At 43.2% G+C, this 124,134-nt stretch overlaps 3 long non-coding RNA genes across 5 annotated transcripts; 1 reads left to right on the forward strand and 2 right to left on the reverse strand.

Moving 5' to 3' along the window:
• Positions 1 to 4,945: 4,945 nt before the first annotated feature.
• Positions 4,946 to 113,908, reverse strand: LOC140458764 (uncharacterized). 2 transcript variants are annotated; one of them, XR_011953666.1, is made up of 5 exons: positions 113,887 to 113,908; positions 107,365 to 107,473; positions 29,444 to 30,014; positions 9,987 to 10,056; positions 4,946 to 8,261 (listed from the first exon to the last, which is right to left on the reverse strand). It is a non-coding gene; the product is annotated as an uncharacterized lncRNA (long non-coding RNA). The 2 variants fall into 2 exon arrangements; XR_011953665.1 differs by lacking the exons at positions 107,365 to 107,473; positions 113,887 to 113,908 and adding exons at positions 49,903 to 49,996; positions 50,158 to 50,242.
• On the forward strand, positions 58,339 to 98,002 carry LOC140458765 (uncharacterized). Of its 2 annotated transcripts, none has more exons than XR_011953668.1 (3): positions 58,339 to 58,482; positions 59,424 to 59,540; positions 94,681 to 98,002. It is a non-coding gene; the product is annotated as an uncharacterized lncRNA (long non-coding RNA). The 2 variants fall into 2 exon arrangements; XR_011953667.1 differs by having other exon boundaries at positions 95,006 to 98,002.
• Positions 91,140 to 98,577, reverse strand: LOC140458766 (uncharacterized). Its single transcript, XR_011953669.1, has 3 exons — positions 98,501 to 98,577; positions 96,837 to 96,943; positions 91,140 to 91,380 (listed from the first exon to the last, which is right to left on the reverse strand). It is a non-coding gene; the product is annotated as an uncharacterized lncRNA (long non-coding RNA).
• Positions 113,909 to 124,134: the final 10,226 nt, after the last annotated feature.

Genomic DNA, 124,134 nt, shown 5'->3' on the forward strand with positions numbered 1-124,134 from the left:
ACTCCAACAATTCACGAATGAAAAATAATTAGAAATTTAATTTGATCAAATGTCATTCCAATATTTAGATGAATTGCAATTTTTAATAACAAATGTAGGTAATGAGCTGACTAATGAATAATTGGAAGTGGCATATGTTTACTTTACAGACGAAGAAAGCGACTTGTTTTCTCTCCTTGTAACACGGCAGAATAACAATGTGAATGTCCGAAATGTTTGAATCAAGCTCTTTCGAACAAAAAACTAATCACTTACAATCACTGAGCCATTTCACCTTTAAGACCGCAACATTCGCAAATATTTTTCAGGAATTTAGAACCAGCAGAACTAGTTAATTTCTTTTCTTGGGAACCCGAAGAAGAGAATAAACAGCAGATACTGTGAAGAAGTCATTCAATACGAACATTCAACTGAAGACAACATTCCTTCTTTCTAAAAATGTTCAACTTTCAAAAATTCAAAATTTATTGTCATTATTTAATGAAATAATAAAGAGATGCTGATGCTTTTTCATTGGATTTTGTTGCATGAAAAATGCTTAAGTCTTAAGTGTTAGCATTGAAGTGAAATATATTTACATTAATACAACTATGTTTCAACAGGTAAAATAAATATTGATTGTTACAATGAATGAGAGATTGTACAGTGCAATACATATGAAGAATTAACATGATTCAATATTTCAAAAGCACTTTGCTGTGATGTCGATTGAGTATTTATTAAGATCAGTGAACTAAGGAATAAAACATAGTAGCTAGCTTTACGTATTAAAGAAAAAATGAGACATTCAGTAATTATTGAACAAAATTCTTTTCTGAACTCAAAAATATATGCAATATACAAATTGCGAATTTCTTTTCACTGGATTCCTTGTAGAGATGGTACGTTGATTAATATTATAATCAAAGTGTCAGAATTAGGAAGAGAATTAATAGATCATGAAAATGAGCATGAAAATAAACAAACAATGAAGTCACTGCTGGGTGGTATATAAAGCGATTGTAATAATTGTGTCATTATTGCACAATGATGAGTAATGTTGGAATTGAAACAACAAAAAAATCAACACTTCTTTTCTTACAATGCAATGAAAGCAATAATCATTTTGTAGCATGCATGATTGGAAAAAGCAGTCTTTTAATATGACATACAGTGAAGACTAACCTTTTTGCAAAAGTGTAAGAAGCTCATAAATTCAAAATGTAGCGTTTGTTGAATTTGCAACAAAATGGTTATAATTTGAATTGTCTTTTGCACACACACAACAGAAGAGGAGCTTAAAGATTGTTAGAATATTTTTTAAAAATGTTTCCAGTGTTATTGTATTACAGTCACTATCCATGATAAATTAGAATTATTGGTTTAAACAACAAAAATTTTCATTAACGACGGAACTGAAATGTAAGATATCAAATGCATTTACTGCATGGACGAGTAAACAAATGCTTACTGTTGTCATTAGTCTCAGGAACAATAAGATACTCAGGTTATTCCACTGAACAGTAATTAGCTGATGATGAATATCTTTGTGTCGCTTTATGTGCACTGTTGTGTGAACATTGACTTCAAGAAAATTGAGATATTTACATGAATTAGGAATAGATTGATATTTGGGTGTTAAGGATCTTATTTACGATTAGACTTTTTAAATAGTTGATAGAATTGCTGAGCAAAACACACTTCAGACATCATGCAATAAATGAGATAAGTGATTGTGAGAAATGAAGTTCAGTCACTTCAATAACTTCAGTCTGGAACAAGACCTGAATCAGTAGTATCGTTTATTACGCTGTTGCAAGAGGGGTGTGGTGTCCACTGTCCACAAGGCACACACACACACTGAATTTAACGAGTACACAATATTTATGTAATTCGTTATTCTTCCCTCCTCCCATTGCTCGTCCCCTGTTTACATCTATTTCTAATCTAAACCGGCTGTTTATCTCTGAACTCATCCAGCCTCATCCCTGACAAAATGTTTATCTCTGGCCTCATAAGGCCGTTTGACCACCTCCCTCTGTGGTCTAATTGTTATTTATCCTTCTTCACTGCCATCTGTTTCCGTGCTAACCAAAGCATAATTTCTTTTTATTCTTTATTTACACCGAGCCTTATGACCTTTTGATGGTTTTTTTTTATTCCTGCTGAAGCGGGAAACAGATGCTTGTAACTGTACAGGCATATATAGCTTATCCTACACCCCTCTCCTCACAGCACCTTAACTGTTTGTCTATAACATCTACCATTATTTGCAGACACATTTCATTCTTGTATGCACATTTTAGCTAATACAAAAGCAATAATATATTTCATTCACATAGTTTTCATTCTTGTTAATTCAGCTCTTGGCTGAAGCAATTATACATTGGTGTGAGTTTATTTACCTTGAATAAACAATTATGATTGCAGAAGTAACGCTGCTTTACATATAGCCCACAGTGATAAATATGCAAAGTCAAATTTCAAATGAATGCACTTGGATATTTTCACAGCAGTTCAATCTCACATTCAATATAAATAGATGAGTGGAAAACGAAAAACAAATTTCACACAATTTATAAACAGATCAATAATTAAAAATGGATAAATAAAAGGATTTGGCATTTGTTTATTTGACTGAACAAGAAATTTATTTTTTCTCCTCATTTTTATAGCACTGGAGCATCAAGTTCTATGTACTGTTTGAACTCAGCTCTTCAGAACAAAAGAAAATCAAATATCATTACTTTGTATATTTCATCTGTATGACTGCAACATTCTCAAATATTTTCCAACGAATATTGATTGAGTGGAATTAGATACATTCTGTTATTAGTGACCTGAAAAAATAAATAGCAAATACTGTGATTATTGGAATGAACAACAGATGGAAACATATCTAATATTAAATTGAAAGGCAACTCAATTGATTCTTAGATATTTTCTAATCAACATTCAGAGCTGCTCTGGCACAACTCTGTGCAAGGTGGGAATTGAAACTGTACCTCCTGGTCTGGTAACAGAGACACTATCAGAGCTGCACAACATTCCTTCATAATGTTCCCAACCAGGCTGGGCAGGTCTACAATCAAATGCTCACTGTGGTTACTCAAGTGAAAAATAATCAGATGTTTATTGTGATAATTGGATTGGAATTAAATGGATGGATCCTGTGTGTAATGTACTTAAAATTAAATAGTAATTTACAATAATGATGGGAATTAACAGATGTCTTAATTAAATATGATTTTATGATAATTTGTGGAATGACAACTTGACAGATTTGTGTGATTACTGTAAATTGATCAATAAAAATGAATACAATCATTCTACATGTTCATAATAGTTTCTCATTTTATAAAATGCAACGTAAATTTTGTTTGTTCTACATGTAACTTGGAACAAAATGATGAATTGGTCAGTCAATGGGACTATTCAGCTGAAGACAACTTTCATTGTTTCTGAAAATGTCTGGTTTCTAAGAAGACACCATTTCCTGTGATTGTTTAATGAAACAAGAAAGATGTCAATCCTTTTTTTGTGTACTTCAAAAAAATTCATCGGAATTTAAATAATTGTGCACAAGAAAAATATTCAACTATTATTGTGATTAGAAGCACAATAAATGTTAACATTGAAGTGAATTACAATCAAATCATTTCAGAAGTGTTTCCAAGTTTAAAATGAAAAGCAATATTCACAATGATTGAGAGATTCTACATTGCTAATTCCTTGCAATAGTTATTATATGGAACCATAATTCCACACTTACAATCTTTGCCAAATTGAACAATTATTTAATATTAGCAACAAATTGATTTTAAAACTACTATTAATGAATTTAAGAATAATTAGGTATCTCATCTTACTATTCCACTGAGTAATGTGCAGAAATGGTAAGAAATATTGCAGTGTAAAGTAACTGGTGTTCTTTGAATATCAATGACTGTGATGACTGTGATCTATCAAATGAGCAAAAGTCAGATATTTACACAGGATGTCGCAAGGGCAGTTATTAGTCTTTTTTTGGGTGTATTGGCCCGACCAAACAGGTTTTTATATTGTAGCATTCACAATAAGAAATATGGAAAATATTAATAACACATTAATGTAGACTTCGTAACAAGCACAAAGTGCTGCGTAATTATTGTAATTGTTAATTGTTTCTAGAATATTGATAGATAAATTAACTTAATATTTTGAAAGCACTTCGATTGCGTCATAATTAAGATTGATAAACAGAAAATTAATATATAAAAAGTCACTTTAATAATTATAAAAAATACTCTGCAACAATTGACACAGTTCAACATTGGGTTTTTTTTTGTTGAGTCATGTTTATTTTTTTAATTTTTATCGTGATAAATGTTTAGACATCTATGTCAGAATAAGGAAGAAAATAATTAGACCGGGAAAGTGAGTACTATTGTGAACAAAAGGTTAAATAAATGACATTTGGTACAGAAAATTATTTTGCACAAAATGACTGATAATTATGTAATTATTGTTCATTGACAACTAATGCTGGAAGTAAAAGATTCTAACATTTCCAAAGCAGGTTTTTTTTTTCTTATAATGAAATTAAAATACAAATCATTTTGTATTGATTTGAAAAAGTGTCATTTAATGTGATATTTGAGATGAAGAATCGTTTTTTCCCCCAGTGTAGTCTTTTCAATAATTTAAAATTTTGTGTTATTTGAGCTAAAGAACAAATGGGTGTACCTACATTGTTTTCTTGCGGACAAAAGAAGTAAAGTCAACAACATTTTTATGTTTCGTAGAGTTAGTTAGCAAAATGCATTGAAGCTAATCATGCATGAAGTGAGATAAGTGAGAGAGAGAGACAAATTAAATGTTCAAATGAACATGTCGATATTTTGAAAGCATATCAATCTTATGAATTATGAATTGGTGGATGGAAAATAAAAACATATTCCTGACAATTCAAGAATGAATAGTAATAAGAAATTTAATTTGTTCAAAGCACATAACAATATTTAGATGAATTGCAATATTTAGTTACAATTGTAGGTGATCAACTGACCAATGAATAATATGAAGTTGCATTTGGTTATTTTGCTGAAGAGGAATTTTGACTGTTTATTTTTTCATCTTTATAATACTGGAGAATAAGTATTTATGTGCTTGAAATGTCTGAACTAGGTTCTTTCAAACAGAGAAAAAAAAAATCAGTGAGTATCATTTCTTAGACTCTTCCAACTTTAAGATTGCAACATTCTCAATTACTTTTTCAAGGAATGTTGAACTAGCAGATATGATACGTTTTATTCGTCACCTGAAGAAAATAAGTAGTAGATATGGTGATGATTGAAATGCACAGCAGATTGAAGTATATTTCATGTTGTTTTGAAAAGCAGTTCAATCTATGCCAGGTATTTTGTCATGAATATTTTGAGCTGCTCTGACACATCTCTGCTGAAGGTGGGAATTGAAATCATTCCTCCTGATCTTGTCGTAGAGACACTGTCAGAGCTCCACACGGACCCTTCATAATGTCCCCACCCCCGGAAGGGTAGGACCATAGTCACATGCTTACTGTGGCAACACAAATGAAAACGAATCAGATGTTTATTGTAATAATTTGTATGGGAATTAATTACATATTTCCTGTGTGTAATGAACTGACAAAATGAATTAGTAATTTACAGTAAAGGTGTAACAAAGCAATAATGACTTTAATTAAATATGAATCTCATGATGATCCATGATAGGAAAAAATGCCTAATCATTTGATCATTGTACACTGATGAACAAAAATCAATCAAATAGTTCCATATGTTCAAAGCAAGTTTTCACAGAATGAAAAGAAAATTAAAATGCTTTTGCAACATAAATGAATAGGAAAATAAATGAATTAGTCACACAATACGACTATTCATCTGAAGACAACTTCCCTTCTTTCCCAAAATGTTCAAATTCCCAAAGTTCAAAATGTACTGTGACTATTTCATGGAACAATGTTAGGTCCTTTTGTTGTACTTCAAAACATCACAAGAACTTTAAATTATTTTGTTCCATGAAGAATGATTAACTTGTATCGTGTTTATAAATACAGTAAATGTTAACATGTAAGTGAAACATAATTAAATCAATTCAACTTTTGCTAGGGTTAAAATAAAAATTGATATTTACAACACACACTGCAAATCTTTACATTATTTCATGCATGAGCCATAATTCCACAGATATACCCTGAACTATATTGGACAATGATTAGATAACAGCAGCAATTGGATTGTCAAAGTTCTATCAGTTAATTTAAGAATACTGAGAAATCTTAGTTGATTATTTCACTGAACAATTTGGAGAAATGCCCAGGAATTATTCAAATGAAAAGTAATTACAGTTCTCTGAACGCTTCAGGCTGAGATTACCGTGATCATTCAAATGAGCAATCATCAAATATTTACAATGAGGCATCGAATGGGAAGTCATTGGTTCCATTATGGAATCGTTCAGCTGAACAGGAAATTGATTTTTATATTGTAGGGTTCGTACTCAGAAACAATTGATGCAATTAAAATGCGATTCTCACTATATTTGTTAGAAAGATTAACTCCAATAATTGTGCAATTATTGTAATGGCAGTGACTGGAAAAATAACATTATAATCTGAAAAAATAAATTGATTTAATATTCTAAAAGCACTTTGCTGTGATGATTATTGGATATTCATTAAGGTCGATAAACTGAGGAATACAATATAATGGCTAGCTTTATGGATTCACAAAAATGAGCCAGTTATTATTCAGCAGAATTGTTTTCGGGTCAAACATGCAGAATTACAAGAATGACATGTTACCATCCATTGGTTTGCTTCTTGAGACGTACTTTTAATTTATATACTTTTGATCAGACCAATGTTTCGACATTCCTGTCAGAAGTAGGAAGTTAATAAGTAGATAGTGAAAGTGCGTATGACAGTGAACGTAAGATACAGGGAACTTCCATAATTTTGTGATGATTGTACATTGATAAATAACTTTGGAGTAAAAAAAGTAAATCAACATGTTCAAAGCAGTTTTTTTGCTCATAACAAATTGAAAATTAAAAAAATCCTTCTGCAGTGCACATGATTTGAAAACGCATCAGTCACCAGTCACAAAAAAACATCGGCGCGAGACAATAAGACCCTTATGAAGGGGATTCGACTCAACAGGAATTCGAGGACCTTGAACATCTTCATGTCGTTCTTGCAAAGATTTTTAAGGTGCAAGCTCAAAGTGTTTTCACCTACTGGTTGTACTAAACCAAAATACATCATTTTATTTTGCAATACTTCAACTGGATTGGAAATCTGCTATGTATGGTGACGTTAGCATCCTCGCTCATTTGTAATAAAGCATTGTTATTGGTTTTAGCGAAATATTTCGTGTGCAATTACTGAAGTGAAATGTAAGAAATCAAGTGCATTTATTGGATGGAACAGCTCACCAAATGTTTATTGTGGTTCTTGTTCTCAGAAACAATAAGATACTTACTCAGGTTTTTCTCTGAGCAGTAATTAGATGACCAGGAAGATAATTGTGTGGTTGTGTGTGCCGTGTTCAGTGAGCATTTTTTTTCAATTACAACTATATTTTAAGAATATAGGAAGGGATAAATAATCGTGTGTTAAAGATCTTAATTAAAGTCATATTTTCTTTTAAAAATTACGAGAATTCCTTTGTGCAACAATAATTTGGAGATCTCAGTATTGGACTAGGGTGGACAAAGTTAAAAATCACATGACACCAGGTTATAGTCCAACAGGTTTATTTATAAGCACGAGCTTTCAAGGCTATGGCTCTGTATCAGGTGATCTGGTCTCTTAGGAGAGACACTACTAGAGATACACAAGTGCCTTTCATTATCGTCCCAACAAGGAAGGTTGGGATTACTCAAATGAAAACTAACCAGTGTTCATTCCAATAATTGGGCTGAGAATTAATTAGACTGTTTCTGTGTAATGGACTGAGAATGAAATAGTATTTCACTATAATAATGGTACTAAGCACATATGCTCTTACTTACAAATTAACATCAGATTAATTGGAAGAAAGATAAATCGACATATCATGAGCTTATTGTAAATTCATAAAAAATACAACTGCTGAATACGTTTAAAGCAGTTTTTCTTATAAAGAAAAAGATAATGAGAATGTTTAGCAGTCGGACGGAATCAGCAGAAAAGGTCATTCACTGTGACTATTCAGCTGCAGACATCTTCTCTTCCTTCCACAAATGTATAACTTGCAACAATTCCAAATGTATTCTGACTGATAAAGGAAAGAGCAAACACCTGTAAATTCTATTTTTTTGGTTATGAAAAAGTCACAAATTTAAATAATCTTACTGTGATCAGAATTACAATAAATCTTTGTGTTGAAGAAAAATATAATCAAATCAAATCAAAATATACGTCGATATTCACAATAATTGGCAGAGTGAACACTGCAATATCTTTCCATTAGTTGATGTACTGAGCCATATTTCCACTTTTCTATCCCTGACTGGATTGGTCAATGGTTAGATATTAGCAATAACTAAATTATTAATATGCTGTCAGTGAACTGAATATTAATGAGAAACTTCACATTGCTGTTTGAACGAGCAATGTGTCAAAATAAACAGCAATTATTGGTGAAATATCATTAGATATCTCTTAATCGATGAGGCTGTGATTACTTTGATTGTTGAAATGAGTAGTATTCCAATATTTCCAATGAGCATTGGATGGAAAATTGATACTTTTTGGTGTAGAGCTGAATTTTTTTTATTGTAGTATTGGCAGTAATAATCAATGGATTAAAGTATGATGTGCATCACACCTTACTGAATATTTTCAAGTTTTCTAACAGGTTTCTAGTCCAATCTTCAATTTAAAAAGGGTAATTTTGGCTCAGCACATCAGTAACTGCAAACATTTTCAACACATCTCCAAAGTTATTAATATTATAATTTTAAAAAAATCAAAAAATTACCTCTGTAAATGTCATTGACTCTATCTTTAGATTATAGTCAAGTTTGTTCTCTACTTATTTTCTTCCTATTTCTGACACCAGTGGCTAAATATTGATTAGATTAAATGTCATATGAGTGAGGTATTAGTTTTCTCTGAAAGATCTGTGCAGCACAGGAATGGGTCGTTTGGCCCGTAACGTTGTGCTGAATATAATCCAAAAGAAACTCATCCCTTCTGCCTATCCTTGGTCCATATCTGTCCAAATTATCTAAATGAACATTAAATAGCCTTAATGTATCTGCCTCCACCACAAACCCTTGAAGTTCATTCCAGAGACCTACCACTTCCTGTGTAAAAAGTAAATGCCCCTCACATGCCCCTTGAACTTCCCCTCCCTACCCCCCCAACCTTAAATGCGTGCCTCATAGTTTTGACGTTTCAACTCTGGGAAGAAACGTCCTGACTGCCAACCCTACCTATGTATCCCATGATTGTATAGACTTCAATCAATTCTTCCCCTCAGCCACCGCCACTCCACAAAAAAGCAGCCTCTCCAAATCCAGGCAACATCCTGGTAAACGCCCTCTGTGCCATCTCCAAAGCCTCCATACCCTTCCTGAAATGTGGCGAACAGAAGTGAATACAATACTTTAAGTATGCCTTAACCAAAGTCTTACAAAGTTGCAAAATGATATCCTGACTCTTGTAACCAGTTCCCTGACGAATAAAGGCAAGCATGCTATTTGCCTTCCTTACCACCCTATCTACTTGCATGGACACTTTCAGGGAGCCATGGTCTTGAACGCCAACATCCCTTTGAACAACAAAGCTGTTCAGGGTCCTGCCATTAACTATCTACTTTCCCTTAACATTTGAGCTTCCAAAGTGTGACACCTCATACTTGTATGGATTAAGCTTTACCTTTAATTTCTCTGCCCATAGCTGCAGTTTATCTTTTTCGTGCTGCATTCTTTGACAACCTTCTACATTATTCACAACTGCACTGAACTTTGTATCATCTGCAAGCTTATTAACTCACCCAATTAGGTTTTAATTCATGTCACTTCTATATATTTGTATCGTAACCAGAAGGGTTCCAGTACAGATCCCTGTGGAAAAAAGACAGAAAATGAGGGAAATTTCTTGAATAAATGTGTTTTTTTCAATGACAAAACAATTCTGATGAATAATCTCTGAAGTTGTGATTTTTGTTTTAAATTAACCCAATATTTTAATTCTCAGTTTACTGATCTTAATGAATATCCAGTACAAACTGCTTTTAATATATTGAATCATTTGAAGTGTTGAGTTCTAACATTAATTATTATTTGATTGTCATTTCAATTCTCACACCATCATGAGATTCACATTTTAGTTGAATCCATTATTTCAGTATCACAATGAAATGTTAACATTCTTTTCAGGTCAACGCACCTGCAATCTTCCAGAGTTTTCTCACCCAACACTCAGTAACTATCTCATTCTCTTACATTTGAATTCTCATATTAATGGAAGGATTATTAATCAGCCTTATCAATTAAGAGATGGCTAATTATTTTTCACTTCAATATTTCATTTTTTTTCAGATATACTGCACAATTACATTGCAATAAGGATTTTCTTATCAACCTTAAATTTGGTTTCAGCCATTTTAAAACTAATTATTGCTAATGTCTAACTGGTAATCATTGTTTAAATGCAATATATCCAGCTGTCGATGTGGAACAATGACTCAATACATCAACTGACAAACAATATTGCACTCTACGATCTCTTAATCTTAGCAAAATAATTTTCAGTATGGAAGCTTAGTTGGATTGAATTGGCTGTGAGCAAAAATACATTCTGAAGAAAGGTCACTGGACCCAAAGTATTAACACTGAATGCTTCCCACAGATGCTGCCAGACCTGTTGTGTTGTTTTCCAGCAATTACTGATTTTGTTTCTGAGTTCCAGCATCCACAGTTTTTTGCGTTCTTGTACTGATTGTATTTCACTTCAATGCTAACATTTCTATATTTCTGATTAATACAAAAGAGCTAACTATTTTTCACATTAAACATTATTTAAATTTCATGTTTCTTGTGTACACAAACCTGATTAACAAATGATTGATCTATTCTTTTACAATAAATCTTGAATTCTTAGAAATCACAATTTTGTGAAAGTGAGGAAAGTTGTCTTTCGCTGAGTATCACGTTGAATGGCGAATGCTTTATTTCCAATTCATGTGAGTTACAAAGCAGGTCAATGTTAATTTATGTATATGAATAACTGCTTCAAACACATTGAATTATTTGATTATCATGAGAATTATATTTATTTAAGATCATTGCCGCTTCGTTCCATCATTATTAGAAATTAGGAATTCTTTTTCTCCATTACACACTGGAGCTGTCTAATACAATCCTAGTCCAATTATCACGATAAATATCAGAGCAGTTTTCCCTGTGAGTAACCACAGTAAGTATATGATCATAGTCCTGCCCTTTCTGCATGGGAACATTATGGAGGGTTCTGGTAAAGTCTGTACTAATAGACCATGAGGTAGGCATTCAATTCCTACCTTAAACAGAGATGTGTCAAAGCACCTCAGAGTTGATTAGAAAATATCTAAGTGTCAATTGAATTACTTTTCAATCCAACATTTTCTCAACTTGTATCTGTTGTTGATTATAATGGTCACAATATATTGAATTTATTTGCTTCAGGTCACTGATTAAAGTATGAATGTTATTAAGGTAAGGGGGAAAGTTTTAAAAGGGATCTGAGGGGCAACTCTTTTCACAATGCGTGTTTGGCATACTGAGATGAGATGTGACAGGAAAGGCAGCGGCTGGTACGATTACAACATCTAAAAGACTTTTGGACAGTTACATGGATAGAAAACATCCAGAGGGATATGGGACAAACACAGGAAAATGGGACTAGTTTAGTTTCGGAAACCTGGCCGGAATGCCAATTTGGGCTGAATGGCCTGTTTCCGTGCTGTATCAGTCTAACTTTCTACAATTCAAACTTGACTGTGATAGGTAAAGGAAAGCAAAAACGGGTATTAATTCTGTTTTGTCTCCATAAAAAAGTGACATGAATTTTAAATAATTGTGTCACATGAAATAGTTCACTCTTATTGTGATTAGAAATACAATGAATGCGAGCATTAAAGTGAAATAGAATTGAATTAATTCAACTGTGTTTCCATGGTTAAAATAAAAATTGATTTTCACAATGATTGTGAGTTTGTACACTGCAATATATTCACATCAGTTCATGTACTGAGCTATTATTACACATTTATACCCCTTACTGAACTGAACAATAGTTACACATTAGCAACACATAGATTTTTGAAAATATATCAGTGCACTTCAAAGAAGGAGATATTTAATGTTGCTATGTGACTGTGCAATGTGTAGACATGAACAGCAATCATTGCAGTGAAAAGTAATTACAGTTCTCTGAATTTATAAGGCTGAGATTACTGTGATTATTCAAACGAGCAAAAGTCAGTTTTCAAAGCATGTTGGGTGCAAAATCATTGGTTCCATTGTGGGATACTTGACCTGAAAACAATAGTATTGTTACAATGCATTAAATTAAAATATGGATCTGACTATACATGTTAGAAAGACAAACAAATTATTCTGTAATTATTATAAAGATAATGAATTCATAATAAATGTTGGAATCAGAACAAATAAGTTGACTCAACATTTTAAAAGCACTTTGCTCTAATGTTGATTAGACACCATTAAGCTCGGTAAATTGAAGACTAAAATCTAACAGCTGGATTGATGGATTGAGGACAATAAATGAGTCATTCAGTAATTATTGAAAAGAAATGATTTTTGCTCAAAATGCAGACAATACAGAAGTAATGTATTTCATTTAATTAGTTTACATGTAGAAACGTTTGTTTTTAAATTATTTAATTTTATCCTGATCGATGTTCAAACATTTGTGTCTGAATTAGGAAAAAAATAAGGAGATAACGAAATTTAATATCAGAGTGACCACAAGATACAGTCCATGACATTTGATAGAAAAAGGAATTTGCATAATTTTGTAATTATTGAACATTGATAACCAATTAACTCCTCAGGTACTGAAGCAGTCCAACCCCAAGAACAACAAGATCTGGACAATATCCAGGTTTGGGCTGACAAGGGGCAAGTAACATACATCCCACACAAATGCAGGCTGTGACCATCACGTATAAGAAATGACCTAACCCCCATCACTTGACATTCAATGCTGTTACCATCACTGAACACCCACTATCAACATTATCCTGGGGATTGATCAGAAACTGATTTGGTCTCACCACACAAACACAGTGGCTACAAGAGTAATTCAACTCCTGGCTCCTGAAAGCTTACCCAACAGCTACCAGGCACAAGTCAGGAGTGTGATGGAATACTCCCCACTTGCCTGGGTTAGTGCCGCCCTAACAACACTCAAGGAACACATGGCCACTTCCATCTCGAAGGACAAAGGCAGCAGCTAGATGGAAATACAACTACCTTCAAGTTCCCCTCCAAGGTACTAACGCACCCTGACTTGGGAATATATGGCCATTCCTTCACTGTCGGTGGGTGAATGTCCTGGAAATCCCCACCCCAATGGCATCGTGGGTCAACCCACAGCAGGTAGACTGCAGCGGTTCAAGAAGACATCTCAGCACCAATTTCTCAAGGGTAACTAGGGACAGGCAAGAAATGCTGGGCCCAGCCAGTGACAACCAAATAACATCAAATAAATATTAAAATAATGTCTGCAAGATCAAAATAGCTCCAACTCTGTCCTAGCTACAATCTCTACCTCTTCTTATTGACAATGATAAAAGGTTACCTTGCTCAACTTTCTCATCAGTACAGTATTCCCCCCAGCCCTCTCTTATACCAACCAGCAGCATTTCCATCACCAGCAGCAACTCCGCTTAAAATATTTTGTCAGTAACTTTTCATTAACTAGTTACTTCAATTACAATGCAATCTCTACAAACAGACCAAGTACTTTTTCGGCAACAACAAATTTTCTAACAACTTTTCTTGATCTCTCTCTGCCATTCTTTTTGGTTATATGAGGTAGGGAGGGATGGGATCACCACAGTGATGTAAGATATATGTAACACAGTGAGACAGGAAAGCTAGTATGGCTCACGTTGACTCTTAGACCCCACACAGTGGAACAACACATTCACTGCATAATAAACACAATACAACATTTCAACCCGGCGTAACAGTAATAAAATGTGGATCGGTTGGACAGGCTGGATTTGTTTCAACCGGAGTTTGGGAGAGTGAGGGGTGACATGACTGAAGTGTCTAAGATCCTGCTTGGTTTGTTAAGGAGGATGTGGAAAGGATGTTTCCTCTTGTGGGTCATACGTGAACTCGAGAGAACTGCTTTAAAATTAGATTCACCCTTTCAGGACAGAGATGAGGAGATTTATTTCCTCTCAGAGGGCTGTGCAACTTTGGAACTCTCTGCCCCAGAAGGTGGGCTCAATGAATATTTTTAAGACACAGGTTGATAGGTTCTTGTTAAGGGATGTTGGGAGAAGATGGAACACAAATCACTAACAGATCAGGCCTGGCCTTATTGAATGATGGAGTGGACTTGAGAGGCCAAATGGTCACCTTCTGCTTCTTTCTCACATGACACCGGACTAAGAGCTTTGTTGAAAATTCATTCACTGGATGTCGGTGCCACTGGTTATGGGCAGCAGTTATTACCCAGAGGGCAGGAAAGTGTCAACCACATTGCTGTGGGTCAGGGGTCACATGTAGACTAGATCAGGTAAGGATGGCAGCTTCATTCCCTAAAGGACATCAGTGACCGAGATGGGTTTTTCCTGACAATCGAGAATAATTTCATCAATAGACTCATAACTCTAGATGATTATTGAATTCAAACTACTGAAACTGACTGACCACGTGGCTGTCAGTGAATCCAACACAAGTGAATGGAAACATTGCTCAGAGTCTGGTTCTGGAACATTCAACACAACCAGGAAATGGAAAGTGAATAATTAGTTGAAAATAAGGCCACTGTTCTGTTAGAGACAAAACCATTCAATGTTCAGTTACTGAACATTATTGACTCACAGAATATGTGAACCTGTAGAATCATAGTAAAAGTGGAAAGTAAACAACATTCTTGGCAAAGACAGAATGAACCAAGTTCTTGTATAAAAATAGCTCTGAACAAAGGGGCTGAATCCTCCACAAACTGACAAATCAGATTTGTAGATAAAGATTGGAAATCTTTAAAAAAAACTCTTCCCTGCTGATGGTGTGTGCTAGAAACCATTCTCAGGGTGAACTGCCACTTATTTCCTTTGAAGAGAATCTGTTTCCCCTCACAAAAGGAGGTGTGTTGCTCACTTACAGACAAAAGAAACCTGATCTGAGACTCGCAGGTTAATTAAGCTATTAGTGACAGTCCACTGCACACAGCAAGAGCTCAGACCACAACAGATTCTATTGAAACCAACAATGCAATGAAAATGGCGAATTGGTCTTTATACTCATGCAGCCTCTCTCAATCAAATAATCCTAGTCAACTTCTAAACATTTTAAAACTATTAATATCAATGAATATATATTTATTTCCATTCCTAATTTTCTCCAAAAAATGTACCTGATTATTCTCTTCAAAGTATATTTTAAATGGTGTACTCTAAATCACAATTCATTTCCAATTATTCTTAGTGCAAAACGACTTGCAAACTAAAGTAGTTTTCATGTCAATAATGACACTGGAAACTTTGTTATGTAGTTTAACCATATTTCCAAATATTGTTTTGGCTCATTATTGCAGTGAAGCTAAAATTAAAGTCTATTTATTTTCTCTGATATCCTTCCATTACTTTATTCCCTAATAACAATGCCCATGGTGTAATGGGTGACAAACATTAAATAAAATTGAATTTTCATTGCAAGAACTTGTACAAATAATTATATATTATTTAGTTCATTCATTGTTGAAGCTTGTCAGTTATTTTCATTGTATGATCACGTTAAATTCACTTAAATAATCACAGTAGAATTTTCACCTCTATAGATATGCAAAGTGAATGTCAAATTATTAATATTTCAAGTCAAACCAAATTTACATTATGTTCTGTTTGAATCCAGGAATGACGGAATATGTTGCATTATTATGATAAACAGGAACAAGTAAAGGTGGTGGCTCTCAGACGTGAGGCCTTAAAGCCAAAGGGCCAGGTGGTAGTTACAATGGGGGGAAGTACCTAGTGCCCCGCTCTCCTCAGAAGACAGTGAGGATGGTGACACTGGCTGGAACGGGTTAGATGACAAAGCACCCACGTATGGACAGAGGGACGGCAATGGGTGGGATGACCCACCGCCCTATAAGGTCCAGAAGGCCCTCTCTATGGCACCACTGGGACATGAAAGTTCAACTTAGACAGTAGGGAGCAACAAAGGGAACTGACAGAAACCAAACCTGAACCGTTCACCCGCTGAATAACAGATGTTGGTGAATGAACACCCGGCCTGATAGAGAAATGGTAATAATGGGCCTTATTGGGACAATATGGATGAATTAGTAGAGGTACACAGTCTCACCGAAGGTGATGTACGGACCCTCCCTCGGCCCAAGATGCCCTGAAGTGTACAGCAGAAACTGTACCTGCAATGAGAGGATGGGGGTGTGAGCCGGATCCCCCCAGAGTACAGCTGATCTATGGCGCCAGGCATTTACAGATATTACAGGGACACACTGGGGGAGGGGACAGGCTGAATGGGCTAAAATAACCTTGGTGACTCAGGGAATCAAGGGTAATATTGAGAATCATACAGAGAGGAAGCCTGAGGTGTGTAAGGACCACGGGGGATTACCAAACCCCAACCTGTGATGATGAAATCGATTTGATGTATTTAAAAGATGACATAGGACCTCAATTACCTGTAATTATAAACATGGGACTCCCAGTGGGAGATAATTCTAACCACATTCTGAATTGGGCCATGAGAGCTGAGGCAAACACAGAAACACAGGGGAGTAGCTGCAGTACAGGGAGGGTAATCAGACCCACAATGTTACAAGGGAAGCAGGAAAGGGCACATAGACAAGGAACGGAGGCACAGAGAGGGAGATAGTTGTTTATATTGTCAGTGGCCTGTATTCATGTCGATATATGCATAGCCCATGAATATTCATTGACGAGCTGTTAAGGGGCCAACACTTGCATGATTCTAACACCGGAGCATCTTTGTCAGTTACCTATAAGGATTTACCCCTCACCCCCTCAATTACTAAAATGAGAACAGTCGGAGAGGGAACCTGGGAAGCTGGATGAAGCAAACCTGTTCCGATGTCGACCGGGAGTATGACAAAATGTATTCAGGGATGGAGGTGTGACACTCAAAAAGAGACCATTCTGGGAGTTGCTCCTATTTATTCTAAAATGGCAACTATTGACATCAACACCCGAATTTAAACATGGGGATGCTCCGGCCAGGACTGGGACAGAAAGAAAAGGAGAGGCAACCTCTCTGGAGTAGCTACATTGCAAGGAGACTGGGACAGTCAGAGAATCTGGTGGGTTATAGCTCAGACCCACTCAGCGGTGTGTGTAACTCAAACAGGAAAGTGGGTTGTTATCTATCGACCCTGTAAAGATTGAGGGCCCTCTCACTCCCCACACAAACGGGATCTCATCAAAGCTGGGGCTGAAGAGGCAGTAATTGTGACAGTGATAGATTGACAGAAGCTGGAAATAGTCTGGGTCAATACCTGTGGACATTGAATGGCAGAAGAGAGTGGTATTTACTGACCGAGGAGAACAGTCCACCAGGATACTATTACCTCAGGGATCCCACAATATTCCAGTATATCCCACCGATGTGTGTTTGATGGATTGAGTCACACTGATCTTACCAATACCTCATCACCTCAAGCAGTGAGAAAGGACATATTCAGATATTAGACAGAGTATTGGGTCAGGTTAGACAGGACAGGCTTAACATTAACACACAGAGAGTGTAACTGGGAAAGTAGGGAGAGACGGAACTGGGACATCAAATCAGGAAGGGAGAGGGAACAAAAACTATGATTATAAAATTATCTACCCACACACCGTAAAGGGATCAGGCAAACTTTAGGATTGTTTAATTATTGTGAGAATTTTGTTTTGGAATTATCCAGAAATAGAGAACCATCAGGAGCCCTGGCAGAAGCGCGGACATTAACCAGGGGTGAGGGAGGCAAAATGCACACAGTCAGCATGCCTTTGGTATAGTTCATGACTGGGCTGGGTGAAGGTATATCACCCTGTCTGGGGGCCACATTGAGCATGAAGAACAGGTCAGAGAGTTAGTGGAAGCAGCTAACTTTCCCAGTGAAGCAGCAATAATGAAGATTAGAGCTCACAGGAAAGTAGAAACCCCATACCAACGGGGTAGTTGGTGAGCGTGGGTGAGCATACTTATTGAAACAGTGCAGACATTTGAGGAGGATGCAGTGGCAGTACCTACAGAAGCGAGAAAGGAAAGTTTAAAGATATTTCCAGAAACAGTCCCATAGCAGGAGAAACAAGAATGGGAAAAGGGTGGGGCAGTAATAGGACATAGGATGATCCAGCAGTGCCACTGTATAAGACAAACATGATGAAAAACATATCATGGAATGGCCCAAATTGATCAGGATAAAATGCAATATCGGATGATCAACTACAGGGGTGTTCTGGAACAAGAAGGTTTTGTCGAAGGGGTGTAGTCTGTACACGATGTGAGGTAGGGAAGAGAATCAGGATAAAATGGAGGCAGCAGCAGGGACCCAGGGGCCCACAGGAACAATTACAGATGGATTTTACATACACCCCCATCCCAATCCCAGGGAAGGAAATCCTGCTGGGTCTTAATAAACAGGTTTACTCATTGGGTGGAAACATTCCCCTGCAGATTCTGACCAAGGGACACATGCTCCAGGAAACAAAGTTAAGCAGAAATCCCATCTCACATCCCACCCCCAGAGCTCAGGGACAGTAGAAGGAATGAAGCAGACACTGAAAGCTAGTCTGACTAAGGCCCTGACAGAGACAGGCCGGGATGGGTTAGTGTACACCCCACAATCCTAATGAAACTGACATCAACCCCAGCAAAGGGAACCGAGCAATCCCCCTTTGAATTTGGACTATGCAGCTGCCAGAGGGTATGGTAGTGGGAGGGCAGGAGATGTACAGTGGCAAGAATAGGGTGAAACAATTTGTGAAAGAACTGACAAAGCAACTGCATGAGCTGAGAGGGGAAGTTGCAGATGGACAGAGAATCAGAGACTGGGAAAGGGAGCTCATAAACATCCGAGCTGACATCCCGAAACCAGGAGATCGGGTCCGGGGGGGGGGTGGAAATATTAGTGGAACGTATGAAAGAAACACATCAAAATGCTGGACTTGGCTGGGGGAGCCACAGAATTCCAGAGAGGGAACTCTTCCATCATGCATTCGTAAGGAGCTCTGAATAAACATTGGTCGTGCTGCTCAGCACAGAACTCAAGGCTCCTCTTTGATATTTCTCCCAGTAACAGTTGTGCAGGGGTATGTTGGTGGCTGGAGGTCTGTGACCAGTGCCTCTGTTCCACAAGGGTCAGAGCTGGGACATCTGTTGTTTGTAATACATATAAATGATTAGCCTGAAAATGTAAATGATTTAATTAGCAAGTTTGTAGATGGCACAAAGTGAAGAAGTTGTGAGTCGTGAAGAATGTTGTCAAAGGAAACATCAAGGACGAGATCAGTTGGAAGGTTATGCGGAGAAATTGCAGATAGATTTTAATTCAGACAAGTGTGACGTGATGCGTTTTGGGCGGCTCATTGTAAGAGGAATGTATACACTAAAAGGAAGTGCCCTGAGCAGCACTGATATACAGAGGGATCTTCAGGTGCAAGTTCACAGCTCCCTGAATGTGGTGAAGGAGGTGGATGGCAGGCTCGCCTTCTTCTGTCAGGGGAGTGAATATAAAACTGTCATTAGGCCACCTTTGGGGGATTGTGGGCTGTGTTGGGCACCGCATTATAAGGAGGATGTGGAGGCTTTGGAGAGGGTGGAAATGGGTTTACCAGGATGTTGACTGGATTGGGAGAGGTTGGAAAATCTTGGATTGTTGTCTTTGGAAAGTCAGTGGCTGTGGAGTGATCCGAGAGGCACAAACAGAGTGAATACTCTGAATCGTTTTCCAAGTGGAAATTACCAATTCCACAGGCCATAGATTTAAGGGGAGAGGGGGCAAGTTTAAAGGAAATGAAAACTGAAAGAACAGAAGATGTTGTAAACCAGAAAGAAAAACAGAAGTTTCTGAAAAAGCTCAGCAGTTCGAGCAGCATCTGTGAAGAGAAATTAGTTAACATTTCTGAGCAAGGGGGACCGGACCCGAAACTTTAACGGATTTTTCTTCACAGATGCTGCATGACCTGCTGAGCATTTCCAACAGCATCTGTGCAAGTTAAAAAGGAGTTGTGTCAGACAAGTTTCTTATGTAGGAGGTGGTCAGTGACAAGAAAGTACTTGCCTGAGAGATGGTAAAAGCAGAAACAATCACAATGTTTAAGAGGCATTTGGACAGACAGATAAGCGGACATGGGGTGGCAGGGATATGGATCATGTACAGGCAGATGGAATCAGTTTGGAATGGCATCATGATCCACACAGACATGGTGGGCCGATTATTCCGGTGCTGTACTGTTCTGTTTTCCAGGGGGGAGAATGTGTGGAGCGAGAGATAATATTTTGAGTATAATATGTCTCTTCTTTAGAACACACAGTAAGTTGATGCATTTTGAGAGAAGCAATGTAGAAAGGGAATATATATTTGAATGGCACAGACATAGAGAGCAGGACAGCAGGAATGCGGGACAATGTGTACAAATCCTTAAAGGAGAGAGAACATAAAGTATTTTGAGTAAACGTATAGGATGCTGGGCTTCATTAATAGAGGGAATGATAACATACTCATGGAAACGATGCAGACCGTTGACAAAGTTCTAGTTAGGTCACAGTCAATCATTGCATCCAATTGTGGCCACCAGATTCCTGGTTCAGGATGAGGAAGTTAAAATACCACAGAGGGGCCTGTTCCATACTTTGCTTCTCTTTCAGGATGCATTGGCGACTCAAGGGTTAAACATTCTCCTGCCAAAGGTCTTACTGCCGTATTGTAAGAATACAAGGCCTGTACTCTTCCAATACAGACTGAACACCTCAGTAGGGGTGAGGCGGACTGTACCTTCGAAACAGAACCTCTTGGAGCCACACATGTGGATTCCACCATAACACCAGATAGAGCAATTTGCCCTTTCCAGACAAGACGGAGAGCCCTGGGCACAACCCTGTTAAACTGCCTCCTGCTCCCATTGTCTTACTTCCCCTCCATATTAGCATAGGTAAGTGAATCCCCCATTTACTGAAAGAAGAACCTTTCTGCCTTAATCTCTTCCTGTCAACACATAATCATGAACAATACGATAATCAGTTTCTGTAATCCATCACACATTATCACAGGACATTGGCATTCATCAAGCTTTGTTAATTCATAATTACCAGCTTTAAAATAGGTAATGGCAATCGCCCATGTGACTGATATGCCTTTGTCTAATTCTTATTAAATATACTGTCTCTGTGGGTAAGGCAGAGATTCGTGAAAATGACTCTGTACAAATAGACACTCGGCTACTTTAGAGATTCTTTGAAACTCTTGCCAGCTGTCCGATAATAAAGCTACTGCTGTTGTATAGAAAACTTGTGTCGTCTGGATTTATGGAACAAAACAGACATTAACAAGGAAGGATATGAGTGATCTTCAGGGTGTGGAGTACAGATTTACTGGAGTGGTTCACTGATGAAGAAAATGCAGTCACTGGATTGATTTGAAGAGATTACTATTTTATTTGAAGTGACGAAGTAGAAAATATTTTTGATGAAGCTGTATAAGATTATAACAGACCTAGATATAGCAGACAAAAATATCTGTATTCGATAGGTGATAGCACAAGAATTAAGACCAGATGTGAGGTTTTGAGACCGTGGGAGATGAGTAAGTGTTTCTGCTGACTGTATTGGCTGGAAATATGCAGAACATGCTGCCTATTATGGTGGTGCAAGCAGAGAAGATGAATGATTGATAAAAAAAATATCAGATCTGAGGGAAATAAAATCGCAGAGTTTGGGGGATGGATGGAGAATGAGAATATTGGATTCTACTACAGAGAGCCAGCTTGGATTTGATGGGCCTCTTTCTGTGCTATAATGCATTTTATTTGGACTTGCTTAACTTGCTCTGGTCACCGATTAAGTTGTCATTTCTGTAAATCTGCTCAGTGTTCCGACTCAGACCAATACAGGCTGTCCCTCCGCAGCAGGAGATAATGTTTACTGCTTTATACTGGGTTCTTTTGGGGGGTGCGGGGTGGGGTGGTGGGGGGGGGAGGGAGTCTAACAGTGTGTGTAACAGTCTGCCAGCATTTATCTGAAATGGCAAAACACCAGTGCAGCCAGACTAGGGACAGACCCTGGAAATGTGAGGAATACAGGAAGGGAATTCTTTACCCATCCCACCTGGAAACTGGCCAAACCAGTCAGATTGGGGAGAAGCTGTTCACCTGATGTGTGTGTGTTGGGGGGGGGGGGGGGGGTGTGGGGTGTGGGGGGTAGGGATTCACTCAGGCATCCATTCTGCTGAGACACCAGTGAATTTACTCATAACCATAAGTTGAAGGATTTTTTTCTCTTGTTCACACCATGTAATGAACAATGGTTTTGGCAGCTCATAAAGTTTTGCATATAGAGAACTTACTTTTGGTAATGTTCACAACATTGTTGAATATGTACAGATTCACACTGGGTACAGATTTTTATTTTCCTTTATTCATTCACAGGATGAGGGTGTCGCTGGCCCGGCAGCATTTACTGCCCATCCCTAATTACCCAGAGGGCAGGTAAGAGTCAACCACATTGCTGTGGGTCTGAAGTCACAATGTAGGCCAGACCAGGTAAGGATGGCAGCTTCCTTCCTGAAAGAGCATTAGTGAACCAGATAGGTTTTTCTGACAATGATTAATGGTCATCATTAGACTCTGAATTCACAAGTTTTTTTTATTGAATTCAAATTGCCCCAAGTGCCGCAGCAGGCTTTGAACCCAGGTCTTCAGAACGTCATCTGGGGCTTTGGATTAACTGTCTAGTGACAATACCACTCGGACAATACTTCCCCACATCACTGTCCATCTGCACAGAGTGAACAGCAGTTTTCTGGTTGATCAGAACAGGGTAATCACACCTACGTTTGCTGAATAATTGCAGGAGTTGGATGTTGATGGGCTATTGACACCCATCTCTGAACCATCTATTCTGGGGTTTGTTTCTATTGTCTTGTTATCTTTTGGGGATAAAAACAGTTTCAATTAGCTTTCTATTAAATGCATGGCAATCAAGTCAATCCCATAACTCTCAGACAGATTAGTTTCTGTAGAAGGACTCTCCATCTCCCCGACCTCCTCCATCCTCAACTCCAACAGTACAATAATCTCACAGAGTCTCTTTATGACTATGAATGAGACAATCTGATCAGCTGCTTCTTTCCCTACTCCTATGTCAAATTGGCTCTTAATCTCCCCTTACTGCAGTTGTGATCCTGCCTCATTATACAGTGATGCTCGCATTTCATTTCTTGGCCTATCCGTGTTCATGATACTGCATGTAGCTTCTTACATATACGGCTTACAGTGCAAGAGTTTAGCTCTTTCCTTCCACCAACAGCAGTAGAATTGTACTCCAACAATACTTACAGAATCACGGCCCAGCATATTCCCCAACTTGCCTCTTACCATCAAACCAGAGGATCAATCCTCGTTCAACTGAGAGAATTCAGGAGGGCATGCCAGTAACAGCAGCATGAATACCTAAAAATGAGGTGTTAACCTGATGAAGTTACCAAAGAGGACTACTTGTGTTCCAAACAGCATAAGCAGCAAGTGATAGACAGAGCAAAGCAATCCGGGAAACAACAGAACAGATCTAAGATCTGCAGTCCAGCCACATCCAGTTGTGAATGAAGTCAGAGCACAGCTGGAGTTCTGAGGACAGTTCTCTTCAAGATATTAACCAACAAGAATGTCAGACTGGATTAATTATCATAAAACTCAAGTCCGTTTGATATTCATATATTTACAATCAGTGTTCAATTCACCAAATGTAGCTGAAGGAAAAGATAATCTTCAAGTGATTGTAACAGTGGAGACATCTGAATACTTGATCAGCAACTTAAAGCCTGTTGTGTTTAGATAGTAATAATTTTAAAGAGATTTTAAAAAGTAAGGTGGCTTGAATATAATGGAAGAAGTTGATTGGTAGGGAACTGATAATCTTGTTTTAATCTGAAGTTAATTTAGGATTAGTTAACAAATAAACACATGGTAGGGAATCCCAGCCCTATGGAGTGCACATCCAGTTCCATTTGGGAAAACCAGGACACTTCTTGTCTGAGCGACAACCACAAGAACACGGAGGTGACACGGGAAATGTCAGGAACACTCGTTTGACTGCGGTTAAAGTACTGCACACACTTCTGATCCCCTTATTCCAGGGTTGATGTGATCACACCAGAGAGGGTACAGAGGAGATTGATCAGAATGTTTCTACAATTGGAAAATTTCTGCTTTGGGGAAAGGTTGGATAGGCTGGGGATGATTTCTGAGGAGGATGAGCTGAGATTTAATTGAAGTGATAAAATGCTGAGGAATCCAGATCGAGTGGATAGGAAGGAGCTATTCATTAACTGAGAGGTCAGAAACTGAAGGATTTAGATTGAAACTAATTCTCAGAAAGAATGGGAGGGGAGAATTCATTTCACTCCGAGATGGTGGGGAGCAGGATCTCATTGATGGGGTGGCAGAGGCAGGAACCAGCATCACATTAGAATAAAAGGACATGGATGTAACTGAGATGCTGGAACATGCAGGGCTGCGGACTAAAGTCTGCAGAATGGGATCATTGTGATTGATTTAACATTTCTCCAGAATATTAAACTCAAGTCCAATTTGAGAATTTATGAACATCATCCGACCTGAATTCCAAATGTCAGAATACATTTATCAGAAAGTTACAGCATAGATCGAGGCCACTTGGCCTATCTTGCATGTGTTGGCTATAATACAATGACCCAGGCTTTACAGCGTTCTGTACTCACCAATGAGAACAACAATTTCAGACTGCGTACTCTGCCCTCTATGTTGTTATAATCTGTTTTTTCAATGTATTTCTTTGACACCTGCTCACCTTGTTTCCTGGTTTCTTTCCCAGCCCCAACTACCATTTCTGCAATTTAATCTCTCCTGCCTTCCCCCGTGTGACAGACTGTTTTTGTCCTTGTCTCACTCCCACATTGCTCACAACTTGTTACATTTCTGATGGTTCGCAGACCTCTGTGACTGCACTGCGCCCCCTGGGTCAGTGGCACGAGTTTTGAATTCTCTTCCTCATGAGATAATCGGAAATCTTTCTGGCTGCAGTTTCCCCCAGATTTTATTTTGAAAAAAAAAAGAGGATTTGTGTCAGAGCCAAGTATTTGTGAGCTTCATCCAAAATCCTGAACACTTAAACATAATATGTGACCCTCCCACAGATGTGCAGGTTTGATGGATTGGCCGTGCTAACATGACCTGTAGTGTGTAGGTTAGATGGGTTGGGTTAGCCATGGTAAATGTGGGGTTACGGAGGTAGGGTGGGACAGCAAGTCATTGCAGACTCGATGGACCAAATAGTTTCTTTGTGTGCCTAAAGGATTCTCTAATTCTACCTAGTTGTGATTGTTGTCACATTTTCCTAAGTCCAGGTTCATTCAACTCAGGTACACATGCTGCCTTTTGTGTTTCTGTGGGTGCTCACTCAATCCTTTCCTTCTGTTTTACATCAATTTCACACTGTATGTGAGGGTGGAAATGAAAGTGTAAATATAAATACTCCAACCGAAACCCTCACAGGTCAGGAACTGTTTCTGCTACGAGCATCACTCACAACAGGAAAATAAAGGTTCAGTCACACATCTGACAGAAACACAGAAGTTATAATCACCAGGAAAGGCTTAACAGCTTAAAACTCTTTTCCTAAGAAAAGAGGAGGCTGAGAGACAACCTGGTACAAGTAGGAAACTTTGTGTCTGTGTTTTCAGAGATTTGTGGTTGAAATCATTGGGTTAAAGAATGATCATTGCCCCAGGTTATCAAAGGTGCTATCTAAATGTGCGTCTTTCTTTCTGCCTATCTGTCTGAGTCAACAATCAGATGGATGTGTCATTGTCTGAGTGTTTTCCCAAATCCATGATTGAATCTGCCTCCTCCCACAATCTCAGGTGCCAGCTGCCTCCAGCCCACCCACATGGGCATGTTGAAGAGGATGACAGGAGAATGGATTGAAACCGAGAGTTCAATGCCAGAATGAAATAGGAAGAAGGAAATAAACAGGATTTTTGGATCCCAGGGGACACAGACTCCAGGATTAGTCCTTGTGGGCATTCCTGCAGTAACACGAGACAGCATTCCATGATGAGAGTTAAACCCGGGTGGCAGGAGAGGGAACCACTGAACATGAGCAGGTTTAGTTCAAACACAGGAGGTTTGTTCAGTCAGTAACAGTGTGTTAGACAGGGAGGGGAAGGGAGCAGTGAGGGGAAATGTTACCACAAGCTGCAGATGGATCACTTTCATTGGAACAGGAGGAAGCCATTCAGCCCTTCAACCCTGCTCTGCCATTCAATAGATCATGGCTGATTTGTGGCCTAAGTTGCAATTTTCAAAACCATCCAAACTCATCAATAAACTCCTCTGCACCAGACAAGATCAATATTCAAAAATGAAACATCTGCAAATGCTTGGAAATCAGGAACAAAAACAGGAATTGCTGGAAAAAAACCAGATCTGGCAGCATCTGTGGAGAGTGAACCTTTGGGTCCAGCGACCGGTCAAGTGACCACCTGCAGCTGACCATTCTGCCTTTTCTGTAACACTCTCTGGAACAGGTTCTGGTGCGAGAGGAATGAGACTGTCAATAGCAACTGAGAAAACAGGAGGATGTGCTCAATCAGAATAAAACCCATTTTGATCTTTCACCTTTAATTCAACTGTAAATATTATTCATTATCATTTCAGAAATAAGATAATAGGCCAGAAATCAACTCTTCATGTCATTGGGTCTGAGAAACTGTTAATTCTGACCTGATCCAGCCTACATGTGAATCTAGACACTAAGTAACGTGGTTGACTCTGAACCATCTCTTGGGCAGTTCGAATGGATGACAAATGCTGCCCCAGCAAGTGATGCCATGATCCCATGAACAAACAAAACAAATCCAATCGCTGTGGTTACTTGTGAACTCGCTGGTGTTATTGGAAGAGGATGAATGGGAAGGTTTATGAGGTAAAGGGAGAAGAATGGTATTCAGTGAGGTGATCTTTTGGAAAACTGATGAACCAATCAGCCTCCTTTTGCGCAGTAACAATTCAGTGAATATTTCATTCTGAGCCCTCTAAGGAAATACAGAGCAGGGTTTGTAAAGCGGTCAGATTGAATGAGGGTCTCAGTGAACACAAGTGAGACACAGGTACAGAGAGGTTTTGGGATAGATTAAATTATATTTTAAACATTTGTATAGTCATCAACTTTACAGCAGTTAAAACTGGGAGTGGAATTAGAGCAGCAAATAAATCTTTTACATTTATGCAGCTAAAGGGGATGCTGGATTAAGATACCATAGTTAGTGCTTATTTTATTCCAGGCACACCAGCCTAGGAGCACATCCCTCCTGTATCTATCCTCTCGAGCTCTTGAAGATTTTTGTTCCTTTGAAGTGTTTCATGTTTAGATACTCCAGAGAAGACAGCTTCAAGATCCTCAATCTCTCCTGCCAGGGCAATGCTGCTGTTAGAATTCAATTCACTGGTGCATGTTCCTGGCTGCTTCATGGACTGGAACTGACAATTGAGACTGAAAGGTTACTGTATACAATATCTCCAATGGTATTGCCAGATGTGAGTGGTTTTAGGAAAATGACCTTGACTTACGGGCATTGTGTGTCAGAGCACTTCCTGTTGTGGGGCATCGTGTTTAGATTCAATCTATTGATAACTATTCGAACTGACTTGCACTGGCTCCGTCAAAGTGGTCAGAGCATTATGGCTGTCATCGAAGCTGGTAACAAACTTCCCATGGGTTAAAAATCGTAAATAATAGAGTAGGTACGAGGTCTGATGGCACTGTTGGAGTATTGATGTTATTGTTAATCACATTAACTCGGCTGGAGTTGACTGAATTTATATTGTCTCTTTCTGAATCTCAGGATGTCTCTCTGGGCAGTAAGTCTCCACAAACAGCAACGTGACAGAGAGCAGGGATCATCTGTTTTGATTTAAATTGGGATTATAGCACTGCTGCTTCACAGCACCAGGTACAAGGTTGGAGCCCAGCCTTGGTCAACAGCCTGTGTGGAGTTCCCATATTCTCCCCAGGATAGTGTGGGCCCCCTCCAGGTGCTCTGGTTTCCTCCCACAGTTCAAAGATTTGTGTGTTAGGTGGATCAGTTGTGCTAAATTGTCTACAGTGTCCAGGATTGTGCAGACTCAGTGGATCAGCCATGGGAAATGCAGTGTTACAGGGATGGAGTGCTCCAGGTGGGATGCTCTTTGGATGGTTGGTGGGGTTTCATGGGCCAATGCTCTCCTGCCACACTTTTGGGATTCTATTCTATGATTGAGTATAAAGGCTACACAGCAGGGTGTCCTTGGAGAAGGAGCATGTGGTTTGTCTCAATGTTTGCGATGCCTTTAGATAGAGGTGGGCATCGCAGTGGATACAGTGCTTTATTTCCACTGCTGCTCCCTCTCCCCCAACTCTACTTTGATTTGGTCCCTTCCCACTCTGTCATTTGTAATAGTTTGCTTTGCCCTAATGGGCTTTGTTTGTAAATATTCTATTGGTTACATGGGTTGCTTACTGCTGGTAACAAAATATATTAACAAAACCCAAAATGGTGTAATGAGTATTTTGATGGTGGGAAGGTTGCTCAGTTGTGTGTGATAACATGTCTGGGTAGGAGAAATGGGGGGAAAAAGAACACTTCATAGCTCAAAGAAGAAGAACTGAAAAGCAGTTAAATCAAACCAAAGGTTCAGACAGAGAGGGAATATTTCCCTGGAGTTTGAGTAACTGGAAAGTGATGGTGTCCAGGAATAGACAGGATTTTGTTTTACAGGGCGTTTGAATTTTTTAAAAAAACTGTTATATTCAGATAGTTTCATTTCTTTTCTTTCAGTTTTATTTATTGTGGAATAAATACCTACAATATTTTAGAACCAAATTCACTAACCTTCTGTTAAATAAAATCCATCAAACCATCCCTCACTGAAAACTGATGTGGAGGTGCGATGTCCTGTAGAATCCCTGTCCACTTCTTCCTACCCGGGCTCCATGGTTATATACATACCTGGGAGATAGCAGCAGGAGGCCATTCGGCCTTTCAATCCTGCTCCACCATTCAATGGGAAACAGCCGACCATCCAGCTCAGTCTCCTGTTCCTGCTGCGTTCCAATCCCCTTTCGTGACTTTACCTCAAAGAACTATATCAAAGTCCTCTTTGGGCTTCACTGCCTTTTGTTCCAGTGGCGTTGTGGTGTTACTGTGTGGGTGTGGGCAGGGGTAATATGATGGTGCTGCCTACTGGAGGATGTATTCAGTATCCCTCATCATCCTGCAGTAACATCAATTGGGTTTCAGCAACTAGAGATAGAAACCGTTTCCAGGATATGGGCATCACTGGCTCAGCCAGCATTTATACCCCATCTCTAGTTACCCTTCAGAAGATGGTAGTGAACTGCTGTCTTGTACCATTCACAGTCCATTTGGCACAGATAGACCGACAATGCTGGGAGGGAGAGTGTTGCAGGATTTTGGCCGAGTGATTCTCGATCTTTGGTTCTTCAAATGCTGGTTAACTTAATCACAATCTGCACATGATTTTGAGATTTCAGTCTGCAAATCTTCACCATCTAGCACCCTGAATAAATGAATATGTACAGATTAGAAATTCAGAACAGACAGTCCTGGTTTTGCTGGAATATCTTTTTCCCCTTTTTTCCCCCAAAGCTGTAACCCTCCAGCCCACTTACTCTCTCCCACCATTCTGACTCTGCTACCCCTAATGTACACCCTCCCCATTCTCATGGAATTGTTGATAAACAGGTCTATGCCACCACTTCCCGTCCCTGGTTAGACTCTGCACCCTTTCTGGGTTGATTTCCTTTCCCTTCAGTTGCTGCAAGTCAATAATGTAACAGCAGAATGAAACAAAAGGAAACAGAAAGGGAGGTGGCAGATCTTGGACAGAAGAGGAACCTTCAGTTTGGGAGAATGGGTCACATCCTTTTTTGTTTCTCATTGGTCGATTCCAGTGTTATGACAAGTTGGGAATGGAACTTTGTCCCATGTGGGCGTGGTGACACTTTGACCCTCTAACAGATCAATACTACATGCAAATACGTTCCTCCTCCAGACAATCACAGTGTGAAATACTTCCCAGGAGTTACCCCAAAGCACACGCTCCAAAACCCACCCACATTCTGTACATGAGCAGTGCAGGTTTCCCCACAGATGTGCGGTCCCTGCCTCGGAATTTGGGAGTTGCAGTCCTCATGCAGCCACTGGAGACCTGTCTCTGGAACGTGAATGAAAAATGTGTGGGGTGGAGGATGTAGTGTATCGGATCCCCATTCAGACAAACGGGACATGTGGTCCGTCACTGGGATTTACTGAGACATCCGCTTAGACAACCTGATTTCTGACGTAAGGAACATAGATTCAGCCAATTGGGGGATAGGGAGGTTAATAAGGCCCAGTAGGTTTTAAGCAGAGGTGGCTCAGTGGCGAGTACTGCTGCCTCACAGCGTCAGGGACCTTAGGCGACTGTGTGGAGTTTACACATTCTCCCCATGTTTGCATGGTTTCGTGCAGTTCTCCAGTTTCCTCACAGTTCAAAGATGTGCAGGTTAGGTGGATTGCCCATGCTAAATTGCTGACAGTGTCCATGCACGTGCCGATTAGACAATTAGCCATTGGAAATGCAGTGTTACAGGGAACGAGTGGGTCTGAATGGGATGTTCATTGTAGGGTTGGTGTGGACTCAATGGATGAATACCCTGTTTCTGCACTATAGGCATTCTATTCTATTCTCATGAAGAAGAATGAACCTGTCTCGATGTGTTGTGAATCTATCGAATTCCCTATTGAAAATGTGGTGGATGCCATGAGAATGACCAAATTTAATGAAGAGATACAGATTTTTAATTTGCAATGAATTGAAGTGTGAGAAAGAGCAGGCGGGAAAATCCAGCTGAGACCGAGGTGAGCTCAATCATCACCGTATTAAATGGTGGAGCTGGTTCGAAGGGCTGCATTGCCTCCCCTGGGCCCAGGGCTTATCTTCTTACGGTAATAACTGGAAAGCTGAATCCAAAACTCACCACCTTCACCAAAGGAGATTTTATGTAAAAGCAGGATAGTCAGGTGGATTAGCAATCCAAATTTAGATAGTGAGGAAGTGTGTAGGAGATAATGATTTTGCAATTTTAAACTGAGGGGAGACAGTGATTTATGGTTTTAGATTGCGTTGTACATTTACACCGTCCAGAATACTCTGTTGTGAATATATATCCTGTACTTTATTACAAAGCCAATGTCTCTGACAAAGAAAACCCAAACACCCAGGTAACATCACCTCACCTCATAATCTGATAAAAGACTTGTGATAATTCTGGTTGAATTTAGAATTCAGATGGAAAGTGGGAAGATTAAATCCAATCCCAAGATCCTGTGTTAAACAATGGAGACTACAACAGGATGAGGCAAGAGTTGGCGAATGTAGACTGGAAGCAAATATTTACAGTGGGAGAGTTGATGGACAGTGGAGGAATATCAAAGCAATTTTTCAAAGTGCTCAGCAAAAGTATATATCAGTGAAAAGGAAGGACTGTAGGAAAAGGAGTAATCTGCCATGGGTGGCTAAGGAAATAAGGGAGTTTATCAAATTGAAATAGAAGGCATACAAATTGGCAAAGACCAGCGAGAAACTAGGAGATTGGAAAATCTTCAAAGATCTACAGAAACCTAGATGGGATTTGGGGAGAAAAGTGATGAGTAGCTATCCCCATGGTCAGAATAGCAGTTTTCACTGCGAGAGGGGAACATCCTGTGTGGGGAACATATGGCCTATGTAATTGTTGAAGCACTTAACTGTTACCATAGAGATAATCCTGATCAAATTAAAATTCACAGCACACTCCAAAAGCTTGTACTTCCAAATAAACCTGTTGGATTACAACTTGGTGTTGTGTGATTTTTAACTTTGTCCACCCCACCCCAACACAGGCTCCTCCATATCAGAATCCTGACAGACAACCCCACTGAAACTGAAGTGTCTGTCAGGTACTTGAGTGAGCCGTGGGGGAGAGGTTTGTCTTTTAACTACAAAGTGCTGAGCTAAACTAGACGTTTTAAACTGCCAGTGCCATGGAGATAATGCTGATAGACAGCTTCTATTCAAAACCTTAAGTCACAAACGTAAAAGAATGGGAGCTGCATATGGGAAAATTACATGATAATGCCTGGAGGTGTTTTGCATCTACACTATCCAGGTAACTGCCATGTCTCATCAATAAAGACTAAAAGAAGACCTCTCAGAGTTCTGTGCCTAGTTATTCCTATCCAGCAGGGTTCAGGAATATGAATACAGAGCAGTCAGTCTTCACAGTGGAGGATATGAAGAACATGCCAGTAATTGATAAGGATACCAAGGAAGGTGAGTACCAAGAAATAACCATTGTCACGAAAGCGTTAGAGCTGGGCAAGCTAATGTAGCTAAAGGTAGACAAATCTCCTTGCCCATATGGAATACATCCCAGGGTGCTACCAGAGATAGTGGGACAAATAGCAAATATACTTAAAATTATAGCGTCCTACTGCAGAGACAGGCCCTTTGGCCCAAACTGGTCCATGCCGACCAGAATACCCATCCACGCGAACCCCATTTCCCTGCACTTGGCCCATCTGCTTCTGACTCTTTGCTATCCATGTATTTGTCCAAATGCCTTTCACATGTTGTTAATGTACCCACCTAACCACTTCCACTGGCACCTCATTCCATGCATGTACCACCCTCAGTTGCCACTCAGGTTCCCTTGTATTCTTTCTCCTCTAACCTTAAGCTGACGCCCCCAGTCCTTGATGCCTTTGGAATAAGACCGAGTGAATTCACCTTACCCAAGCCTCTCATGGTTTTATACACTTCTATAAAAGATTCCCCCCTCTGTTTCCTCTGATCTAAATAAAATGTCCACGCTTGTCCAACCTTTCCCTATAACTCAGACCCCTGAGCCCGGGCAACATCCTTTTAATTTCTTCTGCACTTTTTACATTTAAATAACTGAACCCTACACTGCATTCATCACATTTCCAGGGTTTCCCCACGAGGCTGGAACCGACGTGACAATGCCAATGGATTTCAAGCCATGATCAATAATTCACTCCTTTACAAAATTCCCATTTTCATGGTTTTTTCATGAGACAGTTATCGTTGTGTCTTTCTGGTTGCATGATTAATTAAAAACTTGTCCTCATACAAAATAAATCTGAGGCTTGACTGTTCCTGGGAAATGTGCCATGTTTTTTCAGACTTTTACAACCAAATGAACTGTCTCTCCACATTCACCATACTAACATGGACTTTTCCAGTCACACTGATATTTGAAATATTTGCTCATGGACAGAATGCACCTTTCCTTCCACATGAAATGGCTAATGATATTTACTTGATCCGTGCCGATCTGAATATCAGATTTGAACATGAAGTTCAATCTGAATTTCTTAACCGCAAATTCACCCTTTCAGTACCCAACAGAGAAAACAACTCACCACTGTTAATACAGGATTCGTAAGATAATTGTAATATTAAGTTGTAGTTTCCTTGTTCCCCCAAAGCTTCAAATGACAGTTTCAACTTCTTTCTTTCATGAACTGAAATCCAAACCAGTCTCCTCACTCCTTTCCTCCACACCCAGTTTTTTTTTTCTCTCTCCTCTATTTGAATTCAATTTCCTAGCTCCTGTCTACAGACTATGAACCAAATCAATGATTCTGACTCGGAGCCTCCTGGGTGTTGGAGAATCCTGCCCCCACCTCCCACGGTTTCCTTCCTGGTCAGACCGACATTGTTTTTTTTCCACAATCTGGAACCTCTTATTTATTTTCCCCAGCCCACCTCTGATGAGCACCATCCTGCACACACTGCTTCTTGCACACACTGGTCAAATCATATCTGGTTGAACTAAAATGAACCAAATTAGCACTCTAATTGCATGCCTATCCTTATCCTTTTCCATAATATTCCTGAATATTCACACGAGTTCTGATAACTTTCTGAAAAATGCTCCCCCACTGATACTTTGACAATTCGTCAGGATACCAGGAGAGGGGCCATTCCTCTGGGTCCTGCTCTCAGAGGGAGCTGCCAATGACAGATTAATCCCACACGCCCACAGCCTCCCTCCCTGGCACTGAGCCATACTGCACATACGCCAATAATTGCGCAGCACTGCGCCTGTGCACTGGTCTCCCCTCCAATAGCACATGCTCCAGATCACACAGAAACCTGGGTGATTGACAGCAGCTGCTGCCCAATGGAGTGGAGGGGGCGGGGCTGGACTGAGACAATGGGATTGTAAACAATGAACGAATGTGGAGGACATTGGGGGATGGGCAGGTCAGTGAGGGTCAGGATCAGTGCAGAAGCAGGAGGGGATCCTGGACAAACTGAGCAATGGGAAGAGTCTGACAGGAGAGAAACTACAGGAAGGTTCTGTTTGGAGGCTCAGGCAGGGATAGCTGAAAGACAGTATGGACTGGTGGCTTGGGCACGTTTTCCAATCAGCCTCTTCAAAGATGCTGTCATTCAACTCTAAACCCGATTCTCCTTGTCCAGAGGTAAGGACACTACCATCATTTCCTGGTGGGCTAGTGGAAAGAAGGGAAGATGTTCTCAATCTCACTCATATGGAAACTCCATGACCTCCTCCCACTTTCTGTCTATGGTGGGGATGGAGGAGACAGAGCAGGTGGGAGGTGGTTCGGGATATAGGGACTGCCTTTCAAAAGGAACTCACCTGTCTTGGCGATATTAACAAGACTGAATACACAGTCACTAACACAAAGCTGGTGTACGTGAACTTTATACAGAATATTAACACCTATGCAGACCCTAATATACAGAGTTCAGTCCTGGATATTCATAACAGCTTTGTGCGTGGAAAATCATGTCTCATGAACTGGACTAAGTTTACGGAAGAGGTAACAAAGAGGATTGATGAGGGCAGAGCAGTGGACATGATCTACATGGACTTCAGTAAGGCGTTCGCAAGGTTCCTCATGGGAGACTGGTTAGCAAGATTAGATCTCATGGAATACATCGAGAACTAACCATTTAAATACAGAACTGGCTCAAAGGTAGAAGACAGAGTGGTGCCATCGGGATGCTTTTCAGGCTGGAGGACTGTGACCAGTGGAGTGTCGCAAGGATCGGTGCTGGATCCTGCATTTTTCGTCATTTATATCAATTATTTGGATGTGAACATAGGAGGTATTGTCAATAAATTTGCAGATGACACCAAAATTAGAGATGTAGTCGACAGTGAAAAAAAACCTCAGAGTGCAAGGGGACCTGCATGAGACGGTGAATGGGCTGAGGAGTTCAGTTTAGAAAAATGTGAGGTGCTGCATTTTAGAAAAGCAGACCTTGGCAGGACTTATACAGTTAATAGTAAGTTCCTGGGGTGTGTTCCAAAATAAAGAGATCTTGGAGTGCAGGTTCATAGTTCCCTGAAAGTAGAGTCGCAGGTAGATAGGATAGTGAAGAAGGCAGTTGGTCTGCTTTCCTTTATTGGTCAGAGCATTGAGTATCGGGGTTGGGAGGTCATATTGCGGCTGTACAGGACATTCATTAGGAATGTTTTGGAATATCCAACGCAATTCTAGTCTCTTTCCTATCAGAAAAATGTTTTCATACTTGAAAGGGGTCAGAAAATAATTACAAGGATGTTGCCAGGGTTGGATAGGGTGTTTTCCCTGGAATGTCAGAGGCTGAGGGGTGACCTTATAGTGATTTATAAAATCAGGCAGGGCAAGGGGAGTGTAAATAGACAAAGTCTTTTCCCTGTGGTTGGGGAGTACGGAACTAGGAGACACGGAGGGGAGTGTAGGCAGAGAGATGTGGGCAGAGCATGTGTCTGAAGAGAGGGTTATGGGGATAGAGAGGGAAGGTACAGAAACGGGTGAGGGGAGAGAGGAAGGAGACAGGCACCGGGGACAGGCAGAGGAGTGTGGAGGGCGAGGACAGAAAGCGGGGGGGGGGGGGGGTTTACAGAGAGCGGGGGGGGAGGGAGAACAAAAACCGGGGTAGGGGACAGAGCGTGGGTGAACAGATAGCTGGGGTGGGGAGAACAGAGAGCAGGGGGGAGAACAGAGAACGGGGCGGAGAACAGAGAGCGGGGAGGGGGGAAAAGTGAGCAGGAGAAACACAGGGGAACAGACAGGGGCAGTAGACAGACAGTTATTTTATTTTATAGATCTACAACTCAACCCTGTTCCTGTTTTCTCCTCCTCACCTTCAATCCCTCTGAAGGGCTCAGAACAACTGTACAGTTCCTGAAAAGTGGAGTTTCAGGGATATCAGGTGCTGAAGGTGGCATTTGGGACAATGACCTTTATTGGTCTTTGCACTGATCAATAAAGGAACCTGTATTCAATTCCACTCTGTGTGGTGTTTGCACATTCTTCCTCTAAGTTCTCTGTGGGCTTCCTCTGGGTGCACTGATTTCCTCAAACAATCCAAAATCGTGCAGGTTAGGTGGATTAGCTGTGGGAAATGTTGGGTGACATGGTTCATGTGGAATGTTGTTCCGATGGTTGTTATAGTCTCATGGGCTGAATGGCCTGTTTCCACATTTTAGGGATTCTGTGACTGAGTATAGGGGGGGTAGGAGGACATGTTGTGACGGTATAGGGCATTGGTGAGGCCTGTTTTAGAGTACTACATTCAATTCTAGTCTCCCGACTTCAGACATATATTACTAGAATAGGACTCAACCCCATAATGACAAGTTCCTGGGAAGTTTTGACGAACAAATAGACCTTGCAGTGTGGGTTGATAGTTCTTGAAAGTGGGGTTGAAGGTAGACAGGTCGGTGAAGGTGGTGTTTGGTATGCTAGCTGTTATTGGGCAGTGCACTGAGTATAGGAGTTGGGAGATCATGTTTCGGTTGTACAGTTTATTGGCTCGGCCATTTTTGTAATGCCCAAACTGCTTTCAATTCCAGTCTCCCTGCTATAGGAAATATGTTGGGAAACTTGGAAGAGTTCAGAAAAGATTTACAAGGGTGTTGCCAGTATTGAAATATTTGAACCATAGGGAGGGGCTGAGGATATTTTCCCTGTAACAGTGGACACTGTATAATGCCATCCCACAACTTCTTCAAGGCTGCAATTTTTCCTGCATCTGTCACCATTTCAGATGCTGCCCGACCTGCTGAGGATCTCCAGTGCTTTTTGGTTTTATTGCAGATTTCCTCCATTTTACTGAAGCACTTGGAGACAGAGAGCTGTACAGCTCCAGGTTTTGTTGACTCTGATTCCTGGGATGGCAGGACTGATGGATGAACAGGGACTCAATCCTCGTTTAATCCTCCTTTCCTTTGGTTTTCTGAGTTGCTGACAACTTCAGTAATATTCTACCTCCCATTCCCTGTCCAGAATCTGACCCATCTAAGCCTACACTTTAGTTCTCATCCCCCAGCCAGACTAGTTATAAACTCACCAATGGAACTGCAAAAGCCCCCACCAGGATATTTCTCCCAGCTCTGCCCAGGGGTAACCGGTCAGGCTGGTATAGGTCCCACCCAGAAACAGTCCCAGTGCCTGAAGAATCTAAACCTTTCTCTGGTACACCATTTCCCCAGCCACATATCTAACTGATCTGCCCTCTTATTCATGCTCTCACTAGCACATGGCACTGGGTGCAAGTCTCGGGTTATTACATTTCAGGAGCTACATTTTAATGCATCCCTGATCTCCCTATATCCAGCTTTCAGGTCCTCATCCCTTTGTTAAGTGATGTCATTAGTATCTATTTGTTCCACCACCATTGGCTGTTAAACATCCAGCTCCAGAATGCCCTGCAGCCAATCCAAGATATCGCGAATCCTAGCTTCAGGAGGTAACGCACCATCCTGGATTCATGTCTGTGGCCACAGCAGTGCCCGCCCTAACCCTGACCATTGAATCCCCTGTCACTACAGCAGTGTTTCCTCTCTTTCCTCCCGATCTGTGCAGCAGAGCTCTCTGTGGTGTCATGAACCTGGCTGTTGCTGATTTCCCGTGAAGACACTGGAAGCGTCCCTTATTTCCCACATTGTGCAAGAGGAGCACACCACAGCTCTGAGGTGCCCTGTCACAACATCTCTCTACATTTATCTAGTTACTCCCATTAAGAGAATTTAAATGAGTGAGCAACCTACCTTCACTTCAAACATGGCCATTATAATAACAAAAAATATCTTTACTTTAGCTGATATGTCATACTTTAAAAACTTAAATACTCCACAGGTATCACTGACAAATTGGCTATTCCCATTGGGACTGTGAATTTCTGAAAGTCCTGAACTAAAACTGAGTTTCAGCTTCACCTTCTCCCTGTCTCACCTCACTATTTACAACCAACTCCAAAACACTCTCATTGAGCCAAGCAGCCCTCACAGTGCAGCCCTGTCATTTTCATTGTCTGCTCACACCTACACTTCCCTCAGCCTCCTGTCCTGTTCCAATGCATCTCAATGGGAGCTCAGGACCAGCATTGCATCTTTCAATTCAGTCCTTTGTAACCCCAGAGTCAAAATGGACTTCAGCAGTTTCTGAATGAACAGAGAGTTGTCAGAATCTGGAACGTTCCACCTGAAATGGTGCTGGAATTTGAGTCCACAAGGAATTTCAATGAGAAATTTGCAGAGAATTGAAAGTAGGAAGTTTACAGATTAAGATTATAAAGTGGATGATTGAGACTAAATCTGACAGTTCCTGCAAAAAGACGAGGTGTAATTTGGATAAATCTGTGCTCTCTCTGAGGCCAATACCTCCTTCCACAGTTGCAGGGCCAAAACCGAACACATACCCCAAGGGGGATCCAACCATGGACTTGAACATCTGTCTGCTTTTGGCTTGACAAAAATATTGAAGATATTTTCCCACAGACAGAACAGACAAACCTTTCTCCTTCCACAGTTAAATGCCAATGATATTCAGATCTTGATGACTCCGCTGACTGTAGAAACTTGTTTATTGAGATCCCAGTCAATTCATCTAACCTACAGATCTTTGGACTACAAGAGATAGGGGTTAAAGAGTAACTAATAGGTGGGGAGAGAGCCCAAAGAGACACAGGAACATTTGGAAACATAAAAGGAGTGGGAAATTGGAAAACTGTTAATGGAGGAGACAGGAACTTTCTAGCATCTCAGTGGCGGTGTTGGAAATGGTGGCTGATGATCTCCATTGTGCCTGCAAAAAAGACCCTGAGATTCCACTTGCCAGCTCTTTAACACACAAAACTGTTCCCTGTCCAACATCTCTGTCTTATGCTTACTGCAGTTTTCCAGTGAAGTTTGATGCAAGCTGGAAAAACACTTCAGAACATATCAAATGGCTTCCTCTTTCAAGAACTGCAATGTCCCCTCACATGTGGTCAACAATGCCCTCCAATGTATTTCCTCCACTTCCCACACCACTGCCCTTGAACCCCACCCCTCCAAATGCAACAAAGATGGAATCCCCCCATCCTCACCTCCACCCAGATACAACACATCATCCTCTGCTCTTTCCACCATCAGATCCAACCACCTGAGATATATTTCCCTCCCCACCCCTTTCATTTCCACAGAGATCATACCTTCTGTGACTTCCACGTTAGATCCACACTCCCCACCAACCCATCCTCCACTCCAGGCACCTTCGCTTGCCACTGCAAGAGGTGGAAAACCTTTGCCCACACCTTCCCCCTCGCCTCCATCCAAGGCACCACTGGATCCTCCCACATCCTGCACAGAATTCCCTGCCCACCCAAACACCTCACCTATTGTGTCCCTTGTTCTCGGGACGCCAAATTGTGGAGTATGTCAGGGAACATTTCTGGGACACATGCACCAACCAACCCCACTGCCCTGTGGCCGACCATTTCGGCTACCCCTCACCCCCTCCATCACCACGCTTCCAAGGACATGCAAGTCCTCCATCCCACAAATCCGAGCCACCCGACACCTGGAGGAAGAAAACCTCATCTTCCACCTTGGGAACTTTCAACGACACGGCATCAAGGTTTCCGCATCTCCCTCCCCCAACTTATCTCAGATTCAACCCTCCAACTCGGCAAAACCCTCTTGAACAGTCCCACCTGCCCATCTTCCTTTCCAATTGTCCATTCTACCCTCCATCTACAACCACCTATTGCCTCCCTAGCTCCCTTCCCCCCAACCCCAAATACCCCTCCCTATTTATCTCTCAGCTGTATTCCACCACCCACATATCTGATGAAGTGCTGACATGCCCAATACGTCAATTCTCCTGCTCCTTGGATGCTGCCTGACCTGCTGTGCTTTTCCAGCATCACACTTTAACACAAGCTGGAAGAACAACACCTCATCTTCCACTCGGGGACCCTGCAACCCTCTGGCTTCAACATCAAATTCAATAATTTTAGGTCCTGAACTCTCCCACGTCCTAGTGTCTTTGCCCCCTACCCCACATACCAGGCCTTGTTATTACGTAGCCTACCATTACACATTACCTATGGTTAGCCACTAACAGTCCCCATAAACAGCTATTCACCCTCCCCCCATCAGATCGTTATCCACTCCTTCGTCCAACTGCTCTTATCTCTCTCTTTGGACTCTATACCCCCCTATCATTTACTCATTAACCCCTACCTTCTGCATAAAAAAGGTCATTTTTTTCTCAGTAACATCAGTTCCTGAGGAAGAGTCACCGGTTTGAAAATGCGAACTGATTTCTTTTCATAAATGCTGCCAGATCTGCTGAGCATTTCCAGTACCTTCTGGTTGTTGTGTGTGATTTACAGCATCCGAAGTTTTTTTGGGTCTACTTTACTCGGAGTATAGAATTCAGGTCCAGCAGACTGAAACAGTGTTTATCAACCTTCCCAGTCCACACTAACTCCATCTCTCTCCCAGTATCTGCTGTCCCTCCCACTCCTTCACATTCAGTCCCCCCTCACAGTGACACTGCGCCTGCAAAGCTGATGGTCATGTGTTGGCCTGCTGGACCCACCCCTCATTCACTCCCATTGGCTGGAGGATCATGCCAACTCTCCTATTGGTCTGAAGCTGTGTCAATCAGCCAGGCCTGAGTGACCTGAGTGGTGGGATCCTCCCAGGTGCATCAGAGGCTGAGGGGTGACCTCAGAGATTTATAAACTCATGAGGGGCCTGGGTAGGATAAATAGACAAGGTCATTTCCCTGGGGTCGGGGAGTCCGGAATCAGAAGGCAGAGGTTTAATATGTGAGGGGAAGAATTTAAAATGGATCTGAGGGGCAATTTCTTTTCCCACTGAGGTTGGTGCGTGTATGGAACCTTCTGTCAGGAAGTGGAGGATGTTGGTACAATTATACCATTTGGCATCTGGATGGGTATATGAATAGGAAGGGTGTAGAGTGATATGTGCCAAGTGTTGGCAAATGGGACTAGATTAGGTTGGGATATCTGGTCAGCATGGACCAGTTTAACCAAAGGGTTTATTATCATGCTGTACATCTCTATTGCTCTGCCCTGTGATGAGCTTCATAATTCACAGTGAATGGGTCAGTATCACAGAGCACAGGGGCTGGGGGCTATTCAGCCCATTGGGGCTAGACTCTCTCCCTCTGGAGATGGTGCCAGTCTATCCCAACTCACTTCCCATTTGGACATAGCCCTCCAAATCCTTCCTTAAAAAAGTTAAATTTCAAAACTGTTTTGCCAATAGCTACTGAATCTGCATCCAGCTGTCGGTCAAACTGTTCCAGATGCTCAGAACTTCGTGAGTAAAATAATCTTCACATTTTTAACCTGTATTCTTTGCCAGTTACCTGAAAATAGTTACTAAAAATTGTGATGTTAAAAATTTCTCACGCTGTCTCTCTGTAAATGAAATACCCTGGAAACCAATCAACTCCTGTTTGAAATCACTGCTTAACCTTCTCAGCTCCAAGGAGAATTATCTGGCCTTCTGCTAACTCTCCATAAAAGAGAAACCTATATTAATTTTAATTTATTGGTGTTATAGAGATGTACAGCACAGAAACAGACCCTTCAGTCCAACTTGTCCATGCCGACCATATATCCTAAATTAATCTCGTCCCATATGCCAGCAGTTGGCCCATAGCCTTCTAAACCTTTCCCAATCACATATCCTATGAGATGCCTTTTATATGTTGTAACTGTACCAGCATCCACACTTTCTCTGGCAGCTCATTCTATACACGTAACAAGTTCAGCTTGAAACTTTACTCCGAATATCAATTTTCAATCTTTTCCATCACGCTTGTGCTTTCTGGTGTTGGACTCACCTAAACAGGAATAAGACCCTGGCTGTTTACCCTATCCATGTCCCTCACGATTTTATCAACCACTATGGTCACCTCTCAGCATCCGATTCTCCAATGAAAACACCCTCAGTCTATTCAGCCTCTACCTATAGCTCAATCCGGCATACCCTGGCAATATCTTTGCACTATTTCTGAATCCTTTCAAGTTTCACAATATCATTCCGATAGCGGGGAGACCAGGACTGAAAGCAGAATTCCAGAAGTGGCTGAATGAATGTCCTGTACAGCCGCAAAATGACGTCACAACTCCTGTACTCAATGCACTGACCAATAAAGGCAAGTACACCAAACACTTTCTTCACTACCCTGCCTATCTATGATTCCACTTTCAAGGAACTATGAACCTGCACTCCAAGATTTTTGTTCAGCAACACTCGCCACGACCTTCCCGTTAAGTGTAGAAGTCCTGCCCTGATTTGCTTTTCCAAAATGCAGAACCTCACATTTATTTAAATCAAACTGCATCTGCCACTCCTCAGCCCATTTGATTGGAGTCTCTTTGCTGTCCACTGCACCTCCAATTTTGGTGTCTATTGTAAACCTACTAACCATAGCTCCTATATTCACATAGAAATCATTTGTATAAATGGCAAAAAGCAGTGGACCCAGTACCCAGCATAACAGCATATTGCTCATCACAGGCTTCCAGTCCAAAAAGCACCCTCCACTATGACACTGACTGCTCAGCAAGGTTGAAGCTCATGGCATACAGGGAGAACTAACCATTTGGATACAGAACTGGCTCAAAGGCAGAAGACAGAGGATGGTGATGGAGGGTCGCTTTTCAGACTGGAGGACTGTGACTAGTGGAGTGTTACAAGGATCACTGCTGGATCCACTACCTTTCGTCATTTATATCAATGACTTGGATGTGAACATAGGAGGTATAGTTAGTGAGATGACACCAAAACTGGAGGTGTAGTGGACAGTGAAAAAGGTTACCTCAGAGTACAATGGGATCTTGATCAGATGGGTGAATGGGCTCAGGATTGGCATTTTGGAAACTCAAATCTTAGCAAGACATATACACTTAATGGTAAGGTCCTGGTGAGATTTACTGAACAAAGAGACCTTGGAGTGCAGGTAGATAGGATAGTGAAGGTGGCATTTGGTATGCTTTCCTTTATCGGACAATGTATTGAGTACAGGAGTTGTGAGGTCATGTTGTGGCTGTACAGGACATTGGTTAGGCCACTTTTGGAACGTTGTGTACAAATCTGGTCTCCCTCCTATTGGAAGGATGTTGTGAAACTTGAAAGGGTTCAGGAAAGATTTCCAAGAACGTTGCCAGGGTTGGAGGATTTGAGCTAGGCTGGGGGTTGAATAGAGGTTGAATAGACTGGGGCTGTATTCCCTGCAGCGTCGGAGGCTGAAAGGTGATCTTATCGATGTATATAAAAACATGAGGTGCATGGATAGGATAAATAGACAAAGTCTTTTCCCAGGCATGTGGGATCCAGCACTAGAGGGCATAGGTTTATGGTATCAGGGGAAAGACTTTAAAGAGACTTGAGAGACAACGTTTTCACACAGAGGGTGGGACGTGTATGGAATGAGCTGCCAGAGGAAGTGGTGGAGACCATTACGATTACAACATTTAAAAGGCATCTTCATGTGTATATGAATAGGAAGGATATGGGCCGGGTGCTGACAGGGGGGACTAGATTGCATTGGGATATCTGATCAGCATGTACTGGTTGAACCGACGGGTCTCTGTGTCTGTGCTGTTCATCTATGACTGTTTGACCTTCCAGCCAATTCCGTATCCAAACAGCTAGTTCCGCCAGAATTCTATGGTATTGAACCTGCTAACCAGTGTGTATTTGTGAAACTTTGTGTCTTTCTCAAGTCCAAGTTAATGATTTCAATGCACAAAGCCATGCTGACTCTCCCTAATTATTTCTTGCCTTTCCAATGACATGTAAATCCTGTCCCTGAGAATCCCTTCCAACAACTTCTCTGCCACTGACTTCAGGCTCACCGGTCTATAGTTCCCTGGCTTTTCCTTACCACCTTTCTGGACTAATGGCACCCATCTTCCAGCACCTTACCTGTGGCGATCGATGTTACAAATATCGCAGCGAGGTACCCAGCAAAAGCTTCCCTAATTTCCCACAAAGTTCTGGGATACACCTAATCAGATTCCAGGGATTTATCCACCTTTATGCATTTTAAGACACCCAGTACCTCCTCCTCTATAATATGTACACTTGCCAAGTTATCACTATTTATTTCTCCAACTTCTCTAACTTTCATATCCCCTTTCAGTAAAAAACTGACATGAATTACTTACAGAATCTCTCCCATCTCCTGTCGTTCCATAGACAGTCTTGTTGATCTTTGAGGGTCGCTATTCTCTGCCTAGTTATTCTTTTGTCTTTAGTGTATGTGTAGAATCTCTTTGGATTCTCCTTAAACCTATTTCCCAAAGCTATGTCATGTCCCCTTTTCTGCATCCTGGTTTCCCACGAGTATACTCCTACTGCCCTTATAGTCCTCTAGGGACTCACTCAAACCTAGTGCTCTGTACCTGCCATATAGTTTCTTAATTTTCTTGACCAGAGCCTCAATTTCTCTAGTCATGCAGCATTCTCGACGCCTCCCAGCCTTGGCCTTAACGGGAACATACTATCTGCGAACTCTCATTGTCGCAGGCCTATGGAGGCAATGGCAGATGAGGACAGAGAAACAATCATTATCAGTAAAGGGGTCGGGTTGGGAAAGCTAACAACGCATCCTTATCTCTATAATTCCTCTCTAGCCTCAGAACTATCACTATCTCTGCATCAAAGACATCTCAATCTCTGCAACATCCTCCAATCTCTAATCTCCTCCAGTCTCAACACCCTCCATATCTCTAATCTTGTCCACCCTCTCAAATCTCTGTGATGTGCCTTTCTTTAATTCCAACTTTCAGGATAACCCATTTCTATTTCAGATTCCTGCACCCAGAGCTCCACAATGTCCCGCTTAACCTCTGTCACATTTTCCTCCAAAAAAAAAAAAAATCAATCGCGTATCATCTATTCTAATTTCACCTTCTCTGACCTGGTTTCTATTGTGGCTTGTCATATTCCTATATTATGCATCTGTGGTGACAGAAAAAGGTGTTGTGGTCCATCGGGTTTATGCTGTAAAGAAATCTCCCAGCTAACTATTTTAATCCCATTTTCCAGCACTGAGCCCATAGATCTGTCAGCCTTGGCATTGCAAGTGTGTTCCTAAATACATCTGAAATGCCATCGGGATTTCTGTCTCTCACTCACTTCCAGACAGTGAGGTTTAGTGCAACTATTGCTCTGTGATATCACCCACAGGAACACAGAGCAGCTGGGCCTGTGCAAACCAGAGATCGCCCACACATTGGGAAGGATGGCAGGGACCCTGAGATGAGGGCACAGGAGATTTACTAAGATGATTCAAGGAAGGAGGGATTTTAGTTGCAGAATTTGTGGGGCTGTTTTAACATTAATTACTCATGTGACATGTGTGCTGCTAATACACATCAAGAATAACCATCCACAATTAATGGACTTTCCTTTTCAACCTATCCCCTTGCCTGCGCTGTGGTAACCTTCAGGTTAACCACCAGCGACACCTCTCTCTAATGAGAGAGTAGTCCTATGGTCTGGAACTGTAGAAAGCTGCACCAGAAATTGACCAGGGGGGGAAATGAGCAGGAAACACAGAAAGCTAGCACACAGTTACAACAGGGAATCAGGAAAGGGAATGGAATGTTGTCCCTTATTTCAAATAGATTGCAATATAAGAGTTGGAATGTATACCTTTGGGCAACTAAACAAATGGCGTGTGAGACCACATCTGGAGTAACGTGAACAGATTTGGTTGCTTTAGTTAACGAAATAGAGCAGTTGATTGGAGGCATTTCAGAGAAGATCCATTGGGATGATCCCTGTTTTGAAGGGATTATCCTGTAAGCAAAGGCTGAACAAGTTGGGAATCTACTCACTGGACTTTGGAAGAATCAGAGGTGATCTCTTTGAAACATACAGGATTCTATCGAGGTTTGACAGGGTAAATACGGAGAGGATGTGTCCCATTACGGGTGAGTCTTGAACCAGATTCTGGGTCAGTCGTGAAATCTAGGGTTCTGTTTCAGATTTGTCAAGTTAAAGGAAACACCGACACAGGTTAGGGTTTCAGTAGCAATGGAGCTGTGTGAGGAGGAGTCAAGCAACATTTTAGTGATTGGAATTCCTGGTATTTGTGATTGTGTAGATGTCTGATCAGAAGGTCACTTTGGGGTCAGATATGAAAGCAATATTGTGAAGAATGTAGTTCTGCCTCAGACACTTCGCAGTGAGAGGGAGGGACACAGCAGAAAGGGAAATGAATTTGGAATAGCAACTGAAGGCTATTGCAGTGTTGCATTGGAGTGAATTGCAGCTAATCGAAGCGTGGTAAGCAGTTTGATAACTGAGTAACAGTGGAGTAATGGAGATGGATGATGGGGAGGGAGAGCTGGACATTGTCAGTGTACATGTGAAACTTAACAGTGCTTTTGGGCGATGTTAACTCCTGGCAGTATATAGGTGAGAAACAGGACAGACCAAGGATCGATCGTGGAGGGACACCAAATACAAGGAATTCAGAAAGGAAAGGGAGAGTGGAGATTGAGCAGGATTTTCCAATGATGGTGAGGTTAAATATTAGTTTTTAGCAGAATGGGAGAGAAGGACATAACCAGAAAAGACAGACAGATCATGGAACAATATATGTGAATTGGCCGGGGTGGGGGAGGGGGGTGGTGACATGCAGGAGGATGAGAGAGAGATTTGGAATGTCCATGATTTAGCTACACTAGGGTAAATGGTCAAGATGACCTCTAATAAGGCTTGACAAGAGACTCTAGGAAATGCAAGTTTAGGACTAAAATGAAGAGGACCCTTGTGAGGCAGTTTGGCTCGGTGGGCGAGTGGAGAGGGAGGGAAGAAACAGAGGCAGCTGATCGGATTATCTCAATGTTATTGACAGAGAAACCCGATGTGCTCCTCACTCTTGTTGTAGGAAGGGAGGATAGAGGAGACAGGATAATGGACATTGTTTTCGAAATTATAAAAACCAAAACTTGTGATAGTGATTCTAAAAATAAGTGAACAAACCTGTCGTATTTATCATTTATCAAGAATATTAAAATATACAACTGAAGTTCAGGTTTGAATCCCAAATTGGTAGAGAGTTGCTCTGAAGTCAAGAAAAAAAAAGAAACTGGAACGAAGACTCTACTGTTTGCCATGGAACCATTGGGAATGTTCTTCCTGCCATTGACAATGTCGTTGAGGGAAAGAAACACAACAGTGGCCCATCAAATCGCTCATTGTATTAATCACTGCACAGTCTCAACAAAGGATGGCACGGTGGCACAGTGGTTAGCACTGCTGCCGGGTTCAATTCCTGCCTCAGGCGATTGACTGTGTGGAGTTTGCACATTCTCCCCATGTCCGTGTCTGCGTGGGTTTCCTCCCACAGTTCAAAAACGTGCAGGTTAGGTGAATTGGCCATGCTATATTGCCCGTAGTGTTAGTTGAAGGGGTAAATGTAGGGGAATGGGTCTGGGTGGGTTGCGCTTCGGCGGGTCAGTGTGGACTTGTTGGGCCGAAATGCCTGCTTCCAGACTAAGTAATCTAATCTAAAAGGAATGCACTAGCAAAAACAACAACACAATCAGCCGTCTTGACCCTGCAACTTCTGCCTCACTGTGGGCCAACAACAGCAGCAGAACTGTACTCCAACCCAATCTGAAATCTCATGGCCTAGTATATCCCCATTCAACCATTAACATCAAGCTGGGGATCAACCCTGGTTCAATGGTGAATGCAGAAGGGCATGCCAGCAAAGTTAAAAATGAGGTGCCAACCTGGTGCAGCGACCAAACAACACAAGCAACACCAAATAGAACTAAGTGACCCCATAACCAATGGATTAGATCTGAGTTCTGTCACACCTAGTCAAGAGTAGTGATGGACAATTACAGCATCACAGATATCCCCACCACTGATGGAGGGGTCTCACACATCCATTCAACAGATAAGAGGACAGCATTAGCAGCGATTTTCAGCCAGCAGTGCCAAGTGGATGAGTCTTCTCCATTGGTCCCTTACATCACAGATATCAATCGACTTGGTTTATTTCAAATTGAATCATTTCAAATCAGATCAAGAAATGGATAAGTAGTGTAAAGGCTATGGGCTCTGCCAATATTCTGGCAACCGTACTGATGGCTGTGCTTCAGAACTTGCTGTCCATCAAGGCAAGTACTTCTCCAGCACTGGCACCTACCGACTTTGTGGAACATTGCTCAGGGATGTTCCAACACAAAAACACAGGGCAGTTCCAACTCAGCCAATTCCCCTCTATCAGTCCACACGCGCTCAGCAGTGAAGTGATGGAAGGTCTCATCGACAGTGCTGTCAAGCACCTGCTCAGCAATAACCTGCTCAGCAATGCCCAGTTTATGTTCTGCCGGGGCCATTCAGTTCCTGAGCTTGTTACAGACTTGATTCACAAACTGACAAACAGCTGAATGAGGTAAGGATGACAGGCCAGACCCCCTCCAAGTCCACTATTTCGACTTCAGTGCTATCACCTGACCTCATCACAGTCTCAGCTCATTTGCTGAAACTTTCATTCATTCTTTTTTATGAGACTCTAGATTTCATTATCTAAACCCACTCATGGCCAGCATCCCACATTCACCCTCCCGATAATCTCAAGAGTATTGAAAACTCTACTGCCGAAGTGCTCACTTGTACCAAAACGAGCTGATCAATCCCATTTATAAGCAACAACAATTTACTTTTGCACCTTTGAATTAATTCCTGGCTGTAATCATTCCTATCTCCCTGCTCCACACACCCTTTCATATCTCAATAACTCATTTTAGTTCAGACTCTCAATGATGTGTTTATTTTTGAGTTCACCTGTGTGACTATTTCTACAGACTCCAAAGGAACATGGTCTGGAATCCCCACTCTAACCCTTCTTCCTTTAAGGCATTCTTGAAAAACTGCTTATTTGGCAATGGTTTTGGTCACTGGACACAATATTCTCCATCTGTAGCCTTATGTCAAAAGTTTTCAATAATATTTTTGTGAAATTAAAACCATGATGATTTGTACAGATATCTTCTACACTTCAATATCATTGAGTGAATAATCTGTAATGTCTCTTACCCAACCACCTTAACCATAAAAACTTCAGCAGTGCAAAGAAGTCAAACATCACCCTCTCCACAGGCAACAAGGCTTTGGCATTGATCACTGGTTTCTGTGGAAGGAGAAATACACAGTTGATGTTTCAGGGAGTGCAATATGAATTACAGGGAATGAAAATGGTGCAGAATTTGACTGTCAGAATTTGAAGGAAAATGCACTCGCTTATTGGAAAAAAGAATTCTTGATTGTCAAAGATATTGTGGAAAAAATAACCTGATAATGGAACAGCATATGGTCAGGAGCCAGGCAGCAGTGGACAATTCATTTACATTCCTGAAGAAGGGCTTATGCCCGAAACGTCGATTTTCCTGCTCCTCGGATGCTGCCTGGCCTGCTGTGTTTTTCCAGCTCTACATTTTTCAATTCATTTACAAAACAGCTGTGAAAGTAATAGTAAAATACTATACAGACCAAAAATACACCCCTGAGAGACTGAGGAAGCAAGATAATGAACAAGTGGACATCAGAGAACCCAGAGGTGAACCAGAGCAGAGTTCACTTTTATGATCCCACAAAAATGTCTAGCACAGAAACAGACTTTTTCGGTCCAACCTATACCAACCAGATATCCTAGCTTAATCTATCTAAATTAAATCCTATCTGCCACTCCTCAGCCCATTGGCCCATCTGATCAATATCCCACTGTACTCTGAGAAAACCTTATTCATTGTCCACAGTACCGCTAATTTTGGTGTCACCTGCAAACTTACGAACTATACGGTCTCTATTCACATCCAAATCATTTAAATGAATGCGCTCTGTGTAAATCCTGCCCCGTGACTCTTTATACCAGGGAAGGCTGGACAGACATCCCTCTGAACTTTGCCCCCTACAAAGCTGGCGGCCGCGCACGTGTCCAGTGAATCATTGCCCCGAATAAAGATGGCGGCGCTCACTCGGGCCGATTACTCAACGAGGCATTTTCCCGTTTGCTGCAAAAACGGGAGTGTAAGTTTCAAATTTATATTTTTCGATGTGTACCAAATGATTGTAAAACCTCTCAGACCATACCAACACCATTTCCCTCCCGCTTCCTGCTGTTTATTTCTTTCCTTACCGACAGCTCTCCGCACACACACATTCCGAACATCCGCGCCCACCGCGAGGATGATCACGTGGTATAGTCTAGTCCCGCCCTTATTCACTGATTGGCCGGAGGACCAACTGCCCCGCCAGGTCCTCCAGCTCCGCCCCTGCCTTTCCATTGGTCCGCCGCTGACATCAATCACTTCTTCTGTCCAACCTGTCGATGACAACCAGATATACTCACCACATCTATCTATATTAAATCCTATCTGCCACTCCTCAGCCCATTGGCCCATCTGATCAATATCCCACTGTACTCTGAGATAACCTTCTTCATTGTCCACAAACCAACTGTTGGCTGGAGCTTGCACACTGCTTCGTGACTTTTGTTGCTATTTCTCAGTTACAAGAATGAGGGACAAAGTTAAAAATCACACAACCACCTGATGAAGGACCAGCAAAGTAGTGCTTCCAAATAAACCTGTTGGACAATAATCTGGTGTTCCGTGAATTTTAATTTTGTCCATCCTAATCCAACACCAGCACCTCCAAGTCACGAGTGAGGGAGGAATGCATAACATAAGAACAAAAGACTTTGGAAAAGGAGAAGGCCGTCCTGCCCTTCGAGCCTACTCTACCATTCAATAAGATCATGGCTGATCATTTTGTGGATGCAGAACCATTTATCCATGTTCTCACCACATTCCTTAATTAGTTATTTATTTTTTAAAAAAAACTAACTTAGCTTTAAAAACGTTCATTGAACTAGAATCAACTACTTACCTGGGCAATGCACTCCATCGTGGTCAGACGTTCCTTCTCAATTCACTCGTAAATTTGCTTCCTCTAATCTTGTGGTGATGCTCTCTTGTCCTGGCTTCATCTGCCAATGGAAACATCCTCTCTACTTCTATTTTATTCATTCCATTCATTATTTTATATATTTCCCATTCTTCTGAATTCCAATGAATATAATCCCAATCTACTCAGTCTGTATTAAGCCAAACCCCTCACCTCCGGAATCAACATAGTTAACCTCCTCTGCACCCCCTCTAGTACCAGTACATCCTTGAGCACGTAAGGAGATAAAAACTGCATGCAGTACTCCAGGTGTGGCCTCACCAGCACCCACTATAGCGAGAACATAACCTCTGCTTTTAAACACAATCCGTTCAGCAGTGAAGGACAAAATTCCATTTGCCTTCTGAATTGATTGTTATACCTGGTGACTAACCCTCCTGCAGAAGGATGTTCAGGTGCCTCTGCATAGCAAATAATGTAACTTTTTTTTAAAATTCAAGCAATAATCTTTTTATTAATGTTACTCCAACCAAAGAGTATGACTTTACATTTATTAACATAATATTCCACTTGCCAAACCATTGCCCACTCACTCTCTGTATCTCTGTTCCTCTGCAAAGTTTCCCAGTCCTCCGCACACTTTGTTCTGCTCCTCATCTTAGTCTCATATGCAAACTTTGAAACCCTACATGTGGTCCCCAACTCCAAATCATCTGTATCAATTCTAAATAATTGCAGTCCCAACACTGATCCTAGAGGCACACTACTCGTTACTGATTGCCAGCCAGAATAAGGCTTATTTATACCAACTCTTTGCTTTCTGTTAGTCAACCAATCTTTTATCCATGCTAATACTGTATCCCATGCACCCTTATATAATGCAACAGCCACTTGCGTGGCACCTTGTTGAAGGCCTTTTGGAAATCAAGGTACACCACATCCACTGGGTCCCCATTGTCCACCTTGCTTGAAATGTCTTCATAGAATTCCAAACGATTTGTCAAGCAGGACCTGCCCTTCATGAATCCATGCTCTGTCTGCCCAATGGGACAATTTATATCGAGCTTCCCTGTTATTTCTTCCCTGATAATAGACCCAAGCATCTTTCCAACTGCAGAGAATAAACTAAATGGTGTAGAATTCCCTATCTTTTGTACACCGCCTTTTCTTACAGTCCTTCCTTTTCACTGGAATATGCCTTTGCTGAGCACTTCCTAAAATGTCTTTGAAACTCTTTCACTTCTCATCAACTGTCCCATCATAAAATCTTTGTTTTCAGTCTACTTTATCCAGGTTCTCCCTCATTCTATTTTAGTTCCCCGTGTTCAAGCACAGGACCAAGTTATTCAATTTTATCTTCACACTCTCCATATGTACTCTAACTTCAACCATACAGTGATCACTTCTTCCAAGAGGATCCCTAACTCTGAGGTCATTAATCATTCCTGTCTCATTGCACAGGGGCCAGATTTTTGATAGCATGCTCCTTGTCGGTTACATTTCATACTGTTCAAAATAACTATCATGGATACACTTAATGAACTCCTCAAGGCTACCCTGACTGAGCTGGTTTGACAAATCTACATGTAGATTAAAATCACTCATGGTAATAGACATGCCATTTTTACAGGCATTAGTTATTTCGTTGTTTATTGTCCATCCCAATGTGATGTTGTTATTTGGCCTACACACTGTGCCTATCAGTGACTTTCTTGTTAGAATTTTGAAAGCATCATTCCTGTTTCTCCTAATGTATAGCAATACCAACAACTACTTGCATTGTATGGAATCTTTCATAATGGCAAATCTCCTAAGGTGTTTCATGGATGATCAAAACATTGATTAAGGAGAATGATTTTAAAATACGTCTTAACGGAGGATAGAGAAGGTTAGGGAGGGTATTCCACAGACTTCTGCCCTTGACAGCTCCAATTGTGGAGTGATGCAGGTGGGGTGGTTTGAAAAGCGAACGTGCAAAGGGGAAATGGAGGAGCGTAGGCAGTGCATAAGGTCTTAAGGATAGAGGAGGTTCCAGACTGAGTCTGTCTGTCATAGACAGTATGGCTGCCTCATGGAGTTTGAAGCACCACAATGGGCCCGTTATGTCATGTTAGTCAAGGATAGTATAACGGTGGCTGAGAGAACATTTGATGAGGACTTGTCTACTGAAGTAGTGTGGGCTGAGGTTAGAAACAGGAGAGGGGAGGTCACACTTCTTGGATTTTTTATAGGCCACCACAGAGTTCCAGGGAGGGGGAAGAGATGATTAGCAAAATTACTCTGGGTAGGAGTGAAAGTAACATGGTGGTCATTGTGGGGGACTTTAACTTCCCCAAAATTGACTGGAAATGCTATAACTCTCGTACTTTGGATGGATCAGTTTTTGTCCAATGTGTACAGGAGGGTTTCCTGACACAGTATGTCAAAGGGCCGAACAAGAGGGAGGCCACATTGGGTCTGGTACTTGGTCATGAACTGGACTAGGTGTTTGATTTAGTTGTAGGTGATCACTTTGGAGAGAGTGATCATAATTCAGTTATGTTTAGATTGGCGATGAAAAGGGTACATGCCAAGGTGAAGACTTATCGATGGGGCAGTGGCAATTATAATGCGATTCAGCAAGAATTAGGATGCATAGGATGGAGGAGCGAAATGCAGTGGATGCAGACAATGGAAATGTGGAGCTGGTTTAAGGAACAGATATTGTGTGTCCTTGATAGGTATGTCCCTATCAGGCAGGGAAGAAGTGATAAGGTAAGGGAACTGCGGTTTACCACAGAAATTGCATCTCTTGTTAAGATGAAGTAGAAGGCTTATGTTTTGATGAGGCAAATGGTACAGATGGGGCGATGGAGACTTACAGATCAGCAAGGAAGGATTTAAAGTGAATTAAGAAGAACAAAGAGAGGACACGAGCAGTCTTTAGCAAATAGAATAAAGGAGAACCCTAAAGCTTTCTATAGGTATGTGAGGAACAAAGGAAAGGGTAGGAATCGGGCCAATCAAAGACAGAAGCGGGAAGTAGAGTGTGGACACTGTGGAAATCAGAGAGGTGATAAACGAATATTTCTCATTGGTTTTCACTCAGGAAAGTTAGAATATTGTTGATAATAATGAGGTAGAAGATGTTAGACTAGAAAGGATAGAGGTTAGTTACGAACAGGTGTTATCAATTGTGGAAGGATTGAAAGTAAACAAGTCCCCTGGGCGAGATGGGATTTATGCATAGATTGTCTGGGAAGCTAGGGAGAAGATAGCAAAGACTTTGGCTTTGATATTGAGCTGTCATTGCCTACAAGTTCAGTACCAGAGGACTGGATGATTGCAAATGTTATGCCCTTGATCAAGAGGGCAGTAGAGATGACCCAGGTAATTATATACCAGTGACCCTTACTTCTGTTGTAGGAAAGGTTTTGGAAAGGATTTTCAGAGACACTATTTGTAATCATCTGGCAAACAACAATATGATTTCAGAGCGTCAATATGGTTTCGTCCAGGGCAGGTCGTGTCTCACAAATCTCATTGAGTTTTTTGAGATGGTGACCAAACACATAGATGAGGGTAGGGCAGTTGACGTGGTATACATGGACTTCAGTGAAGCCTTTGATAAGGTTCCACATGGTAGGCTGTTAGAGAAAATGCAGTGACATGGAATTGAGTGTGATTTAGCAGTTTGGATTAGAAACTGGCTTTCTGACAGAAGGCAGCGAGTGGTGGATGATGGAAAATAATCAGATTCCAGTTCGGTTATTAGTGGTGTGCCACAAGGATCTGTTTTGGGACCACTGCTGTTTGTCATTTTTATAAAAGTCTTAGACACAGGAATAGGTGGATGGATTAGTAAATTTGCAGTTGACACCAAAGTCAGTAGAGTAGTGGACAGTGTTACAGGTTGCAGGAGGACTTGGATAAACTGCAGAATTGGGCTGAATATGGCAAATGGAATTCAATGCAGCTAAATGTAAGGTGATGCACTTTGTGAGGAATAACAGGAAGGCAGAGTACTGGGTCAATGGAAAGATTCTTGGTAGTGTAGATGTGCAGAAGGATGTTGGAGGCCATGTACATCGATGCCTGAAAGTTGCCACCAGGTGTACAGTACTGTTAAGGCGGCATACAGTGTGTTAGATTTCATTCGTAGATGGATTAAGTTCTGGATCCGCAAAATCATGCTGCAACTATCCAAAACACTGGTGCGGCCATATTTGGAATATTGTGTGCAGTTCTGGTGCTCATATTTCTGGAAGGATGTGGAAGCATGGGAAAAGGCGCAGAGGATATTTACCAGGATGTTGTGTGGTCTGGAGGGAAGGTCTTATGAGGAAAGGTTGAGAGACTTGAACGTGTTCTCATTGGCAAGAAGAAGGCGAGGAGAGCATTTGATAGAGACAAACAATATGATCAGAGGCTGAGAGAGTGAAAATATATGGCTTACTTATAATTATATGGCTGGCTGCCACTGTAAATATACTCTGCATTCGGAGACCTTTGGGGACACTCCGTTACGCGCGCGTGCAGGATAAGATCACGTGGTGCATCGCACCGTTCCAAAACAAGGTCACGTGATGCACTGTTGCACGCACCGGAGGAGTGCAGGGAGGTCACGTGATGCACTGTTTCACGCGCTGGAAGAGTGCAGGGAGGTCACGTGGTCCTCCGTTTCGTGGGCAAAATGGGGTCACGTGGGACTCTGTTTCGCGCGCGACACAAGGTCACGTGGGGTCGAACATCCAGGAATGGAAAGAGGCAGAGAATGGAGTCAGACTAACAACCAATCAGAAGATAATCCCACCTCAGTGACTGCATGATGTTTTTTACTATATAAAAAGACTGGGTCAGGGACAAGGGTGTGGTATTTTTCTGAACTGACTCACTGTATAGTTTGTCAGGGATGGAAAGGTCTAGACCCAGAACTCTGTATGCTTTATCCACTTACTGTAAAATAAACTCAAAAAGTGTGACAACGAATACCTTCTCCTCTTGCTTCATTTTAAAGAACACGCAGGACTTGGCTCACACATAGAAGAAAGTAAGTTAGTAGATTGAGCCAGAGTCCGACAATAGGGTAGACAGTGAAAGTCCTTTTCCGAGGATGAAGACATTAGTGTGTATAAGGGGGTATATCTACAAATCAAGGGGTGATAGATTTAAGACAGATGTCAGAGGCAGGTTCTTTACTCAGAGTGGTTCGGGCATGGAATCCACTACCTACTAATGTAGTTAACTCAGTCAGTATAGCGAGATTCAAACAATCCTTTAGGTAAGCACATGGGTGATTGCAGGATAGTGTAGGGGGATGAGCTGAGAATAGTTCATAGGTTGGCGCAACATCAAGGACCAAAGGGCCTGTTCTGCGCTGTATTGTTCTCTGACTATTGTGCTACAAGAGATTTTTACTGACTTAAACAGAGTGATGGATCTTGTATTGTGGGCTTACGAAATGTCACTGATCTCTACCAAACATGTACGAGGTACAGAATGCTGCCTGACCTGCTGCGCTTTTCCAGCAACACATCTTTCAGCTCTGATCTCCAGCATCTGCAGTCCTCACTTTCTCCATGTACGAGATAGAGTCAGGTCAATAATAAGAGGCTGCAACAGGAGGGGGACAGGTAGCTCCATACAAAACCCGACTCCTTCTCAACTGTTTTCACCACAAAAACTGAGCGCCTTCCAGAAAAGCACCTCTATATCCCACCACTTTGCCCTACAATCGTGGTATCTGGCTGTGCACTAAGAGCAGTGCAACAGTCTGAACTGGGACCCTGAAACGCTTGGTAAAGAGTCAAATCATCTGAGCATTGAAAGCCACATCACATTGCATGCATTTTCTCTTGTTTTCACTGTTCCTGACTTCCCTTAGTTTTCCTAATGAACCTGCTAAAGTTGTTATTACACACATCTGCACAAGCAGTGAATTGAACCCAGGCCTCTCGTCCAAGATTCGGGATATTTTCACCGCGTCACAAAACATCGACTCGAACTTCCTTTGTCCCTTGCCTGCTAAGTCACGCCCGAGTCAACTCTGCAATTGGGAGGAAGGGGCGGAACAGGAGGACCGAGGAGTGGCCGGTCCTCCAACCAGAGTGAATGAGGAGAGGGGCCAAAGCATTCTCGGGAGTGAACGCTTCAAGATTGGTCAGAGAGCAAACTATTTTGCCGGATTGAACATTCTCACGACATAGTGGAGCATTAAACGTCTCTCATAAATCAATGTGAGATTTTTAAAAAATACTGTAGTTGAAATGTAAATCTGATAACGTGCATATTTCCAATCGATTTACACGACTCGAGTAAGAAACTTCTTTTCAAACTCCCAGAACAGTTGGTAATTTACATAGCTGGCCGGTGTGGTTGATTTGGACCAGACAATTTGCATGTTAGACATCCATATGATTATAACTCGACAAAGCAATTGTTAATGACTAATATTTTACCCATCGGTCTGTGCAGTTATGAATATTCTCTATAAATCCACTGATAACCTCAGACGCACGCGCAGTTTGGTGTCTATGCAGAGCATGCGCAGTGTCACATTGGTCAGGACAGAGAGAGACATGAAGCTACTTTCTCCGGCAGCGGCTGCGATCGGCTTCAGAGAGCGGAGCTCAGAGCCGGTGTGTGGGAGCCTCGCCGGGAGAAAGGAGCGGAGAGAATTCACAAGTTCCGGATTAATTTTTTAAAAACTAGGAAAAGACCCACCAGGCCCGGGTAAGGAGGTGGCGGTCTCTGATCAGGGAAGGGGCCCAGGGCCACGGCCGCCATTTGTTTGAGGGAAGAGGGAGCGCGGAGCTGAGGGCCGCCATCTTGAGAAGGTCAAGGTGCAGGAGGGCGGGATTATCGGGGTCTGTAGAACAATCAGAGGAAAGGGAAGACCCATTGTTATTGATGAATTCCACGAACACAGCGTCACTGGGCGGTCCTGCAGGAATATCCTCTCTCTGTCCTGCTGGGATGTTTCACCCCATCAGAACCAGCAGCTCTCCTCCTCTCTCAGCTCCCCTTCTGTCCTTCCTGCAGCATCTGTCCCCTGGAACATTGAGCTGCCTGTCCTGTCCCTCCCTCAGCTGTTGTTTCTGTGATATCCCAGTCCCATCTTTGATTACTTCACTAAAGACAGGAATGCACCCGATGGATTTTTCTTTACATCAGCAATTGTTTAATACTCACTGACAGGTTTTTAATTACATCTTTTTTGAAGCATTTACTTCACATTCAATCATTTGCAATGGTGGGATTTGAACCTGTGTCCAGAGAACACTTGCTGAGTTTCTGGATAAATTGTCACACAATAATGCCATTCGGCCATCACTTCGCCTGCTCACAGGTTGTATATCTAAGTGCAACATGAATCAAAACCCTTTCTTCCCGCACAATTATTTGATCCTGAACTCTGGTGATATCAGTCAGTATTTTTCCATGTGTGATCCCTCACTGTATGCGTCTAATTGCTGCCTCTGTCAGTGTCTCTCACTCTTGCAGCTACTCCAGATCCTGGGCCAACAGAATTCTCCACTTCAGAGAGATGAGGCAGCACAGGCATTGGAGACTGGAATTTTCCAGATCTCTGTGGGCTCACTGCCATTCTACATGTGTAACCCTCAGAGCATCAGTCTAATTTCCCATTCTGCTTATATATGTGTCTACTATAGGTACTCGGGGAGTTCCTGACTCAATAGGCTTGCCAACTGCTGGTTGGGAAGATGATTGGTCAGCCAGAGAGATGAAGGTCTGGGAGGTCAGGAGGCTTTAATAAATCCTGCTGCCAGGTAAGATCACTCACAGTGCACAGAGCAGAGAGCAATGAGAAGGCTCCAAACATCAGCTAACAAGACATGACATAGACATAGTGCTGGAGGGGGAGCACAGTACAGACACACCCCAGGGTCAATCACCACCCCTACTTTAAGTTTTGTTGCACTGAGACAGCATCGGGAGTTCCCAGTTTTCAATCCAGATGTGTGCTGTCTTGGTGAGCACTAGGACAACAGAAGGGAATGCAGGCCTCACATGAGTAAGTGGTCATGCTGCCTGGGATCTTTCTGTTCTCTATTCCCTCTCGAACATTGTATCTATGGGCCATCTTGTGGACCAGTGTCTTCAATCATTCTAACTCCTATAACAGTTCCTATCTCTGTCATCTCCTCCCCTCTTACCAATTAATTGACATATTTGAAACCTCCAGTCCAGACGGCCATCCATATCGTTGTAACTTGCTTTAGTCTCTACAACATGCCTTGTCTCGATAGTCTCCTCCTCCAACAATTAGAGTCATCGGGTCTGTTTCTGTGCGGCATGACTCTTTGTTTGAGGTTTCCTAAACGGAATCAGTTGCATTTGCTTGTGTTTGGCCCATACCCCTTCCAATCTTCTCCTCTCCATGTACCTGTCCAATTATCTTTTCCATGTTGTAATTGTACTTGTTTTTACCAATTTCTCTGGGTGTCCATTCTGTCTATGCACCATCCTCTGTGGAAAATGTTGCCCCTCAGCTCCCTCTTTAAATCGTTGCTCTCTCACCTCACGTTTATGCCTCTAGCTTTGGACTCACCTACCCTTGGCTTTTCACCTTACCTCGGCTCTCAAATGGTTTCATAAACCTTTGAGGCCACCCCGTGGCCTCCTTTTCCCAGGAGAAATATTGACGACAATGTTACAAATATCTCCAACTCATGTACTCAGTGCTCTGACCGATGAACGCAAGTGTGCCAAATGCTGCTTTCCCCACCATGTCCCCCGATGATTCCATTCCAAAACAGTGTAACTGCACCCCTTGGTCTCTCTCTGTTTGACAACACTGTCCAGGACCCGACCATTACCTGTGTTAGTCCTCCCTGGTTTGTCTTATCTAAATCCAACACATGAATTAAATTCCATCTTTTATTCATTGTCCAACTGGCCCAGTTGATTAACATCCCCTTCGATATCTATATTCTCTGCCCACTCGTCCACTAATTTTGGTATCCGCAAACATTCAAACAGTGACTCCTATATTTTTACCCAGATCCTCTATATAAATGATGCACATCAGTGGCCCCAGCACCAATCCTTACAGCACACTGCTGATCTAAGGCCTCCAGTCTGAACAACAACTCTCTCCCTCCTCCTATCAAACCCATTGTGTCTCCAGTTGGGTCGCTCTCCCTGAACCCATGTGACCGAACCTTACTAACCCATGAAGCCTGCTCAACCCTATCAAAGGCCTTCTGAACCAAAAAACAATGTCTATTGCTCTGCTTCCATCTATTTTCTTGGTCACATCTTCAACAAACTCAGGCAAGTTTGTGAGACATGTTTTCCTGCGCACAAAGCCACTCTAACTGTCTGTAATCAGTCCTGTCTTTCCAAATGAATATGTAAATCCTACGTCTCAGAATGATCTCCAACACCTTCCCCATCCATGATTTCTGTCTCCTCAGTCTGCAGTTCCTTGGCTTCCCCTTGCAGTCTTTCTTAAATAGGGCACAACATTATTTTCATAGTCAGACAGTCATACAGCACAGAAACTGACTGTTCGGTTGATACCGACCATAATCTTAAACTAACCTCGTCCCTCCTGCCTCTTCCTGGATCACATCCCTTCAAACCTTTCCTACTCCTGTACTAATATTTCAAGCATTGTAATTGTACACACAGTCACCCTTTCCTTGGGAATTTCATTCCACACACAAAACACACTCAAACAGTTTGCTCCTTATGTTTTCTGATTTTAAATCTCTCCCTTCTAACCTTAAGAAATGTAGCCCCTAGTTCTAAAATGATCTGCTGTTGGGAAAAGACAAGTCATGTTAACTCTATCTATACCCCTCATTATTTTATAGACTTCTATACGCTCACCTCTCAATCTCCAGGTTCAAGTCAAAAATGTCCCAGACTATACAACCTTCCTTTATAACTGAAACCTTCTATACCCATCACAATCCTGGTAAATGTGATCTGAACCCTCTCCAGCTTAATATCCTTCCTATAACTGGGCAGAGTATTCCAGAACAGGCCTTACCAATGTCCTGGACAATCTACACACGACTTCCCAAACTCCTAAACTCGAATGACTGAGCAATGAAGGCAATTACCATTTATAACCATCCTGTCTCTCCTTGTGGCAAACTTCAAAGAACTACGTACCTGAACCCCAAGGCGTACAACAATACTGAAGACCCTACCATTAATTATGAAAGCTCGACCCTTGTTTGTTGTAACCTAAATGCATTACCTCGCATTTACCTGAATTGAACTCCGTCTGCAGTTTTTCAGCCATTCACGCCTATCATCAAGATCCCTTTGTAATCTCAGAAAACCTCCATCACTGCCCAGGATGCCACAAATATCACTGCTCAGGCCCCTACAATTTCTTCCCCAGCTTCCCACAATGTTCTGAGATACACTTGATCAGGTCTTGGGGATTTATCTACCTCTATGTTTTAAAACTTCCAACACCGCCTCTTCTATAATGTGGGCTCATTTTAAGACATGGAGTCATCGAGATGTACAGCACAGAAACTGACCCTTTGGTCCAACTCCTCCATGATGTTTTTCATCCCATTTGCCAGAACTTTGTCAATATCCCTCTAAAATCCTGCTATTTATATACACATCCAGATGCCTGCTAAATATATTTCTGCCAGCCTTCACCATTTCTTCTGGCAGTTTATATCATATTATATATATACCAACCTCTGCAGGAAACAGCTGTCCCTTTGGTCCCACCTAAATCTTTTCCTCTCACCTTAAAGCTATGCCTTGTAGGTTTGGACTCACCCCCCCCACGACCGGAGAAAAGTCTTTATCTATTGACCCTATCCATGATCATCATGATTTTAAGAAACCTTTATAAGATAACTCCTCAGCGTCCCATGTTAAAGTATAAATAATCCCAGTCTCTTCAGCTTTTCTCTGTCGCGCAAACCCTCCAACCCTGGCAACATCCTTATTCATTTCTTCTGAAACTTTTCAAGTTCCACAACATCTTTCCAATGGCATTGAGACCAGAATTGCATACAATATTCCAATAGTGTTCAGGCCAAACACTGAGCGCCCCAGACCTTATCCACAGTAAGTTCCAAAGTGAAATATTTGTTTAGGATCTTGTAGTTCCACACATCGTTGGATTTGTTGATCATTAAGAATATTGGTTTTGTCCCTAGCTCTTCTTTTGCTCTTAATACACTTTGGATTCTCCTTAACTTTATCTGCCAAAGTTATTTCATGTCCCCTTTCTGCATTCCTGATTTCCATCCAAAGAGTATTCCTACAGCCCCTATGCTCCTCAGGGATTCCCTTGATCCAGCTGGCTATACCTGACATGTGCCCCCTTTTCCTTGAGCAGACCCTCAGTAGACAGCCAGTGTTTCTGAAAGCTGTCAGCATTGAGCTGCACACAAACAGGAACATGCTGGTGCTGAACGGTCCTTTTATCTCACATTTAAAATATTTCCAATTGTCAGAATTCCCTTTACCTGCAAATAGACTCTCTAACCAACTTTAAAAACTTAAAAACTTTTTAAAAAGTTCATGTCTAATACTAAGATTTGTCTTACCACATTTTATAACTTTAACTTTTGGATCAGGTCTGTCTTTCAGCAAAGCTATTTTCAAACTAATAGAATTGTGGTCACTTTGCCAAAGTGTTCCCTCACTAACACCTCAGTCCTATTCCCTACCTTCCCAAGGGGAGGTCAGGTTTCATTCCTTTCTCCAGTTGGGCCACTTACATATTGACTGAGACCTTGTCAAAGGCCTTCCCGAACGCCATGATAACCACATCATCTGCACTGCTCTCATAAATATTTTGAGATAACTTTTCAAAAAAACTCAATTGAATTCATCAGACAGGATTTTCCTTTATAAAATCTGTCCTGAATCAATTCCTTCCTTTTCAATATTGATACATCTTGTCCCTCAGAATTGTTCCCAATTTTTACCCAATATCCCTGTGGCCAGCAAAGTATTAAAGAGGTCCAAAAGGGCCCCAGCAATCTCCTCCCTTACCTCCCACTGCAGCCTGCAATACATTTCATTGGGCACTGGGGATGTCTCCCTCTTTATGCGTGTGAAAGCATTTAATACCTCCTTATTGATCTTAACATGTTTTCGAGGCTCAACATCCCGACTGAAATCCCCGGCTACAGTGTCTTCCTCCTGTATGAATACAGATGGGAAGCATACATTGAAGACCTCAGCTCCTTCCTCTGGCTCCATGCGCAGATCGTCCCTTTGGTTTCCAACAGGCCGCACTCTTTAGCTGGACATCTTCTTACTCTGACTCTCGTCATAAAATATCTTGTAGCTTTTCCAAACTCGTGTCTGCAAAGGAGGTTTCATGGCCATTGAGTGCCCCTCATTTTTAAGGACCCCCTTGCACTCTCAATAGTTGTTGAAGGGCTTCACCTGGTTTTATTGCACTGTATTTTCTTTACCAAACTCACAATATCACTTGGTCAGTATTCGCTGAACTTGGTGCCTTTGTCATTCACTGTTCATGGTACACGCTGGCCCTGAATTCTCACTGTATCACTTGAAAATACTCGCGCTTTCCAATTGTAGGCTCGACTGCAAATAGTTGCTCTGAGTCTATATTTTTCAAATCCTGTCTAATGCTAGTAATAATGATCAGTGATAGTGATAATGAAATGATAAGTAGCCTTCCCCAAATTTGGACACACAACATCTGCATGATCCTTAGCTCTTTCCATCATGACTTCAAAACGTACAGAATTATGGTCATTATCCCCAAACACTACCTTATCCTTCTCTCTGTCAAAATGTTCAGTACCTACAGCCCACCCTGTCTCTTTAATATCCTCCAGCCGTTACCAAAAGCTTGTACCTTCCTCAAGCCTTTCCATCATATGATATCACTGCAAACTTCTCCAGTCCACACAGCACTCCTCCATCCTATCCTACAGCACCTCACTCCCATGAACCTTCTACCATCCCTATAAACCTCCTTATCTGTATAAATCCCTCCAGCTTCCACAGCCATTCCTGCCCATCCTCCCTTTGAAGCCACATGACCGTTCCCCAGATCTGTAACCTTGGCCAATATCTGCAAGCTTATCTATCTCTGTGACCTCCTCCCATCACTACTAGCCTTCTTAACTCTGTAACATCCTGCAGTCACTAAAATCATCCGTGAATGTGTACCATCCTATTGAGGACTGTCACCTCTTCCAGTCCCAACAGCTCTCTCTACCAGTAACCTTGGCCAGTCTGAAGAGTCCTTATTAATTCTTCAACCCTCGGTATTGATAACTTCATCCAGTTTCGATAACTGAGAAGAGAGGATTGAGAAGGCTCCAAACCTCTGTTAACAAGACATGACATCGATACAGATCTGGAGGGGGAATACAGTACAGGCCCACCCCACGCACAATCCCCACCCCTACTTTAAGTTCTGTTGTACTAAAACTTGCTACACTCCAACACTGCACCTATGGCATGTCTTGTGGACTGGTGTCTTCAATAATTTTTAACTCCAATAACAGTTCGTATCCCTGTAACCTCCTCCTATCCCAATAGTCACTCCACGTATTTGAAACGTACTGCATTCCGATTACTATCCCTATCACTGTAACTTGCTTCAGTGTCTACAACATGCCTTATCTCGGTTGTCTCCAGTTATTGGAGGAGGAGACTGAGTCATGCAGCACGAAAATAGTTCCTTCAATCCAACTCGTCCATGTTAACCAGAGTTCCTGACCGAGTCGTGTTTCCCTGCATTTGACCCAAATCCATTCAAACCTTCTCCTCTCCATGTTTCTGCCCAAATCGTTTTTACATGTTGTTATTGTACTTTTCTCTACCACCTGCACCATCCTCTGTGTGAAAAATGTTCTCCTCCAATCCCTTTTAAGTCTTTCCCCTCTCACCTGATATTTATTCCCTCTAGAACATAGAACATGGCAGCACAGTACAGGCCCTTCAGCTCTCGATGTTGTGCCAACCTGTGGAACCAATGTGAAGCCCGAGTAGCCAACACTATTCCATTCTTGTCCATGTGACTATCCAATGACCGTTTAAATGCCCTTAAGGATAGCAGATCTACTCCTGTTGCAGGCAGTTTGTTCCATGCCCCTACTCCTCTGAGTAAAGAAACTATCTCTGACATCTGTCATATATCTTTCACCCCTCAATTTAAAGCTATCCCCCCTCATGCTCGGTATTGCCATCTGAGGGAAAAGGCTCTCACTGTCCAATCCATTTCACTTTCTGATTATCTTAATATCTCAATTCATTCATCTCAAACGTCTTCACTCAAACAAAAACAGCTTCAAGTTCCTCATATCACATTCCCTCCATTCCAGGTAACATCCTAGTAAATCTCCACTGAACCCTTTTCCAAATCTTACACATCGTTCCTCTAATGGGGTGACCTATCTGCTCTGTCATTTCCTGGCCTATCCCTGCTGCCCTTCTTGAACAAAGGAACCACATTTGCTATCCTCCAGTCATTCGGCATTTCATCCGTGATCAGCAATGTATTAAATATATCCACCAGGGCCCCAGCAATCTCCTCCCTTACCTCCCAAAGCAGATTGGGATACATTTCATTCAGAGGGACGGGAGACCTGGAGCCTTCAAGAAATCCTGCAGCGAGACAGGACCACTCACAGTGAACAGAGCAGAGAGCATTTCAGCGATCGATCTTTGGTATGGAGGACATGACATAGGTACAGAGTTGAAGGGTGAACACAGAGTGTGATGGTCCCAGGCTCAATCCCCACTCTCTTGTTTACTTTCTTCTCTGCTGTATTGAGTCTTCCTTTGTCAATATAGGAAGTTGACAGTTATCAATCCAGGCCTGTGCTGTCTTAGTGAGGATCAGTACAACAGTGGGGAAAGCAGGCCTCCCCCAAGGAGATGGTTTTGAATCCTGGGATCTTTCTATTCCATACTTCCCCCGATCATGTTGACTTTTGTCATGGGATGAAGTCATACATTAAGGAAACATACCTTTCGGTCCAACTCATCTGTGCCAGGGACTTGAACGTTTGTAATTCCCAGAAAAGTTCTTATTTCTGTAACCTTAACCCTGCCCACAATCCCACTATTAATTTGATCCCTACTCCAATACTGATGATTCTTCATATTTGTAAATTGCTCTAGTCTTGATAACTTGCCGAATCTCAATAATCTCATCCTGCACTCAGTACAATAATCGCTATTTCTGTGGTTTTTCACAATAACTACAGTCCACCCTGTCACTGTAAAATCCTTTTCAGACCCTTTTCCAGTCGCAACAACACTCCACATCTCTGTTTGCTTCTCCGAGCACCTCTAACGCTCTCACTTTGTGTGGCCAGTAATCTGTGTGAATAACCCTTGGCATGTGGATGGACAATATGGTATGTGAATAATCCTGTCGCCAGAGGATGGTCAATATTGCGTTGGAATAATCCTGTGGCCACATGCTGGTCAATAAAGTGTGTGCATAATCGTGTGGGCTCAGAATGTTGAATATTGTGTGTGAATACCCCTTTGGCTTGAGATTGGTCAATACAGTTTGTGAATGATCCTTTGGCCTGTGAATGGTCAATACTGTGTGTGAATAACCCTTAGCCTGAGGATTGTCCAAACTTTGTGTAATTAATCCTGTTGCCTGACGTTATTCAGTACTATGTGTGAATAATCCTGTGCACTGTGAATACTCAACACAGAGTGTGAGAAATCCTGTGGCCTGAGAGCAGTCAATACTGTGTGTAAATAACCCTATGGCCTGTGAATTGTAAATACTGTGTGTGAATAACCATTGGCCTAAGGATGGTTAATACTGTGTGTGAATAATCCTTTGGACTGTAAATGGTCAATGCACAGTGTGAATAATCCTGCAGCCCGAGGATGGTCAATACTGTGTGTGAATAATCCTGTGGCCTGTGGATGGTCAATGCAGTGTGATAATAATCCTGTAGCCTGTGAATGGTCAATACTATGTGTGAGTAATCCTGTGGCCTGTGCATGGTTAATATTGTTTGTAAATAAGCCTTTGGTTTGAGGATGAACAATACTGTGTGTGAATAAGACAGTGGCCTGTGAATGGTCAACACTGTGTGTGAATAATCCTGTGGCCTGAGGATGATCAATACTGTGTAGGAATAACCCTTTGGCCTGTGAATGGTTAAGACTGTGTGTGAGTAATCCTGTGGCCTGTGTACTGTCAATATTGTGTAAAAATAATCCTGTGGCCTGAGGATGATCAATAATGTGTGTGAAAGATCCTTTGGCCTGAGATGGGCAATACTGTGTAGGAATAATCCTGTGTTCTGTGGATAGTCAGTACTGTGTGTGAATAATATTCTGGCCTGGGGTTGTTTAATACTGTGTGTGATTAATCTTGAGGCCTGAGGCTGGTCAATAATGTGTGTGTATAATCCTGTGGCCTGAGGATGTTCAATACTGTGTGTGTATAATCCTCTGGCCCGAGGTTTGTCAATACTGTGTGTGAACAATCCTGTGGATTGAGGATGGTCAATACTGTGTGTGAACAATCCTGTGACCTGTAAATGGTCAATACAGCGTGTTCATTAATGCTGTAGCCATAGGCTGGTCAATTCTGTGTGGGAATAATCCTGTTGGTTGAGAATGTTGAATACTGTGTGTGAATACTCCTGTAGCCTGAGGTTGGTCAGTACAGTGAATGAATGATCCTGTGGTATGAGGATGGTCAATTCTGTGTGTGAATAATCCTCTGCAGTGTGAATGGTAATACAGTGTGTAAAAAAAAAAAAAAAAATACTCTTGGCCTGAGGATAGTCAATACTATGTGTGAACAATCCTGTGGCCTGAGGATGGTCAGAGCTGTATGTAATTAATCCTGTTGCCTGAGGTTGTTCAATACTGGGTGTGAATAATCCTGTGCCCCATGAATGGTCAATGGTGTGTGTGCATATTGCTGTGGACTGTGAATGGTCAATACTCTGTGTGAATAATCCTATGGTTTTAGGATGGTAAATACTGTGTATGAGCAATCCTGTGGATGGAGGATGGTTGATACTGTGTGGGAATAATCCTTTTGGACTGTGCATGGTCAATGCATTGTGTGAATAATCCTATGCACTGTGAATGTTCAGTACCGTGTGTATGCTCAATACCATGTGTGAGTAATCCTGTGGACTGAGGCCAGTCAATACCATGTGTCACTAATCCTGTGGCCTGTGAATCGTAAATACTGTAAATAAGTGTTTGCATAAGGATAGGCAATACTGTGTGTGAATAATAATGTGGACTGTGGATTGTCAATGCTGTGTGATAATCATCCTGTGAGCCGTGGATGGTCAATATTGTGTGTTAATAATCCAGTGGCCTGAGGGTAGTCAATGCTGTGTGCGAATAATCATGTGGATTGAGAATGGCCAATACTGTGTTGGAATACCCTTTTAGTCTAAGAATAGTCACTACTGTGTGAGAATAATCCAGTGGACTGAAGATTGTGAATACTGTATGAGTAATCCTGTGACCTGTGTACTGCCAACACTGTGTAAATAGTTCTGTGGCCAGAGGATGATCAATACTGTGTTGAATAATCCTCCGGCCTGATGCTGGTCAATACTGTGCGGGAATAATCCAGTGGCCTGAGGATGGTGAATACAGTGTGTGAAAAATATTGTTGCCTGAGAATGGTCAATAAAGTGTGCGAATAATCCTGTGTCCTAAGGTTGGACAATACTGTGTGGGAACAATCCTGTGGCCGGAAGATGGTCTTCACTGTGTGTGAATAATCCTATGGCCTGACAATGGTCAATACTGTGTGTGAACAATCCCGTGGCTTGAGGATAGTCAATACTGTATGGGAATAATCATGTGCCCTGTGAATGGTCAAGACAGTGTGTTTGTTAATCCTGTGTCCATATGCTGGTCAATACTCTGTGTGAATAATCCTGCTGGCTGAGAATATTGAATATTTTGTGTATGTACTCCTGTGGCCTGAGGTTTGTCAATAAAGTGTGCGAATGATACTGTGGCCTGATCATGATCAATACTGTGTGTGGTAATCCTCTGGCCTGTGAATGGTCAATACTGTGTGTGACTAATCCTTGGCATGAGCGTGATCAATACTATGTGTGAACAATCATGTGGCTGTGAATGGTCAATACTGTGTCAGAATAATCCTGTGGCTTGAGGATGTTCAATACTGTGTGGGAATAGTCCTGTGACCTGTTAATTGGTAAAGAGAATATGTTCATCAATCCTGTGGCCTCAGGTTGGTCAATACAATGTGTGAATGATCTAATGTCCTTAGGATGGTCGATACTGTGTGTGAATAATCCTGTGGCCTGTGAATGGTCAATACTGTGTGTGAATAACCCTTGACCTGAGGATGATCAATACTGTGTGTGAATAATCCTGTGGACGGAGGTTGGTCAATACTGTGTGGGAATAATCCTGTGGCCTGATGATGTTCAATACTTTGTGAATACCCCTGTGGCCTGAGGATGGATAAAACTGCGTGGTAATAATCCTGTGACCTGTAAATGATCAAGACAGTGTGTGCACTAATCCTGTGGCCGTAGGCTGGTCTATACTTTGTGAATAATCCTGGGCTGAGAATATTGAATATTGTGTGTGAATACTCCTGTGGCCTGAGATTGGTCAATACTGTGTGTGAATAATACTCTGGCATGTGAATGGTCATTACTGTGTGTGACTATACCTTGGCCTGAGTATGATCAATACTATGTGTGAATGATCCTGTGGCCTGAGCATGGTCAATAGAGTGTCAGAATAATCCTGTGGCTTGAGGATGTTTAATACAGTGTGTGCATAATCCTCTGGGCTGAGAAAGGTCAATACTGTGTGTGAATAATCCTGTGGCCTGAGGATGTTCAATACTGTGTGTGAATAATCCTGTGGCCTGAGGATGTTCAATACTGTGTGTGAATAATCCTGTGGCCTGAGGATGTTCAATACTGTGTGTGAAAAGTCCTGTTGCAAGAGGATGGTCAAAACAGGGTGGGAATATTCCAGTGGCCTGAGAATGTAAAATACTGTGTGGGAATAATCCTGTGCTCCGTGGATGTTCAATACTGTATGGGAATAATCCTATGGCCTGAGAATGGTCAGTACTGTGTGGGAATAATCCTCTGACCTGTAAATGGTCAAGACAGTGTGTTCATTGATCCTGTGGCCATAAGCTAGTCAATGCTGTGTGTGAATAATCCTGTTGGCTGAGAATGTTGAATATTGTGTGTGAATAATTCTGTGGCCTGTGGTTGGGCAATACAGTGTGCGAATGATCCTGTGGCCTAAGGATTATCAATACTGTGTGTGAACACTCCTCTGGCCTGAGGATCGTCAATACTGTGTGGGAGTAATCCTGTGACCTGAGGTTGGTCAATACTATGTGTGAATAATTCTGGGGCCTGAGTGTGGTCATACTCTTTTTGTGAAAAATCCTGTGGACAGAGGACGGTCAATATTGTGTGTGAATAATCCTTTGGACAGTGATTGGTCAATACCATGTGTGCATCATGCTCTGGCCTCTGAATCATCAGTACTGTGTGTGAGTAATCCTGTTGACTGACCATCCTCAGTACTGTGTTTGAATAATCCTGAGGCCTCAGGATGTAGAATACTGTGTGTGAATAACCTCTAGCCTGTGATGGTCAATGCTGTGTATGAATAATGCTGTGATCTGTAAATGGTCAATACCGTGTGTGACGAATCCTATGGTTTTAGGATGATCCATACTGCGTGTGAGTAATCCTGTGGACTGAGGATGGTCTATATAGTGTGTGAATATTCCTGTGCACTGTGAATGCTGAATACTGTGTGTGATTAACCATTTGCCTAATGATTATCAATACTGTGTGTGAATGATAATGTGGCCTGTGGATGGTCAATACTGTTTGTTAATAATCCAGTGGCCTGTGGATGGTCAATTCTGTGTGGGAGTAATCCTGTGGCCTGAAGTTAATCAATGATGTGTATGAAAACTCGTGGTCTGAGGATGGTCAATACTGTGTTGAAAAATGCTGTGGACTGTGAACGGTCAATACTGTGTGAGAGTAATCCTGTGGACGGAGGATTGTCAATACTGTGTGTGAATAACACTTGGCCAAAGAATGGTCAATACTGTGTGTGAATAATCCTTTGAACTGTGAATGGCAAATACACTGTATGAATAATCCTGCGGCCTGAGGATGGTAAATACACTGTGTGAATAATCCTGCGGCCTGAGGATGGTAAATAAATACACTGTGTGAATAATCCTGTGGCCTGTGAATTGTCAAGACTGTGTCTGAATAGTCCTTTGCCGAAGGATGGACAATACTGTGTGTGAATAATAATATGGCCAGTGGATATTCAATGCTGTGTGATCATAAACCTGTGGGCTGTGGATGGTCAATACTATGTGTTAATAATCTCTGGCCTGTGCATGGTCAATACTGATTGCAAATAATACTGTGGCCTGTGGATGGACTATATTATGTGTGAATAATCCTGTGGTTTGAGAATGGTCAATACTGGGTGTGAATAATCCTTTGGCCTGAGGATGGTCAATGCTGGGTGTGAATAATCCTGTGACCTGCAAATGGTCAAGACATTTTGTTCACTAATCCTGTGTCTGTATGCGAGTCAATACTATGTGGGAATAATCCTGTCCGCTGAGAATGTTGAATATTGTGTGTGAGGACTTGTGTGGCCTGAGGATGTTCAATACTGTGTAGGAATAATCCTGTGGTTTGAGGGTTGTCAATACTGTGTGGGAATAATCCATGGCCTGAGGATGGTCAATACTGTGTGGGAATAATCCTGTGGCCTGAGGATGGTCAATACTGTGTGGGAATAATCCTGTGACCTGTAAATGGTCAAGACAGTGTGTTCATTAATCCTGTGGCCGTAGGCTGGTCAATACTGTGTGTGAATAATCCTGTTGGCTGAGAATATTGAATATTGTGTGTGTATACTCCTGTGGCCTGAGGTTGGTCAATACAGTGTGTGAATGATCTTATGGCCTTAGGGTGGTCAATACTGTGTGAATCATCCTCTGGCCTGTGAATGGTCAATACTGTGTGTGAATAACCCTTGACCTGAGGATGATCAACACTGTGTGTGAGTAATCCTGTGGACGGAGGATGGTCAATACTATGTGTGAATAATAATGTGGCCTGAGGGCAGTCAGTACTGTGTGTGAATAATGCTACGGGCTGTGAAACGTCAGTACTGTGTGTGTATAACCCTTTCTCTAAGGATGGGCAATACTGTGAGTGAATATTAATGTGGGCTGTGGATGGCCAATACTGTGTGATAATAATCCTGTGGCCTGTGGATGGTCAATGCTGTGTGATAATAATCCTTTGTGATGTGGATGGTCAATACTGTGAATCAATAATCTGTGCCCTGTGCATGTTCAATACTGTTTGTTAATAAAACTGTGGCCTGTGGATGGTCAATGCTAGGTGTTAATGAACTGTGGCCTGTGCATGTTCAGTACTGTTTGTACTGAATGGTCAAGGCAATGTGTTTATTAATCCTGTGGCCGTGTGTTTGTCAATAGTGTGTGGGAATAATCCTGTGGCCTGAGAATTGTGAATACAGTGTGGGAATACTCCTGTGCACTGTGAACGCTCAATACTGTGTGTGAATAATCCTGTGGCCTGAGGTCAGTCAATACTGTGTCGGAATAATCCAATGGCCCATGAATCGTAAATACTGTGTGAATAACCCTTGGTCTAAGGATGGTCAATACTGTGTGTGAATAATCCTGTGGCCTGAGAATGGTCAATACAGTGTCTCAATAGCCCTTTGCCTAAGGATGGTCAATGCTGTGTGATAATAATCCTGTGGGCTGTGGATGGTCAATACTATGTGTTAATAATCTGTGACCTGTGCAATGTCAGTATTGTTTGCAAATAATACTGTGGACTGTGCATGGTCAAGACTGTGTGTGAACAATATTGTGATTTGAGAATGGTCAATACTGTGTGTGAATAATCCTGCGGCCTGTGAATCATCAGTACTGTGTGTGAATAACCTTTGGCCTGAGGTTGGTCAATACAGTGTGTGAACAATCGTGTTACCTGAGGTTGTTCAATTCTGTGTGTGAATAATCCTGTGGCCTGAGAATGGTCAATACTGTGTGAAAATAATCCTGTTGCCTGAGGATGATCCGTACTGTGTAGGAATAATCCTGTGGCTTTAGGGTTATCAATACTGTGTATGAATAATCCATGGCCTGAGGATGGTCAATCCTGTGTTGGAATAATCCTGTGACCTGTAAATGGTCAAGACAAAGTGTTCATTAATCCTGTGCCGTGTGCTAGTCAATACTGTATGTGAATAATCCTGTGCCCTGTGAATGGTCAATACGGTGTGTGAATATTCCTGTGCTCTGAGACTCGTCAATACTGCGTGGAAATAATCCTGTGACGTGTAAATGATCAAGACAGTGTGTTCATTAATGATGTGGCCGAATGGTGGTCAATACTGTGTGTGAATAATCCTGTGCCCTGTGGATTGTCAGTACTGTGTGGGAATATTCCTGTGACCTGTTAATTGGTAAAGAGAATGTGTTAATTTATCCTGTGGCCTCCGGTTGGTCAATACATTGTGTGAATGATCTAATGGCCTTAGGATGGTCAATATTGTGTTTGAATAACCGTTGATCTGAGGATGATCAATACTGTATGTGAGTAATCCTGTGGACGGAGGATGGTCAATACTGTGCGTGAATAATAATGTGGCCTGAGGGCAGTCAATAATGCTATGGGCTGTGAATTATCAGTAGTGTGTGTGTATAACCTTTGGCCTGCAGATGGTCAATAATATAACTGAACAATCGTGTTGCCTGAGGTCGTTCAGTACCGTATGAGAATAATCCTGTGGCCTGAGAATGGTCAATACAGTGTGAGAATAATCCTGTTGCCTGTGGATGGTCAATACCGTGTAGGAAAAATCCTGTGGCTTCAGGATTGTCAATACTGTGTGTGAATGATCCATGGCCTGAGGATGGAGATACTTTGTGTAAATATTCCTGTTCCTTGAGGATAGTCAATACTGTGTGGGAATAATCCTGTGACCTGAAAATGATCAAAACAGTGTGTTCATTAATCCTGTGGCCGTCGGCTGGTCAATACTGTGTGTGAATAATCATGTAGCCTGAGGATTGTCAATTCTATGTTGGAACAATCCTGTGACCTGCAAAAGTTGAAGACCGAGTGTTCATTAATCCTGTGCCGTATGCTAGTCAATACTGTATGTGAATAATCCTGTGCCCAGTGAATGGTCAATACTGTGTGTGAATAATCCTGTGGCCTGAGAATTGTCAATACTGCGTGAAAATAATCCTGTGACGTGCAAATCATCAAGACAATGCGTTCATTAATCCTGTGGCCATATAGTGGTCAATACTGTGTGTGAATAATCCTGTGGACTGAGAATATTCAATACTGTGTGGGAATAACCGTTGGGCCGAAGGATAGTCAACACTGTGTGTGTGTGTGTGTGTGTGTGTGTGTTAAATATCCTGCTGCCCGTGGATGTTCAATACAGTGAGTGAATAATCTTGTGGCCTGAGAATGGTCCATACATTGTGTGTGAAAGATTATGTTGCCTGAGGACAGCCATACTGTGTGTGAATAATCCTGTGGCCTTAGAATAGTCAATAATGTATGGGAATAATCCTGTGGCCTGTGAATCATCAGTACTGTGTGTGAATAACCTTTGGCCTGAGGATGGTCAATACTGTGTGTGAATAATCCTTTGGACAGTGAATGGTCAATACCATGTATGCATAATGCTCTGGCCTGTGAATCGTCAATACTGTGTGTGAACAATCCTGTAATTTGAGAATTGTCAATATTGTGAGTGAATATTCCTGTAGCCTGATGATGGTCAATACCATGTAAATATAATCATGTGCCCTGAGGGGATGGTCAATACTGTGTGTTAATAATCCTGTGGCCTGAGGATAGTCAATACTGTGTGAATACTCCTTTGGTCTGAGGACAGTTAATACTGAGTGTGAACAATCCTGTGGCTTGAGGATGGTCAATACTGGGTGCGAATATTTCTGTGACCTGTAAATCATCAAGACAGTGTGTTCATTAATCCTGTGGTCGTATGATGCTCAATACTGTGTGTAAATAATCCTGTGGCCTGAGAATGGTCAATACAGTGTGTGAATGCTCCTGTGGTCTCAGAATGTTCAATACTGTGTATGAACAATCCTGTGGTTTGAAGATAGTCAATATCGTGTGAAAGTAATTCTGTGACCATGTAAATGGTTAAAACAGTGTGTTCATTAATCCTGTGGCCGTGTTCCAATCAAGACTGTGTGTGAATAATGCTGTGGGCTGGGAATATTGAATATTGTGTGTGAATACTAGTGTGTCCTGAGGATGGTCAGTACTGTGTGTGGATAATCCAGTGACCTGAGGATGTTCAATACAGTCTGCGAATAATCCTGTGGCCTGAGGATTGTGAATACAGCGTGTGAATAATCCTGTGGCCTGGATACTGTCAATATTGTGTGTAAATAATCCTGTGGTCTGAGGATGATCAATACAATGTGTGAATAATCCTGTGGCCTGAGGATTGTCAATACTGTGTGTGAATAATCCTGTTGCCTGAGGACGGTCCGTACTGTGATTTAATAATCATGTGGACAGAGAATGGTCACTACTATGGGAGAATAATCTTGTGACCTGAGAATGGTCAGTACAGTGTGTGAACTATCCTGTGCACGGAATACTGTGTGTGAACAATCCTTGGACTAAGGATGGTCACTACTGTGTGTGAACAATCCTGTGGCCTGAGGGTAGTGAGTACTATCTGTTGTCAAAATCTGCTGATGGGTAACTTACATTGGAACAGGAGGAGGCCATTCAGCCCCTCAACTCTGCTCTGCCATTCATGATGATCATAGCTGATGTGTGACCTAACGTACAACTTTCAAAACCGTCTAATTTCATCAATAAACTCCTCTGAAACACACAAGATGAGTGTTGGAAAACTAAACATCTGCAAACTCTGGGACATCAGAAACAAAATCAGAAATTGCTGGAAAAATTCAGTAGATCTGGCAGCATCTGTGGAGAGTGAACCGTTCGTGTCCAGTGATCAGTCAGGTGACCAGCTGTAGCTGACCATTCTGTTGTTTCTGTAACACTGGAACAGGTTCTGGTGCGATGGGAATGAGATTGTCAATAACAAACGAGAAAACAGGAGGACGTACTCGATCAGAATTAGGAATTTACTTACCCCTCCCAGGTGGGACACTCACCGATACAGTCACACTGCGGAGAGGCCATTCACCTGCCCCACATATGGGAAGGGATTTACTCGATCTTACAATCTGCTGAGAAACCAGAGATAGCACAGTGGATTTAGACCCTTCACCAGCTCCACATGTGAGAAAGGATTCAATCAAATCTCTCACCCGCGGAGACATTAGTGCATTCCCACCAGGGAGAGGCCATTCACCTGCTCAGTGTGTGGGAAAGGAATCACTCAGTCCTCTGACCTGCTGAAACACCAGCGAGCTCACTCTGGGGAAAGGTCATTCACTTGTTCCCAATGTGGGGGGAGATTCACTCAAATGCAGCACCTGTGGAGTCCCCAGTGAGCCCACACAGGGGGAGAGGCCATTCCGATGGTCAGTGTGGGAGAAGGGATTCAGTGATTCATCCCATCCCCCGAGACCCCAGTGGGTTCACTCTGGGTAGGAGCTGTTCACCCCTCTGTGTGACAAGGGGTGTGCTGCGTCTTCATCACGATTGAGAGCCCAGTGAGTGCTCACAGGGAAGTGGTCATCCCCCTGCTCCATGTGGACTGCAGGACTCTGATTCTGATGTTACTGTCCATCAGAGTCAGGAGTGGACCTTGTACATGATGACACTGTTGGAGTATTAATGTTGTTGTTAACCACATTAACTGGGCTGGAGGTGATTGAACTTACATTCCCACTTTCTGAACCTCAGGATGTCTCTCTGGGCAGTAAGTCTCCACAAACAGCAATGTGACAATGAGCAGGGATCATCTGTTTTGATTTAAATTGGGATTATAGCACGGCTGCTTCACAGCATCAGGTACAAGGTTGGAGTCCAGCCTTGTCCAACGCTTTGCGTGAAGTTCCCACATTCTCTCCATTATAGTATGGGTGCCCTCCAGGTGCTCTGGTTTCCTCCCACAGTCCAGAGATGTGCAGGTTAGGTGGATCAGTCGTGCTAAATTGTACATAGTATCCAGGATTGTGCAGACTAGGTGGATCAGCCATGGGAAATGCAGTGTTACAGGGATGGAGTGCTCTGGGCGTGATGTTCTTTTGATGGTCGGTGGGGTCTGATGGGCCAATGCTCTCCTTCCACACTGTAGGGATTTTATTCTATGATTGAGGAAAAAGGCTAGACAGCAGGGTGCCCTTGGAGAAGGAGCATGTAGTGTGGATCAATGCTCTCGATGCCTTTAGATAGAGGTGGGCACCTCAAGGGAAAAAGTGCTTTATCTCCACCGCTGCCCCCTCCCCCCAACTCTACTTTGATTTAGTCCCTTCTCACTCTGTCACTTGTAATGGTTCGTTTGGCCTGTAATAGGCTTTGTTTGGAAATATTTATTTGGTTACACAAATGGTTTACTGCTGGTGATTATATGTGTAGATTAGAGTGGTGCTGGAAAAGCACAGCAGGTCAGGCAGGATCCGAGGAGCTGGAAAATCAACGTTTTGGCGAGAGGCCTTTTCCAGCACCATTCCTAATGTAGGCTCTGGTTTCCAGCATCTGCGGTCCTCACTTTTGCACTGCTGGTGATTATATGTTAACCAAAAGCAAAATGGCGTAATGATGATTTTGATGGTGGGAAGGTTGCTGTGATCACATTTCTGGGTCGGAGAAATGGGGAAAAAGAACGCTTCACAGCTCATAGAACGATAACTGAAAAGCTGTTAAATCAAACCAAAGGTTCAGTCAGGGAGGGAATATTTCCCTGGAGTTTGAGGAAAGTGATGGTGTCTGGGAATAGACAGGATTTTGTTTTACAGAGGTTGAAAGCTTTAAAACTGTTATATTCAAACAGTTCAATTTATTTTCTTTAATTTTACTTGCGGTGCAAAAAACTCTTACAACATTTTAAAACCAAAATTTACAAACCTTGTGTTAAAGATAAATGTTAAATAAAATCCATCAAACCATCCCTCACTGAAAACTGTTGTGGAAGTGCAATCTCCTGGAGAATCCCTGCCCCCTTCTTCCTACCCGGGCTCCATGGTTATATACATACCTGGGAGATAGCAGCAGGAGGCCATTCGGCCTTTCAATCCTGCTCCACCATTCAATGGGAAACAGCCGACCATCCAGCTCAGTCTCCTGTTCCTGCTCTGTTCCAATCCCCTTTCATGACTTTATCTTGAAGAACTATATTTCAGTCCTCCTTTAGCCTCACTGCCTTTTGTTCCAGTGGCGTTGCGGTGTTACTGTGTGGGTGTAGGCGGGGGTAATGTGATGGTGCTGCCTCCTGGAGGATGCACTCAGCGTCCCTCTTCATCCTGCAGTAACATCAACTGGGTTTCAGCAACGAGAGATAGAACCCATTTCCAGGATATGGGCATCACTGGCTCAGCCAGCATTTATTCCCCATCTCTCGTTACCCTTCAGAAGATGGTCGTGAGCTGCTGTCTTGAACCATTCACAGTCCATTTGGCGCAGAGAGACCGACAATGCTGGGAGGAGAGTGTTGCAGGATTTTGGCCCAGTGATTCTCCATCTTTGGTTCTTCAAATGTTATTTAACTTAATCATAATCTGCACATGATTTTGAGATTTCAGTCTGCAAATCTTCACTATCTAGCACCCTGTATAAAGGAATATGTACAGGTTAGAAATTCAGAACAGACAATTCTAATTTCTCTGGAATATCTTTTTCCCCTTTCTTCCCCCAAAGCTGTAACCCTCCAGCCCACTTACTCTCTCCCACCATTCTGACTCCACTACCTACTAATGTACACCCTCTACATTCTCATGGAGTTACTGATAAACAGATCCATGGCACCACTTCCCGTCCCTGGTTAGAGTCTGCACCCTTTCTGGGTTCACTTCCTTTCCCTTCAGTTGCTGCAAGTCAATAATGTAACAGCAGAATGAAACAAAAGGAAACAGAAAGGGAGGTGGCAGATCCTGGACAGAAGAGGAACCTTCAGTCTGAGAGAATGGGTCAGATTCTTCCTTGTTTCCCATTGGTCAATTCCCAGTGTTATGACAAGTTGCGAATGGAACTTGGTCCCATCTGGGCGTAGTGACACTATGACCCCCCCCTCCCCCACCTGATCAATACCATAGGCAGATGCGTCCCTTTTCCTGCCAATCACAGTGTGAAATGCTTTCCGATAGTTACTCCAAAGAACATGCTCCAAATCCCGCCCACATTCTGTACACGTACAATGGTGGGTTTCCCCACACACGTGTGGTCCCTGCCTCAGGGACTGTGGGAGTTGTAGTCCCCATGAAGCCTCTGGAGACCTGTCCCTGGAAAGTGAAAGAAAGTGTGGGCTGGAGGGTGTTGTCGATAGGATATCGATTCAGACACACAGGACATGTGGGCTGTCACTGGGATTTACTGAGACATCCACTTAGACACCTCGATTTCTGACGTAAGGAATATAATTCAGCCAATTGTGGGGTGGGGAGGTTATTAATGGGCAGCAGATTTTACGCAGAGGTGGCTCAGTGGCTAGCACTGCTGCCTCACAGCGTCAGGGACCCGGGTTTGATTCCAGCGTTAGGCAACTGTGTAGAGTTTACACATTCTCCCCATGTCTGCATGGTTTTGTTCGATGCTCCAGTTTCCTCCCACAGTCCAAAGATGTGCAGGTTAGGTGGATTGGTCATGCCAAATTGCTCACAGGGTCCATGCATGTGCTGGTTAGGCAATGAGCCACAGGAAATGGAGGGTTACAGGGAATGGGTGGGTCTGAATGGGATGCTCATCATAGGGTTGGTGTGGAATCGACGGATGAATACCCCGTTTCTGCACTATCGGGACTCTATTCTATCCTCATGAGGACGAATGTACCTATCTCAATGTGTTGTGAATCTGGAATTTCCTATTCAAAATGCGGTGGATGCCAGGACAATGAGCAAATTTAATGAAGAGATACAGATTTTTAATTTGCAATGAGTTGAAGTGTGAGAGAGAGCAGGCGGGAAAATCCAGCTGAGACCGAGGTGAGCTCAATCACCACCGTATTAAATGGCGGAGCTGGTTCGAAGGGCTGCATTGCCTCTCCTGTGCCCAGGGCTTATCTTCTTATGGTACTAACCAGAAAGATGAATCCAAAACTCACCATCTTCACCAAAGGAGATTTTCAGAAAGAGCAGGATAGTCAGGTGGATTAGCGTTCCAAACTTAGATAGTGAGGAAGCGTGTAGGAGATAATGGTTTTGCAATTTTAAACGGAGGGCTGACAGTGATTTATGGTTTTAGACTGTGTAGTACACTCACACCGTCCAGAATATTCTGTTGTGAATATCTATCCTGTACTTTATTACAATGAAACCAAAACACCCAGGAAACATTGCCTCCCCTCGTAATCTGATAAAAAGACTTGTCATTAATCTGGTTGAATTTAGAACACAGAAGGAAAGCGGGAAGATTAAATCCAATCCCAAAATACTGTGCTTAAACAAAGGAGACTACAATAGGATGAGGCAGGAGTTGGCTAATGCAGACTGGAAGCAAAGACTTTACTGTGGGACAGTTGATGGACAGTGGAGGAATATCAAAGTAATTTTTCAAATTTCTCAGCAAAAATATATATCAGTGAAAAGGAAGGACTGTAGGAAAAGGAGTAATCTGCCATGTCTAAGGAAATAAGGGAGTCTGAAATTGAAGTAGGAGGCATACAAATTGGCAAAGACCAAGGATAAATTCGGAGATTGGAAAAACTTCAAAGATCTACAGAAAGCATGATGGAATTGGGGATAAAAAGTGATGAGTAGCTATGCCCAGGGCCAGAATAGCAGTTTACCCTGCTAGAGGGAAACCTATTGTGTGGGGAACATATGGCCTCTGTAATTGTTGAAGCACGTAACTGTTACCATAGAGATAATCCTGATCAAGTTCAAAATCACAGCACACTCCAAAAGCTTGCACTTCCAAATAATCCTGTTGGACTATAACCTGGTGATGTGTGGTTTTTAACTTTGTCCACCCCACCCCAACCCCGGCTCCTCCACATCACCATCCCGATAGACAGCCCCACTGAAACTGAAGTGCCTGTCAGGTACTTGAGGGAGCCATGGGGGTGTGAGGGAGGGGTGTGTGGTTTAACCACAAAGTGCTGAACTGAACTAGATTTTTGAACTGCCGTTGCCATGGACAACGCCAATGGATTACAATCAATGATCAATAATTCACTCCATTACAACAATCCCATTTTCATAGCTTTTTCCATGATGCAGGAATCCTTTTGTCTTTCTGGTTTCATGGTTAATTGTCCTCATACAAAACCAATCTGTGGCTTACCTGTTCCAGGGAAATGTGCCATGATTGTTTAGACTTTCAAAAACCAATGAAATCTCTCTCCACAGTCCCCACGCTAACATGGACTTCACTGTCTCAGTACTTTTTTCCAGTCACACTGACATTTGAAATATTCGTCCATGGACAGAATGCACCACCTTTCCATCCAAATGAAAAGTTCAATGATATTCAGATCGGCACGGATCCAGTAACATGAAGTTCAATTTGAATTTCTCAACTGCAAACCCCCCCTTTCAATACTCTATAACAGAGAAAACAGAAAGTGCTGGAGATCCTCAGTCGGTCTGGCAGCATCTGAAATGGTGACAGATGCAGGAAACATTGCAGCCTTGAAGAAGTGTTGAGATGATCACACCAGGCACGTGTGCGTGATGACCGGTATGGAGAAGATGGGGGCAGGGATCTCTTTCTGGAAGGGCCTTGGTGAGACCACACCGGAGTACTGTATACACCTTTGTTCCCCTTTTCCAAGGAAGGCTCTCCTGGTTATTGAGAGAGTGTAAAGAAGGATCACCAGATGAGTCCTGGGATGGGAAGATAGTTAAGGACTGCAGATGCTGGAAGTCAGAGTCTGTACAATGTGGACCTGGGGAGGTGCAGCAGGTCAGGCAGCATCAGGGGAGCAGGAAGGTTGATGTTTTGGGTCGGGACCCTTTGTCAGTCTTGATAAATAGCCCTGACCCGAAACGTCAACTTTCCAGCCCCATCGTATTCATGCTGGTCATCAAGCACCTATTTATGCTAGTCCCACGTTCTGGCACTCAGCGTGTAATCGATATTGTCCTGCTTGGTGTGATCATCTCAAGACTTCTTCAAGGCTACAATGTTTCCTGCATCTGTCACCATTTCAGATGCTGCCCGACCCGCTGAGGATCTCCAGTGCTTTGTTTTTTTTTGCAGATTTCCACCATTTTGCTGAAGCACAGAGTCATAGACATGTAAACAGCTCCAGATTTTGTTGACTCACCTTCCTGGGATGGCAGGACTGATGGCTGAAGAGGGACTTAATCTTCATTTAATCCTCCTTTCCTGTGGCTTTCTGAGCCGCTAACTACATCATTAATATTCTCCCTCCCATTCCCTGTCCTGAATCTGACCCATCTAAGCCTACACTTTCGTTCCCATTCCTCTGCCAGACTAGTTACAAACTCACCAACAGAACTGGCAAAAGCCCCACCAAATTTGTCTCAGCTCTGCCCGGGGGTAACCGGTCAGGCTGGAATAGGTCCCACCCAGGAACAGTCCCAATGCCTGAAGAATCAAAACCCTTCTGTGGTACACCATTACCCCAGCCACACATCCAGCTGATCTACCTTCTCATTCCTGCTCTCATTAGCACATGGCACTGGGAGTAAGTCTGACATTATTACATTTCAGGAGCTACATTTTAATGCATCTCTGCTCTCCCTATGTCCAGCTTTCAGGCCCTCATTCCTCTGTTTAGCGATGTCCTTGGTATCTGTGTGTTGCACGACCACGGCCTGTTTACCCTCCAGCTCCAGAATGTCCTGCAGCCACTCCATGATATCATGGATCTTGGCACCAGGGAGATTACATACCATCCTGGATTCATGTCTGGGGGCACAGAAGTGCCAGGCTGTACCCCTGATTATTGAATCCCCTGTCACTATAGCCCTGCCACTCTCAGTCCTCTTGTTCTGATCAGCAGAGCTCTCTGTGGTGTCATGAACCTGGCTGATGCTGATTTCCCGAGAAGCCACCCCACCCATTCCCGCCCTTACAGAATCCCAAGTGGTATACAGTATCTGTATGAGAAGGGGATAACAACAGGGGACTCCTGTACTCACTTCCTGAGCCTTTTACTAGATCTGATGGTCACCCATTCCCTTTCTGCCTGTGTAACCCTCACCTGCAGTGTGACTAACTCACTAAACGTGCTGTCCATAACATTCTCAGTATTGCAGATGCTCCACAGTGAGTCCACTCTCAGCTCCAGATCTGAAAGGCAGTTTCCCCGTAGCGGCAGATGGGAACCCTTGCTGCACAAATAGCCGTCAGGGACACTGGAAGCGGCCCTTATTTCCCACATTGTGCAAGAGGAGCACACCACGGGTCTGAGGGCTCCTGTCACAACGTCTTTCTACATTCATCTAGTTACTCCCATTAAGAGAATTTAAATGAGTGAGTAACCTTCCTTCACTTCAAACATGTCCATTATAATAACAAAAAATATCTTTACTTAAGCTGATATGTCATACTTTAAAAACTTAAATACTCCACAGGTATCACTGACAAATTGGCTATTCCCCTTGGGACTGTGAATTTCTGAAAGGCCTGAATTAAAACGGAGTTTCAGCTTCACCTTCTCCCTGTCTCACCTCACTATTTGCACCCAACTCCAAAACACTCTCATTGAGCCAAGCAGCCCTCACAGTGCAGCCCTGTCATTTTCATTGTCTGCTCACACCTACACTTCCCTCAGCCTCCTGTACTGTTCCAATGCATCTCAATGGGAGCTCAGGACCAGCACTGCATCTTTCAATTCAGCCCTTTGTAACCCCAGAGTCAAAATGGACTTCAGCAGTTTCTGAATGAACAGACAGTTGTCAGAATCTGGAACGTTCCACCTGAAATGGTGCTGGAATTTGAGTCCACAAGGAATTTGCAGAGAATTGGAAGTAGGGAGTTTACAGATTAACATTACAAAGTGGATGATTGAGACTAAATCTGACAGTTCCTGCAAAAAGACGAGGTATAATTTGGATAAATCTGTGCTCTCTCTCGGGCCAATACCTCCTTCCACAGCTGCAGGACCAAGAATTGAACACATACCCCAAGGGTGATCCAACCATGAACTTGAACATCTTTCTGCTTTTGGCTTGACAAAAATATTGAAGATATTTTCCCACACACAGAACAGACAAACCTTTCTCCTTCCACAGTTAAATGCCAATGATATTCAGATCCTGATGACTCTGCTGACTGTAGAAACTTGTTTATTGAGATCCCTGTCTCAATTATTCTCAATTAATATCCTTTCAACTGAATTCACAAAACAAAGCTCACAGTCAGTGCAAGATGAATAGTGAAGACAAACACTTCTCTTGGTATGTGTTTGATGTGTAAATGCTCCTCTTCAAATCACCCCGCCCCCACCCAGGAAGAGGACACATTCATGCTCCTTGCTGTACCTTGCCCCAAATAAAGATGGCGGCTATAACCCAGGACCTCTCACTGCCTGAGGCCCAAGCCATCTTCCCCTTTGCTGCAAACGTGGGACCAAGAGTTTCTAATTCAGACTAACGACCTGCCCAGAGTGGAACTAAACCCTCCCAGTCTACACTGATACATTTCATCCGGTTTCTGCTGCCACTCTCCCCTTTCCCCTTTCCGCCTCCTGCACACACCTGCAAAAAAGACCCTGAGCTTCCACTTGCCTGCTCTTTAACACACAAGCCTGTTCCCAGTCCAACATCTCTGTCTCATGCTTACTGCAGTGTTCCAGTGAAGCTTGATGCAAGCTGGAAGAACACTTCAGAACATACCAAATGGCTTCCTATTCCAAGGACTGCAATTTCCCCTCACATGTGGTCAACAATGCCCTCCAGTGTATCTCCTCCACTTCCCACACCACTGCCCTTGAACCCCACCCCTCCAAATGCAACAAAGATGGAATCCCACCATCCTCACCTTCCACCCATATACAACCCATCATCCTCTGCTCTTTCCACCATCAGATCCAACCCCCTGAGATATATTTCCCTCCCCACCCCTTTCACCATTCCACAGAGATCATACCTTCTGTGACTTCCACGTTAGATCCACACTCCCGCCCAACCCACCCTCCACTCTAAGCACCTTCGCTTGCCACTGCAAGAGGTGGAAAACCTGTGCCCACACCTTCCCCTCACCTCCATCCAAGGCCACTGGATCCTCCCACATCCAGCAGAGATTTCCCTGCCCACCCAAACACCTCACCTATTGTGTCCCTTGCTCTCAGGACGCCAAATTGTGGAATATTTCAGGGAACATTTCTGGGACACCTGCACCAACCAACCCCACCGCCCTGTGGCCGACCACTTCGGCTACCCCCACCCCCTCCGTCACCACGCTGCCAAGGACATGCAAGCCCTCCATCCCAAATCCGAGCCACCTGACACCTGGAGGAAGAACACCTCATCTTCGACATTGGGAACTTTCAACCACACGGCATCAAGGTTTCCTCATCTCCCACCCCCCAACTTATCTCAGATTCAACCCTCCAACTCAGCACTGGCCTCTTGAACAGTCCCACCTGTCTATCTTCCTTTCCAATTGTCCATTCCACACTCTCACCACGACCCTCCATCTACAACGACCTATTGCCTTGCGAGCTCCCTTCCCCCCAACCCCAAACACCCCTCCCTATTTATCTCTCAGCCGTATTCCACCACCCACATTTCTGATGAAGTGCTGGCATGCCCAATACATCAATTCTCCTGCTCCTTGGATGCTGCCTGACCTGCTGTGCTTTTCTAGAGCCACACTTTAACACAAGCTGGAAGAACAACACCTCATCTCCCACTCGGGAACCCTGCAACCCTCTGGCTTCAACATCAAATTCAATAATTTTAGGTCCTGAACTCTACCACGTCCTAGTGTCTTTGCCCCCTACCCCACATACCAGGCCTTGTTATTATGTAGCCTGCCATGACACACTACCTATGGTGAGCCACTAACAGTCCCCATAAACAGCTATTCACCCTCCCCCCCTCAGATCGTTATCCACTCCTCTGTCCAACTGCTCCTATCTCTCTCTTTGGACTCTATCCCCACCTATCATTTACTCCTTAACCCCTACCTTCTGCATAAAAACAGACTTTTTTTTCCTCAGTAACATCAGTTCCTGAGGAAGCATCACTGGATCGAAAATGCGAACTGATTTCTTTTCACAGATGCTGCCAGATCTGCTGAGCTTTTCCAGTACCTTCTGGTTGTTGTGTGTGATTTACAGCATCCGCAGTTCTTTTGGTTCTAATTTACCCGGAGTATCTAATTCAGGTCCAGCAGACTGAAACAGTGTTTATCAACCTTCCCAGTCCACACTAACTCCATCTCTCTCCCAGTATCTGCTGTCTCTCCCACTCCTTCACATTCAGTCCCCCCTCACAGTGACACTGCATCTGCAAAGCTGATGGTCATGTGTTGGCCTGCTGGACCCACCCCTCATTCACTCCCATTGGCTGGAGGATCATGCCAACTCTCCTATTGGTCTGAAGCTGTGTCAATCAGCCAGGGCCCATTGTGACATGAGTGTTGGGATCCTCCCAGGTGCATCAGAGGCTGAGGGGTGACCTCATAGAGGTTTATAAAACCATGAGGGGCAATGGGTAGGATAAATAGACAAGGTCATTTCCCTGGGGTCGGGGAGTCCAGACTGAGAGGGTGTAGGTTTAAGGTGAGAGGGGAAGAATTTAAAATGGATCTGAGGGGCAATTTTCTTTCCTCACTGAGGTTGGTGCGTGTATGGAATCTTCTGTCAGGAAGTGGAGGATGTTGGTACAATTAAACTATTTGGCATCTGGATGGGTATATGAATAGGAAGGGTGTAGAGTGATATGTGCCAAGTGTTGGCAAATGGGACTAGATTAGGTTGGGATATCTGGTCAGCATGGACCAGTTTAACCAAAGGGTTTATTTTCATGCTGTACATCTCTACGGCTCTGCCCTGTGATGAGCTTCATCATTCACAGTGAATGGGTCAGTATCACAGAGCACAGGGGCTGGAGGCTATTCAGCCCATTGGGGCTGTACTCTATCCCTCTGGAGATGGTGCCAGTCAGTCCCAACTCACCTCCCATTTGGACATAGCCCTCCAAATCCTTCCTTAAAGTTATTAAATTTCAAATTTGTTTTGACAATAACTACTGTATCTGCATCCAGCTGTTGGTCAAACTGTTGCAGATGCTCAGAACTTAGTGAGCAAAATAATCTTCACATTTTTCTTTGCATTATTTGCCAGTCACCTGAAAATTAGTTACTAAAAATTGTGACGTTAAAAATTTCTCACTCTGTCTCTCTGTAAATGAAATACCCTAGAAACAAATCAACTCCTGGTCGAAATCACTGCTTAACCTTCTCAGCTCCAAGGAGAATTGTCTGGCCTTCTGCTAACTCTCCATAAAAGAGAAACCAATATTAATTTTAATTTATTAGTGCCATAGAGATGTACAGCACAGAAACAGACCCTTCAGTTCAACTTGTCCATGCCAACCAGATATCCTAAATTAATCTCATCCCATATGCCAGCCCTTGGCCCATAGCCTTCGAAACCTTTCCCAATCACATATCCAATGAGATGCCTTTTAAATATTGTAACTGTGCCGGCCTCCACACTTTCTCTGGCAACTCATTCCATACACATACGACGTTCAGCTTGAAACTTTGCCCCTAATATCCCTTTTCAATCTTTTCCCTCACGCCTGTGCTTTCTAGTTTTGGACTCACCTAAACAGGAATAAAACCCTGGCTGTTTACCCTATCCATGCCCCTAACGATTTTATCAACCTCTATGGTCACCTCTCAGCATCCGATTCTCCAGTGAAAACAGCCTCAGTCTATTCAGCCTCTCCCTATAGCTCAATCCCTCAACCCTGGCAACATCTTTGCATCTTTTCTGAATCCTTTCAAGTTTCACAATATCATTCCAATAGCAGGGAGACCAGGAATGAAAGCAGAATTCCAGAAGTGGCTGAATGAATGTCCCGTACAGCCGCAAAATGATGTCACAACTCCTGTACTCAATGCACAGACCAATAAAGGCAAGTACACCAAACACTTTCTTCACTACCCTGCCTATCTATGGTTCCACTTTCAAGGAATTATTAACCTGCACTCCAAGATCTCTTTGTTCAGCAACACTCCCCAGGACCTTCCCATTAAGTGTAGAAGTCCCACCCTGATTTGCTTTTCCAAAATGTAGAACCTCACATTTATCTAAATTAAACTGTATCTGCCACTCCTCAGCCCATTTGATCGGAGTCTCATTGTACTCTCGGGTAACTTTGCTTTCCACTGCACCTCCAATTTTGGTGTCTATTGTAACCATAGCTCCTATATTCACATAGAAATCATTTATATAAATGGCAAAAAGCAGTGGACCCAGTACCCAGCCTGACAGCATATTGCTCATCACAGGCTTTCAGTTCCAAAAGTACCCTCCACTATGACACTGACTGCTCAGCAAGGTTAGAGCTCATGGCATACAGGGAGATCTAACCATTTGGATACAGAACTGGCTCAAAGGTAGAAGACAGAGGGTGGTGATGGAGGGTCGCTTTTCAAACTGGAGGCCTGTGACGAGTGGAGTGTTACAAGGTTCACTGCTGGATCCACTACCTTTCTTCATTTATATCAGTGACTTGGATGTGAACATAGGAGGTATAGTTAGTGAGATGACACCAAAACTGGAGGTGTAGTGGACAGTGAAAAAGGTTACCTCAGAGTACAATGGGATCTTGATCAGATGGGTGAATGGGCTGAGGAGTGGCATTTTGGGAAAGCAAATCTTAGCAGGACTTATACACTTAATGGTAAGGTCCTGAGGAGTGTTACTGAACAAAGAGACCTTGGAGTGCAGGTAGATAGGATAGTGAAGGCAGCATTTGGTATGCTTGCCTTTATTGGACAATGTATTGAGTACAGGAGTTATGAGATCATGTTGCAGCTGTACAGGACATTGGTTAGGCCACTTTTGGAACGTTGCGTACAAATCTGGTCACCCTCCTATTGGAAGGATGTTGTGAAACTTGAAAGGGTTCAGAAAAGATTTACAAGAACGATGCCAGGGTTGGAGGATTTGAGATAGGCTGGGGGTTGAATAGACTAGGGTTGTCTTCCCTGCAGCGTCGGAGGCTGAGAGGTGATCTTATCTATGTATATAAAAACATGAGGTGCATGGATAGGATAAATAGACAAAGTATTTTCCCTGGCGTGGGGGATCCCAGCACTAGAGGGCATAGGTTTATGGTATGAGAGGAAAGACTTTAAAGAGACTTGAGAGGCAACGTTTTCACACAGAGGGTGGGACGTGTATGGAATGAGCTGTCAGAGGAAGTGATGGAGGCCATTACGATTGCAACATTTAAAAGGCATCTTCATGTCTATATGAATAGGAAGGATATGGGCCGGGTGCTGACAGGGGGGACTAGATTGCATTGGGATATCTGATCAGCATGTACTGGTTGGACCGACGGGTCTCTGTTTCTGTGCTGTCCATCTATGACTGTTTGACCTTCCAGCCAATTCCGTATTCAAACAGCTAGTTCCGCCAGAATTCTATGGTATTGAAGCTGCTAACCAGTGTGTTATGTGAAACCTTGTGTCTTTCTCAAGTCCAAGTTAATGATTTCAATGCACAAAGCTATGTTGACTCTCCCTTATAATTTCTCGCTTTTCCAATGACATGTAAATCCTGTCCCTGAGAATCCCTTCCAACAACTTCTCTGCCACTGACTTCAGGCTCACCAGTCTATAGTTCCCTGGCTTTTCCTTACCACCTTTCTCAAATAATGGCACCAGTCTTCCAGCACCTCACCTGTGGTGATCGATGATACAAATATCGCAGCGAGAGGCCCAGCAAAAGCTTCCCTCATTACCCACAAAGTTCTGGGATACACCTGATCAGATTCCAGGGATTTATCCACCTTTATGCGTTTTAAGGCATCCAGTACCTCCTCCTCTGTAATATATACACTTGCCAAGTTATCACTATTTATTTCTCCAACATCTCTAACTTCCATATCCCCTTTCAGTACAAACTGACATGAAATACTTATAGAATCTCTCCCACCTCCTGCTGTTCCATAGACAGTCTTGTTGATCTTTGAGGGTCGCTATTCTCTGCCTAGTTATTCTTTTGTCTTTAGTGTATTTGTAGAATCTCTTTGGACTTTCCTTAAACCTATTTCCCAAAGCTATTTCATGTCCCCTTTTTTGCCTCCTGTTTTCCCGCGAGTATACTCCTACTGTCCTTATAGTCCTCTAGGGATTCACACAAACACAGTGGGGTCTGTACCTGCCATATCCTTCCTTCATTTTCTTGACCAGAGCCTCAATTTCTCAGGTCATGCAGCATTCTCGACGCCTCCCAGCCTTGGCCTTAACAGGAACATACTGTCAGTGTACTCTCATTGTCGCAGGCCTATGGAGGCAATGGCAGATGAGGACAGAGAAACAATCATTATCAGTAAAGAGGTAGTGTTGGGAAAGCTAACAACTCATCCTTTCTCTATAATTCCTCTCTAGCCTCAGAACTATCACAATCTCTGTATCAAATACATCTCAATCTCTGCAACATCCTCCAATCTCTAATCTCCTCTAGTCTCAACACACTCTCTATCTTTCATCTTGTCCACCCTCTCAAATCTCTGTGATGTGCCTTTCGTTAATACCAGCCTTCAAGATAACCCATTTTTATTTCAGATTCCTGCACCCAGAGCTCCACAATGTCCCGCTTAACCTCTGTCACATTTTCCTCCAAAAACATTAATTAATCACGTATCATCTATTCTAATATCACCTTCTCTGACCTGGTTTCTATTGTGGCTTGTCATATCCCTATATTACGCATCTGTGGTCTACATGACAGAAAACGGTTTTGTGGTCCATTGGGTTTATGCTGTAAAGAAATCTCTCAGCTAACTATTTTAATCCCATTTTCCAGCACAGAGCCCATAGACCTGTCAGCTTTGGCCTTGCAAGTGTGTTCCTAAATAGATTTTAAATGCCTTCGGGATTTCTGTCTCTCACTCTCTTCCAGACAGTGAGGTTTAGTGCAACTGTTGCTCTATTCTATCACCCACAGGGTTCACAGCAGCTGGGTCTGTGCAAACCACAGAACGCCCACACATTGTGAAGGATGGCAGGGTCCCTGAGACAGGGCACAGGAGATTAACCAGGATGGTTCAAGGAATGGGGGATTTTAGTTGCAGAATGTGTGGGGCTTTTTTAACATTAATTGTTCACGTGACATGTTGTTGCTAATACACATTAAGAATAACCATCCGCAATTAATCGACTTTCATTTTCAACCTCTCCCCTTGCCTGTGCTGTGGTAATACTCAGGTTAACCACTACTAGACATCTCTCTCTAATGAGAGAGCAGTCCTATGGTCGGGTAGGACAATGCTGACTTCATCTTTTACACAGTGATGCCACTGTACCTCGGGGGTGGGGAGAGGGAATGCTGAAGGTGGTGGATGGGAAACATCTCAGGGACAGTACTTTATCCTGGAGGATGTTCACTTTCTTTAATATTGTTGGGGGTGGGGGGGGTGCACTGATGCAGGCAAGTGGAGAATGTTCCAACACAATCCTGATGTGTACCTTATAGAGAACAAACAGACATTGGGGAATCAGCGGTTTGGAAAAACTGAGTGTGTTCTCCTTGTAGCAAAGGAAATTTGGGGAGCTGTGACAAAGCGGTTTACAAAAGTTACACATTATAATAAACTTAGACCCTTCAGCTCAATATACAAGGATTACAGGACACATGTTGAAGATTTGGGAAGATCTATTGAGAGGATGGTTTGATTCAAAGGAGAACTTTTATTCAGCAAATGGTATTGATCTGGAACACAATACTCTCACACAATATGAATATCCAGGGCCTGATGTATTGAGTAATTCTGTCAGAGTTTGGCGTTACAGTTACTGAGATTACCATCTGAATATCTGCCTGTAATACAAGTTGATAAAATCCGTCACTGTCAGTTCAAGTTTGAAACTCATACAATCCCCTCCTCCTGGCCCAGGAGGACTGTACACATTACCCCTGGTGGAGGTTAGCAGGCAATTCAGGGGCAAATCTGTGTGGGTTTCTATGAGTTTCCACCTTGGGACTTCATGTGACTGAACATGGGACAGAATATCCCAAGATTCATTGAGATATGGAGAGCAGGATTTCCTTCCTTTTCTTTCCTTCCATTCTGCCGCGGAGCCTCATCAATAAGACATGGGGTGTGAAAGGCTCATGCACCTTGATGGGCAAGATGTCTCCATTCTGACCAATGGGCAACAAGCTCCGCCCAATCATGAAACCGAGTATCCCTGAAAGATAGCAACTGAGCATGCTTCCCACTGCCCAGTGCTCTTAGTACATGTTTCGAATTATGAGGGGGAAATCTCCTAGAAAAGGCATAACAGGAAAGTTCCAAAAGGATTATAAACAGTTAACAGAGAGATATTCACAGGAAACCTGGGCAACAAGTTGACAAATAGAGTATACCTTGGGATAAACTGTAGAAAGCTGCACCACAAAGGGACTGGGGGAATATGAGCAGGAAACACAGAAAGCTAGCACACAGTTACAACAGGGAATCAGGAAAGGGAATGGAATGCTGTCCCTTATTTCAAAGAGTTTGCAATATAAGAGTTTGGAGTATATACCTTAGGGCAACTAAACAAATGGCAAGTGAGACCACATCTGGAGTAACGGGAACAGATTTGGTCACTTTAGTTCATGAAATAGAGCAGTTTATTGGAGGCATTTCAGAGAAGATCCATTGGGATGATCCCTGTTTTGAAGGGATTATCCTGTAAGCAAAGGCTGAATAAATTGGGAATATACTCACTGAACTTTGGAAGAATGAGAGGTGATCTCTTTGAAACTTACAGGATTCTGTCAAGGTTTGACAGGGTAAATATGGAGAGGATGTGTCCCATATCGGGTGAGTCTTGAACCAGATTCTGGGTCAGTCGCGGAATCAAGGGTTCTGTTTCAGATTTGTCAAGTTAAAGGCAACACCGACACAGGTTAGGGTTTCAGTAGCAATGGAGCTGGGGTGAGAAGGAGATAAGCAACGTTTAAGAAATTGCAATTCCTGGTGTTTGTGATTGTGTAGATGTCTGATCAGAAGGTCACCTTGGGGTCAGATATGAAAGCAATATTGTGAAGCATGTAGTTCTGCCTCAGACACTTCCCAGTGAGAGGGAGGGACACAGCAGTAAGGAAAATGAATTTGGAATAACAACTGAAGGCAATGGGTTTAACAATTGCAGTGTTTCATTGGAGTGAATTGCAGCTAATCGAAGCGTGGTAAGCAGTTTGATAACTGAGTAATAGTGGAGTAATGGAGAGGGATGATGGGGAGGGAGAGCTGGACATTGTCAGTGTACATGTGAAACTCAACAGTGCTTTTGGGCGATGTTACCTCCTGGCAGTGTGTAGGTGAGAAACAGGACGGGCCAAGGATAGATCCTGGAGGGACACCAAATACAATGAATTCAGAAAGGAAAGGGAGAGTGGAGATGGAGCAGGATTTTCCAATGAGGGTGAGGTGAAATATTAGGTTTTAGCAAAATGGGAGAGAAGGACATAACCAGAAAAAAACAGACAGACAGATCATGGAAAAATATTGCAATGTTGGGGTGGGAGGGAAGAGCGGTGACAAGTGGGAGGATGAGACAGAGATTTGGAATGTCCATGATTTATCTACACTAGGGTAAATGGTCAAGATGACCTCGAATAAGGCTTGACAAGAGACTCGAGGAAATGCAAGTTTAGGACCAAAATGAGGAGCACCCTTGTGAGGCAGTTTGGCTCGGTGGGCTAGTGGAGAGGGAGGAAAGAAGCAGAGGCAGCTGATCGGATTGTCTCAATGTTATGGACCGAGAAACTCCATGTGCTCCTCACTCTTGTTGTTGGAGGGGAGGATGGAGGAGACAGGATAATGGACATTCTTTTTATTTTCAAAACAATAAACAAAACCTGTGATAGTGATTCTAAAATTAAGTGAACAAACCTGTCGTATTTATCATTTATCAAGAATATTAAAATATACAACTGAAGTTCAGGTTTGAATCCCAAATCGGTAGAGGTTGGCTCTGAATTCAAGAAAAAAATAACTGGAATGAAGAATCTACTGTTTGCCATGGAACCATTGGAGATGTTTTTCTGCCATTGACAATGTCCTTGAGGGAAAGAAACCCGACAGTGGTCCATCAAGTCACTCATTGTATTAATCACTGCACAGTCTCAACAAAGGAATGAAACTGGATGGACCACATTACATCTACCAATGCACTGGAAAATACAACCACACAATCAGCCCTCTTGACCCTGCAACTTCCGCCTCACTGTGGGCCAACAACAGCAGCATAACTGTACTCCAGCTCAATCTGAAATCTCATGGCCTGATATCCACCACTTAACCATTAACATCAAGCCAGGGGAATCAACCCTGGTTCAATGGTGAATGTAGGAGGGCATGTCAGGAACAGTACAAGGCATACCTAAAAATGAGGTGCCAACCTGGTGAAGCTACCAAACCTGCATGCCAAACAGCACAAGCAACACCAGATCGAACTAAGTGATCCCATAACCAACAGATGAGATCGGAGTTCTGCCACACCAAGTCAAGAATAGTGATGGATGATTAAGCAACTCCTTGGAGGAAGCATCACAGATATCCCCACCCTTACCGATGGAGGGGTCTCACACATTCATGCAACAGATAAGAGGACAGCGTTAGCAGCGATTTTCAGCCAGCAGTGCCAAGTGGATGAGCCTTCTCCATTGGTCCCTGACATCACAGATATCAATCGACTTGGTTGAAAACTCATTTCCAATCAGTTCAAGAAATGGATAAGCAGTGTAAAGGTATGGGCCTTGCCAATATTCTGGCAATAATACTGTTGGCTGTGCTCCAGAACCTGCTGCCCAACAAGACAAGTACTGCTCCAGCTCTGGCAACTACTGACTTTGTGGAACATTCCTCAGGGATGTTCCAACACAACAACACAGGGCAGATCCAACTCAGCCAATTCCCCTCTATCAGTCCACACTCGCTCAGCAGTGAGGTGATGGAAGGTGTCATCACAGTGCTGTCAAGCAACTGCTCAGCAATAACCTACTCAGCGATGCCCAGTTTGGGTTCTGCCAGGGCCACTCAGTTCCTGAGCTTGTTACACACTTGATTCACAAACGGACAAACAGCTGAATGAGGTGAGGATGACAGGCCAGACCCCCTCCAAGACCACGATTTCGACTTCAGTGATATCACCTGACCTCACCACAGTCTCAGCTCATTTGCTGAAACTCTCATTCATTTCTTTTGTTAACTCTAGATTTCATTATCTCAACCAACATCCCACATTCACCTTCCCGATAAACTCAAGAATATTGAAAACTCTACTGCCGAAGTGCTCACTTGTACCAAAACTTGCTGATCAATCAAAAGACTCCCATTTATAAGCAACAACCATTTACTTTCGCACCTTTGAATTAATTCCTGGCTGTAATCATTCCTATCTCCCTGCACCACACACCCTTTCATATCTCAATAACTCATTTTAGTTCAGACTCTCAATGATGTGTTTATTTTTGAGTTCACCTGTGTGAATGTTTCTATAGACTCCAAGGGAACATGGTCTGGAATCCCCACTCTAAGCCTCTAAGATCTACTTTCTTACTTGAAGACATTCTTGAAAAACTGCTTATTTGGCAATGGTTTTGGTCACTGGACACAATATTCTCCATCTGTCGCCTAATGTCAAAACTTCTCAATACTATTTTTGTGAAATTAAAACCATTATGATTTGTACCGATATCTTCTAATCTTCAATATCGCTGAGTGAATAATCTGTAACGTCTCTTACCCAACCACGTTGTGGGAGCACCTTCACCATACAAACTGCTGCAGTACAAGGAAGTCAAACATCACCCTCTCCACAGGCAACAAGGCTTTGGCATTGATCACTGGTTTCTGTGGAAGGAGAAATACACAGTTGATGTTTCAGGGAGTGCAATATGAATTACAGGGAATGAAAATGGTGCAGAATTTAACTGTCAGAAATTGAAGGAAAATGCACTCGCTTATTGGAAAAAAGAATTCGTGACTGTCAAAGATATTGTGGAAAAAATAATCTGATAATGGAACAGCACATGATCATGAGCCAGGCAGCAGTGGACAATTCATTTACATTCCTGAAGAAGAGCTTATGCCTGAAACGTTGATCCTCCTGCTCCTCGGATGCTGCCTGGCCTGCTGTGTTTTTCCAGCTCTACATTTTTCAATTCATTTACAAAACAGCTGTGAAAGTAATAGTAAAATACTATACAGAGCAAAAATATACCCATGAGAGACTGAGGAAGCTAGATAATGAACAAGTGGACATCAGAGAACCCAGAGGTGAACCAGAGCAGAGTTCACTTTTATGATCCCATAGTCAAAGATGTCTAGCACAGAAACAGACTTCTTCAGTCCAACCTATGCCAACCAGATATCCTAATCTAATCTACCTAAATTAAATCCTTTTTGCCACTCCTCACACCATTGGCCCATCTGATCAATATCCCACTGTACTCTGATGTGAGAGGCGATTTCGGTTCAAGCAATTAAGATGTGCCTGACCCAACAGGCTTCTCTATAATAAAAGGCAAGACATGCTTCTTTTTGTAAGAACATTTTGTATACTCAAAAGTGGGATAATTTAAATTGTGTAAATGCTGACATTTTGTGAGCAGAGTAAAAACAAGTCCTTGATTGATGAGACCACTCACACAGACAGAGAAGAATGAGTCCTTGATTGATAAGACTACAGGGTAAAAAACAACTCTGGAGACATCTGTTGCAGACTTTGTGACGAGGGTGCAAAATGGAAAATACTGACGGTTTAGAATGTGAACCTCGTGGCTCTTTAGAGCCAAGGAGGGGAGGGACTTGTGCTGTATAAAATGAGAAACTTTGTCAGCCTCGGCGCGCCTTTTTCTCAGAAGGGTGCCCAACTCTGCAGACTTGCTAATAAAACTTTGTTTTCCTGAATTTGTCTCGAGCAATTATTAAGAAGCGATTTACGTTTCTAACATCTGAGATAACGTTCTTCATTGTCCACAATACCTCCAATTTTGGTGTCACCTGCAAACTTACTAACTATACGGCCTCTATTCACATCCAAATCATTTAAATGAATGATGAAACAAATCCAGAATAAAACTCCATTTCTCTGGGTTTGAATGTGCTCTGTGTAAATCCTGCCCTATGACTCTTTTTACTAGGGAAGGCTGTACAGACATCCCTCTGAACTTTGCCCCCTACAAAGCTGGCGGCCGCGCACGTGTCCAGTGACTCATTGCCCCGAATAAAGATGGCGGCGCTCACTCGGGCCGATTCCTCAACGAGACATATTCCCGTTTGCTGCAAAAACGGAACTGTAAAGTTTCAAATTTGTATTTTCCGATGTGTACCAAATGATTGTAAAACCTCTCAGACCATACCAACACCATATCCCTCCCACTTCCTGCTGTTTATTTCTTTCCTTACCAACAACACTCCGCACACACACACTCTGAACATTCGCTCCCACCGCGAGGATGATCACGTGGTATAGTCTAGTCCCGCCCCTCATTCACTGATTGGCCGGAGGACCAACTGCCCCGCCAGGTCCTCCAGCTCCGCCCCTGCCTTTCCATTGGTCCGCCGCTGACATCAATCACTTCTTCGGTCCAACCTGTCGATGCCAACCAGATATCCTAACCTAATCTATCTAAATTAAATCCTATCTGCCTGTCCTCAGCCCACTGGCCCATCTGATCAATATCCCACTGTACTCTGAGATAACCTTCTTCATTGTCCACAAACCAACTGTTGGCTGGAGCTTGCACACGGCTTTTGTTGCTGTTTATCAGTTACAAGAGTGAGGGACAAAGTTAAAAATCACACAACCACCTAATGAAGGACCAGCAACATAGTGCTTCCAAATTAACCTGTTGGACTATAACCTGGTGTTCTGTGAATTTTAATTTTGTCCCTCCTAATCCAACACCAGCCCCTGCAACAAGCACCAAGACGTGGCTTGGCTGGCGGTGAGAAGGGCTCTGCCTGTGAGATCCTTTATGCACGCGCGGACTCTCTGCCGCACCGCACGCTGTCTTCGAAGTGGCTGCGGGGGGGAAGAGACTGTCACACACCTCCTTCTGGAATGTGCCTATGCAGAGGAAGTCTGGAGAGGAATGCAGTGGTGCTTGTCGAGGTTCGTCCCGAGCAGCGCCGTGACGCAGGACTCCGTGCTCTACAGCCTGTTCCCCGGGACTCACACCGAGACGAACATTAACTGCGCCTAGAGGATCATCAACTCGGTGAAGGACGCTCTCTGGGCGGTCCGAAACCTGTTGATCTTCCAGCTGAAGGAGTTGACCCTGACCGAGTGTTGCAGACTGGCACAGTCCAAGGTCCAAGACTACGTGTTGAGGGACACGCTGAAGCTTGGGGCAGCTGCCGCCAAGGTGCGGTGGGGAAAGACCACCGTGTAAGATCGGCCTGCCTAAAGAAGAACAAGGGGCCCATGCGGACGTTTTTTTGGGCTCTGCTGATGCCTCAGCCAAAAATATGTACAAGATTGAAAAATGCACAGGATTGTAAATGACAAGGATAAATTCGAATCTGTGTTTGTAAATGTGGACATATGTATGGCATGATCAAATGTACAGACCATCAAATCTTTTTATGAATAAAGTATATTTTTGAAATAAAAAAAAACACCAGCCCCTCCAAGTCACGAGTGACGGAGGCATGCATAACATAAGAACAAAAGATCGAGGAAAAGGAGAAGGCCATCCTGCCCTTCGAGCCTGCTCTACCATTCAATAAGATCATGGCTGATCATTTCGTGGATGCAGAACCATTTACCCACGTTCTCACCGTGTTCCTTAATTAATTATTTCTTTTAAAAAAAACTAACTTATCTTTAAAAACGTTCATTGAACCAGCATCAAATGCTTCCCTGGGCAATGCACTCCATCAAGGTCAAGACGTTCCTTCTCAATTCACTCCTAAATTTGCTGCCTCTAACCTTGTGGTGATGCCCTCTTGTCCTAGCTTCACCTGCCAGTGGAAACATCCTCTCTACTTCTATTTTATTCGTTCCATTCATTATTTTATATCTATCCATTCTTCTGAATTCCAATTAATATAATCTCAATCTACTCAGTCTCTGTTAAGTCAAACCTCTCACCTCTGTAATCAACATAGTTATCCTCCTCTGCACCCCCTCTAGTGCCGGTACATCCTTGAGCAAGAAAGGAGACAGAAACTGCATGCAGTACTCCAGGTGTGGCCTCACCAGCACCCAATACAGCTGGAACATAACCTCTGCTTTTAAACACGATCCCTTCAGCAATGAAGGCCAAAATTCCATTTGCTTTCTGAATTGATTGTTGTACCTGGTGACTAACCCTCCTGCAGAAGGATGTTCAGGTGCCTCTGCATAGCAAATAATGTAACTTTTTTAAAATTCAAGTAATAATCGTTTTATTAATGTTACTCCAACCAAAGAATGTGACTTTACATTTATGAATATAATATTTCACTTGCCAAACCATTGCCCACTCACATGTATCTATGTTCCCCTGCAAAGTTTCCCAGTCCTCCACACACTTTGTCCTGCTACTCATCTTAGTCTAATATGCAAACTTTGACACCCTACATGTGGTCCCCAACTCCAAATCATCTGAATCACTTCTAAATAATTGCAGTCCCAACACTGATCCGAGAGGCACGCTACTAGTTACTGATTGCCAGCCAGAATAAGGCTTATTTATCCCCACTCTTTGCTTCCTGTTAGTCAACCAATCTTGTATCCATGCTAATACTCTATCCCATGCACCCTTATATAAAGCAACAGCCACTTGCGTGGCACACTGTTGAAGGCCTTTTGGAAATCCACGTACACCGCATCCACTGGGTCACTGTTGTCCACCTTGTTCAAAATGTCTTCATAGATTTCCAAACGATTTGTCAAGCATGACCTGCCCTTTGTGAATCCATGCTCTGTCTGCCCAATGGGACAATTTGTATCGGGATTCCCTGCTATTTCTTCCTTGATAATAGACCCAAACATCTTTCCAACTGCAGAGAATAAACTAACTAGTGTAGAATTCCCTATCTTTTGTCCACCGCCTTTTCTTACAGTCCTTCCTTTTCACTGGAATATGCCTTTGCTGAACACTTCCTAAAATGTCTTTGAAAATCTTTCACTGCTCATCAACTGTTCCACCATAAAATGTTTGTTTCCAGTCTACTTTATCCAGGTTCTCCCTCATTCTATTTTAGTTCCCCATGTTCAAGCACTGGACCAAGGTATTAGATTTTATCTTCGCACTGGAGAAGAAAGTGAGGACTGCAGATGCTGGAGCTCAGAGCTGAAAATGTGTTGCTGGAAAAGCGCAGCAGGTCAGGCAGCATCCAAGGAACAGGAGAATCGACGTTTTGGGCATAAGCCCTTCTTCAGGAATGAGGAAAGTGTGTCCAGCAGGCTAAGATAAAAGGTAGGGAGGAGGGATTTGGGGAAGGGGCATTGGAAATGCGATAGGTGGAAGGAGGTCAAAGTGAGGGTGATAGGCCGGAGTGGGGGTGGGGGCGGAGAGGTCAGGAAAAAGTTTGCAGGCTAGGAAGGCGGAGCTGAGTTCGAGGGATTTGACTGAGAGAAGGTGGGGGGAGGAGAAATGAGGAAACTGGAGAAATCGGAATTCATCCCTTGTGGTTGGAGGGTTCCTAGGCGGAAGATGGGGTGCTCTTCCTCCAACCGTCGTGTTGCTATGGTCTGACAATGGAGGAGTCCAAGGACCTGCATGTGCTTGGAGTGGGAGGGAGAGTTGAAATGTTGAGCCACAGTGGTTGTGTTGGTTGGTCCAGGTGTCCCAGACGTGTTTTCTGCAACGTTCCGCAAGTAGGCGGCCTGTCTCCCCAATATAGAGGAGGCCACATCGGGTGCAACGGATGCAGTAAATGATGTGTGTGGAGGTGCAGGTGAATTTGTGGTGGATATGTAAGTATCCCTTGGGGCCTTGGAGGGAAGTAAGGGGGGGGGGAGGTGTGGGCGCAGGTTTTGCATTTCTTGCGGTTGCAGGGGAAGGTGCTGGGAGTGGAGGTTGGGTTGGTGGGGGGTGTGGACCTGACGAGGGAGTCATGGAGGGAGTGGTCTTTTCGGAACGCTGATAGGGGAGGGGAGGGAAATATATCCCTGGGCGTGGGGTCCATTTGGAGGTGGCTGAAATGATGACGGTTGATACGCTGTATATGGAGGTTGGTGGGGTGTTAGGTGAGGACCAGTGGGGTTCTGTCCTGGTGGTGGTTGGAGGGGCGGGGCTCAAGGGTGGAGGAGCAGGAAGTGGAGGAGATGCGATGTAGGGCATCGTCGACCACATCTGGGGGGAAATTGCGGTCTTTGAAGAAGGAGGCCATCTGGGTTGTACGGTATTGGAACTGGTCCTCCTGGGAGCAGATGCGGTGGAGACGAAGGAATTTGGAATATGGGATGGCGTTTTTTACAGGGGGCAGGGTGGGAGGAGGTGTAGTCTAGGTAGCTGTGGGAGTCGGTCGGTTTATAGTAAATATCCGTGTTGATTCGGTCGCCCGAGATAGAAATGGAAAGATCTAGGAAGGGGAGGGAGGAGTCTGAGACAGTCCAGGTGAATTTGAGGTCGGGGTGGAAGGTGTTGGTAAAGTGGATGAACTGTTCAACCTCCTCGTGGGAGCATGAGGCAGCGCCGATACAGTCATTGATGTAGCGGAGGAAAAGGTGGAGAGTAGTGCCAGTGTAGTTGCGGAAGATGTTCCACATATCCTACGAAGAAGCAGGCATAGCTGGGGCCATGCGGGTGCTCATGGCTACTCCTTTGGTTTGGAGGAAATGGGAAGATTGGAAAGAGAAGTTGTTCAGGGTGAGGACCAGTTCAGTCAGTCGAAGGAGGGTGTCAGTGGAAGGATACTGGTTGGTACAGTGGGAAAGGAAGAAGCGGAGGGCTTTGAGTTCTTCGTGACGGGGAATGGAGGTGTATAGGAACTGGTGAAGATAAGGCGTTAGGGGCCGGGGAAACGAAAATCATGGAGGAGGTAGAGGGCGTGGGTGGTGTCCCGAACATAGGTGGGGAGTTCTTGGACTAAGGGGGACAGGACCGTGTCGAGGTATGCAGAGATGAGTTCGGTGGGGTAGAATCAGTCTGAGACAATGAGTCGGCCGGGGCAGTCATGTTTGTGGATTTTGAGCAGGAGGTAGAAACTGGCAGTGTGGGGTTGAGGGACTATGGGGTTGGAGGCAGTGGATGGGAGATCCCCTGAGGTGATGAGGTTATGGATGGTCTGGGAGATGATGGTTTGGTGGTGGGAGGTGGGGTCATGTTCAAGAGGGCAGTAGGAGGAGGTGTCCACAAGCTGGCGTTTAGCCTCAGCGGTCTAAAGGTCGGTGCGCCAAACTACTACTCCCTTGTCTGCCAGTTTGATAGTGAGGTTGGGGTTGGAACGGATGGAGTGGAAGGCTGCACGTCCCGAGGTGAGAGGTTGGAGTGGGTGAGAGGGGTGGAGAAGTTGAGGCGGTTAATGTCGCAGCGGCAGTTGGCTATGAAGAGATCGAGGGCAGGTAATTTATCTTCACACCTCTCCATATGTATTCTAACTTCAACTATACAGTGATCACTTCTTCCAAGAGGATTCCTAATTCTGAGGTCATTAATTATTCCTGTCTCATTGCACAGGGGCCAGATCTTGGATAGCTTGCTCCTTGTCGGTTACATTTCATACTGTTCAAAAAAACTATCATGTATACACTTAATGAACTCCTCAAGGCTACCCTGACTGAGCTGGTTCGACCAATCTACATGTAGATTAAAATCACCCATGGTAATAGACATGCCATTTTTACAGGCATCAGTTATTTCTTTGTTTATTGTCCATCCCAATGTGATGTTATTATTTGGCCGACACACTGCGCCTATCAGTGACTTTCTTGTTAGAATTTTGAAAGCATCATTTCTGTTTCCCCTAATGTACAGCAATAACAACAACTACTTGCTTTATATGGAATCTTTCACAATGGCAAATCTCCTAAGGTGTTTCATGGATGATCAAAACATTGATTAAGGAGAATGATTTTAAAATACATCTTAAAAGAGGCTAGAGAAGGTTAGGGAGGGTATTCCACAGACTTCTGCTCTTGACAGCTCCAATTGTGGAGTGATGCAGGTGGGGTGGGGTGGGTTGAAAAGGGAACGTGCAAAAGGGAAATGGAGGAGCGTAGGCAGTGCATAAGGTCTTAAGGACAGAGGAGGTTCCAGACTGAGTCTGTCTGTCATAGACAGTATGGCTGCCTCATGGAATTTGAAGCACCACAATGGGCCCATGCATGTCATGTTAGTCAAGGATAGTATAACGGTGGCTGAGAGAACATTTGATGAGGACTTGTCTACTGAAGTAGCGTGGGCTGAGGTTAGAAACAGGAGAGGGGAGGTCACATTGCTTGGATTTTTTATAGGCCACCACAGAGTTCCAGGGAGGGGGAAGAGAGGATTAGAAAAATTACTCTGGGTAGGAGTGAAAGTAACATGGTGGTGGTTATGGAAGACTTTAACTTCCCCAACATTGACTGGAAATGCTAAAACTCTAGTACATTGGATGGATTATTTTTTGTCCAATGTGTACAGGAGGGTTTCCTGACACAGTATGTCAAAGTGCTGACAAGAGGGGAGGCCACATTGGATCTGGTGCTTGGTCATGAACCAGACTCGGTGTTTGATTTAGGTGTAGGTGAGCACTTTGGAGAGAGTGATCATAATTCAGTTATGTTTAGTTTAGCAATGAAAATGGATAGGTACATGCCACAGGTGAAGACTTATCAATGGGGCAGTGGCAATTATAATGCGATTCTGCAAGAATTCGGATGCATAGGATGGGGTAGCGAAATGCAGTGGATGCAGACAATGGAAATGTGGAGCTGGTTTAAGGAACAGATATTGTGTGTCCTTGATAGGTATGTCCCTGTCAGGCAGGGAGGAAGTGATAAGGTAAGGGAACCGTGGTTTACCACAGAAATTGCATCTCTTGTTAAGAAGAAATTGGAGGCTTATGTGTTGATGAGACAAATGGTACAGATGAGGCGATGGAGACTTACAGATCAGCTCGGGAGGATTTAAAGAGAGTTAAGAAGAGCAAAGAGAGGACATGAGCAGTCTTTAGCAAATAGAATAAAGGAGAACCCTAAAGCTTTCTATAGGTATGTGAGGAATAAACGATAGGGTAGGAATAGGGCCAATCAAAGACAGAAGTGGGAAGTTGAGTGTGGACACTGTGGAAATCGGAGAGGTGCTAAACAAACATTTCTCATTGGTTTTCACTCAGGAAAATTAGAATATTGTAGAAAATAATGAGGTAGAAGATGTTAGACTAGAAAGGATCGAGGTAGTTACGAACAGATGTTATCAATTCCAGAAGGATTGAAAGTAGACAAGTCCCCTGGGCTAGATGGGATTTATCCGTAGATTGTCTGGGAAGCTAGGGAGAAGTTAGCAAAGACTTCAGCTTTGATATTGAGTTGTCATTGCCTACAGGTTCAGTACCAGAGGACTGGATGATTGCAAATGTTATGCCCTTGATCAAGAAGGGCAGTAGAGATGACCCAGGTAATTATATACCAGTGAGCCTTACTTCTGTTGTAGGATAGGTTTTGGAAAGGATTATAAGAGACACTATTTGTAATCATCTGGCAAACAACAATATGATTTCAGATCGTCAATATGGTTTCGTCAAGGGCAGGTCGTGTCTCACAAACCTCATTGAGTTTTTCGAGAAACACACAGAGTAATAGACATGTAAACAGTTCCATATTTTGTTGACTCACATTTCTGGGATGTCAGGACTGATGGCTGAACAGGGACTCAATCTTCGTTTAATCCTCCTTTCCTTTGGCTTTCTGAGCCGCTAACTACATCACTAATATTCTACCTATCATTCCCTGTCCTGAATCTGACCCATCTAAGCCTACACTTTAGTTCCCAACCCCTGCCAGACTAGTTACAAACTCACCAATAGAACTGGCAAAAGCCCCCACCAGATTTGTCTCAGCTCTGCCCAGGGGTAAACGGTCAGGCTGGTACAGGTCCCATCCAGAAACAGTCCCAGTGCCTGAAGAATCAAAACCCTTCTCTGGTACACCATTTCCCCAGCCACACATCCAGCTGATCTACCTTCTCATTCCTGCTCTCATTAGCACATGGCACTGGGAGTAAGTCTGACATTATTACAATTCAGGAGCTACATTTTAATGTATCTCTGCTCTCCCTATGTCCAGCTTTCAGGCCGTCATCCCTCTGTTTAGCGATGTTGTTGGTATCTGTGTGTTGCACGACCACGGCCTGTTTACCCTCCAGCTCCAGAATGTCCTGCAGCCACTCCATGATATCATGGATCTTGGCCCCAGGGAGAATACATACCATCCTCGATTCATGTCTGTGGGCACAGAAGTGCCTGGCTGTACCCCTGACTATTGAGTCCCCTGTCACTATAGCCCTGCCACTCTCAGTCCTCTTGTTCTGAGCAGAGCTCTCTGTGGTGTCATGAACCTGGCTGTTGCTGATTTCCCGAGAAGCCACCCACCCATTCCCACCCTTACAGAATCCCAAGTGGTATACAGTATCTGTATGAGAAGGGGATAACAACAGGGGACTCCTGTACTCACTTCCTGAGCCTTTTACTTGATCTGATGTTCACCCATTCCCTTTCTGCCTGTGTAACCCTCATCTGCAGGGTGACTAACTCACTAAACGTGCTGTCCATAACATTCTCAGTATTGCAGATGCTCCACAGTGAGTCCACTCCAAGCTCCAGCTTTGAAAAGCAGTTTCCCAGTAGCTGCAGATGGGAACCCTTGCTGCACAAATAGCCGTCAGGGACACTGGAAGCGGCCCTTATTTCCCACATTGTGCAAGAGGAGCACACCACGGGTCTGAGGGCTCCTGTCACAACGTCTCTCTACATTCATCTAGTTACTCCCATTAAGAGAATTTAAATGAGTGAGTAACCTTCCTTCACTTCAAACATGTCCATTATAATAACAAAAAAAAATCTTTACTTAAGCTGATATGTCATACTTTAAACACTTAAATACTCCACAGGTACAGATTACAGATTAACATTATAAAGTGGATGATTGAGACTAAATCTGACAGTTCCTGCAAAAAGACGAGGTGTAATTTGGATAAATCTGTGCTCTCTCTCAGGCCAATACCTCCTTCCACAGCTAGGGGGCCAAGAATTGAACACACAGCCCAAGGGTGATCCAACCATGAACTCGAACATCTTTCTGCTTTTGGCTTGACAAAAATATTGAAGATATTTTCCCACAAACAGAACAGACAAACCTTTCTCGTTCCACAGTGAAATCCCAATGATATTCAGATCCTGAGGACTCTGCTGATTGTAGAAACTTGTTTATTGAGATCCCAGTCTCAATTATTCTCAATTAATATCCTATAAAATGAATTCACAAAACAAAACTCACAGTCAGTGCAAGATGAATAGTGAAGACAAACACTTCTCTTCGTACGTGTTTAATGTGTAAATGCTCCTCTTTAAATCACCCCTCCCCCACCCAGGAAGAGGACACGTTCATGCTCCTTGCTGTACCTTGCCCCAAATAAAGATGGTGGCTAAAACCCAGGACCTCTCACTGCCTGAGGCCCTTTGCTGCAAATGTGGGACCAAGAGTTTCTAATTCAGACTAACGACCTGCCCAGAGTGTAACTAAACCCACCCAGTCTACACTGATACATTCCATCCGGTTTCTGCTGCCACTCTCCCCTTTCCCCTTTCCGCCTCCTACACACACCATGGGTTACCGCGGGTCCAGTGACCCTTCCTCAGAACAGATGACAGCTGGGAAAATTAGAATCCCTTCAGGAAACAGGCCCTTTGACCCAACAATTCCACACCCACCCTCCGAAGTTTATCCCACCCAGACCCATTCTCCTATTCTATTACTCTCCATTTCCCCCGAACTAATGCACATCCCTGAACCCTACGGGAACCTTAGCTGGGCCAATTCACCGAACCTACAGATCTTTGGACTACAGGAGATAGGGGTTAAAGAGTAAATAATAGGTGGGGACAGAGTCCAAAGAGACACAGGAACATTTGGAAAGATAAAGGAGTGGGAAGGTGGAAAGCTGTTAATGGAGGAGACAGGAACCTTCTAGCATCTCAGTAGCAGTGGTGGAAATGGAAGCTGATGATCTACATTGTGCCTGCAAAAAAGACCGAGCTTCCAGTTGCCTGCTCTTTAACACACAAGACTGTTCCCTGTCCAACATCTCTGTCTCATGCTTACTGCAGTGTTCCAGTGAAGCTTGATGCAAGCTGGAAGAACACTTCAGAACATACCCAAATGGCTTCCTATTTCAAGGACTGCAATTTCCCCTCACATGTGGTCAACAATGCCCTCCAGTGTATCTCCTCCACTTCCCACACCACTGCCCTTGAACCCCACCCCTCCAAATGCAACAAAGATGGAATCCCACCATCCTCACCTTCCACCCATAAACAACGCGTCATCCTCTGCTCTTTCCACCATCAGATCCAACCCCCTGAGATATATTTCCCTCCCCACCCCTTTCAGCATTCCACAGAGACCATACCTTCTGTGACTTCCACGTTAGATCCACGGTCCCCACCAACCCACCCTCCACTCCAAGCTCCTTCGCTTGTCACTGCAAGAGGTGGAGAACCTGTGCCCACACCTTCCCCTCACCTCCATCCAAGGCACCACTGGATCCTCCCACATCCAGCAGAGAATTCCCTGCCCACCCAAACACCTCACCTATTGTGTCCCTTGCTCACAGGACGCCAAATTGTGGAATATTTCAGGGAACATTTCAGGGACACATGCACCAACCAACCCCACCTCCCTGTGGCCGACCACTTCGGCTACCCCTCACCCCCTCCGTCACCACGCTGCAAAGGACATGCAAGCCCTCCATCCCAAATCCGAGCCACCCGACACCTGGAGGAAGAACTCCTCATCTTCCATCTTGGGAACTTTCAACCACACGGCATCAAGGTTTCCTCATCTCCCACCCCCCAACTTATCTCAGATTCAACCCTCCAACTCGGCACTGGCCTCTTGAACAGTCCCACCTGCCCATCTTCCTTCCCAATTGTTCATTCCACCCTCTCACCACGACCCTCCAACTACAACCACCTATTGCCTCCCTAGCTCGCTTCCCCCAACCCCAAACACCCCTCCCTATTTATCTCTCAGCCGTATTCCACCACCCACATTTCTGATGAAGTGCTGACATTCCCAATACGTCAATTCTCCTGCTCCTTGGATGCTGCCTGACCTGCTGTGCTTTTCCAGAGCCACACTTTAACACAAACTGGAAGAACAACACTTCATCTCCCACTCGGGGACCCTGCAACCCTCTGGCTTCAACATCAAATTCAATAAGTTTAGGTCCTGAACTCTCCCACGTCCGAGTGTCTTTGCCCCCTACCCCACATACCAGGCCTTGTTATTACGTAGCCTGCCAGTACACATTACCTATGGTTAGCCACTAACAGTGCCCATAAACAGCTATTCACCCTCCCCAAATCCGATCGTTATTCACTCCTTTGTCCAACTGCTCCGATCTCTCTCTTTGGACTCTATCCCCACCTATCATTTACTCCTTAACCCCTACCTTCTGCATAAAAACAGACTTTTTTTCTCAGTAACATCAGTTCCTGAGGAAGCGTCACTGGATTGAAAATGTGAACTGATTTCTTTTCACAGATGCTGCCAGATCTGTTGAGCTTTTCCAGTACCTTCTGGTTGTTGTGTGTGATTTACAGCATCCGCAGTTCTTCTGGTTCTAATTTACCCGGAGTATCTAATTCAGGTCTAGCAGACTGAAACAGTGTTTATCAACCTTCCCAGTCCACACTAACTCCATCTCTCTCCCAGTATCTGCTGTCTCTCCCACTCCTTCACATTCAGTCCCCCCTCACAGTGACACTGCGCCTGCAAAGCTGATGGTCATGTGTTGGCCTGCTGGACCCACCCCTCATTCACTCCCATTGGCTGGAGGATCACGCCAACTCTCCTATTAGTTTGAAGCTGTGTCAATCAGCCAGGCCCCATTGTGACATGAGTGTTGGGATCCTCCCAGGTGCATCAGAGGCTGAGGGGTGACCTCATAGAGGTTTATAAAACCATGAGGGGCAATGGGTAGGATAAATAGACAAGGTCATTTCCCTGGGGTCGGGGAGTCCAGAATGAGGGGGCATAGGTTTAAGGTGAGAGGGGAAGAATTTAAAATGGATCTGAGGGGCAGTTTTTTTCCCCCACTGAGGTTGGTGCATGTATGGAGTCTTCTGTCAGGAAGTGGAGGATGTTGGTACAATTATACCATTTGGCATCTGGATGGGTACATGAACAGGAAGGGTGTAGAGTGATATGTACCAAGTGTTGGCAAATGGGTCTAGATTAGGTTGGGATATCTGGTCAGCATGGACCAGTTTAACCAAAGGGTTTATTTTCATGCTGTACATCTCTACGGCTCTGCCCTGGGATGAGCTTCATCATTCACAGTGAATGGGTCAGTATCACAGAGCACAGGGGCTGGAGGCTATTCAGCCCATTGGGACTGTACTCTCTCCCTCTGGAGATGGTGCCAGTCTATCCCAACTCACCTCCCATTTGGACATAGCGCTCCAAATCCTTCCTTAAAATTGTTAAATTTCAAATTTGTTTTGACAATAACTACTGAATCTGCATCCAGCTGTCGGTCATACTGTTGCAGATGCTCAGAACTTAGTGAGCAAAATAATCTTCACATTTTTCTTTGCATTATTTGCCAGTTACCTGAAAATAGTTACTAAAAATTGTGACATTAAAAATTTCTCACTCTATACCCTAGAAACAAATCAACTCCTGGTCGAAATCACTGCTTAACCTTCTCAGTTCCAAGGAGAATTGTCTGGCCTTCTGCTAACTCTCCATAAAAGAGAAACCTATATTAATTTTAATTTATTAGTGCCATAGAGATGTACAGCACCGAAACAGACCCTTCAGTTCAACTTGTCCATGCCAACCAGATATCCTAAATTAATCTCATCCCATATGTCAGCCCTTGGCCCATAGCCTTCTAAAACTTTCCCAATCACATATCCAGTGAGATGCCTTTTAAATGTTGTAACTGTACCGGCCTCCACACTTTCTCTGGCAGCTCATTCCATACACATACTACATTCAGCTTGAAACTTTGCCCCTAATATCCCTTTTCAATCTTTTCCCTCATGCCTATACTTTCTGGTTTTGGACTCACCTAAACAGGAATAAGACCCTGGCTGTTTACCCTATCCATGTCCCTCACGATTTTATCAACCACTATGGTCACCTCTCAGCATCCGATTCTCCAGTGAAAACACCCTCAGTCTATTCAGCCTCTCCCTATAGCTCAATCCCTCAACACTGGCAACATCTTTGCATCTTTTCTGAATCCTTTCAAGTTTCACAATATCATTCCGATAGCGGGGAGACCAGGACTGAAAGCAGAATTCCAGAAGTGGCTGAATGAATGTCCTGTACAGCTGCACACTGATGTCACAACTCCTGTACTCAATGCACAGACCAATAAAGGCAAGTACACCAAACACTTTCTTCACTACCCTGCCTATCTATGATTCCACTTTCAAGGAATTATGAACCTGCACTCCAAGATCTCTTTGTTCAGCAACACTCCCCAGGACCTTCCCATTAAGTGTAGAAGTCCCACCCTGATTTGCTTTTCCAAAATGCTGATCCTCACATATATCTGAATGAAACTGCATCTGCCACTCCTCAGCCCATTTGATCAGAGTCTCATTGTACTTTCAGGTAACTTTGCTGTCCACTGCACCTCCAATTTTGGTGTCTATTGTAAACCTACTAACCATAGCTCCTATATTCACATAGAAATCATTTCTATAAATGGCAAAAAGCAGTGGACCCAGTACCCAGCCTGACAGCATATTTCTCATCACAGGCTTCCAGTCCAAAAAGCATCCTCCACTATGACACTGACTGCTCAGCAAGGTTAGAGCTCATGGCATATAGGGAGATCTAACAATTTGGATACAGAACTGGCTCAAAGGCAGAAGACAGAGGGTGGTGATGGAGGGTCGCTTTTCAGACTGGAGGCCTGTGACTAGTGGAGTGTTACAAGGATCACTGCTGGATCCACTACCTTTCTTCATTTATATCAATGAGTTAGATGTGAACATCGGAGGTATAGTTAGTGAGATGGCACCAAAACTGGAGGTGTAGTGGACAGTGAAAAAGATTACCTCAGAGTATAATGGGATCTTGATCAGATGGGTGAATGGCTGAGGAGTGGCATTTTGGGAAAAAAAATTTTAGTAGGAATTATACACTTAATGGTAAGGTCCTGAGGAGTGTTACTGAACAAAGAGACCTTGGAGTGCAGGTAGATAGGATAGTGAAGGCGCCATTTGGTATGCTTGCCTTTATCGGACTAAGTATTGAGTACAGGAGTTATGAGATCATGTTGCAGCTGTACAGGACATTGGTTAGGCCACTTTTGGAATGTTGCGTACAAATCTGGTCTCCCTCCTATTGGAAGGATGTTGTGAAACTTGAAAGGGTTCAGAAAAGATTTACAAGAATGTTGCCAGGGTTGGAGGATTTGAGCTAGGCTGGGGGTTGAATAGAGGTTGAATTGACTGGGGCTGTTTTCCCTGCAGAGTCGGAGGCTGAGAGGTGATCTTATCGAAGTATATAAAAACAAGAGGAGCATGGATAGGATAAATAGACAAAGTATTTTCCCTGGCGTGGGGGATCCCAGCACTAGAAGACATAGGTTTATAGTACGAGGGCAAGACTTTAAAGAGACTTGAGAGGCAACGTTTTCACACAGAGGGTGGGACGTGTATGGAATGAGCTGTCAGAGGAAGTGGTAGAGTCCATTATGATTGCAACTTTTAAAAGGCATCTTCATGTGTATATGAATAGGAAGGATATGGGCCGGGTGCTGACAGGTGGGACTAGATTACATTGGGATATCTGATCAGCATGTACTGGTTGGACCGACGGGTCTCTGTTTCTGTGCTGTCCATCTATGACTGACCTTCCAGCCAATTCCGTATTCAAACAGGTAGTTCCGCCAGAATTCTATGGTACTGAACCTGCTAACCAGTGTGTTATGTGAAACCTTGTGTCTTTCTCAAGTCCAAGTTACTGATTTCAATGCACAAAGCTATGCTGACTCTCCCTAATATTTTCTTGCTTTTCCAATGACACATAAATCCTGTCCCTGAGAATCCCTTCCAACAACTTCTCTGCCACTGACTTCAGGCTCACCAGTCTATAGTTCCCTGGCTTTTCCTTACCACCTTTCTCAAATAATGGCACCCATCTTCCAGCACCTCACCTGTGGCGATCGATGATACAAATATCGCAGCGAGGGGCCCGGCAAAAGCTTCCCTATTGACCCACAAAGTTCTGGGATACACCTGATCAGATTCAGGGATTTATCCATCTTTATGCATTTTAAGACATCCAGTACCACCTCCTCTGTAATATGTACACTTGCCAAGTTATCACTATTTATTTCTCCAACTTCTCGAACTTTCATATCCCCTTTCAGTAAAATCTGACATCAAATACTAAGAATCTCTCCCACCTCCTGCTGTTCCATAGACAGTCTTGTTGATCTTTGAGGGTCGCTATTCTCTGCCTAGTTATTCTTTTGTCTTTAGTGTATTTGTAGAATCTCTTTGGAATCTCCTTAAACCTATTTCCCAAAGCTATGTCATGTCCCCTTTTTTGCCTCCTTGTTTTCTGCGAGTATACTCCTACTTCTCTTATCATCCTCTATGGATTCACACAAACACAGTGGGGTCTGTACCTGACATATCCTTCCTTCATTTTCTTGACCAGAGCCTCAATTTCTCAGGTCATGCCGCATTCTCGATGCCTCCCAGCCTTGGCCTTAACGGGAACATACTATCTGCATACTCTCATTGTCACAGGCCTATTGAGGCAATGGCAGATGAGGACAGAGAAACAATCATTATCAGTAAAGAGGTAGTGTCGGGAAAACTAACAACTCATCCTTTTCTCTATAATTCATCTCTAGCCTCAGAACTATCACTATCTCTGTATCAAAGACATCTTAAAATCTCTGCAACATCCTCCAATCTCTAATCTCCTCCAGTCTCAACACACTTTCTATCTTTAATCTTGTCCACCCTCTCAAATCTCTGTGATGTGCCTTTCTTTAATTCCAGCTTTCAGGATAACCCATTTTTATTTCAGATTCCTGCACCCAGAGCTCCACAATGTCCTGCTTAACCTCTGTCACATTTCCTCCAATAGACATTAATCAATCACGTATCATCTATTCTAATATCACCTTCTCTGACCTGGTTTCTATTGTGGCTTGTCATATTCCTATACTACGTGTCTGTGGTCTACATGACCGAAAACGGTTTTGTGGTCCATTGGGTTTATGCTGTAAAGAAATCTCCCAGCTAACTATTTTAATCCCATTTTCCAGCACAGAGCCCATCGACCTGTCAGCCTTGGGCTTGCAAGTATGTTCCTAAATAGATTTTAAATGCCTTCGGGATTTCGGTCTCTCACTCTCTTCCAGAGAGTGAGGTTTAGTGCAACTGTTGCTCTATGCTATCACCCACACAGTTCAGAGCAGCTGGGTCTGTGCGAACCACAGATCGCCCACACATTGTGAAGGATGGCAGGGTCCCTGAGACAGGGCACAGGAGATTAACCAGGATGGTTCAAGGAATGGGGGATTTTAGTTGCAGAATTTGTGGGGCTTTTTTAACATTAATTGTTCACGTGACATCTGTGTTGCTAATACACATCAAGAATAACCATCCGTAATTAATGGACTCTCCTTTTCAACCTCTCCCCTTGCCTGCGCTGTGGTAATATTCAGGTTAACCACTACCAGACATCTCTCTGTAATGAGAGAGCAGTCCTATGGTCAGGTAGGACAATGCTGACTTGATCTTTTACACAGTGATGCCACTGTGCCTCGAGGTTTGGGAGAGGGAATGCTGAAGGCGGTGGATGCGAAACCGCTCGGGTACAGTACTTTCCCTTGGAGGATGTTCACTTTCCTTAATATTGTTGGGTGGTGGGGAGGGGGTGCACTGATGCAGGCAAGTGGAGAATGTTCCAACACAATCCTGATGTGTACCTTATAGAAGCAAACAGACATTGGGGAATCAGGGCTTTGGGGAAACTGAGGTGTTCTCCTTGTAGCAAAGGAAATTTGGGGAGCTGTGACAAAGCGGTTTACAAAAGTTACACGTTGTAATAATAAACCTTACACCCATCAGCTCATTATACAAGGGTTACAGGACACATGTTGAAGATTTGGGAAGATCTATTGAGAGGATGGTTTGATTCAAAGGAGAACTTTTATTCAGCAAATGGTATTGATCTGGAACACAATACTCTCACACAATATGAATATCCAGGTCCTGATGTATTGAGTAATTCTGTCAGAGTTTGGCATTACAATGACTGAGATTTCCATCTGAATATCTGCCTGTAATACAAGTTTATAACATCCGTCACTGTCAGTTCAAGTTTGAAACTCATACAATCCCCTCCTCCTGGCCCAGGAGGACTGTATACATTACCCCTGGTGGAGGTTAGCAGGAACTTCAAGGACAAATCTATGTGAGTTTCTATGAGTTTCCACCTTGGGACTTCATGTGAATGAACATGAGACAGAATGTCCCAAGATTCAGTGAGATGTGGACAGCAGGATTTGCTTCCTTTTCTTTCCTTCCGTGCTGCCGCTGAGCCTCCTCAATAAGACGTGGGGTGTGAAAGGCTCATGCACCTTGATGGGCAAGATGTCTCCATTCTGACCAATGGGCAACAAGCTCCTCCCAGTCATGAAACAGAGTATCCCTGAAAGATAGCAACTGTGCATGCTTCCCACTGCCCAGTGCTCTTAGTACATGTTTCGAATTATGAGGGGGGAATCTCCTAGAAAAGGCATAACAGGAAAGTTCCAAAAGGTTATAAACAGTTTACAGAGAGATATTCACAGGAAACCTGGGCAACTAGTTGGCAAATAATGTATAACTTGGGATAAACTGTAGAAAGCTGCACCACAAGGGGACTGGGGGAAAATGAGCAGGAAACACAGAAAGCGAGCACACAGTTACAACAGGGAATCAGGAAAGGGAATGGAATGCTGTCCCTTATTTCAAAGAGTTTGCAATATAAGAGTTTGGAGTATATACCTTAGGGCAACTAAACAAATGGCAACTGAGACCACATCTGGAGTAACGGGAACAGATTTGGTCACTTTAGTTCATGAAATAGAGCAGTTTATTGGAGGCATTTCAGAGAAGATCCATTGGGATGATCCCTGTTTTGAAGGGATTATCCTGTAAGCAAAGGGTGAACAAGTTGGGAATCTACTCACTGGACTTTGGAAGAATGAGAGGTGATCTCTTTGAAACATACAGGATTCTGTCAAGGTTTGACAGGGTAAATATGGAGAGGATGTGTCCCATATCGGGTGAGTCTTGAACCAGATTCTGGGTCAGTTGCGGAATCAAGGGTTCTGTTTCAGATTTGTCAAGTTAAAGGCAACACCAACACAGGTTAGGGTTTCAGTAGCAATGGAGCTGGGGTGAGAAGGAGATAAGCAACGTTTTAGAGATTGGAATTCCTGGTGTTTGTGATTGTGTAGATGTCTGATCAGAAGGTCACCTTGGGGTCAGATATTAGAGCAATATTGTGAAGAATGTAGTTCTGCCTCAGACACTTCCCAGTGAAAGGGAGGGACACAGCAGTAAGGGAAATGAATTTGGAATAGCAACTGAAGGCAATGGGTTTAACAATTACAGTCTTTCATTGGAGTGAATTGCAGCTAATCGAAGCGTGGTAAGCAGTTTGATAACTGAGTAATAGTGGAGTAATGGAGAGGGATGATGGGGAGGGAGAGCTGGGCATCCTCAGTGTACATGTGAAACTCAACAGTGCTTTTGGGCAATGTTACCTCCTGGCAGTATGTAGGTGAGAAACAGGACAAGCCAAGGATAGACCCTGGAGGGACACCAAATACAATGAATTCAGAAAGGAAAGGGAGAGTGGAGACGGAGCAGGATTTTCCAATGATGGTGAGGTCAAATATTAGGTTTTAGCAGAATGGGAGAGAAGGACATAACCAGAAAAGACAGACAGACAAATCATGGAACAATATCTGTGAATTGTGAGGGGGAGTTGGGAGGGCGGTGACAAGCAGGAGGATGAGACAGAGATTTGGAATGTCCATGATTTAGCTACACTAGGGTAAATGGTCAAGAGGACCTCTAATAAGGCTTGACAAGAGACTCGAGGAAATGCAAGTTTAGGACTAAAATGAGGAGCACCCTTCTGAGGCAGTTTGGCTCGGTGGGCTCGTGGAGAGGGAGGAAAGAAGCAGAGGCAGCTGATCGGATTGTCTCAATGTTATGGACAGAGAAACTCCATGTGCCCCTCACTCTTGTTGGAGGGGAGGATGGAGGAGACAGGATAATGGACAGTGTTTTTATTTCCAAAACAATAAACAAAACCTTGATAGTGATTCTAAAAATAAGTGAACAAACCTGTCGTATTTATCATTTATCAAGAATATTAAAATATACAACTGAAGTTCAGGTTTGAATCCCAAATCGGTAGAGGGTGGCTCTGAATTCAAGAAAAAAAATAACTGGAATGAAGAATCTACTGTTTGCCATGGAACCATTGGGGATGTTTTTCTGCCATTGACAATGTCCTTGAGGGAAAGAAACCCGACAGTAAGCCATCAAATCACTCATTGTATTAATCACTGCACAGTCTCAACAAAGGAATGAAACTGGATGGACCACATTACATCTACCAATGCACTGGAAAATACAACCACACAATCAGCCCTCTTGACCCTGCAACTTCCGCCTCACTGTGGGCCAACAACAGCAGCAGAACTGTACTCCAGCCCAATCTGAAATCTCATGGCCTGATATCCCCCACTTAACCATTAACATCAAGGCAGGGGAATCAACCCTGGTTCAATGGTGAATGCAGGAGGGCATGCCAGGAGCAGTACAAGGCATACCTAAAAATGAGGTGCCAACCTGGTGCAGCTACCAAACCTGCATGGCAAATAGCACAAGCAACACTAAATAGAACTAAGTGATCCCATAGCCAATAGATTAGATGTGAGTTCTGCAGTTCTGCCACACCTAGTCAAGAATAGTGATGGACAATTAAACAACTCACTGGAGGAAGCATCACAGATAACCCCACCCTGACCGATGGAGGGGTCTCACACATTCATGCAACAGATAAGAGGACAGCATTAGCAGCACTTTTCAGCCAGCAGTGCCAAGTGGATGAGCCTTCTCCATTGGTCCCTGACATCACAGATATGAATCGACTTGGTTGAAAACTCATTTCAAATCAGATCAAGAAATGGATAAGCAGTGTAAAGGTATGGGCCCTGCCAATATTTTGGCAATAATACTGTTGGCTGTGCTCCAGAACCTGCTGCCCACCAAGGCAAGTACTGCTCCAGCACTGGCACCGACTGACTTTGTGGAACATTGCTCAGGGATGTTCCAACACAAAAACACAGGGCAGATCCAACTCAGGCAATTCCCCTCCATCAGTCCACACTCACTCAGCAGTGAAGTGATGGAAGGCTGATGCACCTGCTCAGCATTAACCTACTCAGCGATGCCCAGTTTGGGTTATGCCAGGGCCACTCAGTTCCTGAGCTTGTTACAGACTTGATTCACAAACTGACAAACAGCTGAATGAGGTGAGGATGACAGGCCAGACCCCCTCCAAGTCCACTATTTCGACTTCAGTGATATCACCAGACCTTACCACAGTCTCAGCTCATTTGCTGAAAATCTCATTCATTCCATTTATTAACTCTAGATTTCATTATCTAAACCAACATCCCACATTCACCCTCCCGATAATCTCAAGAATATTGAAAACTCTACTGCCGAAGTGCTCACTTGTACCAAAACTTGCTGATCAATCAAAAGACTCCCATTTATAAGCAACAACAATTTACTTTCGCACCTTTGAATTAATTCCTGGCTGTAATCATTCCTATCTCCTTGCACCACACACCCTTTCATATCTCAATAACTCATTTTAGTTCAGACTCTCAATGATGTGTTTATTTTTGAGTTCACCTGTGTGACTGTTTCTATAGATTGCAAGGGAACATGGTCTGGAATCCCTACTCTAACCCCCTAAGATCTGCTTTCTTCCATTAAGGCATTCTTGAAAAACTGCTTATTTGGCAATGGTTGTGGTCACTGGACACAATATTCTCCATCTGTAGCCTTATGTCCAAACTTCTCAATAATATTTTTGTGAAATTAAAACCATGATGATTTGTACAGATATCTTCTACTCTTCAATATCGCTGAGTGAATAATCTGTAATGTCTCTTACCCAACCACCTTCACCATACAAACTGCAGCAGTACAAGGAAGTCAAACATCACCCTCTCCACAGGCAACAAGGCTTTGCCATTGTTTACTGGTTTCTGTGGAAGGGGAAATACACAGTTGATGTTTCAGGGAGTGCAATATGAATTACAGGAAATGAAAATGGTGCAGAATTTGACTGTCAGAAATGGAAGGAAAATACACTCGCTTAATGGAAAAAAGGATTCTTGACTGTCAAAGATATTGTGGAAAAAATAACCTGATAATGGAACAGCGTATGGTCAGGAGCCGGGCAGCAGTGGACAATTCATTTACATTCCTGAAGAAGGGCTTATGCCCAAAACGTTGATACTCCTGCTCCTCAAACTCTGCCTGGCCTGCTCTACATTTTTCAATTAATTTACAAAACAGCTGTGAAAGTAATAGTAAAATACTATACAGAGCAAAAATACACCCATGAGAGACTGAGGAAGCTAGATAATGAACAAGTAGATATCAGAGAACCCAGAGGTGAACCAGAGCAGAGTTTACTTTTATGATCCCACAGTCAAAGATGTGCGAGCAGCAGCTAAGGTAAGACTGTTTGTTTTAGAAGTACTTACCGGTAGCGGGCAGCGGTGTTTTTTTTACACTCTCTCTTCACAGAAAGAGCAGGAGCAGCAGGGGGAAGTGACGATGACCAGAGAGGCAGCCGAGACCCGGAAGCAGGTAGAGCGTAAGCTTACCTGGGTTGGTTTGTTTCCCCTTTAAAAGCACGCAGCTGAAGATGGCAGATGGATGGGTGACAGTGAGGGGGACTGGGAGGAAGCAGCCAGTGCAGGGACCCCCTGTGGTCGTTCCCCTCAAGAACAAGTATACCATTTTGGATACTTGTGGGGGGGTGGGGGGACTTACCAGGGGTAAGTAACGGGGCTCAGGCCTCTGGCACGGAGCCTGTCCCCGCTACTCAGAAGGGAAGGGTGGAGAAGAGCAGAGCAATAATAATTGGGGACTCGATAGTTCGGGGCACAGATAGGCAGTTTTGTGGGAACGAGAGAGACTCACGTTTGGTATGTTGCCTCCCAGGTGCAAGGGTACGTGACGTCTCTGATCGTGTTTTCCGGGTCCTTAAGGGGGAGGGGGAGCAGCCTGAAGTCGTGGTCCATATTGGCACCAATGACATAGGTAGGAAAAGGGCTGAGGATGTTAGACAGGCTTTTAGGGAGCTAGGTTGGAAGCTCAGAGTTAGAACGAACAGAGTTGTTGTCTCTGGTTTGTTACCCGTGCCACGTGATAGAGAGTCAAGGAATAGGGAGAGAGAACAGTTAAATGTGTGGCTACAGAGATGGTGCAGGAGGGAGGGATTTCGGTACTTGGATAACTGGGGTTCTTTCTGGGGAAGGTGGGACCTCTATAAACAGGATGGTCTGCACCTGAACCTGATGGGCACCAGTACCCTTGGGGGGAGGTTTGCTAGTGCTCTTGGGGGGGGGGGGGGGGGTTTAAACTAACTCTGCAGGGGCATGGGAACCCAGACTGTAGCTTTTGGGTGCAGGACCTGGAGTGTAGGGAGGTTAGGAATATGGCATCAATATTAAAGGAGGGTGCCTGTAAACAGAAGAGTGGCTTGAAGTGTGTATACTTTAATGCCAGAAGTATACTAAATAAGGTAGGTGAAATCTCAGCGTGGGTTGGTACCTGGGACTTCGATGTTGTGGCTATTACGGAGACGTGGCTAGATCAGGGACAGGATTGGCTGTTGCAGGTTCCAGGGTTTAAATGTTTTAGTAGGGTCAGAGGTGGGGGTAAAAGAGGGGGGGTGTGTGGCTTTGCTTGTCAAAGATAGTATTACAGCGGTGGAAAGGAAGATGGACGAAGATTTGCCATCTGAGGTAGTTTGGATTGAGGTTAGGAATAGGAGAGGTGAGGTCACCCAGTTAGGAGTCTTTTACAGGCCTCCTCATAGTCCTCGAATCGTTGAAGAAAGGATTGCGAAGATGATTCAGGAGAAGAGTGACAGTAATAGGGTGATTGTTATGGGAGACTTTAACTTTCCTAATATTGATTGGGAAAGCTATAGCTCAAGTTCGTTAGATGGGTCAGTGTTTGTGCAATGTGTGCAGGAGAGTTTCCTGACACAATATGTAGATAAGCCAACAAGAGGTGAGGCCATACTGGATTTGGTTCTGGGTAACGAACCAGGCCAGGTATTAGAACTAGAGGTAGGTGAGCACTTTGGGGACAGTGACCACAATTCGGTGATTTTTACTCTAGTGATGGAGAGGGATAAGTGTGTACTACAGGGCAAGAGTTATAGCTGGGGGCAGGGAAATTATGATGCGTTGAGGCATGACTTAGGATGTGTGGATTGGAAAAGTAGATTCCAAGGCAAGAGCGTAATTGATATGTGGAACTTGTTCAAGGAGCAACGATTGAGTGTCCTTGATAAGTACGCACCTATCAGGCAGGGAGGAAAGGGTCGTGTGAGGGAGCCGTGGTTTAATAAGGAATTGGAATCCCTTGTTAAATGGAAGAGGGCGGCCTTTGTAAAGATGAGGTGTGAAGGTTCAATAGGGGCGATTGAGAGTTATAAGGTAGCCCGGAAGGACCTGAAGAGAGAGCTAAGAGCAGCAAGGAGGGGACATGAAAGGTCCTTAGTTGGTAGGATTAGGGAAAACCCTAAGGCTTTCTATAGATATGTTAGGAATAAAAGAATGACTAGGGAAGGAATAGGTCCAATCAAGGATAGTAATGGGAAGTTGCGTGTGGAGGCTGAAGAGATTGGGGAGGCACTGAATGAATACTTTTCGTCAGTATTCACTCAGGAACAGGACATTGTTGTCGATATGAATACTGAGGCACGAATAAGTAGAATGGATGGTTTTGAGATATGTAGAGAAGAGGTGTTGGAAATTCTGGCAAGGGTGAAAATAGATAAGTCCCCTGGGCCTGATGGCATTTATCCTAGGATTCTCTGGGAAGCAAGGGAGGAGATTGCAGAGCCATTGGCCTTGATTTTTGTGTCCTCTTTGTCTACAGGAGTAGTGCCAGAGGACTGGAGGCTAGCAAACGTGGTTCCCTTGTTCAAGAAGGGGAGTAGGGATAATCCTAGTAACTATAGGCCAGTGAGTCTCACTTCTGTTGTGGGCAAAGTCTGAGAGAGAATTGTAAGGAATAGGATTTATGCACATCTGGATAAGAATGATGTGATCAAGGATAGTCAGCATGGTTTTGTGAAGAGCAGGTCGTGCCTCACAAACCTTATTGAATTCTTTGAGAAGGTGACTAAGGAGGTAGATGAGGGGAAAGCGGTAGATGTGGTGTATATGGATTTTAGTAAGGCGTTTGATAAGGTCCCCCATGGTAGGCTACTGCAGAAAATACAGAGATATGGCATTGAGGGTGAGTTGGAGGTTTGGATTAGGAATTGGCTGGCTGGAAGAAGACAGAGGGTAATAGTTGATGGCAAAGGTTCATCTTGGAGTGCCGTCACTAGCGGTGTTCCGCAAGGATCTGTTTTGGGACCATTGCTGTTTCTCATTTTTATAAATGACCTGGAGGAAGGGTTAGAAGGTTGGGTGAGCAAGTTTGCGGATGATACGAAAGTCGGAGGAGTTGTAGACAGTGAGGAAGGATATGGCAGGTTACAGCGGGATATAGAGAAGCTGCAGAGCTGGGCAGAAAGGTGGCAAATGGAGTTCAATGTAGCTAAGTGTGAGGTGATTCACTTTGGTAAGAGGAACAAAAAGATGGGGTACTGGGCTAATGGTAGACTACTTGGTCGTGTGGAAGAGCAGAGGGATCTTGGTGTCCATGTACACAGATCTCTGAAAGTTGCCACCCAGGTAAATAGTGCAGTGAAGAAGGCATATGGCGTACTGGCTATTAGTGGTAGAGGAATTGAGTTCCGGAGTCCTGAGGTCATGCTGCAGTTGTATAAGACTCTGGTGCGGCCGCATCTGGAATATTGTGTGCAGTTTTGGTCGCCATACTATAGGAAGGATGTGGAGGCACTGGAACGGGTGCAGAGGAAGTTTACCAGGATGTTGCCTGGTATGGTAGGAAGATCCTATGAGGAAAGGCTGAGGCACTTGGGGTTGTTTTCATTGGAGAAAAGAAGGTTTAGGGGTGACTTGATAGAGGTGTACAAGATGATTAGGGGGTTAGATAGGGTTGACAGTGAGAACCTTTTTCCACGTATGGAGTCAGCTATTACAAGGGGGCATAGCTTTAAATTAAGGGGGGGTAGATATTGGACTGATGTTAGGGGTAGGTTCTTCACTCAGCGAGTCGTAAGCTCATGGAATGTCCTGCCAGTAGCAGTAGTGGACTCTCCCTCTTTATAGGTATTTAAGCGGGCATTGGATAGGTATATGGAGGATAGTGGGTTAGTGTAGGTTAGGTGGGCTTGGATCGGCGCAACATCGAGGGCCGAAGGGCCTGTACTGCGCTGTATTCTTCTATGTTCTATGTTCTCTCTCTCTCCACCCATCTCTCTCCACCCATCTCTCTCTCCACATCACTCTCCATCCATCTCTCTCCCCCTCTCTCCCCCCTCTCTAACCCCCTCCCCCTCTCTCTCTCCCCATCCCACGCCCACTACCTTCCCCTCTGTCTCCGCCCCCTCTCTCCCCCTCCCCGTCTCTCTTCCGTCTCTCTCTCCCCACCTCTCTCTCCCTTCCTCTTTCTCC

This window comes from Chiloscyllium punctatum, chromosome 34, assembly GCF_047496795.1.
Source record: "Chiloscyllium punctatum isolate Juve2018m chromosome 34, sChiPun1.3, whole genome shotgun sequence".
NCBI classification, from domain to species: domain Eukaryota; kingdom Metazoa; phylum Chordata; class Chondrichthyes; order Orectolobiformes; family Hemiscylliidae; genus Chiloscyllium; species Chiloscyllium punctatum.